Here is a 113,335-nt window from a genome sequence, read left to right on the forward strand (position 1 = left end):
AATCTGAAAAATACCAGGATTTTCTAAAATTAGACAACTGATTCCAAAGTTCCTATGAAAAAAGACTAGCCCGAAAAGCTCTGAGAAGCAGTGAGCACAGACAAGTCTTACAAAATATTAAAAATAGAAACTCCAGTAATTAAAAGTTTGGTACTGGCATATAACTAGACAGATCATTAGAATCAAATAGGTCTAAAATAGACCCAGATATGGAGAGTTAGCACAAGCTAAAGATGACATTTCAATTCAGTGAAGGAAATATGGCTTATTCATTAAAAGGTGTTAGGACACCTGGGTAGCTATTTGCAGGAAAAAATAAAAGTTGGATTCATACCTCAACCAAAATAAAATCCAGTTTTAAATGTGAAAACTGAAAAGCTTAAATACGAAGAAATCATAGGAGAATCTTAAAAGATTTTAGTGTGGTGAAGTGTTTTCTAAATTTGATGTAAAATCCAGAAGCAATAAAAATGGTATGCACTACAAATTTACAATAATGTAGTGATATATATACATATCTCACTATATAAATAAATTCTTCATCACAAAAACTACCATAAGCAAAAAGAAATTACATATTTGAAAAAATTGCAAATCATATCATGCATATTTTAATATATAAAGAATTCCTAAAATTCAGTAAGATAAAATTCATTGTCCCAAAGGAAAAAGATCCAAAACTATAAACAGAGTTTCCACAGAAAACGATACAAATGACATAGACTGAAAATAAAAGTTCAACTTCACTGTTAAGAGAAGTACAAAATAAAACTATACTGTTATACTAGTTTTTAACCTATTTGATCAAGGAGATTTTTTTTTAATTTTATAAAAACACTGTGCTACATCCTAGATATTATTCATAAGAATTGGGGAACAAGTATTTGCGCTGGTTGAGGTGTAAATTAGAACAAGCTCTAAAAATGGTGTGCTTATGTATTGTAGATTTACTCTTTCAACGACCAATTTTATTTCCTAGTCAGAAAGGTTGGGAAAAAATTAATTTCCCAGATTTTTTTTTGTGCTGCTAGTGTTCTGGAAGCTAATTAGATTTTCCCAATTATGTGTTCTCCGCATGACTTGAAAAGAGAAATGAGGTAGAGGCGATCTTTTGAAGTTCTTGCATGTTGTAAGAATATGGGAAATGTTCCCATGCAGCAGTGATCAAAGGTCTATTCTCCAACTTTCTGGATTTGGAGAAGTAGTGATGGTGGCAGGAACAACTTCTGTTCTTTTCTTTTCTTTTTTTTAAATATTTTTAACGTTTATCCATTTTTGACAGAGAGAGACAGAGAACGAGCAGGGGAGGAACAGAGAAGAACATAGAATCCGAAGCAGGCTCCAGGCTCTGAGCTGTCAGCGCAGAGCCTGATGCGGGGCTCAAACCCACAAACCGCAAAATCGTGACCTGAGCCAAAGTCAGTTGCCTAACCGACTGAGCCACCCAGGCGCCCCTTTTTTGTTTTGTTTTAAATGTTTATTTATTTTTGAGAGAGAGTGTGTGCAAGCAGGGGGAGGGGCAGAGAGAGGAGGAGACAGAGGATCCTGAACAGGCTTTGTGTTGTCAGCACAGAGCCCAACACACAGCTCGAACCCACAAATCATGAGATCATGACCTGAGCTGAAGTCAGACGTTTAATCGACTGAGCTACCCAGGTGCCCTGGTGGCAGCAGCTTCTTAAAATAACATTTTAATCCCTGGATTGTGGTATATCTTCTTTCTCCAGTTTCCCAGGAGTGAGAGCAGGTGGTGATAGCCTCTGGCTTCCAGCATGGCTCCACAATGACTCCAGAGGTAGTAGCCTCCAGTGAATCAGTTCTGTATCACAGTGGGATTCATTCTGGGAGGCTCCACTTAGATTTCTAAACCCTGATCTTTCAGCCCTCCCAATGACCTTTTAAGTACCAAGGTGCCTATAACAAGTGCCTTCATGTTTAAAATATCTAGAATGATGGGGTGCCTGAGTGGCTCAGTCAGTGAAGCATCCGACTTCAGTTCAGGTCATGATCTCACATTTCATGGGTTTGAGCCCCACTTCAGGCTCTGTGCTGACAGCTTGGAACCTGGAGCCTGCTTTGGATTCTATCTCCCTCTCTCTGTCCCTCTCCCACTCACGCTCTGTCTCTGTCTCTCAAAAATGAATAAATGTTAAAAAAAATTTTTAATTAAAATATCTAGAATGGCGTCTGTTTCCTGCACTGAAAACTGCCTGATTGATTTGGCAATGGCAATCAGAACTGACAATGTATTTCCTTTTGATCTTGCAGTTTTACTTCTAGGAATATACCTTATAGACATGCCTGTATGTGAAAGTAACGAGTTTGTAAGGGTTTTCAATGCATTTGTAAACTGAGATCAGTAGGGGAATCATAAAATCAATTACAGTGTATGTATATAATAGAATCCTAGGTAACTATAAAAAAGAATGAGCTTTGTATATTTAAAAGAAGTAATTAATAAGGCACATGAAGTAAAAAAAAAAAAAAAAAAGCCCAAATGTCCATCAACGGATGAATGGATAAAGAAGATATAATATGTGGATGGAACTGGAGGGTGTTATGCTAAGTGAAATAAGTCATACAGAGAAAGACAGATACTGTATGTTTTCACTCTTATGTGGATCCTGAGAAACTTAACACAAGACTATGGGAAAGGGGAAGGGAAAAAAAAAAGAGAGGGAGGGAGCCAAACCATAAGAGACTCTTAAAAACTGAGAATAAACTGAGGGTTGATGGGGAGTGGGAGGGAGGGGAAGGTGGCATTGAGGAGGGGCATTGAGGAGGGCACCTGTTGGGGAGAGCACTGGGTGTTGTATGGAAAACAATTTGACAATAAATTTCATATTAAAAAGAAAAAGATATGGTATGTATATACAATGGAGTATTACTTGGCAATCAAAAAGAATGTAATCTTGTCACTTGCAACTACATGGATGGAACTAGAGTATATTATGCTAAGCAAAATTAGAGAAAGACAAATATATGACTTCACTCATGACGAATTTAAGACACAAAACAGATGAATATAAGGGAAGGGAAGCAAAAATAATATAAAAACAAGGAGGGGGATGAAACATAAGAGACTCTTAAATACAGAGAACAAACTGAAGGTTGCTAGAGGGGTTGGGGGTGGGGGATGGGCTAAATGGGCAAGGAGCATTAAGGAAGACACTTGTTGGGATGAGCACTGGGTGTTATACATAGGGGATGAATCACTGGTATCCATTCCTGAAATCATTATTGCACTATATGCTAACTAACTTGGATGTAAATTTTAAAATTAATTAATTAAAAAACATTTTTTAAAGACATTAACAATTAAAAAAAAAGGCCAGGGAGCAGAACTGTGTCTACTGCTTTAAAAGAAAGTAATTAGCTTTGTTGACATAAAGTAAAGTACACATATTTAAAGTGCGCAATTTGACAAGTTTGACCCATGAAGCCATCATCACAGTCAAGATAATGAATATATCCATCACCCCCAAAAGTATCCTTTTTAAAAATGTTTATTCATTTTTGAGAGAAAGAGAGGGAGAGAGAGAGAGCACATATAAGCAGGGGAGGGGCAGAGAGAGGGAGACAGAGGATCTGAAGCAGGCTCTGAACTGTCAGCACAGAGCCCAGTGTAGGGCTCAAACTCACAAACTGCAAGATCATGAACCGAACTGAAGTCAGATGCTTAACCAACTAAGCCACCCAGGTGCCCCACCCCAAAAAGTATCTTTATACCTCTTTGTAATCCCTTGCTTTCAGTTCCTCCTCATCCTTGCCAACACTTGATACGGGAAAATTTTAAAATTATAACCATTCAAATAGATGTATATATATCATTGTGGTTTTAATTTGTATTTCCCTAATGACAAATGATGTTGAGCATTTTTTCATGTGCTTATTTGACTTCTGTATCTTCTTAGTGACATGTCTGTTCAAGTATTTTGTCCGTATTTATTGATTTTTATATTATCTAGTTTTGAGACTTCTTTATGTATTTTGCATATAGGGTCTTTATCAGATATATGATTTGGGGGCATCCAAGGGGGCTCAGTCGATTAAGCACCTAACTCTTGATTTCAGCTCAGGTAATGATCTCATGGTTCCTGAGATCAAGCCCTACATCAGGCTCTGTACTGACAGAGCAGAGCCTGCTTGGGATTCTCTCTCCCTCTCTCTCTCAAAGTAAATAAATAAACATTAAAAACAAAAAGTTATTATGACCTGGAAATACTTCCTCCTGATCTCACCTTTTCATTCTCTAATGTCTTTCCAAGAGAAGTTCTAAATATTGATGAAATCTAACCACTTTTCCTTTATGGATTGTGTTTTGGTCTTGTTTCTAAGAACTCTTTGCTTAGCTCATGATCACAAAGATTGTTTTCCTATGTATTTTTCTGAAAGCTTTTTACTCTTAGGTCCATGGCTCATTCGAGTTATGTTTTTTATATGACACAAGGTAAACATTGAACTTTTTTTTTTTTTTTTTGCTGCAGCCCATTTGTTGAAAAGACTATCCTTTCTTTATTGCTTTTGTTTGCATCTTTGTTGAAAATCATTTGTCCACAGATGAGTGGTTCTATTTCTGAACACTATTCTATTGATTTGTCTTTTTTTAAAACACATGTCTTTAATTTTTATTTATTTTTGAGAGAGAGAGTGTGTGTGCAAGCAGGAGAGGGGCAGAGAGAGAGGGAGGCACAGAATCCGGAGCAGGCTCCAGGCTCTGAGCTGTCAGCACAGAGCCGGATGCAGTGCCTGAACTCACGAATGGTGAGATCAGACTTGAGCCGAAGTCCCACGCTTAACCAACTGAGCCACCCAGGCACCCTGATTTATTTGTCTATCTTGATGCCAACAGCACACTGTACTGATTATTATAGTTTTATAGTTGGTCTTGACATCAAGTAATGCTAGTCCTTGACTTTCGTTTTTTTCCAAAATTTTTTTTGGCTACTTTAGGTTCATTTCCATATGAATTTTTGAATTAGTTTGTTAATTTCTATGAAAATAATTTTTAAAAACCCTGCCAGAATGCTAATTGGTATTGCATTGAATCTATAGATCAATTTGGGAAAAGACCTAATTATTAAATCTTTAAACCAATAAAGACAGTATAGCTCTCCATTTACTTAGGACTTCTTTATTTCTTTCAGTGATGTTTTATAGTTTTTAGTGCACAGGTCTTTCGCCAGATGATTTTCTAAGTATTTCATGTTTTTGATGTTATTGCAAATAATATTTCAAATTTTAATTTGTAAATATTTATTGCTAGCATATAGAAACAAATTCTACCACTTGATCTTGCATCCTACAACTTTGCTGAACTCATTTATCAGTTCTAATAACTTCTTTGTAGATTACATGGGATTTTTTATACATATTATATCATCAGTCAATAAAAACAAAGAGATTTCTTTCTTTCTTTCTTTAAAAAAATTTTTTTAAATGTTTCTATTTATTTCTGAGACAGAGAGAGACAGAGCATGAGTGGGGGGGGGTGGGCAGAGGGAGAGGGGGACACAGAATCCGAAGCAGGCTCCAGGCTCTGAGCTGTCAGCACAGAGCCCAACATGGGGCTCAAACTCACAAACTGTGAGATCATGACCTGAGCCGAAGTCGGTCACTTAACCGACTGAGCCACCCAGATGCCCCGAGATTTCTTTCTTTCTAATTTGGATGTGTTTTTACTTCTTTTTCTTGCCTTCTTGCAATGGCTATAACTTCCAGTACAATGTTGAATAGAAGTGATTAGAATTGACATCCTTGCCTTATTCCTGATCTTTTTCATCATTGAAAAAGAAAAAAAGGGTAACCCGTATATATATTTGACTCCAGAGACCTAGAATGTCACCAAAAAGATACATAAGAAACTGATAATATTGGTTACCTCGGAAGAGACAAATTGAGTTAGATGGCAAAAGGGGACAGAAACATTCTTCTTATTGGATATGTTTTTATTTTTATTTTTTAATAGGAGCCATGCAAATATATTGCCTATTCCAGAAAATAAATAAATAAAACTTAAGAAATAAAAATTAGGTGTATAAACAGAGCATTTGCTAAAAACAAAGCAAAACAAAAAAAAACTTAGTATTTTTGCAAAGAAATATCTTAAGAATGTGACACAAGAGATCACAAAGTTTAAAATTAACAAAGGTAGGTTTAATGATTTAAGAATACTTGAGAGTAGGTAATATTTACCATAGACTTTGAAAGCAAGACATGAATTGAGGATGAAGTGGACATTTTAAGAAGAAATTTGCAATGGCATGAAAATGGGAAGTGGCAAACTTTAGCAAGCAAATTGACTTGACTGGGGGCAGGGGGCACTGTGCCTGGTAGAAAAAATAGGAAGGAAAGGTAAGTCCTTCACAGAAGAATTGAGACTAATATAGACGGTAATTTTGTAACATTCAACCCAATACCAACCTAACCAGGCACATATCTACCTTCAATTTTCTTAACTCAGCTAACAGATATTTTTAATGATTGCCTATTATTCACCAGGTCCAGTGCTACGTGTTGCATGTGTACCTAGCGGTGAACCAAATGGATGTGATCCCTGTTCTGATAGAGCTTAGTCTAGAGGGCACCTCTGGGCCTCAACGAAGTGAGCAACCTCCATGTGCCCCTTCGTTTCAAAATTTTGGCTATGTATTCGTTCAGTCTGATACTCTCTAAATACCCCTAACCCTTTGTCCATCCTTAGATATCTCCATCTCTGTAAAAACTCAAGTCATGGGGCGCCTGGGTGGCGCAGTCGGTTAAGCGTCCGACTTCAGCCAGGTCACGATCTCGCCGTCCGTGAGTTCGAGCCCCGCGTCGGGCTCTGGGCTGATGGCTCAGAGCCTGGAGCCTGTTTCCGATTCTGTGTCTCCCTCTCTCTCTGCCCCTCCCCCGTTCATGCTCTGTCTCTCTCTGTTCCAAAAATAAATAAACGTTGAAAAAAAAAATTAAAAAAAAAAACAAAAAAAACTCAAGTCATTACTCAAACCGCGTGACCCTCCTTCCTCCTTTCCATTCACACTTATCAGTATAGGATAGGAATTGATACTGAAGACTGAAGCCAGATGCCTGGCTTTGATATTTTATGTTGTATTTCCTGGTGAGAAATGCAACTTTTTTGCCCTGCTTCTTCATTTATAAAGTAGAAATAATAATAGTATGTACTTTGTAAAGTTGCTGAAAATATTAAATGAGTTATTACATATAGAGTGCTTAGAACACGCTCAGGATGATAAATTCTTAATAAATATTAGCAGTTGTTACTATTAGCAAAAGACTTCGCCTGTATTATTTCACCCAAGGCTAACACTTCCCACCAGCTCTATCCTACCTCCTCCCACCTGGTGGTCTTTTTATAGATGATCTCATTTTTCTCACAGCATATTGAACAACATTCTCTCTACTGCCCCTTTTTCTAGAATATAAACATGATCAAAAGCCTCCCACTCAAAACAAAATCCATCCTTAATTGTGAGCATCTCTTCTTCTTTCCTGTTTTATAATGAAATTTATTGAAAATCCACACTGGAACCTCCATGTTCTCCTACTTTCCCTTCATTTCTCAAAGTACTGCAGTCTTCAACTTGACCCCATCATGTCACAAAATTGCATTTACCAAGGTTAAGCACAGCTATATTCAAGATGCCTCTCCTGTGTTTTTCCATTGTACCCCAAGACCTCCTTACTACCTTAAAATTGTAACTTTTTCAACTATCCCCTCTAACATAGTATAATTTTTGCTTGTTTATTTTGTTTATATCTGTTTTCCCTGGTTAGAATGTAAAACCAAGGAGAACAGGAATTTTGTCTCCTTTGTTTACTCCTGCATCCCCATCACCTAAAATAATGCCTAAACATTATAGGCACTCACTAAATCTGAATCAAATGAATGAACACTGAGTTGTGATTATCTATTTTTTCTGTCTTCTGTGTTAGACCAGGAGCTACTTTGAAGACTGGAACTGTTTCTCCTATCTCTTTACTAGCTCTGTTAGCTCAGAGCCTGACCCAAATGGGACTGTGAATATGATGGATTTGTGGGGAGTCACTACGTTTCCAGTATTTTTGGTAAATGCTTCTGGAGGATACTCCAAGGCCTGAGAAAGTGGTTTTTTAATTTTTTTAATGTTTAGTTATTTTTGAGTGGGGGGATGGACAGAGAGGGAGACACAGAATCTGAAGCAGGCTCCAGGCTCTGAGCTGTCAGCTCAGAGCCTGATGCGGGGTCAAACCCACAAACCATGAGATCATGACTTGAGCCAAAGTTGGATGCTTAATTGACTGAGCCACCCAGGTGCCCCCCCTCCAAAAAGTGACTTTTAATTTCTACTCGGCAATCTTAGAGCTCAATGAGCTGGTATGAGGATTTTGCAAACAATGGAGATTTAAATTGTCTAAAGAAATTGTATTAGTCAGTGGTCTCCAGAAAAAAACAGGACCGATAGGAGATTGATTACCTATCTATCTATCTATCTATCTATCTATCTATCTATCTATCTATCTTTCTGTCTAGAGATTAATTGAAGGAATTGGTTGAGAAGGCCCCCAATCTGCCATCTTCAAACTGGAAGCCCAGGAAAGCCAATGGTATAATTCTTTTTTTTTTCTTTTCTTTTTAAAGATTTTATTTTTAAGTAATCTCTCCCATGGGGCTCGAACAACTCCAAGATCAAGAGTTACATGCTGCACCAACTGAGTCAGACAGGCACACAGCCAATGTAATTCAGTCTGAATTTGAAGGCCTGAGAGCCAGGGAAGCTGAGTGTATAAATCCTAGTACCAGGGCAAAAGATGAGAAGTCACAGTTCTTGCAGAGGGACAGGAAAAATGGGATGAATTTTTCTTCCTCCACTGTTCATTCCATTCAGGCCATTAATGAATAGGATGATCCTTAAGCACACTGGGGAGGGCAATCTACTTTTCTGGGTCCATCAATTCGAATCCTAATCTCATCCAGAAACACCCCCTCAAAGATACACCCAGAAACAATTTTTTAGCTAGGCATCTTGTGGCCCACTCAAGTTGACACATACAATTAACCATCACCCTGTTTATACCTTTAATTTGTATTATTTATTAGAATTCCTTAAAAATAGTTCTGCTGCACCCCTGTATTTATTGCAGCATTATTTGCAATAGCCAAACTATGGAAGCGCCTAAGTGTCTACTGATAGATGAATGGATATAGAAGATGTTGGGGCACCTGGGTGGCTCAGTTGGTTGAGCATCTGACTCTTGGTTTTGGCTCAGGTCATGATCTCATGATTTGTGAGTTCAAGCTCCACACTGGGCTCCATGTTGATAGCACAGAGCCTGCTTGGGATTCTCTCTCTCTCCCTCTCTCTCTGCCCCTCCTCCCCTGCTCATGATCTCTCTCTTTCAAAATAAAAAAATAAACTTAAAAAAAAAAAGACATAGTGCACGCGCACACACACACACACACTGGAATATTACTTAGCTATAAAAAATAATGTAATCTTGCCATTTGCAACAACATGGATGAAGCTAGAGAATATAATGCTAAGCAAAATAGGTCAGAGAAAGACAAATACCATATGACTTCACTCATATGTAGAATTTAAGAAACAAAACAAATAAAAGGAAAAAAGAGAGAGAAAAAAAGGCAGATTCTTATCTATAGAGAACAAAAAGGTAGTTACCAGAAGGGAGGTGGGTGGGAGGAATGGGTGAAATAGGTGAAGGGGAGTAAGAGTACCCTTATTATAATGAGCAATGAGTAATATATAGAACTACTGAATCACTGTATTGTACATCTGAAACTAATATAACACTGTATGTTAACTATACTGGAATTAAAATAAAAAACTTAATAAAAATAGTTCTGCTGCTAAAGTAAGTTTGAAAATGTCAAATTTAAGCCAAAGACAAAGGAAGGAAAGCATAAAGAAAGAACATTGGACATAGTTCTCAACCCTGCGTGCACATTCAGATCACTTGGAGAATTTCCATACTGATACCTACACCCCATTCCCAAAAATCTTAGGGCTAAGGATTGAGCACAGATAGTTTTTATTTAACTTTTCTTCCCTTTATTTTATTTTAAATGTTTATTTCTTTATTTTGAGAGAAAGAGTGTATGAGTGTGAGAGTTGGAGAGGGGCAGAGAGAGAGAGAGAGAGACAGAGACAGAGACAGAGAGAGAGTGAGAGAGACAGAGAGAGAGAATTCCAAGCAGAACCCATGCTGTCAGTGCAGAGCCCGCCTGGGGGCTCAAACTCACAGACTGTGAGATCATGACCTGAGCTGAAATCAAGAGTCCGATGATCAACATACTGGGCCACCCAGGCACCCTGAGCATAGACAGTTTTTAAATTCTTCATGTGATTTTAATTAACAGCCAGGGTTGAGAACCACTGGAATAGGTAATCCTTGAGAAATGGGGCAAGGCTACAAGGGAAGTCCAAAGTTCTCGAGAGAGAGGCAAAATGTCCCCAATGGTTACTTAAGGTCCTCTTTAGTAATAATGGGCCATAGACAGACCCTGTTACTGCGTTTTTATAGGCATGACTAGTAATTGGATCCAGACACTCGAAGGGACATAAGAGCAAAACCAAGTAAGTACTTAATGGTTACTTTATGGGACACTAATAGGAACTAAAAAATAAAATAAAATAAAATAAAATAAAAAACCATTCTTCTTCCCTGAAGCTTTCTAAAAGGTTAATTATCAACCAGTTCTTTCAACTCTTAAATTACTTTCTGAGAGTGAATTAGAAAGAGGAACATGAATTCCATTAGGAGACTGTGGTACTACCACAGATTAATTCTTCTTATTAAATGATACTGTGTTGTTCATTTGTCACCACAAAGAGGCTAACTTAATCCTTGTTTTGAGCTTGTATATTGAGCAATTCTGGATAATTAATTGCATGTAGAATGATAACCTTTGTAATAGGCAGAATCCAATACAGAGAAAAATTCATTCTTGGAATGCAATTTCAAATTCATAAAGTGAAATTTAGCATCTTAGAAAGAGGGTATATGAGTTTAATAGTATAGCATCATTATTCCTAAGGGAAATTTCCAATATTCTGTGATTCAATATAGACTCAGGATAAACATATGCTACTGACACTACCCGAGACATTCTCACAACCACATTTGTTTTATTAGTAGACAAGTATGATTAATCAAAGGTTATGTAATGTTGGTCACAGGTACTTTGGTTTTTTGTTATTATTTTCTTTATGAAAATTCATTTCAATAAAAGAAGAGCTCTCCATGTAAAGAAGCACATGTTATAATCCAGTTCTTTGTCAAGAATATTTCATAAGATATATTGGACTTTTTTTCCTTTCAAATTAACAGGTTCTTGTGAGTAAATCTGATGAAATGGTTTACCATGAGAATTGCCTTTTACATTCCAAAACAAAAGCATTAAACAAAAGTTGACTTTAACAGAAATGGATATTGCATTATTTCTTCTGCGAGTGCCTGTACTTTTTATTTTGTAATGATTTGTGTTCTCTGATATGCTTTATCTCATGCTTGACTGATTACAAGTGTGAAGGGGGTTAAATGCATTCGCTATTGGCAATTTAGCATTAATTGTAATATGCTGTAATCCAAATTACAATCTGTCATTTCCAGTCAAATTGTGAAGCACTGTAATTGTATTTTAGAGTTCCACTGCTATTGATTATAGCTACCTCATTTGTGTTTTAATATACCATGACGAATTTGTGAATGGAAATACAATCTTGTAACAAGCCAGGAAACAAGTATTGTTCTTCCTATTATAACAGCTTGAAAATTATTTCTTAACAAATGAAAAGAGAAGGAGATGGTAAGACAGTAAAGACAATTCATTTAAGGATGAAAAAGACAAAAAGATTTCAATTTTCTAGCAGTGCATAAAAATAAGTGAGCCATAGATTTTTGAAAACCTTTTTAGACAAAACATTATAAAAATATTTTCAAAAATTAGTTTTGAAATCTACCGATACTAATACAAATTGCTGTAGTTTATCCCTTTGAATGGGTGTATAGTATCCCACAGCTTATATAAAATTCTTTCCTTGGTGCTCTTTCACATTGTTTTTACTATTACAAATAATGCTGCAGTGAACATTCTTATATATGACTTTTCATAACATGGGGAAGGTTCACTAAGGAATATACTTATTAGTGGGATTTCTGGGTTGCAGAGTATACCTATCCATTTCACTTAAAAAAATTCAGGTAAGAACACTTAACATGAGATTCACCCCCTTGACAAATGTCTAAGTACACATTATTGTCAACTATAAGTACAATATTGTACAGCCAGATCTCTAGAGCTCATTCATCTTGTTTGACTGTAACTTTATATATGTTGATTAGCAATGCCCCATTTACCCCTTCTCCTATTCCCTGGCAACCACTGTTTCACTCTTGGAGTCCATGAGTTTGGCTATTTTAGATACCTCATATAAGTAGAATCATGCAGTATTTGTTTATCTGTGAGTGGCTTATTTCACTTAGCTTCACTTATTTCACTGTTTTCAAGGTTTATCCATGTTGCCACATAGTTCACATTTCCATCTTTTAAAATATTTTTTTAAGTTTATTTATTTATTTTGAGAGAGAGAGAGCAGGAGAGGGGCAGAGACAGAGAGGGAGAGAGAGAATCCTAAGCAGACTCCATGCTGTCAGCACAGAGCCAGAACTTACGAACCGTGAGATCATGACCTGAGCCGAAATCACGAGTCAGACGCTTAACTGACTGAGCCACCCAGACACTCCAGATTTCCTTCTTTTTAAAGGCTAAATAGTATTCTTGTACATATACGCCACACTTTCTTTATCCATTTACCTACCAATGTACATTTAGCTTCTTCCCACAACCGGTGATGGTGAATAATGCTGCAATGAACGTAAGAGCACTAATATCTACTTAAGATTCTGATCAACGTTCTTTGGAATGACGTTCTTTGGAACTCCTAGAGAAGGATTGCTGGACCATAGGGTAGTTCTATTTTTAATTTTTTGAGAAAGCTCCTTACAGTTTCCCATGGCAGCTGCATCATTTTACATTCCCACCAACACCGTGCAAGAGTTACATTTTCTCCACATCCTCACCAACATTTCTTGTATCTTGTCTTTTTGATAATAGCCATCCTGACAGGTATGAGATGATAACTCATTGTAGCTTTGATTTGCATTTCCCTGATGATTAATAACAATGAGCATTTTTTCATAGGCGTGTTGGCCCTTTGTATGTTTTCTTTGGAGAAATGTCTATTCAAGTTCTTAGCCCATCTTTTTTTTTTTTTTTTGGCTTTTTAAGTTTTTATTTTAATTCCAATTAACTAACAGTGTTATATTAGTTTCAGGTGTACAATATAGTGATTCAACAATTGCATACATCGCCCGGGCTCATCATGACAAGTGCATTCCCTAATTCCCACCACCTATTTAACCCATCCTCCCACACCACCCCCAACCATCAGTTTGTTCTCTATAATTAAGGGTCTATTTCTTAATTTCTTTCTGTCTCTTTCTTTTCCCTCTGTTCATTTGATCTGTTTCTTAAATTCCACATATGAGTGAAATCACATCGTATTTGTCTTTATCTGACTATTTTGCTTAGCATTATACTCTCTAGCTCCATCCATGATGTTGCAAATGGCAAGATTTCATTCTTTGTTATGGCTTAATAATATTCATTTGTACGCATATAATCATTCATCTCTCTATATAGATATACAATGAATGTTATATGTATAATATTGTATCTAACGAATATTATACATCTAATGAATATTATATATCTATCTCTATCTGTATCACATCTTCTTTATCCATTCACCAATCACTGGACACTTGGACTGCTTCCATATCTTGGCTATTGTAAATAATGCTGCTATAAACATAGGAATGTGTGGATCCCTTCGAATTAGTGTTTTTGTATTCTTTGGGTAAATACCCAGTAATGTGATTGCTGGATCATAGGGTAGATCTTGGGGAACCTCCACACTTTTCCACATTGGCTGCACCAGTTTAATTTCTACCAACAGTGCAGAAGGTTCCTTTTTCTCCATATCTTCATCAACACTTGTTTCTTATGTTGTTGATTTTAGCCATTCTGACAGGTATTAGGTGATATCTCATTGTAGTTTTAATTTGCATTTCCCTGATGATAAGTGATGATGAACATCTTTTTCTGTGTCTGTTGGCCATCTGTATATCTTCCTTGGAGAAATGTCTGTTCATGTCTTCTGCCCATGTTTTAATTGTCTTCTGCCCATTTTAATTGTTTAATTGTTTTTAAAAAAAATTTTTTTTTCAACGTTTATTTATTTTTGGGACAGAGAGAGACAGAGCATGAACGGGGGAGGGGCAGAGAGAGAGGGAGACACAGAATTGGAAACAGGCTCCAGGCTCTGAGCCATCAGGCCAGAGCCTGACGCAGGGCTCGAACTCATGGATCGCGAGATCGTGACCTGGCTGAAGTCGGACGCTTAACCGACTGCGCCACCCAAGCGCCCCAATTGTTTTTTAATTGTGTGTGCGTGTGTGTGTTGAGTTGTATAAGATATATATATGTGTGTGTGTATATATATATATATATATATATATATATATATATAACCTTTATTTATTTTTGAGAGAGAAAGGGACAGAACATGAGCAGGGGAGGGGCAGAGAGAGAGGGAGACACAGAATCTGAAGTAGGCTCCAGGCTCTGAGCTGTCAGCACAGAGCCCCATGTGGGACTCGAATTCACAAAACACGAGATTACAACCTGAGCCTAAGTCACCGCTTAACTGACCTAGCCACCCAGGCACCCGGTTCTTTATATATTTTGGATGCTAACCTTTTATCAGATACTTCATTTGCAAATATAGTCTCCCATTCTGTAGGTTGCCTTTTAGTTTTGTTGATTGTTTCCTTTGTTGGGCAGAAGTTTTTTATTTTGATGTAGTCTCAATAGTTTATTTTTGCTTTTGTTTCCCTTGCCTCAAGAGACTTACCTAGAAACAAGTTGCTATGGCCATTGTCAAAGAGGTTACTGCCTGTGTCGTTTTCTAGAATTTTTATTGTTTCAGGTCTCAGTCTCACACATTCTTCAAATGAAAGAGCAGAAATATGGCAAGAAGCTTAGTCTTTGATGACCATGTTGAGGTGGTGAGTCAATCAGTCCTGAAACTGCCCTATCTCTTGAATTTTTATGTAAGACAAAACAAAATCCACTTATTTAATACAATTTTATTTGAGTGGTCAGCTATTTGCAGCCGAGGTATCCTAACTGATATGTATGTGAATATGTAACTGAATTTAAAAATACCCAATATGCAAACTTTGGAAATTTGCAAAAAAAAAAAAAAAAAAAAAAAGGTCACAGGAAATCCCATATACCTTCCACTCACTTTTCCCCAATGGTAATTTCTTATTTGACTATAGCATGATACAAAACCCCGGAAATTGTTATTGGTACAACCCACAGAATTGACTCAGATTTCACCAGTTTTATATGCACTTATTTGTAATTGTACGTGCACAGTGTGGATAGTATGCAACTTTATCACATGTGTAGATTAATGTAGTCATCACAATGATCAAGATATGAAACTATTCAGAGGCGCCTGGGTGGCTCAGTCAGTTAAGCATCCGACTTCGGCCCAGGTCACCATCTCAGAATTTGTGAATTTGAGCCCCACATCAGGCTCTGTGCTGACAGCTCAGAGCCTGGAGCCTCCTTCAGATTCTGTGTCTCCCCCCCCACCCACCTCTCTGCCCCTCCCCTGCTTGCACTTTCTCTCTCTCTCAAAAATAAATAAACATTAAAAAAATTTTTTTAAAGATATGAAACTATTTCATCACTATCAGCACCTCCATACTCACCCCTTTTTCTTTCCTCCCCAATCCCCAACTCCTGGAACCACTAATCTGTTCTCTGTATCTATAATTTTGATATATTATGAGAATGTTATGTAAATAGAATCATACAGCATAGTAATAATTCGAGATTTTTTTTTTTGCTCATCATAATTATCTTGAGATCCACTCAAGTTGTTGCATGTATCAACTTCATTACTTTTTATTGCTGTGTAGTGTTTTATGGAATAAATGGATCACAGCTTAATCATTCATCTGTTAAAGGACATTTGGGTTGTTTCCAGCCTTGGATATTATAAATAATGTTTCTATGAATGTTAACATAAAGGTTTTTGTGTGTACGTAGTTTTCATTTCCCTGAGTAAATGCCCAAGATACAGTTAGTTGCTGGGTCATATGGTGAGTATATGTTTAGTTTATATGCCCAACTGTTTCCCATAGTGGCTGTACCATTTTATATTCCAACTGGAAATGTATTTGCTTCTGTTTCTCCACATCCTTACAAGGATTTGGTGTTACCACTATTTTTTATTTTAGCCACTGTAATAAGTATGTGGTGATATCTCATTGCAGGTTTAATTTGCATTTTCCTAATGGCTAACAAAGTTGAGTATCTTTTATGTGTTTATTTTGCCAATTTTATTTTATTTTTATTTTTTTTTCAATATATGAAATTTATTGTCAAATTGGTTTCCATACAACACCCAGTGCTCATCCCAAAAGGTGCCCTCCTCAATACCCATCACCCACCCTCCCCTCCCTCCCACCCCCCATCAACCCTCAGTTTGTTCTCAGTTGTTTTTTTTTTTTTAATTTTTTTTTTCAACGTTTATTTATTTTTGGGACAGAGAGAGACAGAGCATGAACGGGGGAGGGGCAGAGAGAGAGAGAGAGAGACACAGAATCGGAAACAGCCTCCAGGCTCTGAGCCATCAGCCCAGAGCCTGACGCGGGGCTCGAACTCACGGACCGCGAGATCGTGACCTGGCTGAAGTCGGACGCTTAACCGACTGCGCCACCCAGGCGCCCCTGTTCTCAGTTTTTAACAGTCTCTTATGCTTTGGCTCTCTCCCACTCTAACCTCTTTTTTTTTTTTTTTTCCCCTTCCCCTCCCCCATGGGTTTCTGTTAAGTTTCTCAAGATCCACATAAGAGTGAAACCATATGGTATCTGTCTTTCTCTGTATGGCTTATTTCACTTAGCATCACACTCTCCAGTTCCATCCACGTTGCTGCAAAAGGCCATATTTCATTCTTTCTCATTGCCACATAGTATTCCATTGTGTATATAAACCACAATTTCTTTATCCATTCAACAGTTGATGGACATTTAGGCTCTTTCCACAATTTGGCTATTGTTGAGAGTTATTTTGCCAACTTTATATCTTCTTTAGTAAAATGTATAGGGTGCCTGGGTGGCTTGGTTGGTTAAGCATCTGACTTCAGCTCAGGTCATGATCTCGCAGTTCATGAGTTCGAGCCCCATGTCGGGCTCTGGGATGACAGCTCAGAGCCTGCAGCCTGCTTCAGATTCTGTGTCTCCCTCTCTCTCTGCCCCTTCCCCACTCATGCATGCTCTCTCTCTCTCTCAAACATTAAAAATTTTTTAATGTCTGTTTATGTCTGTGATAGGCAAAATAATGGACCATCAAAGATATCATGCCATAATCCCCAGGACCTCAGAATATTTACACAGCTAAGGCACTTTGCTGATGTGATTAAGGGTATGGAACTTGAGATGGGGAAATTCATCCAGGAATTGAGTTTCCTGGATTATCCAGGTGTGGATTATCCAGGTGGTCCCAATCTAATCCCATGAATCCTTAACTGGAGAAACTTTCAGGGAGAGCTGTGACTAAAAAATAAAGACCAGAGATGGAGAGATTGCAAAGATGGCCTATTGCTAGCTTTTTTTTAAAGTTTTATTTATTTATTTTGAGAGAGAGAGAGAGAGAGAGAGAGAGAGAGAGAGAGAGAGAATATGCACATAAGCAGGGGAAGGGCAGAGAGGGATAGAGAGAAGTCCATACAGGCCCAGAGCTGTCAGCATAGAGCCTGATGTGGGGCTTGAACTCACAAACCATGAGACCATAACCTGAGCCAGGATCAAGAGTCGGACGCTTAACTGAAAGGTAGGAATTTAAAGTGCGGGAAGACAAAAAACAAAGTGGCATAAATGGTCAGTTATTAAAATCAACCAAGACCTCTAAAACAAAGGAACCTCAGTGTGGGGAGGTAGCCTGGCTCTTCATCTAGTCCTGTGGCTAGAAATGTATTTATTTGAAATACATCATTGAAGTTGATTCCTTTGTTTTTCTTTTCAAGTTTTTGTGTAAATTCTATTTACTTAATTGTTCTGTATAGATGTTGTCTGTGTGACTTGTCATGCATTTCTGCCCAGAGCCGCACGTATACAATCATGGGGGCTTAGTTGGCTTGTACTCATTCCGTATCTGGCCTCAGGATAAGAAGTGAGCCTTCTGTTCCTGACGCCAAGAGGGCTAAATTTGCCTCACCTCCTTGAGCCAGACCAGGCTGGGCCCCTGGAATGGATCATAGAGAGAAGAGAAATATGCAGATGCCAAGGCTTCTAAGATTGTGAGATATGATAAAAGAAACAGAAAAAAACAGCTTGCCGAGGACTGCACTTAGGCAAACTTAATGACTAACCATAAATCACACAGGGGTAGTGTATATATTGCCCTGGTGAGAACACCTTCCACTTCAGGAATTGTCACCTGAAGGGAGGACATTCCACCCAGGACCCTTAACTGGGACTCCAACTGGGCTGTGGGCTGTTCACTGCAGGGCTTCCTCAGCCAGAAGGTTGAGTGTTGTGAGTACCCGATTTGATATATCAACCCTTCTTTGTTCTCTATATTTCTCTCCCTCTTTGTGTTTATTATAATTATATATTCCCTTTCCCTTATAATTAATAAAGTTTTCCTCCACGAAACAAAGTGCAGCTATCATTAATTACTATTATTCAAAACATTAACATACAGTGCAATATTGGCTTCAGGAGCAGAATTCAGTGACTCATCACTTACATACAACACCCAGTGCTCATCACAAGTGCCCTCCTTAGTACCCATCAACCATCTAGCCAACTCCCCACCCCCCTCTCTCCATCAATCCTCAGTTTGTTATCTATCTTTAAAAGTCTTTTATGGTTTGCTTCCCTCTCTTTTTCCGCCCTCCCATACGTTCAGCTATTTTGCTTCTTAAATTCCACATATGAGTGAAATCATATGGTATTTACCATTCTCTGACTTATTTCACTTAGCATCATACACTCTAGCTCCATCCACAATGTTGCAAATGACAGAGTCGATGCCTCTTTGCAGTGGATGCTTCTGCAGTCAAAGCTTAAGTCAGGCACCTGCATACAAAGAAAAAACAACCTGTCAGGGTTTATACCACAGAAATAGAATTTCCTCTAAAGCCTCTAGCCACCTTGATCTTAGGCCAGTGAGATCTGTGGTTGACATCTGATGTTTGTTTGTTTTCCAGCAATTAAGTTTGTGGTAATTTGTTACAGCAGCAATAGAAAATTAATGCAATTTCTTTTACCAATTGGATTTCTTAAAATGTTCAGTTTTGAGAGGTCTTTATAAAGTCTAGGTTTTAGTTCTTTGCTGGATTTGTGGTTTGCGAACATTTTACCCTAGTCTACAGCTTGTTTTATTTTCATCCTTTTCAGTCTTCTGCAGAGCAAAAGTTTTAATTTTGATAACGTTTTATTTATCAACTTTTCCTTTATGGATCATAATTTTGATGTCAAGTCTAAGAATTATGCTTCACCCTACATCCTGAATATTTTCCTCTATTTTTCTAATTATTTAAGAGATTGTAGTAAAATATACATACAATTTACCATTTCAGCCACTTTTTAAGTGTACAATTCAGTGGTATTTATTGTAATTAGAAAGTTTTCTTCTGTTCTCTGTGTTGTTTGTATCAAATTACTTTTTTTGTTGGTTTGTTCATTTTGGCCCCTGCCTTTCAGCCTAAGTGGGTAGTGATTTCTGTTCATATTTAAGGAACTAAAACCAAAATTTGATTGAAAGCTTTAGGTATACAGGTGGGGTTTGTTGCTATTTGGTGTTTACTGTAGGATGATGTGGTTGGTAATTTCAATGGAGATTTCTAGCCGTTGGTACCTATAGGCCTGATTTCTTCAGGTGGTCAATTTACCCAGAGAGAAGTCCTACAGTCTTTGGCTGTCAGATCTTTGGTCCTACTTCGTATAGTTAAGCACAAAAACAATGTTTTTAGTCTGACTGTTGTCAGAGTTCAGGAAAGGTGGAGGTCAGTGAGTTGTGGCAAAGTTGGTAAGTCTTAACAGATGATGTGTGACATGGGATTAGCCCTGAAAGACAAATAGGTCGGTTGGAAACTGAGGTGAGAGGGAATCAAATTGAATGGGTAATTAAATGTTGTAGTTTACAGAGGTGAGTAATCACTTTCAGCTGATAGTGTGGTACAGCTGACTAAGACATATATCAGCAATAAAGTCTCTAATTTCAGACGTTAAGCTGCTTGCCACTTTGGCAAATCATTAATCTCCTAAGAGACTCAATTTCTTCAAATGAGAACATGGGGAGACTACTGCTAAGTCTTGGCCAGGTATAAATTTGCTTTAAGATACTTCCTAAGATTCTTTTACATCTTTTTGAGTGATGACTTTTTGAGTGATAAGTTATAGTTAGGGAGTGACTACATAGTTTATGGGAGTGAATTTAGGACTATAAAATTACTCACTCCCATGAAAACAGTAATTATTTTAAGTTATAGGGAACACCATAACTTTATTTATATTAAATTTATATTCATGATTCTTTAAAAAAATGTCCATTTGTTTCATGTAAGTGTACTATGATTTTTTTCTTCTAATACAGTAAAAAACTAAAACAAGAAACAAACTATACTGAAATTCTGACCTTGTTTCTTCCCTTTGCATATATACAGAGGACATCACCGAAGAAGGAAAATGGTCTCTTTTCTCTTGAATGTAAAGCATAACTGTGCCATTTGTAAACAGAGAATTGAGTTAATTTGTTAAACAAACCCAGGGTTAGTATCTACTATGGGTCAGGCATTTGTGCCAGGTTTGGTGGTCATCGCAAAGAAAACCATAGTCCATACTTTCCATTAGTTTACAGCCTACCAGGGAAAGAAAGGCAGGTCAGTAAACCAAGTATTTTACAGTGTGATGCCATGGATCACAACAATGGATCCTCTGTAATTGATGTCTGCTTTGGCTTTTATTTTTACTGGGGCAAGGAAAGCTATCAGGAGTAGTACCCAGTATCCAGAGCTATCAGGAGTAGTACCCAATCATCTTCCGGCATTCCCCCCTGCCCCGCCCCCGCATTCTTTTACAGCACTGAAAACAGATCAACATCTTAGTATCTCAACAAATCGTCCTAACACACGTGTACTGTCCCATGAGATCCGTACAACCAATCCATGGGTAATTCTCATTTTACATCCTGAAGCTTGGATGAATTTAGAAACTTGTGTCACGTCACAGTTAAGTAAGTGTGGAGGAACTATCAGCTATGTGCTTTCGACTTTGGAGCAACGAGGGCGTGGTATTATCGCAATTCCTATCAAAATGCCTCCTCAAAAGGCCATGTGTGAGTTGCAGTGAGCAGACTCAAATTCAGAAACGTCACATACAGAAAGGGAAAGTCTCTGTATGGGGGATTCCTTTAACCCTCACCACAGTCCTACTATCCTGATTTTCAGATGAGAAACAGAAGCTGAAGGTGTGACCTACCCATGGCCACAAAGCCAGGACCACGTTTGCTGGCTCCCAATTTGTGTTCTTCCCATCAGACCAAACAGAACTGGCTTGTGAGTGGCTCAGAGTCTCGCCCCAGGCAAACCCCGATGCAAAAACACTTCAATTTAGGTTACCTCCGGGTAAAAATAAATTGGTACATGCGCGGAACGCACCAGAGGCTCCGCCCTAGCGGCCTCTGAAATCTACTCAGTACGCCTGCGTCAGGCTGTTCCTCCCACCCGCCCCTTCACTCAGCGCCGTTCCCGCTACTCCCCGCCCCTTTCCCGCCCGGATATCAGCCTAGTTTTGGCGGATGTTGTTGTGAATCCGAGAGACACGTGAGGCTCTGCTACGTCATCACAAGCACGCGAAGGAAAAATGGCGGCGGCGGGTGTTGTGAGCGGGAAGGTAAGTAACGGCCGCGGCGAACGCCCCTACTTTTCTCTGGGACAGGGGTGCTTTGTTACTTGGAGGCCGGTCGGGGAGGGACCTGAAGACCACTCTGCCTCAGGAACAGCGTGTGGCGGATGTAAGAGGAGAGGAGTTGGTCGTGTCAGCTGTTTTCTCGATATTGCCGGCTCAGTCCGGGAATTAGAGACCGGCTCCTGCTCCAAGGCCAACTAGGCCTCGGCTCTCTTCTCCCCTGCACTGCTCCGGAGCAAGGGGACATTTATTTGTATTGCCTTTTGTAAGGAACAGGTAGTTGCCTCGTTCCTTTCTTTTTTGTGGCTCACTTTTTCCTAATTCTAGTTTTTTAGATCTACTCTTCTTATTCCACTGTGGTTTTTTTTTTTGTTTTGTTTTTTGTTTTGTTTTGTTTTTTTTTTTTGTCTTTCTTTGAGGCGTTAATCTAACTTGCCCCTGGCTTTCCCTGCTTCACTCTGCTGAAGGCATCTTTGTCCCTTTCGGGAGGATCTGAAAACAGGTGCTGTGCAGCTGGGCACTTAGAAGAAAAGACTGTATTGGATTCATTTTACCAGACTGCCGAGTTGGCTGGTGGTTGTGAGCAGCAGGGCGTGTTTCCACTCAGGGAACAGGAGATTTACACCATCCTACGCTTGTCTAGGAAGGCGTTAGTTAAGGTATTTATTTCCTAGGCGTCTTTACGATATTCTTGTGGAAGTATCTGTGATGCTGTCTTAACACCTTCTAGTTAGCAACTAGGATTAGGTGCGGAGGAGATTTCGTTGTATAGTGCATATACACCTTCCGAGAGCATATTTTAATGCCTGTTATTTAGGACTGTCAGGACATGCCACAGGCATCATTTCCCACTGCGGGAGTATTTCGTAAACAGTTGGGGCTGGTGATGACTCATCGAACACTAAAGACTACATATTTACTTGTCGCCGATAGCTTCCTCTGTTCTTTGAGTTTCCGTCATTTTCTCTATGTTGCTCTCCTTATCCCATTTTGAATTATTTGGCAACGTTTGTGGTTTGGTGTATGGACTACTAGACTTGGCAGAATAACTCATTTGGTCTTGGTTTTGGTGTTACTTTGAAGTGTGACCTTGGGAAACTGAGCACGCATGATTTCTCTGTCCTTCATATTTTTTTATTTCCAGAATTATTAGTTTGTATAGGAGTTGTTTAGGATTACATGAAATAATAAAAGCATTAAGAAGGATTTCATACTTCTGCATATTGGCTATTTTAAATGATAGGTTGGTTGTAGTTTTTGGATTATTCATGCTCTTTGATTGCTGTGTTGGTTTTTAAGTCTTCACGGTGGCTTTTGATTTTCTATTTGACTCATTACATATTTGAAAGTTATCCTGCTTGATTTTCTGTCTGGACTGTTCCAGTGTAGATCTTTCCAAGAAGGGATCCTTTCCATTTGAACTACACTTCCCTTTTTCAGGTGTGGATTGATTTTGAGAGAATCTTTGAGGTGATGAAGCCCAGTTGTGAAATGTAAGACTTTTTTCAACCTTTCCTTCCAGCCACTCTCTTTCATAATATGACTTAAAGTTAGTCTTTTATTTCATAACTCTACTTCATCACCTCCTTTATTCTCATTGCAATACCATTACCATCATTCCATCTAAACCATTTTCTATGCCCAAAACTGCCCCTCTCCTAAATGATACTGTCATGACCAGCAGAACCCACTTATTCTTCCCTCAGCAGGTTCAGATCTAGTTTAATGGTATCATCATTCATGTGGTTACATGTAAAACAAACCTGGAGACATCTATTTCAATAACAACAATTAATCAAGAACTGAGTTTCCTAGTTTACCTTAAAGAGATTTCTGAAATTTCTGCATCATCTTCATTCTCCATACTTAGTTCCTTTAGTCTACCTCTAGTCTTGAGTTCTTAACAGATTTTTCTCCTTGTTTGCAGTTTCTTTGCCCACAATCCTCTCTCTACACTACCACTGGAGGTTTTCTTTTGTAATGTATACATCTGAATGTACAAAGCTGATCATCTCTAGCTGTAAAAAAACAAACTATATATATGTATATATATATATATATTTTTTTTAAGATTTATTCATTTTTTTTTTTAAATTTTTTTTTTCAACGTTTATTTATTTTTGGGACAGAGAGAGACAGAGCATGAACGGGGGAGGGGCAGAGAGAGAGGAAGACACAGAATCAGAAACAGGCTCCAGGCTCTGAGCCATCAGCCCAGAGCCTGACGCGGGGCTCGAACTCACGGACCACGAGATCGTGACCTGGCTGAAGTCGGACGCTTAACCGACTACGCCACCCAGGCGCCCCAAGATTTATTCATTTTTGAGAGACAGAGACAGCTTCAGCACAGAGCCCGACACGGGGCTCGAACCCACGAACCATAAGATCATGACCTGAGCTGAAGTCAGATGCTTAACCAACTGAGCCACCCAGGTGCCTCCCCCCCTTTTAAAAAAATTTTTATATTATTTTATTTTTAATTTTTTTAATGTTTATTTCTGACAGAGAGATAGAGAGCATGAGCGGGGGAGGGGCAGAGAGAGAGGGAGACACAAAATCCAAAGCAGGCTCCAGGCTCTGAGCTGTCAGCACAGAGCCCGACATGGGGCTCGAGCTCACAGATGGGGAGATCACGACCTGAGCTGAAGTCGGATGCTCAATTGACTGAGCCACCCAGGTGCCCCTTAAATTTTATTTTTTTTTATTTATTTTTTATTTATTTTTTTATTTTTTTCAACGTTTATTTATTTTTGGGACAGAGAGAGACAGAGCACGAACGGGGGAGGGGCAGAGAGAGAGAGGGAGACACAGAATCGAAACCGGCTCCAGGCTCTGAGCCATCAGCCCAGAGCCTGACGCGGGGCTCGAACTCACAGACCGCGAGATCGTGACCTGGCTGAAGTCGGACGCTTAACCGACTGCGCCACCCAGGCGCCCCTAAATTTTATTTTTAACAAAATCTTTGATACTGTCTCCAGTAAAATACTACTAAAGGCTGCTTAACATGGCATAAAAGGCCATGTTCCCTGGGCATGAGCAGTCAGCACAGAGCCCGGAGCCTGTTTCAGACTTTGTGTCTCCCTCTCTTTCTGCCCCTCCCCTGTTTATGCTCTCTTTCTCTCTCTCTCAAAAAAATAAATAAACATTAACAAAAAATTAAAAAAAAAAAAAAGGCCATGTTCCATTCCTGGCTTTATCTTCTGCTTCCCTACTTTCTAGTCTTGTTCCTTTGGGAAAGGGAATAGGGAAGAATATGTACACGCACACACACACACACACACACGTGTGTCTGTATATTTGAAAGAGTGAGTGTATATATGTATATGTATGTGTATTTCTTTATTCCCACACCCCTCTTTCCCCCCGCCAAAGGTTCAGCTAAGACCTGTCAAGCTTAGAAGCCTAGGGCAGTGGATATTAACCAAGGTTCACAAGAACCACATGTGGTACTTAAAAAAAAATACAGATGCTGGACCACAGCCCAGCCTTATTGAATTAGAATTTCTCATTGTTGAGATCTAGGATGTAGACTAACTTCTAACAGTTTTGTTTTGCTTGCTTTGTACTTTGAGAGTAAGAAGTGATAGAGGAAGTTAATCTTTGTCATGTAGAGAAGCGTTGTGAAGTAGCAGTTAAGAGTTTGGATTCTGGACCCAAACCAGTTTCAAAACTAACTTCATACTTACTAGTGATTTCAGTCAAATTACCTAACCTTACTGTGCTTCTGTCTTTTCATTTGTGATATGGGATGATACAGTACCTATTTTATGGGATTGTGAGGAGGATCAATAAGTAAATATATTAGATCTACCAATACATGGTAGATGTTGTGTGTTATTTGTAATCTCAGTTTCTCTGCAAGTCATTATTTAGGTTATGGCAGAATTTTAAAGATTTATAATATGATTTTTGGTATGGGTGTAAACTTCATTTTTGAAGTTGGCTCTTGTTCTAAATCTCATTGTTATTTTAGGAGTTGAAAAATACCTTGTTTTAGAAATCATGTAGTTTTGGGCACCTGGGTGGCTCAGTCGGTTAAGCGTCTGACTTCGGCTCAGGTCATGATCTTGCAGTTTGTGGGTTTGAGCCCTGTGTCAGGCTCTGTGCTGACAGCTCAGAGCCTGGAGCCTGCTTTGGATTCTCGGTCTCCTTCTCTCTCTGCCTTTCCCCAACTTGTGCTCTGTCTCTCTCTATCAAAAATAAATAAATAAATGTAAAAAAATTTAAAAAAATCATGTAGTTTTGATAAATGAAAAAATCATCACATTAGGACAGTGGTTAAGGCGATGGAGCCTGATTGGGTTCAAACCCTGGCTCCACTGCTTTATGGCTGTTTTACTTTGGGTAAATTTCTTAACTTCTCTGTGCCTGTTTTTCTCATTTGTAAATGAGGGATAATAATATTTCCATTGTGGAATGGTAAAAAGGATTAATATTTGCAAAGCATTTAGAATAGTGTCTGGTGTCAAGTAAGTACTCAAGAAATGTTAGCTGTTGTTATTACTATGTTAAAGAAAACCTTTCAGACTCCTTAAAAATTGTAAGGTTACTATTGGTTAGGATATAATTGAATGCTGATTTCTGCTGCCATTTTCCACAAAGATTTGAGCTATATAGTTATGTAAGGTAAATTAGAAAAAAGGTAAAAGGGAAATAAATAAGTATAAGAAAGGTAAATGGAACTGGAAATACTACAATTATTAAATAAACTGCTGGAGTGGGCCACAGTTTAGCTCTATGTTTTTTAGTGGCCAAAGTAAAGAGGGAACCCGATCCATTATAAGGATGATAGATCCACAGTAAAATAAAACCAAAAGCAAAACCCCCAAAAAACTAGTTTCTAAAGGGTAGAACAGAGAATAAACTCTCCTGTAAGTTCTTTTTACTGTGTAATATAATGTATGTACTTATATGGCATATTGTATCCTTCTGGTAGGAAAGAAGGACCCTGTTATACCCATAGTATGCTGATGGTTTTATGCCAGTGGGTGGTTCAGTAGTTCAGTAAATACAGGGTACCAATTTGATGTCTTCAGGTCTCTGATGATATGACTAAATTCAAGGATATATATTTGCATATATATTTTAGCTGAGCTTTTTTTTTTTTTTTTTTTTTTTTTTTTAATTTTTTTTCAACGTTTATTTATTTTTGGGACAGAGAGAGACAGAGCATGAACGGGGGAGGGGCAGAGAGAGCGGGAGACACAGAATCGGAAACAGGCTCCAGGCTCTGAGCCATCAGCCCAGAGCCCGACGCGGGGCTCGAACTCACAGACCGCGAGATCGTGACCTGGCTGAAGTGGACGCTTAACCGACTGCGCCACCCAGGCGCCCCAGCTGAGCTTTTGAAAGTGGGTTTGAGTGTGATTATAAACCCCGATTAGTTCTTGGAGTTCAATTGTTGTTGTTGTTATTATTATTATTTTTTTCTTACTATCTGTGGGTACAACAGTATGTTTTAACGTCAACCAAATAGGGAAAGTGACGTTTTCATATGAGTATTGAAGGGAGAAATAGGGACACTGCCTGTTAAGGTCATCATATGTCTTCTATAACTGGTGGACAGAATTGAATTAATGGAATGAGTTGAATTTACCTGCAGAGAAGGCAGGAGAAAGAAAATAGCCTGAAATAAGTTTTGCTTTAGATCCAGGTCCCTGATTGTTAAAGTTTACTTTCACTTATTCAGCAAATATTTATTAAGCACCTAATTTGTTTCAGGCAGTATATTAGGTATTGGAAGTATATCAGCCCCTTACCTTCTGTCTTATAGACTTCAGTTCTTTAGAAGGAAAATATTCACTAGCACCCACCCCTTTATCTTGTGTAAATAAATGCAAAATGAATTTCAGGTCCTTGAAGTAGGTGTTTTTTGTTTTTTGTTTTTTACTTGTTTTATTTTTTATTTTTTAAAATTTACATCCAAATTAGTTAGCATATAGTGCAACAATGATTTCAGGAGTGGTGCTATTTTTAGTATATGTATTCTGAAGACCAGTAAACTGACTAATCATTAGGGCAGGGCCTAAAATGTTTCACCTGCCTAGATTCTGGCACAAAGTACATATTCAGTGAGTGGGAACAAGCAAGAAGGTAAAGAAAATGATTGGGGACTAGAGTGGGAGAGATGGAATACTAAGAGTGCTCTTCTTTTGGAGTTAAAATGCCCTATTTTAGTACACTTGGTTTCACTCCTGTTTTTACTGTGATTGTTTTAGAATTTAGTTCTATTGGAAGTGGGTGCCTGGGTGGCTCAGTCGGTTGAGTGTCCTACTCTTGGTTTTGGCTCAGGTCATGATCCCAGGGGTCGAGCCCTGTATTGGGCTCTGCACTGAGCGTGGAGCCTGCTTGGGATTCTCTCTCTCCTTCTCTCTCAAATAAATAAAAGAAAAAAAAAAAGAACTTGAGACGTTTGGGAAATCAGTTTTATTTTTGTTAGTTTGTTTTGATGGCATTCTTAGTAGGAATTTATTTTGTACCTTAACTTTGGCCTCTTCTAATTCCTTTTAGATATGCTTATAGCCCTGTGAAACCTTTGTGCTTAAGAAACATCAAGAATATTCTTAGTATCTAGATATTCCTGGAGAACCTTTCTTTTCCTACACTAGATCTTATAACATGGTAATACCTTCCTGGTGTAGAATACATTATGAATACTTCTTTTTTTTCTGGCATTCTTTTTTTTTTTTTTTTTCAACGTTTATTTATTTTTGGGACAGAGAGAGACAGAGCATGAACGGGGGAGGGGCAGAGAGAGAGGGAGACACAGAATCAGAAACAGGCTCCAGGCTCTGAGCCATCAGCCCAGAGCCCGACGCGGGGCTCGAACTCCCGGACCGCGAGATCGTGACCTGGCTGAAGTCGGACGCTTAACCGATTGCGCCACCCAGGCGCCCCTTTTCTGGCATTCTTTAGCAAACATTGGAGTACCTTTTGTATACTGAGTTCTTTGGACACAGAGTGGTTAAACACAGACTTTACTTTTGACATAATACAGTAGTTAGCAAGTTTAACAAGTTATTTCAATTTATGAATTAATAAAAACATGACTTTTTTTGGTGAAAGAGTTAAACTGTTAGGTCTTTGATGTGACATAACTGCTGGGACTAAATGAGAAATTATAACCCGACTTTTTGATTTTCACTTTTGAGTGGAAGATTTGAAATCCTTATGAAATCTATTTGTCTCTTAATATGCAATACTATAATGTATATGTAGTTCTTGGTATAAGAGAAGGCATTCACTTAGTCCTCATTATACCTCCCCAGACTTAAATTATTCCTGCCTTCCTGTCTGACATTGTTTGGCATACTGTTTTTTTGTTTTTTTTTAAGAGACTTTTCTTTTTCTTTTTTCTTTTTTTTTTTTTTTTTTTTTAGTGTTTATTTGTTTTTGAGAGAGAGCGAGCATGACGGGTGAGAGGCAGAGAGAAAGGGAAACACAGAACTTGAAGCGGGTCCCAGGCTCCACACTGTCAGCACAAAGCCTGAGCGGGGCTCGAACTCACAAACTGTGAGATCATGACCTGAGCCGAAGTCAGATGCTCAACTGACTGGCGCCCCAACATATTGTTTTTAAGAAACAATAATAGTTCTGCCTGCCTATGAGAATTGTAACATCCTTAATATCTCAATATCTGTATAGCTTCACTCTCAGAATATCTGTGGTTTGTTACTCATTTTTTATATATTTTTTAATTTTTTTAAAGATTTATTATTTTCTAATTTCAATCCAAGTTAGTTAACATATAGTGGGATAATAGTTTTAGGAATAGCATTTAATGATTCATCGCTTACATATAATACGCAGTGCTCATCCCAACAAGTGTCCTCCTTAACACCCCTTGCCCCTTTAGCCCTTCCCCCCACCCGCACCCCACCAGCAACCCTCAGTTTGTACTCTGTATTTAAGAGTCAATTATGGGGGCGCCTGTGTGGCTCAGTTGGTTAAGTGTCTGACTTCAGCTCAGGTCATGATCTCACAGTTCGTGGGTTTGACCCCATGTCTGTCTGGCTCTGTGCTGACAGCTCAGAGTCTGGGGCCTGCTTCAGAGTCTGTGTCTCCTTCTCTCTTTGCCCCTCCCCCACTCATGTTTTTTCTCTCTCTATCTCAAAAATAAATAAACATGAAAAAAAATTAAAGAATCTCTTATGGTTTGTCTCCCTCTCTGGTTTTATATTATTTTTGCTTCCCTTCCCTTATGTTCATCTGTTTTGTATCTTAAATTCCACATAGGAGTGAAATCATATATTTGTCTTTCTCTGACTTATTTCGCTTAGCATATTACAGTCTAGTTCCATCCATGTTGTTGAAAATGGCAAGATTTCATTCTTTTTGATTGCTGAGTGATATTCCAGTGTGTGTGTGTGTGTGTGTGTGTGTGTGTGTGTGTGTGTGTGTGTATGTGTGTACTTTATCCATTCATCTTGTTTATCGATTCATTAGTTGATAGACATTTGGGCTCTTTCCATGCTTTGGCTGTTGTCAATAGTGCTGCTATAAATATTGGGGTGCCTGTGACCCTTCAAATCAGCACTCCTGTATCCTTTGGATAAATGCCTAGTAGTGCAATTGCTGGGTCCTAGGGTAGTTCTATTTTTAGTTTTTTGAGGAATCTCCATACTGTTCTCCAGAGTGGGTGCACCAGTTTGCATTCCCACCAACAGTGCAAAAGGGTTCCCCTTTCTCTGCATCCTCACCAACACCATTTCTTCTGTTGTTGATTTTAGCCATTCTGACAGGTGTGAGGTGGTATCTCATTTTGGTTTTGATTTGCATTTCCCTGATGATGAGTGATGTTGAGCATTTTTTCATGTGTCTGTTAGTCATCTGGATGTCTTCTTTGGAAAAGTGTCTAGTGATATCTTTTGCCCATTTCTTCACTGGATTATTTATTTTGGGGTGTTGAGTTTGATGAGTTCTTTATAGATTTTAGATACTAATCCTTTATATGATATGTCATTTGCAAAGATCTTCTCCCATTCCATTGGTTGCCTTTTAGCTTTGCTGATTGTTTCCTTACCTGTGCAGAAGCTTTTTATCTTCATTGGTCCCAATAGTTCATTTTTGCTTTTGTTTCCTTCCCTTGCCTGTGGGTGACATGTCAAGTAAGAAGTTGCTGTGGCTGAGGTCAAAGAGGTCGTTGCCTATTTTCTCCTCTAGGACTTTGATGTCTTCCTGTCTTACATTTAGGTCTTTCATCCATTTTGAGTTTACTTTTGTGTATGGTGTAAGAAAGTGGTCCAGGTTCATTCTTCTGCATGTTGCTGTCCACTTTTCCCAACACCATTTGCTGAAGAGAGTGTCTTTTTTCCACTGGATATCCTTTCCTGCTTTGTTGAAGATTAGTTGGCCATACGTTTGTGGGTCCATTTCTGGGTTCTGTATTCTGTTAGATTGATCTGTGTGTCTGTTTTTTTGCGAGTACCATACTGTTTTGATGATTACAGCTTTGTAATACAGCTTGAAGTCTGGAATTGTGATGCTTTCAGCTTTGGTTTTCTTTTTCAACATTACTTTAGCTATTCAGTGTCTTTTCTGTTTCCATACAAATTTTAGGATTTGTTCTATTTCTGTGAAGAATGTTGGTTTTATTTTGATAGGGATTGTATTGAATGTGTAGATTGCTTTGTGTAGTATTGATTGTGGTTGTTACTCTTAAAACAACTTATGTTCTACATTTCTTTAGTTCTACAGTCATTACTGATTAACTTGTCCCAAATGAAAGTCACTGTTTTTTTTTTTTTTTCCTTCTGTATTCCCTATCTCAGTGAATAACCTCATCCACTCAGTTTTGTCTTTGATTTCTCTTCTCTTCATCTTCCACATCTAATCAGTCATGAAGTTCTGTCACTTTGACCTTCTAAATATTTTTCTAAGCCATCTGCTTTTCTTCATCCCTACTGCCACAGCTGTAGTTCAAGCCACCATGAATCTCTCCCTCCCTTGGATTATTGCAGCTGTTCATTCTTGGCTCTGCAGCCAGTGTGTTGGCTCCAAGAAGGCAGGTCTGACCATGGCATTCCCCTGCTGGAACTTTTTCATGGATTTCTAGTGGCAAAGAGTTATCTTCAGGACAAATTCCAAACTCCCAAATTCTTGAGTGTGGTTTACAGAACTCTTTGTGATCTGATCTGGTCTCTACTTTTGTTACTAAACTCTTTAACCTTTACTGTCTGATCTGGGTTGTAGCCATGCACTGAACTGTTGTTCTCTGTGTAGAATGTATACTCTGCCAAGAACATAAACCTCCTGGTTAAAATTGTTTCTCCAGGGGCACCTCGGTGGTTCAGTTGATTGAGCGGCTGACTCTTGATTTCGGTTCAAGTCATTTTCCCAGGGTTGTGGGATTGAGCCCTGTGTCCTGCTCTGTGCAGAATGTGGAGCCTGCTTGGGATTCTTTTTCTCTGCCCCTCCTCTGTGTGAGCACTCTCTCTCCCTCTTCTTCCTCTCTCTCCCTCTTCTTCCTCTCTCTCCCTCTTTTTCTCTGCCCCTCCTCTGTGTGAGCACTCTCTCTCCCTCTTCTTCCTCTCTCTCCCTCTTCTTCCTCACCCTCCCTCTCCCTCCCTCTTTCTCTCTCTCTCTCAAATAAAAAAAATTAAAATTGTCATTCTCCAGGTCTCAGTTGATAGATATATCACTGTAGTTCAGTCTTTCTGATTTCTCATCCTCTTTTAGCCCTTAAGTCTAGATGAGATATCATTTATTAGGTCCTACTATGGTAGCCTATTCATACTTAAATCATACATTGTAATTATTTGTTTTATTGTCCTAATCTCTTCTTCAGTTGTAAGTGCTGTGAAGGCAGTGACTGAATCTTCTGTATTTATATCCAGAAGCTTGCTCTGTGCCTGGCACATTGTATGCATTAATTGTATATTAATTGGAGAAATAACTGAAAATGACATCTCATTCAGGAGTCTGTGCCTTCCATCACACTGTGCTATGACTATTTACTGGTTTACATGATGTTACTAGTTTCAGCAGACACTTTTTTTTTTGGTGTGTGTGTTTCTACTGACAACTTTTATTCCTCACATTTCATTGAAGCTCAGTAAATTTGTTGAGTGTATGAGTAAAAAAAATGTGCTGTTTTGAAGGATTTGGTAGAAGTTATTTGTAGAGAGAAGGTGTAATGAAGAGAGAACAGAGAACACACATAAAAAGGTACAAAGGGTTGAGGGAACAGGTGGGTTCAGAGTGACCCAAGACACGAAGTTTGCATGTATTAGGGAGTGTCAGGTGTTGATTAGCTGCAGAGGTAAAGTGTAGAGGATAGAGGGTAAAGTCAGAAGGATTTTAAGTTCAGGCATGGTGTGGTCACATGTACATTTTATAAAGATCAGTTTTGGCGGTGTTTACACACCTTACACAAATTTTTGGGAGATGACCAGATTGGGAGAAGAGAGACCAGAATGTTATTTTAGCAACCCAGGATAGCTATGATGAGGGGTCAGTGTCAGAGGTGAAGGTTTGAGGGATTTAGGAAATAGGATGGGAATGATGAAAAAGAGGATAACTGGTAGATGGGATGTCTTTGATAGAGGTGGGAATATCAGAAGAGCAGATTTGGGGTAAGACGTACTGAGTTTAAGATGCCTGTGGGTTATTGAAATGAAAATATCAAGTAGGTGCTTAGATATTTGGGTGTTGAGCACATTAGAATTTCTGGGCTCACACTGGTATTTTAACCAAAAGTTAAAAATTTTCAATATGCTTGATGTTTTAAAGAAATTGAATTTTTGTCACTTTTTTGTTAAATTTAGCTTATAAAATTCACATAGGTACTACAGTTCAAGAATGTATGTTTTGTGGGGTGCCTGGGTGGCTCAGTCAGTTAAGCATCTGACTCTTGATTTCAGCTTAGGTCATGATCTCATGGTTTGTGAGATGAACCCCTGTTGGGTTCAATGTGGAGCCTGCTTGTGATTCTCTCTCTCTCTCTTTCTCTCTCTGTCTCTCTCTGCCCCTCCCCTGCTTGCACATTTTCTGCTCTCTTTCTCTCTCTCCAAATAAACTTAAAAACAAAAAAAAAGAATGTATGCTATGTATAGTAGGTGTTGGGTTTCCATGTTTGAACAAAGATTTAGGGCAAGAATTTTATCCCTGATAGTAAATTTAAAATATTTGGGTTCAATGTTATCATTTATCTCTAGTTTTGGAAAATAAAGATTATGATATTCATAATATAAATAAAAATCCAATCCCACTTAAGTGTAGGAACAATATAGAAAATTATTTGCTGTGATATAGTGCAACTTAATCTTTTTCAGCTTTTTTTGTCAGGAAGTAGCATGGTCTTGAGTTGGATTGTCTCAAGTACATTTCTTTTTATGTAGAAACTTGAATTTCTTTGCCTGCTTCATTTTTGCCTTTTAATTCTAACTTTTGCTAAACTAGAGGTCAGCAAGTTTATTCTAAAACATTTGCTGTGGTTCCTAGAGTTCTTTTAGTAAGTTTCAATCTGGCATAGTTCCTTTGCTAAAGGAAAAAAATACTGCAGTTTATGTTGCCATCAGCAGGCCATCATCATTGGGAGTTATAGAAACATATTTACCTGGTTAGGCATCTTAGCAAATATTTAAAAATAGATAGTCTGGAGGGTATGAGGCGGTTTTATTCGAAATGGACTTTTCTCCTTTCTTTGGTACTTCAATACATTGTTCTCTCCCCCCTCCCCCACCAAGAGGGTGGGGAGCACTTAGAATATTCTAGCTTGTGTAAAGATTTTACGTTCTTTATAACACTGCTAGGTACACACAGGCAAGGAACTTTATCTTGTTTATTTTCTGTTCTTTGTAATGTCTGCACATAATAAGTGCCTAATAAAAGTTTCAATTTGAATCAACTTTATATAACTAGCTTAGTACCATGAAGTGGCAAGTCTTTGGTGATAGCGTTTGCTCCCTGTAGACACTTAATCTGCAACGAAAAACATGGTGTGATTTAAAATTTTTTTCTTGAGGCGGGATTAACCTCCCCCCCCTTTTTTAATGGAACTATCTTCTACTTTTACATGTTTACGTTTATATGGGGTTTTACGGTTTAAACAGTAAACCTTCCACGTAACTTATTTTTTTATACAGCTTTGAGGTACACTTGACAGTAAGTTGCATATAGAGTGTGTAATTTGATAGTTTATGGTGTGTGTGTGTGTGTGTGTGTGTATACACTGTGAACCATGTGTGTATATATACACTGAACCGGTCAGCACAGTAAAGATAATATTTTTACTGAAGTTTCCTCTTGACCCACAGTAATCTGTCACTACCTTTACCCTGTACACAGGCAACCATTGAGCTGCTTTTTGTCATTATAGAGTAGCTCACATTTTCTAGAATTTTATATAAATGGAGTTATATAACTGTTTTTTTTTGTATTCTGTTTTTAGTCTTCATTCAGCAAAATTATTTTGAGATTCATTAATGTTGCATTATTCATTTTTCAAAAAGTTTTACTTAAGTAATCTCTGCACCCCATGTGGGGCTCGAACTCATGACCCCAAGATCAGGAGTTGAATGCTCCTTTGAGCTAGCTAGATGCCCCAGTTTATTCATTTTTATTGCCAAATAGTATCCCACTGTATAGGCATACCAAGATTTACTCATTTATTTACCTGTTGATAGACATTTGGATTTTTTCCTACATTTGACTATTCTAAATAGAGCTGCTATGAAAATTGGTATAGTCTTGGTATGAACAGACACATTCTGTTTTCTTGGGCAAATACCAAGGAGTAGAATGGCTGGATCATAATGTTCGTTGCATGCTTAGCATTTTAAGAAAGTGCCAAGCTATTTTTCTAAGTGGATGTACCATTTTACATGCTTACTGTGATGTACAAAAGTTCCAATTGTTCCACATCTCTGTCAACATTTGGTATGTTAGCCTTTTTAATTATAGCCATTCTAATAGATTTGTAGTATCTCATTATGGTTTCAATTTGCAGTTCCCTAATGATTAAGGATGTTGAACATCTTTTCATGTGATTATATGTCATCTGTAAATCTTCTTTGGTAAAGTGTTCAAACCTTTTGTCTATTTTATTTTTGAGAGAGAGAGCGAGTGTGCATGCTTGTGCGGAGCAGAGAGAGAGGGAGAGAGAGCATCTTACGCAGGCTCTATGCCCAGCATGGAGCCTTGTTATCAATACCTGAGCGGAAATCACGAGTCAGACTCTCACTTGACTGAGCCACCCAGGTTGTCCCTTGCTCATTTTATTTTAAACTGAGCTATTCGTTTTCTTGTTAATGGGTTATGAGAGCGTTTTTTGTTTGTTTTGTTTTTGGGTTTTTGTTTTTTTTGTTTTGTTTTTTTTTTTTCAGCAGGCAAAAGTTTATTAGAGTATAAGATTAGAAAGAATAGTATGAAAGTCCTCTTTACAGAGAGGAGACATTTGAAAATGAATGACGTGTGAGACTTCTTATGTTCTGGATATAGGCCCTTTATTAGATACGTGACATGATTTGCAAATGTATTTTCCCTGCCTGAGCCTTGGCTTGTCATTTGGTTGATAGTGCCTTTTTTTTAGTTATTATTTTTTAAAAATTATTTTTTAATGTTTATTTTTAAGGGAGGGAGCGCGCAAGGGTGGGGAGGGGTAGAGAGAGAGGGAGACAGAATCCTAAGCAGGCTCCAGGCTCTGAGCTATTGGCACAGAGCCCGATGTGGGGTCGAACTCCCAAATTGTGAGATCATGACCTGAGCTGAAGTCAGACACTTAACCAACAGAGCCACCCAGCCGCTCCTTGAGTGTCTTTTAAAGCAGAAGTTTTCGGGACGCTCAGGTGGCTCCCTTGGTTAAGCGTCTGACTCTTGATTTCAGCTCAGGTCATGATCTCACGGTTCATGAGGTGGGGCTGAGGGCTCTGCACTCACAGCATTGGGCCTGCTTGGGATTCTCTCTCTCCCTCTCTCTCTCTGTCTCTCTCTCTCTCTCTCCCCCTGTCCCTCTCCCACTTGTGTGTCTGTGTGTGCATGCATGCCTGCTCTTTCTCTAAATAAATAAGTGAACACTAAAAAAAGTAGAAGTTTTCAATTTTGTTGATGTATCCATTTTTTTCTTTTATGCTTTTGGTGTCATTTCTAAAAAATTTTTGCTGAACCCAAGACCATAAGATTTTCTGTTTTCTTCCTAAATTTTGTAGTTTTAGGTTTTACATTTAAATCTGTGACCCATTTGAATTTAATTTGTATATGTTGTGTGGTGTATGGATTGAAGTTTATTTTTTTGCACACTGATTCAAGTTTTTTAATTACTGTGTGTTGAAAAGACTATTCTTTCTTTGCTGAATTGCTTTTCTACTTGTGTCAAATAAATTTACCATATATGCATTTTTATGTTGATTCCAGAATTCTTTATTCTGGACAGTCAATCTCTTTGTTTCTCTTTACATCAGTACCACATTTTCTTGATTACTGTAGATTTATACTGAGTCTTATAGCCGGGTATGTTAGTGCTCCACCCATTATTCTGTTGCAAGTCTGATTTGGTTGTTCTAGGTCATTTGAATTCCACACAAATTTTAGAATCTGCTTTTTACCTCCAGAAGAGCCTGCTGGGATTTTGATTGGCACTATAATCAATCTAGAGGTCAGTTTCGGGGAGAATGGACATCTTAACAGTATTGATTCCACTAAGCCATGAACATGGTGTATTTTGCATTTAATTAGGTCTTCTTTCATTTCTCTCAAATACTTTTATAACTTTTAGTTTAGAAGTCTTACACATTATCTGTTAGATTTATATTTGAGTATATGATATTTCTTGAAGTTACTGTAAATGCTGTATTTAAAAACCTTATTTACTGATATGCATGTATGTATGTAAATAATAGATTTTTGTATGTTGGTTTTGAGTCCTGGATCCTTGCTGGGTTTTCACTTAATTTTAGTAGGTTTTATGTAGATTCTACTAATTTTCCTACGTAGACGGTTATGTCATTTGCAAATAAGTTGTTTTACTTTTTCCTTTCCAGTCTAGATGCCTTATATTTATTTTTTATTTACTGTAATGTCTAAGACCTCAAGCATAGTGTTGAATAGAGGGATAAGATTGAAAATCTTTATCTTGATCTTAGGAGAAAGCATTCAGTCTTTAAGCATATGATATCAGGTGTAGTGTTTCATACATGCCCTTTATCAGACTGAGAAGGGTTCCTTCTATTCTTAAATTTGTTGAGAGTTTTTATCAGAAATGGGCATTGGATTTTGTTGAGTGCCTTTTCTGCACCTTGTACGATGATCATATGGTTTTTCTTTAAAAATATTTTTGCTATGGTGAGTTTACAGAGATTGATTTTTGAGTATTAAACCATGAAGTATTTTCCTTGTTTACATATTGTTGGATTCAGTTTCTTAAATCTTGTTTAAAATTTTGCATCTAAATTCATGAGATATATTGGTGTATATAGTTTTATTTTCTTAAAAAAAAATTTTTTTTAATGTTTACTTTTGTGAGAGAGACAGAGTGTGAGTGGGGGAGGGGCAGAGAGCGAGGGAGACACAGAACTTGAAGCAGGCTCCAGGCTCCAAGCTGTCAGCACAGAGCCCCACATGGAGCCCAGACTCACAAACCGTGAGATTATGACCTGAGCCGAAGTCGGATGCTTAATTGACTAAGCCACCCAGGCGCCCCTCGTTTTTTTTTTTCCTCGTAATGTTTTAGTCTCATTTCAGTGCCAGGGTAGTGCTGGCCTCATAGAATGAGTTGGGAAGTTACTCCTCATCTTCAGTTTTCTGGAAGAATTTGTGTAAGATTGGAAAAAAATAATTTTGGGTCTTTTAAAGTTTGTTAGTTGATTTTACAGCACAGTATTTAGTGTGGGACTGATTTTGCCCAACTGTTGAGGCCAGGCTGCTTTGAGTACTTTACCCAGTGCCCTGTGAATTATGAGGTTTCCCACCCTTTGGGGAACAATTCCATGTGAGCCTGCATATTGTTTCTTCTAATAATTTCATGTGACCTTTCCTCCTAGCCTTTGATAATTTATGGACACACATGCACTGACCAACACTCTGCTGACTACTCAGGGAGAGACCTCTACAGATCTCTTTTTTTTTTTTTTTTTTTTTTTTTTAATTTTTTTTTTTCAACGTTTATTTATTTTTGGGACAGAGAGAGACAGAGCATGAACGGGGGAGGGGCAGAGAGGGAGGGAGACCAGAACCGGAAACAGGCTCCAGGCTCTGAGCCATCAGCCCAGAGCCTGACGCGGGGCTCGAACTCACGGACCGCGAGATCGTGACCTGGCTGAAGTCGGACACTTAACCGACTGCGCCACCCAGGCGCCCCAGATCTCTTGAATTCTCTGTGCACTTATCTCTTCTATGGTACTCTGTCCTGTGAACTCTGACTTGGCTTCCCCCAATTCCCATCTCTGTGTCCTCAACTCCAGGAGACCACTAGGCATTGGCTGGGTTTTCTCTCACTTTGCCAGCTAGAAACTCTCTCAAGACAGTAAGCTGGGGCAGTTATATGGCCCACCTCATTTGTTTCCTTTGAATAGTCACTGTCCTTCATTACCTGATTAAACACACACACACACACACACACACACACACTGTTTCATCGATTTGGCCTGCTTACTTGCTCGCTTTCCTTCTTTTCTGTTTTTGTTTCCTGGTGGGAGGGTAAATCCAGTCTCCTGCCCTCTTGGCTGGAAGTATAAGGTATTATAGTTGTTTTTTTTTTTTTTTCTTCTCTAGTTTTGGTGGGATTAATATCTATTTCTGTTATATATCCTTTTTATTCTCAAGCTCAGGCTGGATGTTTGATTGTGTTCCAGATTTATTTCCTTGGTAGTTATGAACTCTGAGCTGGTCTTTTTCTTTCAGAGTTTTTGTAATAACCGTTTTATTCTTGTTGGTCTGTATTGGTTTTTTTCTGTCATGTGTCTTCTGAGAGGTGACATTGTCAACAAGACCTTCAAGAATTTTATCAGATGCTGATTATGTAGAGAATGCCAGTAGATATTTGGGTAGCTGAAGGTCATCATCACCTCTAGAGAGTAGGTTTATATCAGTTTGTAATTTATATTAGTGTCTTTTTACCCCATTTCATTGGTAGTCTGTGTATACTCTATAACAATAGCATTCTTTCTCTTCTTTCACTTCCTTTTATTTTGCAGGTACACTTAGTGATAGGTGGTGCTCTTCCCTCAGATCTTCTGCTTGGTGTGTCCTTCCCTTTTGTTTTCTCAGGGTAGGTCCTTTTATTGTTGAAGTCATGTCCTGGTTTCCATCTGACAATATTCCTCCACTGCCTTTGAGATTTGATTTAAATTCTTTTTAAAACTGCATATTTTGCATTTATTACCAGTAGTTTTTAGCATTTTGGTTGTAAAACAAAACATAATACAGAAAAATGACACCTTTATAACATCATAAGGGAAACACCACTTTAGTCAAGAAGTAGTAGACCTTTGCAGCCACTCCAGAAGACCTTCCATGTACCCTCTTCTCCTAAGTAACCACTGTCCTTTTTTAAAAAAATATATTAAAAAAAACTTTTTTTAGAGAGCATGCGTTCAAGCTGGGGAGAGGGGCAGAAAGGGGGAGAGAGAGAGAGAGAGAGAGGGAGGGAGGGAGGGAGGGAGGGAGAATATCCCAAGCAGGCTCCACGTTCAGCATGGAGCCTGACGTGGGCTCAGTCCCACAACCCTGGTATCATTACCTGAGCCAAAATCAAGAGTAGAATGCTCTACTGACTGAGCCACCCAGGGGCTCCTGTCCTAACTTTTCTAGTACTTACTTTCTTACATTTCTTTACTGTTGTTAGGATTTTTTTTTAAAGTTTATTTACCTTGAGAGAGACAGAGACCGTGCAGGTGGGGGATGGGCGGAGAGAAAGGGAGAGAGAGAACCCCAAGCAGGCTCCATGCTGTCAGTACAGAGCCTGATGTGGGGCTTGAACCCAAAAACTGTGAGAGCATGACCTGAGCTGAAACTAAGAGTTGGTTGCTTAACCTTAAGACTGAGCCACCTAGGCACCCCTTAAAATTGTTTTATGTTCATTTATATTTGAGAGAGAGAGAGAGAGAGAGAGAATGAGTGGGAGAGGGGCAGAGAGAGAGAGGGAGACACAGAATCTGAGGCAGGCTCCAAGCTCTGAGCTGTCAGCACAGAGCCAGACACAGAACTCAAACTCATGAACTGTGAGATCATGACCTGAGCAGAAGTTGTACGCTGAACCAACTGAGCCACTCAGGCACCCTTGTCTCAGTCTTTTTTCTTCTCCTAGCTTTCCATTTGCCAGCTTCTTGACATTAGTTTTCATTGCCCTTCACTTCAGTAGAATATAATTTTTTCTTGTTTTTCCTTCTGACATTTTTTTCCTGTTATGAACTCTTTATCTTCTCTCAAATCTTAGGTAGTAGAAAGAGAGGCATTGCTGATGCCCTTTCTTTGCTTCCTGTAGCACAGAGGACCAACTCATGTTCACAACACTGGTAATTGGTGACTACTTCGAATGGGAATATGAGCATATGGTATACTGGAATAATTTTGTTAGTGTCTGTATATACTGAGCCTTAAGTTGATTGTCGTTTTCATTGTGTACCCTTTGGACAAATAAAACTTTTCAAATCTCAACCCCAAACTAGTGGAAGAACCTCAGTCAAATCACTTAATGTCCTTGCATTTTTTTCTGTTACAAAGTAGGAATGATAACACGTATCTAATTGTGTTATGAGGATCAAATTGATAACGTAGAAATGCTGTGTAAAGTAATGCATAATAGAAATACTACATGCAGATGATAATAGCATTTTAACCTTTCTTTTTTATCTTGCATTAGAGATTATGAACAAAACCAGAGTAAAGAAATTGAAAACCTGTTTTACTAAATGTATTACCTCGGATGAAATTCCTGATATCATAATTATTCCCTGTAGCAAAATAATTTTTCATACCAAACAAGCTTAGAGATAGCTTTTCAAATACTAATTATTACCATTGACGAAGATAGGATGCAGAATATCCTATGGCAGAAAGATACTCATCAGGAATCAATTTACTTATAGGGTCTAATGAAGAAGAAATACCATTTTAACACTTTGTATAAGATCACAATTTTAATTGGACTTCTCTTTTTGTGTTTTGAGCTATTGTAGATAGTTGATACCTGTAGAGTTGTGTTTTATTAATAAGCTCATGTACCGAGAAACGAGTGATGAACAAACATATTCTGTAAATTAAAAAAAAAGTGAAATCATTCCCTCAAAAGTGGAGTGGAGGACTTTAGGAGTAAAATGTATGATTCGGGACGCCTGGGTGGCTCAGTCGGTTGAGCATCCAGCTTTGGCTTAGGTCGTGATCTCGCGGTTCACCAGTTCCAGTCCCTTGTCAGACTCTGTGCTGACAGCTCAGAGCCTGGAGCCTGCTTGGGATTCTTTGTCTCCCTCTCTCTGTATCTTCCCTGCTCACGCTTTGTCTCTGTCTCTCTCTGTCTCTCTCAAAAAATAAATGTTAAAATAAATAAAATAAATGCATGTTACAAAAGGGCCTACAAATTTCTTTTGTGTACTATTTAGTAGGAGTTCGGATGGGAGAGAAACCAAGAGTTTTTGTTAAAAGGCCCAATTGTTAGTTAACTGCTGCATTGCTTTATAAATTAAAGACATTTAAAAATTGTTTTTAGGCCTAAACAGCATTATTTTCTACATCTAAGCAATTTCAGAAACTGCTTTTCTGTAGGGAAACCATGTGGAATTTTTCTGGTAGTTTCTTGAGGCAGTAACAATTGAGATTTAATGGATGAAGATGTTAGGAAATCTGAAATCCACTCCTTCCTTTGATGTGCATGTGGTCTTGAGTAGTCACTGAATAGCTTTGTGTCTCAGTTTATTCTTCTGTAAAATGGAGATGGAAATAAGGTCTATTTCTGACACATTCAGTTTAGCTATGAGGATCAAAAGAGATCAGACTGCTTTGAAAACAAAGTCAATAGTTGGGGTTCCTGGGTGGCTCAGTCAGTTAAGTGTCCAACTTCAGCTCAGGTCCTGATCTCATGGTTTGTCATGCTGTGTACTGATAGCTCGGAGCCTGGAGCCTGCTTTGGATTCTGTTTGTGTCTCTCTCTCTGCCTCTCTCCCACTTGCGTGCTCTTTCTCTCTCTCAAAAATAAACATTGAAAAATTTTTTTTCAAAAAAAAGAAATAATTAAAACTGTCATCATTAAGGGGCACCTGGGTGGCTCAGTTGGTTAAGCGACCAACTCCAGCTCAGGTCATGATCTCCCAGTTCGTGGGTTCGAGCCCCACATCGGGCTCTGTGTGGACAGCTCAGAGCCTGGAACCTGCTTCCGATCCCATGTCTCCTGCTCTCTCTGCCCCTCCCCTGCTTGTATTCTGCCTCTCTCTCTCTCTCTCTCTCTCTCTCTCAAAAATAAACATTAAAAAAAATTTAAAACTATCATTAACTTTAATATTTGAAGTAAATTACATATTTGATGCAACTAGAACTTTTTGTTGTCCCTTTTAAGTCTTACAAGACTTAATAAAGGTTAGGAGCTCAGTAAGGTAAGTTTATTAATTTCATTCTATTTCTGGCAGAATTAGTAATTTGTATCGGTTAACATCACAGCCTTCAAATTAGCCGAATATGACTGCTTTCTAAAGACAGTACAAGTCTTGGTTTGGGATTGTGAATATTTGGACATGTAATTTGTCCCTCAAAAAGTACTAAAGAGTTAAGGAACACAGAACATGGATGAGTGCAGCTTGGACTTTTTCATAAGATACCTAGTACTATCATGCTTTTTAGGTATTTTCCCAGCTAAATTACTTAGGAAATTCAGCTTTTTCTTAAATGAAAAAGAGAACAGACACTTGGCCAACATATGTATGGGAAAGAAAGAGTTGCTTAATGTGCTTCAGTTAGGTATTTTATTTGACTCTTTAGGATTCGCTTACTTTATTAAGGTTCCAGAATGTGTTAAGTGTTAATGGTATCACAGAATCTTAGATTATGTTGTTAACGATACCAAGCTTTTCTGGGTAAATAAGTGTCACTTTTTCTACTATGAGAACTATGAAGCTCTTGATTATTCTATTAGCTGAGTCTTAGGTGAAAATATGCTAACATGTAGTTTCGGGGTATGTCTCTGATCTATTTGTCACAAAAACTTGAAATTTTAAGGGATTTTTTTTCCTCCTCTTAACCTTTTCCTACTTCCATATTGTGACCTCAGATACATTATCCAGTTTAACCTCTTGTTTTAAAAATTGATAAGCTGAAGTCTGGAAAGGTTATAGTTTATACTTCTGGAATTCCCTTTTTCCACTTTACTCGTTAAAATCATTTTTTTTATTACTGAAGCAATGTATAACTATATTTTAACTTCAAGATATTCAAGTCAGTTAGAGGCATTAACATAGACAGTTACAGTTCTCTTTCAGCCTTTCCACATCCCATTCTTTTTTCAAGTAACTTCTGTTCACAGCTTTAAGTGTGTCTTTCCAGAACTTGTTCTGCGTATTACAGAGATTTAGAGAAACTTAAAAAAAAAAAAAATGTAGATGACATATACTATATGTAATTGGCTGTTTTCTTTGTCTTTCTGTTCATTTAATGTACCATATTCTTTCTTAACTGCTAAATAGTATTCTCTGTAGAATGAATATCCCAGGATATATTTGATCATTTCCCTCTGTGGGATATTTAAATTCATAACTTCCCTTCTTTCCTCCTTCCCTCACCTCCCCTGATGGTGTAAATAATACTGTGAATAGTCTTAAACATATCTTTATGCATATGTGTGAATAAATCTGTGTACTTTGAAAGTTTTTACTTTTATACAAATAATACAGAATGTCTCCCACCATTTCCCAACTCATACTGTCCCCAGTCTTTGCCTTCTGCTTAATGCTGGTCTGGTGCTTAACAACTATTACATTGAATGCTACCTTGGGTTTTTGAGATCAGAATTTCTCTCTGATCTTGATTACTAAATTAAAAGGACTCTTTTCCTAATGTACAAATTCATATCACAAGTGACTAACAACACAGGACAGGCAGTAAAAGTAATGTCGTGCTTTATAATGTAGTGGTTAAGAGCACAGTTCTGGTGTCAGACTGCCAGGATTTTAATCTCCACACTACTCCTTAACTACCCCTTAGTATTTGTGTCATCAACCTTAGACAAGTTATTTAACCTCTCTTTCAGTTTTCTCATTAACACAAATGGGCTTCTCATTCTAATGATGTAGTAGGATACAGTTATAGAGCCCGTGGTCTAGAGTTGTAGGGATTAAGCTATGATATGCGGAGTTCCCAGTGCATAAGTGTTCCATAAATGCTAACTAAAAACAACAGAATGCATACCCATTTACATTTTTAAAAGTTTATTTTTGAGAGAGAGAGTGAGAGAGAGAGAGAGCGTGAGCACACAGGGGAGGGGCAGAGAGGGAGGGGGAATAGAGGATCCCAAGTGGGCTCTGCACTGACAGCAGCAAGCCCCATGTGGGGCTTGCACTCATTAATTGTGAGATCATGACCTGAGTAGAACTTGGATGCTCAACTGACTGAGCCACCCAGTTGCCCCATACCCATTTACATTTGTAACTAGGGTGTGATGGTGATAGGTTGTGATGGTGCTTGTCTTGCATTGTTGGTCCACATGCTATTCTGAATAGTGATGTGGTTATATTAATAAAAGTTCTACATAAATATAAAATGTCCATAGTACCCAAAGCAGTCTATAGATTTAATGTAATCCCTATCAAAATACCAACAGCATTTTTCATAGAACTAGAATAAATAATCCTAAAATTTGTATGGAACCACAAAAGATCCCGAATAGCCAAAGCATTCTTGAAAGAGAATAAAACTTAAGGTATCACAATCCCAGATATCAAGATGTACTGCAAAACTGTTGTAATCAAAACAGTATGGTACTAGCACAAAAAGAGACACACAGATCAGTGGAACAGAACAGAAAGCCTGGAAATAAATCTATGATTATATGTTCAGTTAATCTTCATCAAAGGAAGCAAAATTATGTGATGGGAAAAAGTTTATTCAACAAGTGGCACTATGAAAACTGGACAGCTACATGTAAAAGAATGAAACTGAACTACTTTCTTTTACCATGGATTAAAGGCCTAAATATGAGACCTGAAACCATAAAAACCCTAGAAGAAAGCATAGGCAGTGATTTATTTGAATTTGCACCAACATCTTTCTAGATCTGTCTTCTAAAGTAAGGGAAACAAAAGCAAAAATAAACTATTGGGATCACATCAAAATATAAAGCTTCTGCACAGCAAAAGAAACCATCAACAGAACAAGAAACCCACTGAATGGGAGAACATATTTGGAAATGATATATCTGATAAGGGGTTAGTATCCAAAATATATAAAGAATTTATGCACCCCAACACCAAAAAAAAAAAAACAAATCCAATTAAATGGGCAGAAGACATGAACAAACATTCTCTAAAGAAGACATCCAGGTGGCCAACCGACACATGAAAAGATGCTCAACATCACTTATCAGGGAAATGCAAATCAAAATAACAATGAGATACCACCTCACACACCTGTCAGAATGGCTAAACTTGAAAACACAAGAAACAAGTGTTGGCGAGGATATGGAGAAAAAGAAATCCTCATGCACTGTTGGTGGGAATGCAAACTAGTGCAGCCACTGTGGAAAACAATGTGGAATTTCCTCAAAAAATTAAAAATAGAATTACCATATGATCCAGTAATTCCACTACTGGGTATTTACCCAAAGAATATGAAAACACTAATTTGAAAAGATACATATGCACCCCTATGTTTATTGCAGCATTATTTACAATAGCCAGAATACAAAAGCAGCCCAAGTATCCATCGATAGATGAAAGAGTAAAGATGAGGTGTACACACCCCCCCCCATTCACACAGTGGAATATTACTCAGCCCTTAAAAGATGAAGTCTTGCCATTTTCAACAAGGATGGATCTAGAGAGTATAATGCTAAGTGAAATAAGTCAGAGAAAGACAAATACCATATGATTTCATTCATGGGGAATTTAAACAAACGAACAAAGAAAAAGACAAACCCAAGACTTAAATGTAGAGAACAAACTGGTGGCTATCAGAGGGCAGGTGGGTGGGGGATGGGTGAAACAGGTGAAGGAGATTGAGAGTACACTTAACCATGATGAGTACTGAGTAAAGAATTGTTGAATCACTATATTGTATGCCTGAAGCTAATATAACTGTGTTAATTGTACTGGAATTAAAGAAAATGTCTACATAAATGGAAACTGCACTTTGTTCTAAACTTATATATGTCAAAAATACTTAGGTCTAGAAGTGATTATTTTATTTCTCTTTTACTTATTTTCCTAATGAAAAAAAATTTTTAGTGGTTTAAAATGGGTCCCAGGAATGGAATCTTAGTTTATAACATTATGCTTTTAGAAAATAAGGCTTACCTTTGTATGGTTCAGTTTACTTAGGAATTAACTTAAGTCTCCCTTGTATTGCCATAGGATGTTGTTCAAGGACCATGTTTTAATCATACGTATGTAACTATAGTGTTTTACATATTCAATAAATATTTGTGTGCTTGAACTACTTTAATCATTCCTAGATGGTCCTCATCATTACTCTTTAAAATTCCCATATTATTCCCTGAATTTCTATGCCATTTTGCTATAAAAACACACTGAAATAATCTTACAGTAAAACGTGCTATTCTAGGAATAGTTAGAAAGCAGTGATTCCTTATTGCATTTCATCTGTTCTTATTCTTGAGTATTTTCAGATCCTTTTTCAGTTTGAACCCAATATCTTGCTTAATGTTTGTTAATAATATATTTTAAGTGGAATCTGCTTGAGACACATAGCATTTTTGTTTATGGAGAAGATCAAGGTTGTGATTATCACTAAATCAAACTTCCATGCATAACAAAGCAAACTTCCTTCCAGTTTGTCTTAGTTTGAAGTGCTCTTAAACTTGAGTGGTATTTTTCAAATAATACATTTATATATGAAATAATCAGAAATGTGGTTCAGGCATTATAGGAAAATATCTCACTTTTTTAAAACAAATGTTGAAACAGTACTTAATAATGTGTGGTTAATTCTTTTTTTTTTTTTTTTTTTTTTTGCTGTTCCAGATTATATATGAACAGGAAGGGGTCTATATTCACTCATCTTGTGGAAAGACCAATGACCAAGACAGCTTGATTTCAGGAATATTACGTGTGTTAGAAAAGGTGGGTTTCTAGTAAATGATTTTATTTATGATTGTTTATGGCAGTGGTTCATTGTTAGGCCATTGTTAGTTTGAATTTCATGTGTGAGGTGAAATTATGTAATTGAACAGTGGTTGTAAATTTAACATGAAAATGATGTTAGAAAAAAATACTTAATTAAAAATTTTTAAAAAAGATTTTAAGTAATCTCTACACCCAGTGTGGGGCTTAAACTCACTGCTCCAAGATCAGGAGTCGCGTGCTCCACTGACAGTCAGCCGGGCACCCCAGAAAAAAAGTAACTTTAGATAGCCAGTAAAATAGCATGGACTATTATAAAACTTATGTAAAAGTTGCAGTAATGTAAATTTTTTATAATGAATAATAATAGTTTAAAAATCTATATAACAATTATCAAATAGTTTATGATATTACATACTTAAAATGCTAATATTTAGTGGTTTAAAATTTTCATTTTGGGTTCAGGGAATTACACATAGGTGACTAAGAGTGTAAGATATTGCTGAATAGTAACCGTAGTCCATAATTTCTTTCTCTAGGATGCTGAAGTAATAGTGGACTGGAGACCATTGGATGATGCTTTAGATTCTTCTAGTATTCTCTACGCTGGAAAGGTATTTAAAAAAGAAAGGGTGTGACTAAAGGAAGGAATGCTATTAAGAATTTTTTTTTTAAAGGTTATTTATTTATTTTAGAGAGAGAGTGTGAGAGCATGAGCAGGGGAGGAGCAGAGAGAGGGAGAGAGAGAATCCCAAGCAGGCCCCACGCTGTCAGTGCAGAGCCCGGTGCAGGGCTTGAACTCACGAACTGTGAGATTGTAACCTGAGCCAAAACCAAGAGTCAGACGCTCAACTGACTGAGCCACCCAGGCACCCAAGGAATGCTATTTTTATTTTTATGTTTTTGTTTTTGCTATTTATTTATTCCAGTATAAGGAATGCCATTAAAACAATTATTTTTTAATGTTTAATTTTGAGAGAGGGGGGGAAACAGAGTGTGAGCATGGGAGGGGCAGAGAGAGAGGGAGACACAGAATCTGAAGCAGGCTCCAGGCTCTGGGCTTGAACTCAAACCATGAGATCATGACCTGAGCTGAAATTGGATGCTTAAGTCAACTAAGCTACCCAGGCACCCCAAGGAATGCCATTTTAAAATAACTTTTTTGAACTATATAATTCATATGCCATAAAATTTATTCTTTTAAAGTGTACAATTCAGTGGTGTTAATATATTTACAGAGTTGTGTAACCATCACCAATATCTAATTTTAGAACATTTTTATCACTACTAAAAAAGAAACTACCTTTTAGTAGTACACCCCTCATTCCCACTTAACTCCAGCCTCTTGCAACCACTCATCTACTTTTCATCTCTGAGAATTTGCCTGTTGTGGACATTTCATCTAAATGGAATCATACAGTATGTGGCCTTTTGTGACTTGCTTCTTTGACTTGGTATAATGTTTTTAAGGTTTATCCATGTTATAGCACTTCTCAGTCCATCCATCCTTCTTCTTTCCCTCTTTCTTGCCTGCCTTCCTGCCTTCCTTCCCTGCCTTCCTGCCTTCCTTCCCTGCCCTCCTGCCTTCCTTCCCTGCCTTCTGCTGAACAACATTGCATTTATGGATATACAGTAATCCCCCCTTACCCATGCGGGATATGTTCTAAGACCCCCAGTGGATGCCTGAATACTATCAATACAGATAGTATTGAACCCTGTACATACTGTGTTTTTCCTATACATACCTATGATAAAGTTTAATTTATAAATTAGGCACAGTAAGAGATTAACACTAATAACTAATAATAAAATATGACAATAATAACAATATATTATAATAAAAGTTATATGAATGTGGTCTTTCTCAAAATCGTGATTGTACTGTACTTACCTGTCTTGTGATAATGTGAAATGATAAAGTGCCTACGTGATGAAGTGAGGTGAATGATGTAGGCATCGTGAAGTAGTGTTAGGCTACTGTTGACCTTCTGACACTATGTCAAAAGGAGGATCATCTGCTTCTGGACCATTGTTGACTGTGTGTAACAGACTGTAGATAACAAATTGTGGAAAAAGAAAACCACAGATACGGGGCGCACTGCACCACATTTTGTTTATTCAGTAGTTGATGGATTTTTTTTTTTTCCTTTTTTAGGTTAATATAAATAATGCTCATGTGAACATTCAAAACAAAATTTCTGTATGGACATATATTTTTCTCTTAAAAACCTAGGAGTAGAGGGTCGCCTGGGTGGCTCAGTCGATTAAGCATCCGATTGTTGATTTCTGCTCAGGTCATGATCTCATGGTTGTGGGATTGAGCCCTGCATTGGGCTCTGCACTGAACGTGGAGCCTGCTTGGTATTCTCTCTTTGCCTCTCCCTCTGCCTGAAATCCACTTGCTCTGTCTCTGTCTCTCTGTCTTAAAATAAATAAATAAATAAACATAGGAGTGTAATTGTTGGGTTATATGATAACTATGCATTTACCACTTGTATCATGCATGTGTTGACTTCTCACTGTGGAAGGTAGAGATTTCTATTTTATCTATTTTATCTATACTATTTTATCTATTTCTATTTTATCTCTAATTCCCTTGAAACTCAGTCTCATTTCTCCACATTTCTTCTCAGAATATTTAAACACAGATTCAGATTTCATCTTTTAGAGACCTTTCTTCCAGAGTCGTCTTATAGGCTCATTCTGACCTGGTTGCCTTTTTGGTTGGCTGTGCAGCAGTTGTCCTGAGGGTTCTTCCCTATGTTTTTATCCCCATTTCTTATATCCTGTGCTGTCTTCTATTTTGGTTTACTCCTTTGTTTTCATGAAGCTCTAGTACTTCTGAGAAAAAGGGTGCATAAGAACAAAAACATTTATTTTTTTTTAGACTTTTCTATCTTTTTTTTTTTTTTTAATGGGTTATTTTTAAGAGAGAGAGAGCGGGAGAGAGGCAGAGAGACAGGGAGACTATCTGAAGCAGTCTTTGTGCTGACAGCAGAGAGCCTGATGCAGGGCTTGACCCCACAAACCGTGAGATCATGACCTGAGCTGAAGTCTGATGCTTAACCAACTGAGCCACCCAGGGGTCTTGCTATCCATATTCTGCCTGGCATAGAATTATAGTTTGAAAAGAAATTACCGTTTTAGGTTTTTTAAGTTTCCTTTATTGTTAAATCTAATAACATTCTAACTTCTGATCCATTGTATGTTTTTTTCATTTTAGAAGCTTTTATGATTGCCTCTTTGTTTCTAGTGTTTTAGATGTCCTCACAGTGAGCCATTGTGGTCCTTGATATCCATTGTTTTGGGCACTTGATGGGCTCTTTTAATATGGAAACTTGTGTCTTAGTTCTTAGGAAATGTTGTTGAATTATTTCAGTGAGGATTTTTTTCTTCCTCTCCATTTTCTATTTTCTTTCTTTCTGGAACTCTGTAGACCTGGACTGGTCCTCTAGTTTTCTAATCCTTTCTTTCCTATTTTTAATTTCTATTTTAATTCTTTTCCTATTTTTAATATTTTATAGGAAGTTTCTTCAGTTTTATCTTTCAGTTCTTGGCTTTCTTGCCTTTTTAATTTCTGCTTTATTTTTAATTTCTAGAGCATCTTGTTCTAAGTGCCCCTTTTCCAGTCCTTTTTAAAAATAGCATCCTGTTCTTTGTGAATATATCTTTCCTTATTCCTAAGGCATTTTGTTTTTATCTCTCTACATAATCTACTTTTAATTGACTTTTTCCCCCTTGTTTCATTGGGACCTTGTCTTTTGTGTAGACACTTGCCTTTGATGTTTGGTAATCTTTGTGGTGTGATGCTTAGATTTAACAGCAGACAAAAAAAAGTGGTTGATTATACTCTGTAGGTATAGGTAGATATAGGTAGGCTTGGTAATTCCTTGGGGAATCTCTGTTAAAGCTAGATCCTTTCTCTTGGGCTAATTAATCATTTGTCTGGAATTCCTGCAGATTCCTGCCTGGGAGGGTAAGCCTGGATTCCAGTGTTCTGAGAACTGAGTGGAGGAAGAGAGCTGGGAATCTCACCAATTCATTGTATAGATGGACTTTTAATAAATTCTCGTTTTCAGTGTGTTATCCCATTATTCAGTGTGGTTGGTTTCTCCTAATCCAGAGATAATCTGTTTTACTTTCTTTAATGAATAAACACCTCTAGCCTTCTGAACTTTTGTTAGTCCTCTTTTCAGTTTGACCTTTATCCTAATTTCCAACAGTACCTGATCTACCAGTTCCAAACCTTTGTGCTGGTGGGATTCTGTAGATGCTTCTTAACTTTCCCCATTATTCATTTCATTCATTTAGTTTTCTTTTCTTTCAGTCTGTTTCTATTTCTTAATTTTTCTTGTGCCTTTATAGTATCTTTCTTTTCTTACAAATTTTCCTTTGTCCCTTTTTAAAAAGAATTACACTAGCAATACATGAATACATTCTTGTAAAAATGTTCGAGTAATAAAAACAGACAATAGAAATTGAAGTCCTGCTTGACTAGAATCCTGTCACTCATCTGTCCCTATTTAGTGTATATCTTTCCAGACTTTTGTCTGTATACATTTCATTATCTGTCTAGTTTTCTTTCTGTTTTGCTAATTGCACATGCTGCATGTAGTTACACTGCATTGTTTTGCAACTTCTTTGTTTTATTTACTATTATTTAATAGTAAATAAATATTAACATGTTAGTTTTTTAAACTATGGCCTAGTATTTCCTTGTCTACCCCCTAGTTTGTTTATTCACTCCTTCACTTATGGATATTAGGATATTTTCAGTTTTTCATTTTTATAAACAATGCTGCAGTAAAAATGCTTGCATATGCCTCTTAGTATGCATGTGTTAGTATTTCTCTAGAGTGGAAGATGTAAAGAGAATTATTTTGGTGACACACATGCATAGTTTGAATCTTAATAAATATGACTCTATTGCCCTTTTGGAGTCAGTACTAATTAGCATGGTCATCAACAGTGTGAGGTACCATGTCTTTACACTGTCTTTCATATTTTTATTTTTTACTTGAATAGAGCAAAAAATTCAAGTTCATCTTAACTTTTCTTTGACTGTTTCTGAAGTTGGACATCTTCCTGTATGTTTGTTGCTTCATATTTCTTCTTTGACTTGCTTATTCCTACCATTTGCATGGTTTTCAGATTTGTTATGTGCCAATTTCTAAATAACTTGGTGTAGGTGTTTTTGTATTCTAGATGTTTTTCTTTGTCTGCCATATATTTTGGAAACATTTTCACCCAGGCTTGCTTATGTTTGCTATCTTTTATTGTATAGAAATTAAATTTTTTGGTTTAAATTATTAGTATTGAATTTTAGACTTTTGGTGTTATTCTCTTTTAAAATGTTAAGTTGTATAGAACCATACATGTAGATATATTATTTGTAGCTTTTAACTAATTTTTATTGAGAAATATGCAACCAATGATGGCTTAAATAAAATAGCCACCATTGGCTATTTTCCTCAAATAACTGCAAATCTAGAGGTTTGGAGTGATTCTCCTCTGTTTTCTTTTATGGTCGTAAGATGGCTGCCATTATTTGAGACATTGTGGCTGCAGTCAAAGCAGGAAAAAGGGGAAAGGGGATGAGGCTTTTATTAGGAAAGCAAAAGTATTTCCAGAGGCCCTGCAGTTGACCTCTGCCTTTATTTCATTGGCAACCCTAACTACAAGGGAGTCTGGAAAGGCTTTTCTTTTTTTTCTTGTTTTTGAGGGGGGATGGAGTGGATGGCAAGTAAAGATAAGCAAGAGAGAAACAAGGATAGGAAATAGTGGTCAGTTTTCCTACCAGTGATGTCTGCCACAACCTATAGTTTTAGTTTATGCAGAAGCTGAGAAAATAATATTAATTGAAATTAAATTCTAGTTTTAGTTCCTAAATATTTTATGTTACGTGTGTGTGTGTGTGTGTGTGTGTGTGTGTGTGTGTGTGTGTGTGTATGTATGTTTTTTTTTTTAGGATTCCAGTTCAGTTGTAGAATGGACACAGCCCCCAAAGGAAAGAGGTTATCGGGGATCGGAACATCTGAACAGTTATGAAGCAGAGTGGGACATGGTCAATACAGTTCCGTTTAAAAAGAAACCACATACCAATGGAGGTATGAATTAAATCTTTTGAAAGCTTAAACTAATTTGCTACAATATAATATAAATAAAAGTGCAAAGAAAATTCTTTAATGTTCCTCTGTCACAAGGATGATTTGGTGCTTTAATATATATAACTCTTAATATTTTAATTATATTCTGTATTCATCTCTCTTTTTGTTTTGATGGTTGTGACTTTATAAAAAAAAGGCTTTAAAAATACTTGTTCTGTTTTGTAGTTACTCATGGAAGAAAATAGAAACACTTTAAAAAATTGCTTTAGATGTCTCTCAAGCACATTTTTCTAGAATAAAAAAATTCATGTTATTTCATCCTAAAGCACCAGGGGGAGATGGAGTATACCGCTAAACTGTACTGTTCTAATTTCAGTGCTTACTGAGATCTTCACAGCTCATTATAGTCTTCTATTTATATATGTTCAGTGACTATTCTCCTTTATATATTACATGTATATATTTAAATTTATGCTGCTATGTGATGATTATCTACATGTAGATAACAAAAAAGACCCAAGCTAACAGCCTGGCAGAACACATATACTACCCCAAATAAGATTTAGGTAGCCCATCTGTGAGGTAGCCAGCCTATTTGTGATCCTTTTAAAAGTAGTAAATACATGTACAGAGTTAAAGTGGTTTTTTCATAGTGATTAGTTTGTGTTTTATAGCTTAATTTTATCTCTTAATGATTTTGGTGTGAATTTAGGATTTATCCACATTTGCCAAATTCAGAAAAGCTGGCCAAAATTGGCTGGAATACATACACTACATTTATATAGCCTTGTTATTAAGTGAAATTGATTTTCATCTGTGGCCTGGGGAATCATTCTCATACACAGTAGTTATCCTTTGTACTATATCATTTCTTAGAAACAGTGGTAATGAAGAAGTTAATAGTAATTTGTAAGCCTTTGGTAAATTATAGTCAGCTCAGTGCTGGTGTTTTGCTTTTTTTTTTTTTTTTTCTTCTTCTTTTTGGTATTCTCTTTCTACTGAAAGGGAAGATTTTTACCAGAACAATACTAAATATTAAGACCATAGGACTTTAGCGTATTTGGCATGTGAAGTGATTTTTAACTGCTTTAGATTAGGTCTTAAGAATTAATTTATGTGAATTGATCTTTTTCTGTTTGTTTTGTTGGTTGTACCTAATAGTATCTAATATTGTTGAATCTTTGAAAATGACAGGCTATGGGAATGAACAAAGGAGTGAGTTTTCATAAATGAAAGAAACATTGCATGTATGTGAAATGCTGACAATAAACATCTTTTTAGGTTAGTAGTTTTCAACTTTGGCTGCACACTGAAATCACCTAGGGAGTTTAGGCTTTTTAGAAAAATACTGATGCCTGTATTTCATCCTGCTGGACCCTAGGCATCTGTTTTTCAGATGTTGTCATGTTGATTTTAATGTGCAGAATTGAGAACCTGTGTGTAGCTATGTAGCTTAGCAAAATACTGCTCATATGGCTTGGCCATGCACTGTGACTTATAAAGTAAGGAGACTTTATTTAGCAATTATTAAAAGTTAAGGAGATATTTTCTTTTTTCCCAGTATTTGAAAACTATTACGATTGTGTATAGCAGTAAGCAATAATATTGAACCTAGTATGACGCAGTATGCATACACATGTACCTGTCTGCCAGGAGTTATGAAGTGCAGTGCATTCTGTCCCATCCCATCCCTTCCTCTTCTAGATTATTTCATCCAATTATATTTCATCAAAACTTCTTTCAAAAGGAGACATTTTCTAAGCTTGATGTTTCAAAATTCAAATTTATGCCATTATGAAACATTTTTATACTTTTGAATCATTTTTCTAGTAAAATCTTATTTTATTATAATTTTCACGTTATATTTTTTACTTCTTTGTGTGACAAGGGAATTTGGAACAAAATATTTAAACATTAAATTTTTTTTAATGTTTATTTTTGAGAGAGAGAGAGACAGAGTGTGAGCTGGGGAGGGGTAGAGAGACAGGGGGACACAGAATCCGAAGCAGGCTCCATCCAGGCTCTGAGCTGTCAGCACGGAACCCAAAGCAGGGCTCGAACTCACAAACCGTGAGATCATGACCTGCACCGAAGTCGGACACTCAACTGACTGAGCCACCCAGGTGTCCCTGGAACAAAACATTTTAAAAATTGACTGTCAGAGACTTAACTTTCTTTATAATTTTTAAGAGTTTCTATTGCTCAGTCTTTGTTTTTGTATATCAGAACAAATGTTTTGAAAATGTATCTTCCCGCAACAACAGACTGCTGTCATGTTCTGTATACCTATCCAAATAAAATGTCGTGTTCTTGGTGTTGATTCCATTCGAGACATACAGGGACTTATTTAACTGTTTTAGTTTTACTCTTCTGCTATTGTGGTCAGTTTTCCCATGTCATTGTGCTGGAGATATGTTTTATATGTATTTGGTTACATTGTTCATCAGAACTAATTAGTTTTATTTACCTTTCTTTAAGAGAAGGAAGGAAACTTTGAGTTAACTCTTGGATTTATTAGTTTTCCTTTGTAACCATTTCTATTTTTGTTTAGCTATTGGTGGTAGAGTAACTTGATGTTTCTTTTATGTTGACTTGGTACTAGGTTATTCATTTGTTCAATGCATCTTAGAGTACCTGCTATGTGCTAGTCACTCTTCTAGATATTGGGAATATAAGTGTGAATAAAATAAAGTTATTGTTCTCATGAATCTTACTATGTTCAAGTAAAATGACTTCTAGAATTGAGTTGTAATGGTTTTTTCACTGTTTATTAGAGCTTCAAGTGAGGAAATGTGTGAGGCATTTTCTATACATGAATATTTCGTATTTCATATGTGATGTATTTTTTCCATTAATGTGGGAAAATCTGTGTAAAATTTTTACTTTTGAATATGTACAAACTCCTGATAATTCATATAGCTTGCATGTATTAACATATATGATTTTCTGGCATTAATTTAGATTAATTCTTTTTGTGTAATTTAAGAATTTAATTAAAAAAAATTGTCTATCTAGTTTTTCATTGCTTTGAAAATATTTTTGGTCTTTGCAAATACCTAGTAGTATGTATCCTTTCTAGGTAGTCCAGACACATTCACATGTAAATGATTTAGGATGACATTGGAAATTAGAATTGTTCTCACTTTGATATTAGCTTGTAGTGATGTTACGAGCTCTGTGGTGTAAATTCCAGTGAAATAGGATGTACAGTAGTCAGATGGGCACATGGTACTTAATCCAGTACCAGCCTTGGATATGTGTTCACTATCTAAACTGGTATGGAACCTAGGCAGGTCACTGCATAGTTAAGTTACTCAGCCTTTCTGGACTTCCTTTCAAATGATACTTGTTTAAGTGTCCATGAAAAAGTGATGGGGCCTGTAATCCTTGTAGGTAGAGGTTCTGTGAGCGGTAGATTTCTTTGTGTCAATTTAGGAGATCTTGTTGGAGGTGATGGAGCTATGGTGTTCTGACTATATGGGAAGGTGACATATGTGCAGGTCAACACTGATCTACCCTTTGATCAAGTTCTATAAGCACATATCTTCTATGTAGTTTTATGTTTGTGCAGTTGGTAGTGTGGGATCGAGTTAATTAAGACCTTGAATAACAGGACAGTGCAGCACTTCTTAGGAAATAACATTCGAGAAATGGTTTCTTAAAATTTCAGAGACATGACATGCTTATGTTGGAGTTAAAACAGGTCAAAATGGCATTTTTGGATAAGAATTATAACTAATAGTAGGAAACATTTTACCCTTTTGTTCTTTAAATTTTTATTTAGGTATTTATTAAGCTGCTTGTTATTATACTGTTCACAAACCTAGGATTTTAAGCTTCTGTAAATAGCCCACAAACTCAGAAATGCTTTATTTTACGTTACTGTAGTTTGGGTTGAACTGAGGTCTTAATTTAGTAGATGGTTGATGTAGTAAGATGACTGAATATGTTCATTCTCTCTTTTGTAAATGTCAGATGCTTCACGAGTTTGCGTGTCACCCTTGCATAGGGGCCGTGCTAATCTCCGTGCTGTTCTAGTTTTAGTGTATGTGCTGCTGAAGCGGGCACTGTATTCATTATCTTTGAAGCACTCACAGCTTACTTATATTTTCGTCCTCAATTCTCCACTGCTCTTTGGGGTTTTGCAAATAAAATGTCTGTCTGTATATTTCTCCAATGTTATTTTTTTGTACCAGTGTACTTACCTTTACCTTCACTCAATATTGTCTAGTAAAAGTAATTGCAAAAGAAAGTGAGGAAGTAAAGATTTTTTTGTTTTGTTTTTAATGACTCCAAGAGCATCATGCCATTTGTATTTGGGGGGAGGGGGCAGTGGAAAAGATGAACATTTATTGAGTGTTTGCTATATAATTGGCACCACACTAGTTAGTCGACAAGTATTATCTCTTTTAATTCTTAGAATAACATTGGGAGGTAAGTATAATTATCTCCATTTTACAGATGAAAACTAAGGCTCAGAGAGAATCAGTTATTTGCCCCAGATCATTCAGTTAGTAAGTTGGTAAAGCTGCGGTTTGAATCCAGCCTACCTGCTTCCAAAGCCATAGTCATTTTTGGGCAAAGCTTATATTTTAAATAGGGATAACATTTTTTTCACTCTGTATGCAAGTAAGATAATTATTTAAGAAACTATTCTTTTAAGAAAATGTATGTTGCCATTTCTAATACAGGTAGAAGCCTGTAATATGAATGCTATAGTCATTCCCTAGGTTCAGCAGGTATCTGTTAGGCAGTCATGAAGAGCGCTGTCAGTACCTTTTAAAAAGGTGAACAAAAATATTTTGCCCCACTTTCTTGTTTTTAAGATGCTCCAAGTCATAGAAATGGGAAAAGCAAATGGTCATTCCTGTTCAGTTTGACAGACCTGAAATCAATCAAGCAAAACAAAGAGGGTATGGGCTGGTCGTATTTGGTATTCTGTCTAAAGGATGACGTCGTTCTCCCTGCTCTGCACTTTCATCAAGGAGATAGCAAACTACTGATTGACTCTCTTGAAAAATATGTGGTATTGTGTGAGTAAGTATCAAATTATTTTCTACTTATTGAAACTGGATTGTTATATTGGTCCCAAGGCAAACAATTTTTACTTGTCATTGGGCATCAGGGACCTGTGTGTAGATGAGGGCTCAAGCAGCTTTGTTCTTTCTGGGATATTGACTGCTTTGGATGAATGATTGAATAAAATCTTGCCATTTTAGTACTTTGGATCTGCAATGTATCACCTTATTACTGTTCTAAAGAAGAGTGGTCCAGTATTTTTTATACACATTTAAACGATGCATCAGTAATTTATGGATTACATATTTATTTAATTTATATTTTATTACATATTATCTGTTTAAGATAGAATTTTATTTGTAATGTTGCAAATTAGATCTGGCAAACCTATGGCCTTTATAAAATTATTATAAGTGTGGAAGACAGGGCTTTCTCACTTTCCAAAAATCTTTTTGTCTTCTATTTATTCACCCATGTGCAATTTGTACACACATACTCTTTCTTGCCTTCACTCCTAACAAATATATTTTGGTTATCTATTAAATTTCTGAGGGCTGTGCTAATTGCTTGATAGATAGTAGTGAACACAATAGGCTTTTCCTAGATACCTGAGAGCATATGGTCTTGTGAAGGATGCCAACCAGTAAATGGCAATACATTGCAAGAACTAAGATACAGTACAAGGTACTTTGGGGCTCCCAGGAAGGGAGGAAGGGTCCCTCATTCAGCCTAGTTGGGTAGGGGTCAGGGAAGGCTTTCTGGAGGAAGTAAGTAGTATGTGTTGAGACCTGACGAGTGAATGTTAGCAGGAAGAGGAGATAATTGGAGGAGAGAGGTTTTAGATGGAAGGAAATGTATAAAATATGATGTAAGTAGGGAACAGAGTAGTTGGTATCACAGGGCAACATAGTAGGGGAACAGAAGGTACCAAATGTAAAGATCAGGCCAGAGAGCTGAGTAAAGGCTAGAGCATGAAGGACCTACTAAAATCATTTTAGCCAGTTGTTCCAGTCATCTAGATGAGATTATAGTGGCATGAATGAGGAGAGTGACAGGAAAGATAGAAGTATTGGAGAAAAATATTTAGAGTTTGATTTTGTGATTGAGTGGGTATGTGGAGGTAAGAAGAAGGGAGAAGTTGAGCTTTTTAGTTTGGGGAACTGTAGGGATGATTGTTAACCTTGTTATAATGTTGTCACTTTATAATAGAGTAACATAATGCCTAATTTTAGATTATCTAAATCCAGGAGTGATCCAGAAGTTGGGAGATTTTGGTTGTGTTTTCTTTCTTTCTTTCTTTCTTTCTTTCTTTCTTTCTTTCTTTCTTTCTTTCTTTCTTTCTTTCTTTCTTTTTTCCTTCCTTCCTTCCTTCCTTCCTTCCTTCCTTCCTTCCTTCCTTCTTTCCTTTCTTTCCTTTCTTTCCTTTCTTTCTTATATATTGTCGAGTTGGCTCACATACAGTGTGTTCAGTGTGCTTTTGGTTTTGGGGATAGATTCCCGTGGTTCATCGCTTACATATAACACCCAGTGCTCATCCCAACAAGTGCCCTGCTCAGTGCTCTCAGTTTGTAACTATTTTTTTCCCTTCCCTTCCCCCATGGTCGTTGGTGAGGTTTGTCAAGTTCCACATGAGTGAAAACATATGATACCTGTCTTTGACTGACTTATTTCACTTGGCATAATACCCTCAGTTCCATCCACGTTGCTGCAGATGGCAGGATTTCATTCTTTCTCATTGTTTGGCTGTGTTTTGTGATACGAAATTCTTCCCCCTACCATGTTGACCCATCTCTGACTGGCACTAAGCATATTGATCAGACTAATATCCATAAGAAAGTCCAGCCTGGTTGGCAATATGTGGGTCTTAGATCTTGAAGAAAGAAGCTATGAATAGGTTACTACCCAGGGACTTATTAATAAGTAGATTTCAGGAGGGCAAAGGTTTGGCTGTTGAATAACAGGTGTTAGGGGGTTTTAGTACCATAGCAGGCTCTGTATCAATCAGTGTTGTGATGTAACTGTCAGTACGAAGTTGATTCAATCTGAGACCATTGATTAAAGCATAGTATTAGGATGAAGTGGTAGTTCCTTTCTGCTCTTTACTGGTCTTTGGAGAACTAGGATTGTTTTTAAGCATTTTATCTGTCTGTCTGTCTGTCTCTCTCTTTTTCTACTTAGAGGGTGTGTGCACATACTTGCAAATGCAGAGGAAGGGCAGTGGGAGAGAGAGAGAGAGAGAGAGAGAGAGAGAGAGAGAGAGAGAGAGAGAGAATTCCAAGTAGGCACCGTGTGTGGTGCAGAGCCTGATGAGGGGCTTGATTCCACAACCCTGGGATCATGACCTGAGTCAAAACCAAGAGTCAGATGCTTAACTGAGCCACCCAGGCACCCCTAAATATTGCATTTTAAATGTGTTAGACTATCTATACTATATGGAAAAGATGACTAATGCAATGAGAAGGATCAAAGTGGTATCGTGGAAAACATTAGAAGGATGTAGGGATTTAACTTGAACAAAAGGAGTTTGGGTGCAACATTAAATAAAATCGAACCTCTTAAAATGGTCAGTGAGATCCTGCCATGCCTTATTAACTTTATCTGTTTCTGTTTTTAAAATTTTTGATAGAATGTGTGAGCAGGAGAGAGAGAGAATCTTAGGCTTCATGCTCAGTGCACATGATCCCACAACCCTGAGATCATGACCCAAGCCGAAATCAAGAGCTGGATGCTCTATTGACTGAGCTACCCAGGCTCTGTTTACCTCTTAAGCCTCATCTTATGCCATTCTTTTTTATATTGTAACCATATGATTTTCTTTCAGTTGCTGAAATGCCCAGACTGTGGGCATACAGTGTTAGAGTCCTATATGTATATTCTCTCTTTTGCTTGAAATATTCTTCTCCCTTTCTGATCCCTAAGGTCTCAGTGTAATGTTACTTCCTCACAGCAGCTTTTCTGGATGTCTCCTCTCCCGTGTAATGTAGGTTCCCACCCCCATTCTTTTTCATTGTCTCATTCCCTTGTTTGCTTCCTTCATAGCTCTTAATTGAATAATTTTATCTGTTTACTTTTTTAAATGTTCTACTCTAGAATGTATGCCTACAAAGGCAGGGATTGCATCTGTTTTGTTTACATTTTCTCCTCTAGGTTCCTAGCCACAGTGCTGGCACATAATACTTGCACAGTAAATCTCAGTTGAATGAATAAATGACACAGTACTTACCAATTCTACAAATAATTTTGAAAGGGTTGTTATAAGAAGTATATTGTAGATTTGTTTTGTATGGGTCCAAAGAGCAATTAGAAGGTAACAGGTTGTAGCTCAGGGGTTAGACAGTTTTCTATCCTGGATAGGTTCAAAAAGAGACTGAACAATCACTTAAGTGCTTATAAGAGTATGGGTACTTGAATGTGTGTTGTACCACATTCAAGTGCTATTTTGATGAGAGTTGTAAATGAAACTTCTTTACTAATACAGAAAAGGAAACAGGAGTAAATACAGGAATCAGACATGATGGTAAAAATATCATTATTGGTGAGGCTTAGATAAGCATCATAATAATTCACAGGGGTTATTTATGTCAAGCATGCACTTTACTCTTTTCTGATCTCAGTAATCAAGTATGTCCTAGTGAAGGAGAGTTCGTTTAATAGATGTGCGTATTTCCACTTGAAAACACGAAGCCATGGGAATGGTGTTCCTCTGTGAGTGCCTGCGTGTTTGTGTGTGTGTGTGTGTGTGTGTGTGTGTGTGTGTGTGTGTTTCATTCATTGAGTTTTGAGGAGCACTTACGTCCTGGAAGTACTGTGCTAACTGCTGGAAAGAGCAGTAATCAAAAAAGATATGGCCCCTGCCTTCATGAAGTTTGTACTGTTGTGGGAAAAACAAACATTACTTATACAAATAAATGTAACATTTCAGCTATAATAAGTGCTCCAAATAAGAGATATGTAGCACTGTGAGAGCATATAATAGGATAATTTGTAAGTTTTTTGTGTGTCAGTAGTAATTGAAGCTTTGAGAGGGAATGAAATTAAGGGGAGGATAAAAGGGGATGTGATGTGAGCATCAATGATTAATTGCAACCTTTAGTGACCTGGTCAAAGAGAAAAACCTACCAGAGGAGACTGCCCTCCCTATACTTTCTCTCCCCCGCCCCCCCCCCCCCCCCTTTTGGGCTTTATTAAATTTATTGTCAACCAGGGATATGGCTGTTCTGGGGGGAAGAGATAGCTTAAAGTGAGTCTGTCAAAAACTATACCCCTAATACTAGCCACTTCTCCACTCTGTATCCTTCTGTGACACTGGGGGCTAATTTACTCTTTGGCCCCTGAATGGTCTGCAATGTGTAAGAATAGTACATCAAATATTTTATCTTCAAGGCCCCTCTATACCCTAAGTTAAAAATAAACACTTCCTATTCTCTTTCCTATCGTAAATTATACACAATTATATTGTGCCATAGAGAGTTCACCAGAGATTATATGTTGAGTCCAAGTGGTAGAATACAGATACTCCAAATAAACTGTCACTAATATTATAAAAATTCCATATTTGTATAAGTCATCTCTATTAGGTTCTTAGGGACATATTAAAGATACTGGTTCTTTATTAGTTATGATCTAAATAAGTTGAATTCTCCATTAAGTTGAACTCCAAAGAAATGAAAATTCCCAAATATTCTGAGGTTTTTACTCTACTAGATGTTGGCCATGGCAGTCTCATTTCCTGTCCCGAGAGCTGTTGTCTTAAGCAAAATAATGTTTCCAGAATCATGTTCCTGTGGTCAGAGATTGTTGTAGAGGCCAGAAGGAAGAATAGTAGTTCGCAACCTCAGTGGCATGTCAGGCAGGCTCTGCCAGGGTCACTCTTCTTGTCTTCTTCTCAATTCAAAACCAACAGAGAGAAGCAGACTATATTCTCTTTTTCTCTGTTTAACGTAAGTTGAATAATGTGGCTTGCGTTTGTGGCCATCTTATCTTCTTAATACTTCCCCCTAATGAATTAAGGGCCTTACCATACAGATGAACAGAAGTTGTGAATGCAGTGAGGATGTGCCGCCTTGTTAAGAGTGAGAACAAGGCTGGGCCAGCTATGCAGAGTCCTTCTTTCAGTCTCAGATCAGTCAGTGCAAAATAGGCCAGCTTCTTTAGACTTGTTATTTCTCAGATGGTTTTCTTATCTCTGGCGAAAAACATTCATTGCTCCATTCATTGATGTTTGTTAGTGATCTTTGATTTATTACCATTTAAAACATGATACTCAAGTAAAGAATGAATCACAAGTACATTTATGTTACCTTTCTGGAACCAAGTTGGTTGCTAGGATATGAATGAAGGTTGTAACACAGAGGTTCCAGTAAAATTAATTTGTATATTGGGACATTTTTACATTAATATATAATATCCACACAGTAAGATAATCCCTAAAAAGCCAAATTGGTTGTATCATCATATAATACCATTTATAAGATTAGGTTATAGACCTTCATTTATTCCCTTTGAGACATATGTGTAAAATAGAATATCATATATATAGTTTTGTTGTAAATATTCTGCACCTTTTTATTTTTATTAACTTTTTTAACTGATAGCCTTTGCAATGATATTTTTATTTCTTTTTTAATCTTTCCATATTGGTCCATTCTCAGTAGCAATGGAAAATAGTTACCACCACATCTCAGCACACAAAGCATTCTTCGTCTATTACCATTTCAGAATGTATTCTGAGGCCCTTGGGAGAGGCTCATTCCAAAGCCTGAAAAATACTTCTGAATTTACAGTAGATCTACTTCTATACTTGTGATATTAGACTATGGTTTTCTTTAAGCGCTTTAGTAGGCTCTAATAGAATTGCTGATGTTAACATCATTAAAAGTTTTGTCTTGCTGCTGCAGTGAGTTTGAAAGTCTTGAATAATGTCATAAGATGTCAACTTCCCAGAATCCGTTATATTTCCAGAATACATACATATAAATCCATAATATTTGATCTTTCCAAATTAAATCAGTGTGTTAACCTGGCAGGTGGAAGCATAACATTATTCTGGAATGCCAGCTCTCCTTTTGATGAGTTCTGCAATTGCCTAGCAGTATACAACTTGTCCTTTGACCAATGTACTTTTAAAAAATGTTTCTGTTGATTTCTTTAGCTAAGGGCAACCAAATCTTAAATTTTTTATGTCTTTTCTCTCAGAACTTTTCTCAGTGCTTCATCACAGAGCATTGGGCATAAAAAGTGAAATCCTTCCTTTTTAAAAGAGTGGTTGTGTATTGGTTAGGCAGTCATTTCATCTTTCCATCACTAATTTCTTGATTACAGTGTTAAATCTGGAGCAATAGTATAATTCTCTGAGGCCGGATAGGTACAGGTTACATATCTGTTTCCTTTATACATGCATAGTCATGTTTTGACTTTTGTGATAATTTTGTATTTGGATTTTAAAGAAATAATTTGACTTAATTTATCGTTAGAAAAAAATAATAACCATAGTGCTAGTTGCATTGTGCCAGGACAAAGTATATTGCTCTGTTAGTTACTTTTCTTTTTCTGGTGCTACATTTAAAAGACATAACCATTAAAAAATGCCTTGTGAGAACATATAGGTCTTCATATTAAGCATAATCCCAATAAGTGTTCAGAAACATAACACTTAATGAAAATTGAGCATTTTAAAACTTATTTTTTTTCTGCCTCAAATGACTCAACCTCAGCTCCTTAAAAAGCCAAGGAGCTTATTAAGCTACTGTTGTCTCTGAAGACAACTGTTTCTGAATGTGTAAGAATAAGATCCTGATTTGGAGTTCATATCCCCTCTAGCATTGCTGTTGCATCCTTTTATGTTAGAATTGGGAAGAGATAACTGTTATTAAAGTTCTTATCTCAAACATTTATAATAAACTAGAAGTAGATAGTAACATAACACATTTAAGTTTTATTTTAAACACAGAAAAGTTGTGGATTTATTATAGCTAACTTACTAAGGTATAAAATTTACTGAATAGAAAAAAGACTGGATAATTCATCTGATTACTTGAAATTAGATGTCTATTTGGAAAAGATTTATTCTGTAGTTATTAAGAAATGTGAAGAAAAACTTGCTTCTAGAGCTTAAGCCAGAACTAGACGTACTGTACCTGAACTGTACCTTATAACTTTGTTAATAATTTTGTATGTGTTTATAATTATGTTAGCATAGTTGATTATCTTTAACAAATAATTATTTTATCTTGTGTTTTTAAATACCTTATAATGTAGTATTACCAATCTCTGGAATGAAGTTGGAAACCCTTTCCATATAGGACATTTTCCTGTATTGTACATATTAAATATACTGATGAATCCTAAAGTGTGTTTTAACATTAAAAAAATTTTCATGATAACAAAGGCAGATATATTTGTTAGGCTTTTCTATTATAATTATAAACAAAAATTTGAGTTCATTACAACTTAGTCCTCTTGGCTTTACCTAGAATAAAAATATGCTTTAGTCCTTTTGTATTTGTTAATTTAGTATTTCCTGTTTCATGTAGTTTTGGAGCTCATTTAAGATAGTTCCTAAATAGTTGCTAATATTGTATTAATGGGAAACAGTTCTAGAAGTGGACATTTGAGTTTTGGGGTAAAAGTAACTAGGCATTAATAATTATTCAGGTAGTAATTGATCGACTGTGCTAGTGTTTTCTACAGATCCCTTCTTTTATTACAGATCTCCACAGGATAAAAGAACACTTCTTGTGAATTGTCAGAATAAGAGTCTTTCACAGTCATTTGAAAATCTTCTTGATGAACCTGCCTATGGTTTAATACAAGTATGTTTCTTAATCTATTTTGTATTAATCTATTAATCTGATTGCATTATTTTATATCCTCCCACCTCTTACTTTCTCAGAGATTATAGGGAATGGGCAAGTGCCTCTCTATGTGTAAACTTTATGAAACTATTCTTCGTAAGTTTTTAAAAAGTTTTTATTTATTTTGAGAGAGAGTGGGTAAGCACAAGTAGGGGAGGGACAGGGAGAGAGGGAGAGAGAGAGAATCTCAAGCAAGCTGTGCACTCTCCGCATAGAGCCCAGTGTGGGGCCTGATCTCACGAACCATGAGATTATAACCTGAGCTGTCATCAGGAGTCAGACACTTAACCACGTGAGCCACCCCAGTGACCCTATTCTCCATAATTTTTTAGAAATAATATGCATATTATTTTTAAGAGTCAGAAGCTTCTTTGGTTCTTAGTTACCATTAAGACAATTTTCCCCTTTGTTGTAATTCTGAAATTGGACATTAGATTTTTATTGTTATAGCTTTCACTGTTTGAATCAGGTGAAAGGTTACTGGGTAAGCCACTTTGAATTCATTAATGATAAACTTAAAAATATGGTTTGAATTTTTTTTTTCATTTATTTATTTTTATTTACTTTTGAGAGACAGAGAGAGACAGAGCATGAGCAGGGGAGGGGCAGAGAGAGAGGGAGACACAGAATCTGAAGTGGGCTCCAGGCTCTGAGCTGTCAGCGCAGGGCCCGACGCGGGGCTCAAACTCACGAGCTGTGAGATCATGACCTGAGCTGAAGTCGGCTGCTCAACCGACTGAGCCAGCCAGGCGCCCCTGAATTTTTATTTTCCATTTAAGTAGGTTCATTTAGGGTCATGATAATCTAATCCCCCTTAAAGTATTTGAGTATATTCTTACATTTGACTAAAAATAATTCACTTAGCACAGGCAGAAATAAAGTTAATTTATTTTTCACTCAGATTTTTATGTAAACTAATGAAATCGTTGTTTATTCACTTATTCAAAAAATGTTTGAGTGCTTACTGTGTCACAGTGCTTACTGTGTCTCTTCTTGGTTTTGAATGAAGATAACAAGATAAAGAGAGAACTTTTGAGGAAGGAGGACAAGACAGCTAGACACCAATTAAAGTAAAAAGTGAAAAAACAGTTTTTCTTATGTGAAAATAATCATTTAAAAGTTAGACCTTTAAAAAGTAACTAATTTTACTAAATATGAATAAGCAGGCAGTTTGGGATTTAGAAGTAATCCTAGCAATAGAAAAACCTTCAGCTGTTTTCCAGGGCAGCACTGTCCAGAACAGATTACACTCACTGGCATGATTTTATTAACCTTATACAGTAAAACCTTAGATTGCGAGTAACGTGTTCTGCAAAATGAGCAAGCGTTTTTAATAGATTTTAACTTGATAAACGAGTGATGTCTTGCAGTAGGAGTAGTACATGATGCCCAATGTCACATCACAACGGAGCCACTGGTTCTTGAAATTTGCTTTGTGATACACGAGTGCTTTGGATTACAAGCATGTTTCCAGAATGAATTATGCTCGCAAAGTAAGGTTTTACTGTAATTAGATTAAAATGTCAGTTAATATTTAAATATTATGAGCTTTGAAACTTAGCTATTCAATATTTTCTGTTAGACTAGTTTGGTTCTGCACACTTCAAGAAATATTTTTTTTTGTGAAGGCAGGACTGCTAGACAGAAGAAAGCTGTTGTGGGCCATGCATCAGTGGAAAGTAGGTGCTGCATATATTTGTGATGTATGCAGATCAAATAAGTCTGCAAATCATTTGTTTTTCTGGAATTCAATCAGTAGCATTAACTTGCTGTTTATATTTAACCAAATGAAAAATTGCCTCAGAAAATACAAATTTTTCTTTCCAGAAAAAAAAAAATTCAAGATAATCTTAGAATGCTGTTTTAGTTCTGATTCCCCCCCTTTAAAAAACATTGCCCTTTTGCCCATCAGAAGGTATTTTCATTCTCGATTTGAATTAATAATGCTAATGTTTTTCTTCTTACTACATAGAAAATTAAAAAGGACCCTTATACAGCAACTATGGTAGGATTTTCCAAAGTCACAAACTACATTTTTGATAGTTTGAGAGGCAGTGATCCCGCTACACATCAACGACCACCGTCAGAAATGGCAGATTTTCTTAGTGATGCTATTCCAGGTTTAAAGATAAATCAACAAGAAGAACCAGGATTTGAAGTCATCACAAGGGTGAGTGGAGATTTATATGAACATAGCTCTATATTCTAGCAAGAGAAATCCTTTTGAAACATGCACTGGATGTGCTAGAAATAGAAACTCAATTTTGGTTATATCTGCCTCTTTCTCATAATTCTTTCTTACAACTTTTTTGCTAACTTACATATTCTAACAACTAGTACTTGTTCTGCCACCAAATTCTTGGGTTGTTCTTCATCAGTTACTGCTTACACTTTGTTAATTAAGTTGGATCTTTCTTTTATTACTTTTTGATAATAATGAACAGGTTGTTTGTTTCATTGAGTGTGTAGCAGTGAGAGAATAGTGTGCCTTGCATATTGTTCCTAGTTCTGTTCCTAGTTTATAGGTTTTTCTCAGTAGGTGCCAGAGGCAGCTAGTCAGGACACTACTCTGAGGCTTTTATTCTCATGTCAATCTTTTCTTTTTTAAGTAAGATGGATCTTTAGCCCGGAATTATGGCAGATCTTTATAAATGCTCAACAAGACTTTTGAATTCGCTACAAGTTTAGGCTGTACATAGTTAGAATGCTATAAATATCTAAATTGTAATACTTAAAAGGCTTATCTTGCAGATGGCATTTTAAAATTACCAACATCTGTTAATTGAATAAAAAAACTGTAGAAAATACCAAGTGGAGCTAATCGATCATGAGTCACTTCTGAGAGCTACAAATTTTAGTTTGGAAGAAAAGCTAATTTTAGAATATGATTAGTGGAATAGTACTGTCTTTTTAAATAATATAGCATACCATTTCATTTGAAGGGTCTCTTAAGGAATTTACATGTTGAATGTTTTATACTTACATAATTGAAACTCAAAATTGCAAATGTACTCCTATCTCTGAATTTATAACCCTGTTATTTATATGTTTAGTGGGAAGGAAAATGTATGGAATGCTGTTACAGTTCATAAGTTGAACATTGGAAAATAAAGGAAGATATTAGAAATGTTAGAAATCATGTCAGTAATAAATGGTATTTATTTTAATTTTTATATACCTTTGTTTCACTTCACTGGTTAAAAAAGTGTACTCCTCATTCCTTATTTTCTTAATTTAGATTGATTTGGGAGAACGACCTGTTGTTCAAAGGAGAGAGCCAGTATCCCTGGAAGAGTGGACTAAGAACATTGATTCCGAAGGAAGAATTTTAAATGTCGATAATATGAAGCAGATGATATTTAGAGGGGTAAATACCTTAATAGGGATGATATTTGAAACTGCTGATATTTAAGTTTTCTTTCTTTATGGGAGGTGTTTGGGGAGTCAGGGAATGAATTCCTTTTTGATAAATGATGTCTTATAATCCCTGTAGGACAGAGTGAGGTCCCTTTGATGTCCCTGAGGGTTGAGTGGGGGAAAATACCATTAAGTCTAGGGAAAGATAGTCTTCTTTACTTGAAGTTCTGTGGGTTATGTGAAGGAGGCATATATGTACCCCAGTGGTAGTTTCCTTATCTAGTAAGATTGGGCTTAGAAAGACTAATCAGTCCCTCTGACTTCTATATAATCTACTGTATACTCTGCATTGTTGAAGCTTTCTGGCAGCTACTTAACATCGTCTGAATCTGGAGGTCAGGAACAAGGTGTAGTATTCATTGAATTGAGCTATTTTTATATATAAAACTATCTTTTAAATATTAGGCTTACTGTATATTTATATGCAAGTTTTGTGAACTTAAAAGTATTGCATACTTTTTACAAATGCGTTTAATATGCATGTTTTCTTTAGGGACTTAGTCATGCGTTGAGAAAGCAGGCATGGAAATTTCTTCTGGGCTATTTTCCTTGGGACAGTACCAAGGAGGAAAGAACTCAATTACAAAAACAAAAAACGTAAGTAAGGTCTTTTGTCATCAAAGAAATTAAAATAATTCACTCGTACAAATTCGTATAGTGCTTCTAGATGACTGTTTGAAATAGATGAAGGTATGGGAAAATAATTTTATTTTCATCTTTTTAATTGAAAAATTATAAGCCCTGTAGTTATTTCAAACTAGTCATTTCAAACATTGCAGTTGTGTTGGTGAATATGTAGAAAGATGGCAAAAAAAAATATTCCACTGGGGCGCCTGGGTGGCGCAGTCGGTTAAGTGTCCGACTTCAGCCAGGTCACGATCTCGCGGTCCGTGAGTTCGAGCCCTGCGTCAGGCTCTGGGCTGATGGCTCAGAGCCTGGAACCTGTTTCCGATTCTGTGTCTCCCTCTCTATCTGCCCCTCCCCCATTCATGCTCTGTCTCTCTCTGTCCCAAAAATAAATAAACGTTGAAAAAAAAAAAATTAAAAAAAAAAAAATTCCACTTCCCTTATAAAAGCATTTTGCATAAATGAAAAATAAGATAAGGATCTTTAAATACATCATTCATCTTGATTAATTTTTACAATTTATTATGAAATTATAAAAATGGCCCATAAGAAGTGTATTTACCATTTAGGTTAATTACCTTTATTTCCCTCGTGCTCTTGTAACATAAACTAATCTTTCATTTTTTTGGAAGAGTGTTTCTCTAAGTAATTTCTCAGTCTTGAAAAGAAACAGAGGTGAACTTTCCAGGTACCCTTCATATTCCCAGTTCATCAGTTTAGCCTTTGATTTAAAGCTCACTCTGAATCTTTATGTGCGTATTTAAATTTTCAGACCATCCTTTCTCTTTCAACACCTTTGCAGTCCTCCTAAGATATTTCACATTAACAAGTTTGTGCAAAAACTGATTGAAAAATGGAACTCTTAGGTCAGATTAAAAAAATAATTTATAGATTTGTATTTGTAATTATTCAGAAACTTTAGTGGTTAAAATATTTAATACCTAGAATAATTTTAGGTATCATATTAAGGATTAAGGTAAATGCTTTCTTAAAATCATACGTAAATATTCTAGTAGTTTAAGTAAAGTTTATGGTAAATATAAGGTTATTTTTCCTTTGTTTTCACTCATGTATCATAACTTTAAACATTTTACTATCATTTATAACCTCACATCTGACTAGCATCATAAATGCTTTGATATATTGTTTATATAAAAACCCAATTAGAATTTTTAAAAATATAGTATTCTAATAGCTTTTTTTGGTATAAATTGTCTTCTGTAGTGATGAATACTTCAGGATGAAACTACAGTGGAAATCTGTCAGTGAGGAACAAGAGAAGAGAAATTCGAGGTTAAGAGATTATAGAAGTCTTATTGGTAATTTTTTCCTAATTTTAAAAATGCATGAGAGCGGTTTACATTGAAGTCTTGATAGGATTTAAGAAGTGAAATATATGCTACAGAGTAGGGCTCAAAAGAGATACCAGAATTGGAGAGTACATTAGAATATTTATTTGATGTTCTTGGTTGTTCCTTTTCTAATAGGATATGAATTCAGTCAGTATAAGTACTGATATATTTCATTTTCAGTTCTAAAATGTGAATTTTAAAAAGTGTTTAACTTTATTTGCTTATTGAATTAATTTTATTAAATTGTCTCCCTTATTACAAAAAACAGTTGTGTCTATTATAGAAGAATTAGGAACTACAGATAAGCAAAAAGAAGAAAATAAAGATTGGTTTTGTTTCTGTCATGCAGAGATAACTATAGTTGGTAGACATTGGTTTGTGTCCCTCCAGACCATCTCTAAATATGCATATAATTCATTTTTTTAATACATGACTTCAGATAGTAAATGTTTGTTAATGTTTGAGAATTGAATAAGAATTCATCTAGGAATAACTATTTCATAAAAAAGAGATGCTTGACAGAATTTTACATCAAAGGAATTAGACTTATTTCCAGAGAGTAAGTACTGGGTCATCTAGCTCTTATGATAAAGTCCAGGTTGGTGTAAGTTATTGAAAGAATATATAGTTACTTCTGTACATGTCTTAAAGTTTTAAGTTGATAATCTCCATTTTACAGAAAACTGAACCATTGAAAGTATAATTGACTTGTCCAAGATCACATGATTTAATAAGAGCAGAACCCAGTTTCAATGCTCTTAACTATCTTGTTAGCTAGCCTCTACATAATTTTAGGATAGCTTTGGATAGTAGTGGAATTTACTTTTTAAATTCTTATATTGCTTTTGGATTTATTTATAGCTTCATAAATAAAGATGGGGAATGTTTTTACCACCATGTTCAACATCACCTTCCCATGGAAGAAGGAAATCTCTACAAATTATAGTTAGAAAGCCCAACATAAACAATTTGGTAGCTTTTGTAAAGACATAAAGACAAATGATGAGATCTTTTTGGTAATAGTACTTTGGATTATAAGGTTTTCATTTGTTCATGTAAGTCATCTCTACCCAACATGGGGATTGAACTCACAACCCTGAGGTCAAGAGTTGCATGCTCCTCTGACTAAGCCAGCTGGGTACCCCAGTACTTTTGGCTGTAAAAGAATTTATTTTTCCAAAAAATAAATTATACTGGAATAAACTGTGTCCTTCCTCCAGTTAACTCAGAAGGTTGGGGATCTTGAGGCATGGAATTATCTGAAGTTTCCAACTGAAGTCCCTGCTGTTTTCACATTCAGTAGGAAAAAATGGTAATGGACTGTTTTTTTCCTGCTTGAACATAAAATATTTGAACTGGAAGGGATCTTACAGATTAAGTAACTTTCTTTTCTTTCTTTTCTTTTTTTTTTTTTTTTTAAGTGTGTGTGTGTGTGTGTGTGTGTGCATGTCTTTATTAATATAAATAAGTAAGTAATCTCTTTACCCAGCGTGGGTTTCAAACTCACAACCTTGAGATTGAGAGTTGTGTGCTACCCCCAACTGAGCCAGCCAGGCACCCCTTAATTAAGCCTTTTCTTTCCATATGCTATGTCATCTTCCTTTTTTTTTTTTTTTTAATTTTTTTTTATTTTTTTAGTCAGGGAGCAGTGATAATGGCTCTGATAATTCTCAATCTTTCTTGTGTCTTATTCTCACTTCAAGGAGTTTGGAGGAAAAATGTAAACATTTCAAATCAAAAGAATTGAGCCATACTTTCATCCAGTTTGTTCATTTTTAGTTTAGCAGATAACAGAATTGAAGCCCAGAAAATGTTAGTAAATTGTCTTTAGTCATCTGTCTAGTTAGTTCCATAGCCCAGACTCATTCATACTCAGATCTGATTCTTAATTCAGTTACTTTTCAACTGTACCATACTTTCTACCAGTAGAAGTATATATAATAAGTTGGTTTTAAAGGATTCTTTTTCCATAGTACTTTTTCTCAAAAGTATTTTTTGGGGAAAGGTTGCCAAAAGCATTTTTGTTGTTGTTGTTGTTTTCTTTGGTATAAATTAATTTTATTAAAAAATACACAGGTAAGCTGTAGATCTTGTGGTTAGTGCCAACGTGTTGGATTTTAAGTATGAAAAGAAACTATTGGAGCATTTTGAATAAGACCATTTTATTTGTATTTTAAAATCAGTATTTCTGCTGTATGGAAAAATGGATTGAATCAAGGTACAGGTAGGAACAGGGAGACCAACTAGTAGAGAACTCTAAGAGATGGTAGTAGTGGAAATGTAGATAAATAAGTGGATTCAACTTATATTTTGGTGATGCAATCGATAAGACTTTCTGATGTATTAAATGTGGGGTATGAAGAAGAGGAGAATTTAGGATGGAACTACATTTCTTGACTAAAGAAATTGGCCAGTTGGTGGTGCTACTTATGGTGATGAAGAGAATGGGGGATGGTGAAATGGAATTAGATATTACTTATATACCTTATAGTGAGATATACAAATGGAATGTCAAGGGGCTAGTTGAGTAATCTGCAACAGTCTGGGTAGGAGATACAAATTTGGGTATTATCAGTATAAACATCCCTGGGAATGGATGATATCATTTGGGGGGGGGGGGCGGAGGCAGATAAGAAGGCCCAGGAATCCTGGTCTTTACAGCACTGGTTTCTAACTTTGGCTGCATGTTAGAATCACTAGGGATCTTTTTTAAAATCACATTTTATTGGGGCGCCTGGGTGGTGCAGTCGGTTAAGCGTCCGACTTCAGCCAGGTCACGATCTCGCGGTCCGGGAGTTCGAGCCCCGCGTCGGGCTCTGGGCTGATGGCTCAGAGCCTGGAGCCTGTTTCTGATTCTGTGTCTCCCTCTCTCTCTGCCCCTCCCCCGTTCATGCTCTGTCTCTCTCTGTCCCAAAAATAAATAAACGTTGAAAAAAAAATCACATTTTATTTTAAACATTCATACATTCATTCATTCAATAAATATTTACTTAGTGCCTTTATGTACTAGGCCCTCCCCTAGGCATTGGGTATTCATGAGTGAACAAAACAGACAAAAAACTTACCCTCAAGGAGCTGTTATCCTTGTGGGGAAGAACAGATAGTAAACAAGATAAGTAACATGTGGTATGTTAGTGATAAGTGCTAAGTAGAAAAATCAGACAGGCAAGATGTTAGGAAGTTTATCAGTCATGTTGCAGTTTTAACGTGGGTGACCTGACAAGGCTTTTATTGAAAAAGTGGTATTTGAGTAGAAACTTGAAAAAGGGGAATAGTGAGCTATGCTGATATCTAGGTGAAGGGCAGTCCAAGTAGAAAGGAACAACGTACATTAAGACTAGTTTTCACCCCAGGTTCTCTGCATGTTTGAAGTATAGCAGGGAGGTAAGTGTGGTTAGAATGAGCTGGGGTAGAGTATAGAAAGTAGGAAGTTCAGAGAGGAAACAATGAAGGAATAGGTACAGATCACGTAGAGCCTTGTAGTTCTTCGTAAAGACATAAGCTTTTCCTCTGAGTGTGATGGGAAGCACTGGAGGATATTTAGCAGGAGTGATACGACCTTTAAACAAATCACTTTGGCTACTGTTTGGAGAATAGCTGTAGGGGGGCAGGGGTGGAAATAGATCATGTGAGGCTATTGCTATAATTTAGGCAAGACATGATGGTTGATACAGAGCACTAGCAGTTGAGTGAGATTTGAATAGAGACTTGAAGAAGCAGAGAGTGCATGCCATGCAGCCATCTGGATGAAGGGCATCTGGGCAGAGGGGAACAGCATGGTCTAGACTTGTTTGTCCTTCAGGACCTCCACATGTTTGAAGAAGAGCAAAGAGGAGACCCATGTAGCTCTCTAGAGTGAAGTGAATGGGAGGGGTGGCATGGAATGAATGGATGGGAGATCTCAGCGTTGGTTTTTATATGTATTTTGAAAGTTTGACACACAGACATGCACACACACACACACACACACGTATGTATCTGTGTCAGACAAGGGGAGCAAAGACTCAAGAATGACTCCAAAGTTTTAAAGTGAGTAACCAGAGGAATGGAATTGTAGGTTTTTAATTAAGACACGGAAAACTGTGAGAGAAGCAAGTTTGAAAGGAAATATTTGGAACTTATTGGACATGTTAAGTGTGAAACTGCTTATTGGATGTTGATATATTAATATATAGAGTTGGAAGTATATGTAAAGGGCGAGAATTCAGGGGAGAGAAGGGGGCTGGAGATAAAAATGTAGAGGTCATCAGCATATAGATGGTGGAGGACTAGATGACATTGCCAAAGGAGTGGTGTATTTAGAAAAGGAGGGATCCAAGAACTGAGCTCTGAGGTAGTATGTTATTTTTTTTTTTAATTAAAAAATTTTTTTAATTTACTTTTGAGATAGAGCACGAGCTGGAAGGGGAAGGGAGACAGAATCCAAAGCAGGCTCCAGGCTCTGAGCTGTCAGCACAGAGCCTGACTCAGGGCTCGAACTCAAGAGCTGTGAGATCATGACCTGAGCCAAAGTCAGATGCTTAAGAGACTGAGCCACCCTGGCGCCCTTCTGAGGTAGTACTTTAACTTATAAACAGGAACAATTAGGAGAAATCAGCAAAATAGACAGAAAAGAGCCAGAGAAAAAAGAGGGAAAACCTGAGAGTTTTGACCAGAAGTCAAGTGAAAAAAGTATTTCAACAAGGAGTAACTAACTAGGATGTCAAGTGAGATGAAGACTTGGGTTGACCATTGCACAAGGTATTGAGATCACTGGAGATTTTGATTAGAGAGGTTTTGGTGAAGTGACAACCTGATTGGAGTGAGTTCAGGAGGAAACGGGAGGAGTGGATTTGGAGACAATATATACAGCTCTTTCAAGAAGTTTTGCTCTAAACGGAGACAGAATGGGATGCCATTTGAGGGAAAAGTGTGGTTAAGTAAGGTTTTTATGAAGAGAGAAACAATAGTATGGTTGAAAACTATGTAAGAAAAACTCATGAAACTGGAGAGGGAGACAAGAATTACTAGAGCAGCGTCCTTGGGTAGCCAGTAGAGTATGGATTGCACGCACAAGAGGAGGGGTTGGACTTAGCCACCATCTTGGAAGGTCATTTAGAGTGAGTGATAGGAGAGAAGGGGACTGTGTGAATACAAATGCAGTTAATGTGGTTAAAATAGTAGAATCCTATGGAAGTTCTCCTTGGATAACTTCTGTTTTCTCAGAAATAAGAAGCAAGGTGTTCGTCTAAGAGCTAGAGTTCGGAGAATATACCATGTTGGAAGCTTAAAGATAGAGAAGATGTAAAGTAGTTCTATGAATGGGGACAGGGAATGGATGAAGGAAATAGAGCATGAGTGCCAGGCAGAATTAGGGGCCCACATGAGGTTACTGATGGCAAATGTAAAGCGGGATTTGTTGGGGTGGTTGTGTTTTGCTTCAGTCTTTTTTAGCCATAATAAGTTAAATGGAGAGTTGGTTTTAACGAGGGTTTTTTTTTTTTTTTAACTTACTAATTTTCTTTCTAGAAAATTAGTTTCTAGAAGTACTTCCCTTATAAAATACTTTTATATATCACTTTTGATCCCTTTTTGTTTTCTGCCTGTTTGTCACTTGTAAATATACAAGAGGAAAGAAATACACTTCATGAGGGTATAAATAATTTTTTACCACATTTAAAACCCCTATTAAGGCAGATATATTCTATATTATTGTTATGACTGTATAAATTGTGCTTGAGTTAATAAAAAAATAAACTTATGTACCTGTTTGAGACTGAACCATTTTGATGTTTTTAAATGAAATTTTACATTTATTATGCTTTCTTTGGTATTGCTTTTCCTTATTTGTTTGATAAACGGTTCCACAATTCTATAGATATATACTTGGTTTTATTAAATCTAATGTAGTATATTTTAATAGAAAGCTATAATATTCTAATATTTTTTAAAAATGCCCTTACAGAATATAAACTCATGTCATCTTCTATTTGTTAGATTCTACTTGGTTGTAAAATACCTCCCCATCTCTTCACAAGTACAGGTTTACCCAGCTATCTGAAAGTAGAGCGTTCCTATGAGACCTTTCATAAGCCTAAATGGCGTAAAGCAAAGAAACAATTACTATTAGCTTATATGAAAGATTTCTTAAGGATTCCCACACCCCAAAAATAACCTCTCTTAGACTTTTTTGATACCTTAGGACACATCTTGCTAATAGATACACAAAATAAATTACGATAAAGCACAGATGCTCGCAGACACAGTTCAAAGCTATGGATGGTTGAGGGTAAGTCCCGGGAAAAGAGCTTGGCGGGACCCATCTGGCTGCCCAGGGTGCATGCTGCCTCTAGCAGCTTGCTGAATGTTATTTTTGCTTCTGGACGTTTTTTGGAAAAGTGAAAATCCTCTTTGGATTTCTTTTGGTTAGTGAAAACAGGTACAAACGTAGGTCTTTTGTAAAAGTGAAGTGGTGTAATGCAAACTTCTGAAAAGCGGGAGTATCTGTATGGACAGTTTTTTCAATTTATTCAGTTTAAAGGGGTGGAATGCAGTGGGGAGAGGTCAGTTATAAGTTTTAAACAGAATTGGTTATAGAATAAATTAACCATTTTGAATTTCTGTAAATTATTTTTTAATTTACTGAGGGATTCGTTTGGGGAAGACCATTAGTAAAGCCTTTCACAATTAGCTGCATTTGCTAGTATCAGTGTTTGGGAATTAAATTGTCAGTACAATTTGGGGTATGCTCATGGTAAAGCTTCCAAATCTGTTTTCAGTGTCATGAAATCATTTCCAGCAAAATGTGGGTTTTCATTTTTTCAAAATTAATACATATTGTTTATACTAATATATAAATTGAATAATGTATATATGAGAATAAGGAAGTCATTCGTCCTGAAGATGATTATGGAGCATGACAAAGAAGTTGATAATGAATGAAGCAGATAATGAATGAAACAAATCTCTTTGATTACACTTGATTGCCTAAGAGCTTTTTTTATTACCATTTTCAGATAATATGGCCTATCACATGCATTCATGACTGGCAGTTTTATTGCTAACTAATGTGAATTATTACTTGGTATTGCTTTTAATTAATTAAAAGTGTTTTCTATTAAAAAATTTCTATGTTTAGATAAGAATTGAGAAATATTTGAAAGTATACCCATGAGGAAGTGGACTGATTTTTGAAAAAGTATTCCAAAATGTTACTTTATTGCATATCTGAAATAGAATTTGATGATTTTTTTTCATTAAGTGAAAGATTGGCAAGAGAGTGAAATTAGTGCCAAGAAGAATTTTGTTCTTGTAAGAGGTAAGCTTTATAAGAATCTGTTTTTTGAAAGGTTTTCAAATATGTGATGATTTTCCTCCTCAGAAAAAGATGTTAACAGAACAGATCGAACAAACAAGTTTTATGAAGGCCAAGATAATCCAGGGTTGATTTTGCTTCATGACATTTTGATGACCTACTGTATGTATGATTTTGATTTAGGTAAGTTCTCCTCTGACATCCTAATTTAGAAAGGTTTATGTATATTTATTTTAGAATTTAAATTTATGAACCTATTAGATGTATGTAACAGCTCTGTGGGCTAGTTTCTGTAGGGATTGTTCTACTGGACTGGAAACTTAGAAGGCTGTGATTCCCAAATTGTGCACTGAAGAGCACGGGGTTGTCACAGCATATTCGTGGGACAATGTGGGATATTTTAAATTTTTGAGAGAGATCGTGAACTCTGTAGGGTACTACTGTAAGTCCTAGCTAAAGTAGTTCAGAGTTTCAACATTAGATGGTCACATTCCTCCTGATGAAGTTAGTTTTGCAAAGCAGGGCTTCAGGCCTTGCTGTGTGATTCACCAAGTACTGTGTGAAAATAGATGAGGGACAGGAAATGGGAATGGTGGTTTCCAATTGGATTCCAAGGTTTGAGAAATAGTGTAGTGCCCAACAGGTGCTGAGTTCTTAGGACATAAATAGATATTAAGTTGTTTGGATCTAACTACTTAATAAATGGAAGTGTTAGTTATTTTCTTGAGCTGAGGGGTGCTTTGGAAAAAAATTACTAAGATGTTAAGAAGTCTGTGAACTGAGAAAGTTTGGGAACTTTTATTTGGAAAACTTTTCTACTTTGTGAAGGAAAATACTGATGTGATGTCTTGGGTAAGCCATGCAGATAATTATCTAGGCCATGTAGAACTTCACTCTCTTTTCTTGATAACTGTGTTTCCTACCAAGAATGGGTTAGAAAGACAGGCTGAGAGGGGCAGTAGCAGCTTGCATGGGGAAGGGATGATAAGAGTAGAAAATATAAGGAATCAATATTTTAAGGGATAAGAGAACTTGAGTTGTTTCTTTAAAGGACGAACAGATTCTCTAAGCAAGTAAGTAAGTATAAGTAATGGATAAGTTTCTGAGTTATCTACCATGTGAGTAACTTCCAAGTAGAGAATGGTGGAAATAGATGGTTTCCAGATTATTTTAGTAGAGCTTGAAAAGGTTTTGGAAAATGTAATTAGATATTATAGTGTATTAAACCCAAGTGAGCCTTGAATTGTGGTACATTTTCTTCACTGTTTGTGTCTATGTAAATTCTTTACTCTTGGCTTCTTTTATATGTTAGGGGAAGATGTAAACTCTGTGGATCTTGAGGCATCAGCCTCTTTGGTGAAAGTAAATGGAAAAACACAGATTTATCTTTAAAATGTAAAATTTAGTCCTATCTATCACCTCAAATAATGAGCCTCAAATTGGATCATTGAAAACCTATTGGTAGAGTAGTGCTTTTCAGGTTAGAGAATGCTGTCATACTTGATTTTGACTCTCATAGCAGCCTTTCAAAGAAGTGGGGAAATCATTCCGATTTTATAAGGTTATATTGATTCAGAGAGTGACTCAAGGTTGTACAAGTAGTAAATATTGGACTGGAGTAGAGACCCAGGTCTTTATGGAGTAGAGACCCAGGCTGGCATTTTCACCTCTGTACATCCACCGCACTGACCCATTGCCATTTTACTGTAGGGAATAGGACCATTGTCTTAGGGAATGGAGGCATTGCCCTCTACTGTCAGATGATAATTTTGAGATAGGAATTCATGCATATTCGTAGGAGTTCCTGAATGCTCAGTTTTTTCAGGGCGTAGTCCAGCTAACTATATAAATTACTATCTTCATTTGTCTCTATTAATCCCTCGTTCTTTCTGGGCAAGTACCTAAGTTATCTGAGACATAGTCAAGGTTCCTGTTAAGAACTCTGGCCTTGTGAGAAGTCAGTGTAATTTTCATAAAGCAGTGGACCAAATTGCTTGCCTTTTACTCATGGCAAAGTAACCTGGGCTGTTGTAAATTTACTCTTGCAAGTAATTCTGTCATATTGAGTTGTTTGGCTTCATAGGCCATATAGATGAGGTATAGGTATATTTACATTGAATACAATGTCATGAATAGTGAGGAAGGAGACAAAAATTACCAAAAGCAGACAGAAGAACTCAAGGAAGAATAATTTTTCGTTAGTGCAAAGACACTACACTTAGGATGTTTCTTGGGAGATATCTTTTTTAATGGTGTATGTACATGATGATGATCCTAAATAACCAATAAAACATTAAATTATATTTGAAATACCGTATGTAAGAAGGCAGAGAGTGTCTAATTAAAAAAATGATTTCCACCTCCTCTAATATTTTTTATTTGATACCCTAAGGGCTGAGGTTCAGTTAACCTGGAAATTGACCTATATGTAGGTGATTTTTTTTCTTTGCAGTGTAAGAAAGTGTGTGCTAGGATAAGGAGTTCATTTCTCATGCCCACCCCCCTCTGAAAGAAATTTGCTGTGGAGATAATTTTAGAGAACTACTTGCGAAATTGTAGTAGTGCTGATTAAGATGTGCATCAGTCAGCACTACTGCAGGATCTTAGTGTCACTGAATGCTAATTTAAACAGCTTTAATCTTTCTTTAATTAAAAGGAATTTGTACATTAATTCCACCCCCGCAACTCATGACATACCCCAAAGAACATCATGTATAAAATAAAATAGATTAAAAGCAAAAGTATGAAGATTAATTTGACTACTTGCTTCAGCTAAGACTTGTATAAGAAATATGGTAGTGATCTCATGTGAAAGCTGAAGACTTAAATGATTAAATAAACTTCTTAGAAATTGTCATTCATTATAACTTTATAATACGCTTTTTTTTTCTAGACGAGAGGTACTTGGTAAATCTTTTGAATAGCACACTTTGAAATATTTTTATTATAGACTGTATACAGTCAGACCCAGTGAAGTACTCTTTTGCACTTTGCTGAATTCAGATCAAATTTCTTTCATACTCTAATTGGTTTAGCATTAAAAAAAATTTTTTTTTTAATGTTTATTTACTTTTGAGAGAGAGAGAGCGCTAGTTGGGGAGGGGCAGAGAGAGAGGGAGACAAAGAATCAGAAGCAGGCTCCAGGCTCTGAGCGGTCAGCACAGAGCCTGACATGGGGCTCGAACCCACAGACCGTGAGATCACGACCTGAGCCGAAATCAGAGGCTTAACCAACTGAGCCATCCGGGCACCCCTGGTTTAGCCTTTATGTTGGTCATTGCTTTCACTGTGTCAGTGCCATCTAGAGAAGTTCTGATGATAACAATTTAGTCTTCCTTCTAACCCACTTACTCTTTTTTAAAAGTGTTTTTATTAGGGTTCTGCAGGGAAACAGAACCATTAAGATTCTGTATGTTTATGTATTTTTTGTTTATATATATATTCTTGTATATTTTAACATATATATCCAGAGAGAGAAAGAGGGAGAGAAAGAAAAGAAAAAGATTTCTTCTGAGGTGATTTCTTCTGAGGTGTAGGCTCACACGATTCTGGAGACTGAGAAATCCCACAGTCTGCTGTCTGCAAGCTGGAGACCCAGGAAAGCCTGAGAGCAGGAGAGCCAGTGGTGCAGATGCCAGTTCAGATCTGCAGGCATGAGAACCAGGAGCTGTAAAAGGCAGGAGAAGATCACTGTCCCAATTCAAATAGCTACTGCGAGAGCACATTCCACCTTCCTCCATCTTTTTGTTCTGCTCAGGCTCTCCATGGACTGAATGGTGTCCGCCCACAGTGGGGGGCAGGGCGGGGGCGGGCATCTGTTTTCATCAGTTCACCAATTCAGATGCTAATCTTTTCTGGAAACACTTTTCAGGACGTTCACAGAAATAATGTTTAACCAGGCATCTGAGTGTCCTGAGACCCACCCAAGTTGAGAGATAAAGCTAATCATCACAAGGGTGCAGGATTTTTAAAAAGCCTGTGATAAACTTGTAGAAATACTTACATTTAGATATCATACCATATGCCAATTTTCCCTGGCACTTTTCTCCAAATATTTTGGTAACTTTGTTGTCTGGTAGTGTAATCGGATGCCCACCATGGCAACCCAAGTGTTCTTTCGTGCTAATGCGAGTAGAGCCATACTTTTCCACAGGGTATCATGTAGACCTAAGTTGATAGGAACATAGGAGTAGATGATAGGGCAAGGCTCAGAGCAGATAGAGATAGTAAGGTGATCCCGAAGTGATCTGAGTTGTCTCTCTGTTATATCTCTGATCAGAAGTTTTCTCAAGAGACTCTGGCCTATATGCTTCCTGAAGTCCTTTGTTAAAGTTTTATTCCAAAATAAGGAAGAGAGGTGTAGAATTGTATATCATTTCTAGCAGAAATACCCTCTTCCCTTTTAAAATATACACTTTTAATGGCTTCAGTGCACATAGATTTTTGTGAATGGTAAGAATGTAAGCTTTGGACTTGCACATGAAAGACTATATTTTCCATGACTTCAAGCTACTATTAGAAAAAAATCTCTAACTTTAACAGATGTACCGAAGTTACCAAAGTTGAATGATAATCTGTATGTAAAAAGGTTTCATATGAACTTTTGTCCCTTTGTTGGTTCAAGAATGTGTCTTAAATCTGAAATCAATTGTAAAACACTTAAGAAAATGGAGAGTTTTATATGGTGGAACTAAAAAGTAAGCTTGACACGTTGAGGTGAGAAGCAAAACCAAGACTTTTAAAGTGAGGGGCCTGATTGTTTAACTTTACAGTTTTTCTTTTTAATCAAGGGCTGTAATTGTCATGACTGAGAATTATAACAACATCCAGAGAAAGGTAGTCAGAGTGGTAGTTTCAGGTACAAAGTATTGATTGGATTACACCCAGTTGCTAGCATTGGTTGTGCATAGAATAACAAGAAGAGAAAGGCAAGAAGAACATAGATAGGGCTATTTAAAAGAAATACATAATTCTGTACTTCTTTTGGTTTAGATTACCAGTGATCTGGTGGCTAAAGCAGTTGGGCCCTTTTTAAAAGTTCTTATTTTATTTGGCTTGTTCATGGCCATTAGGGGCTGTTGACTCTTGGGCCCTGAAATGTTTCCCCCCCTTGACTTTTACAACACCTTTTTCATTTGTTTTTTTTCCCCCTTACTTCTGACTGGTCCTTCTCAAATGTCCTTTGAATATATATACTTATATTTGATGTTCCTGTCGGTTTTTTCTCACCTTTCCTGTTTTATCGTAGTAATTTTGCACATTAATTTTTAATGTTTGTTTATTTTTGAGAGAGAGAGAGAGAGAGCGAGTCAGAGTGTGAGCGGCAGAGGGGCAGAGAGAGAGGGAGACACAGAATCTGAAGCAGGTTCCGGGCTCCAGGCCATCAGCACAGAGCCCGATGCAGGGCTCGAACTAACGAACCGTGAGATCATAACCTGAGCCAGAGTCAGATGCACAACCGACTGAGTCACCCAGGCGCCCCCCTTAATTTTTAATAATATTACCCTCTCTTGATAGTGATGACCACACTGAAGACATAAAATAGCAGCTATATATCTGCTTGGCATCTCAGTCTATGACAACTCATCTTTCTTACCTGATTGCTAGACTTCCTCCTTGTTTGTTTTCTTTTCTCGGTAGACGTCAATATCTACCAGTTTCTGAAACCAAAGAAAAGATGAAATTTTAGATGAAATTGTAATGATATGCACAGAAGAATTACATAAAGCTTAGGTTTTCAGAGACATGATTGTTTTTTGTTTGTTTTTTCTATTCTTAGGGTATGTTCAGGGAATGAGTGACTTACTTTCCCCTCTTTTATATGTGATGGAAAATGAAGTGGATGCCTTTTGGTGCTTTGCTTCTTATATGGATCAAATGGTAAGAACAGGGGCTCCTTCCTTTAATCAAACTAATTTTGAAAAATTTAGTTATATAATCTTACATAAGATTGATGTTTATATTTTAGCCAGTTATGGTGGAACTTAAAAATTGGTCTATGTTGTTTGTTTCTTTTTTCTTGTTTTAAAATGTTTATTTATTTTTGAGAGACTGAGGGAGAGTGGGGGAGGGGCAGAGAGAGGGAGACAAGAGACAGAGAATCCCAAGCAGGCTCTGCACTGTCAGTGCACGAAAGAAAAATCCACAAACAGTGAGATCATGACCTGAGCCAAAATCAGGAGTCAGACGCTTAACCAACTGACTGAACCACCCAGGCACCCCTGTTTGTTTCTTTGTTAAATAGCCTTTTCAAGGGGCTTGAAAATACTGACATTGTTTTTAATACAAGAAGTAGATAGTAAGTGCCTGTAGCACAAGAGTAATCAGGATTTAATATCAGTAAATGCTTGTGTTCTGCAGAAGAGCTATGAGTCATTATAGAATATTGATGAAGTAGATGAATTCAGTTCTTGTGAAGTAGTTGAACTTTCATATCATCTGTTTCAGAGATAAAGCTTAGTCATGCCAAGTAATATCCTTACTTTTTGTGAACATTTTTGGATTTTGTCATTATAGTAACTGATTTTTCTTCTAGATCTCTGTTTGAACTATTTGTAATGGTGACACTTTCTTAGTAATTCATTGTTATTTTCTCAGAAGCATGTGATTATTAGAGTTGAACTATGTTTATATATACATATTATTACAAAGAACATTTTATCTATTGTCACTGATATATCTTGGAGACAGAATTCTGGGACAATAGCACAGAGTATTAACAGGGAAATAAAATAGAACAGTCTTCTCAAGTAATCTATTAGAAAGAAAAAAAAAATAGAAGAGGGCTAAGAGGAGATAAAGGCATATGAAATCCAAAGACCTGACTACATAAGTCACTGTACTGTTTCAGAGTAAAACTAATATACTTGCCGCTGGACCTTGAGGTTGGGTATTCAAATGGCTTGCTAGCAAGGGGATAAAGATATTGAATATATAATCATATAAAATGTTTCCTTGTAACATAGGGTTTAACTCAGTTTCTAGGATACGAATGTGGGATTTAGAAATAGTACCCTTCTCTTTTTTCCTTAGTCTATTCTTCCTCTCTTGGGAATTAGCTTGCCAATTTTTCTTTGCCCTTCCAGTTTTTCCCACTTTTCCCTGTTTCTTTAAGTCTCTTATCCATGGTTCCAACTCATCCTCACTTCTTCTACTTTTCCAAACACATATTTGGTAAGATTTGATACTTAAAAATATCTTTTACTATTAAGTTAATAAGTATTTCGAACTGCATAGTCATGACCATGAATTAATGTTTTGGATTATTTGGAACGATTATTAATTGCAGTAATCTGCTAATATCATAGTTTGTCTTCCTTACCTTTTTGATTGATTTGATTTTACCTGCCTTCTTAGTTCCAATTACTCCCAAGTGCTCTAGAAACCTGAGGCATTTGTTATAAAGGTCTGTACAACTGATACTAATTGTATAAAAACTGTTGTCTGCCTTTCTTGTGTTTTTGTTGTTTATCCTCTTTTCACTAGAGCTAGTATGTTCCTTGATAAAAGGCTCATGTCTTTGTTTAACTAGTTCTCTGGTATGCTTCCAGAATTTTCCTAATGCCAACATGAGGTTTTTGTGCAACAGATTTTTGTAGAATAAACACATGAAGATTTCCCCAGTGCTTAGTTTAGACACTTTAGAATTAACACGAACATACTGACTGCATTTTGATTTTTACAGTAATAGTTTCCATAAAATTGAACCAATATTGACATGTGCAAAAAATGGACTTATGATGCCATATATATACATACATGCATGCATACATACATACTTGTGCATGTATTTAGGTCTCAAATGTAAATGAACATCTGTAATATACACTTTACGGTCTGTCATTTTTGTGTATGAAGGTTCAAATTCTTCTTTTTCATAGTAAATGTTTCTGTGTTTGCCTTTTCCATTGAGAATGGTCTGGGGATTTTTCTAGTCTTTATTCTAAAAAAAATCTCTTGAATATATTGTCTACTAACATTTTTTTCATATTTGAATAAAAGGGTAACATGTTGCAATCAAAATAATCTGCATGATTATTTTTTACTGCATTGCTGTTGGTTTGGTGTCCTTAAACCCATACTGTTATTTGACTCCTTCTTTTTGTTTTACAGCTTTATTTCATGTAAGTTTTTATTTCTTTTGTGATGACTGAACCTGGTGTCCATAGATTTACTCTTGTTATATTTACTCACATCTAATGTAGGGATAGTCATAGACTGTATTTATTATAGAAATATTATAGAAAGATTAGCAAAATGATCTAATGAACTTTCTTATACCCACCCATTCATTTTGCTGTATAATTTAGTTCCTCCCTTCCTTCTCCTCACCTCCCTCCTCATATATATACACACATGTGTATATATACATATACACGAATATATATGAGCATGTATATATATATGAATATACATGTGTATGTATATATGCACGCATATTTATTTACAGATGCAATTGAAGCCATTTGTATATCCATTGTTGATCTAATTTTCCCTTCTCCAGGAGTAGCTACTTTTCCAAAGTTGTCTTCTGTCATTTTGGGAGCACTTCTTTTTATAGCAGAGTATGCCATGTTGGTACTCCCAAAACAACTCTAGCCTTTGGCTGTCATAATAAAAAATGATGCTGTTATTCAGAGAGTTAATTTTGCCTTTTGCTTACAGCTCTCTGTGGTAAATGTCAAGGAATGATATCCCAAAGGCTTGTGTCAATCTAGTAAACTAGTTCCTTAAGGCATAAAAGAAAAATCAGTTTTTTGAGAATGAGTAGCCTTAATTTTTTTTTTTTTTTTTTTAAGCTAAGAGTGATGCTGTGTCTCCAAAACTAAAAAAGAAGTGTGAGGGAAGAGATGTTGTCCTTAGGGTTTTTATAAGCATTAGGACAGTAGGTTACCGTAGAGGAGTTGGCGGCACATGGATAAAAGGGATCAGAATGATCTAAGGAACCTTCCTGTTATTTTGGTCTCATTATCCACCTCCCAACACTTGGGTAAAGTTTTGGTAGGGAGTTTACTCAACTTTGCAGATTATTTAAAGTATGTAAAGTAAACCATAACTGTTCTTAAACTTTGTGATTTCAGGACCCCTTCGCACTCTTAAATATTATTGAGGACTCTGAACATTTCTTTATGTAGGTTATATCTCTTGATGTTTATCATATGAAAAATTAATATTGAGAAATATATAAATATTTATTAATTATTTAAAAATAATAAACCTTTATACCATAACACCTATAACCTTTTTTTAATGAAAAGCAACTTTTCCAAACGGAAACAATTTACTGAGAAGAGGGATTGTTTTCCATTTTCCATTTTCTTCAGTGTCTATTTTAATGGAAGACAGCTGGATTTTCTTACCTGCTCCTGTATTCATTCTATTGCAGTGTCACTCCTCATATAGCCCTTCATACTTGGGGGAGAATTTAAAGTGCAAAATGCATATAATATTTTGGAATTGTCATGCAAATGATTTTGACTTCACAGATTCCCTAGTGTCATCAAATTTAAGAAATAATTCTTTAAAATGAAGTATATGTTAAAGCTAAAATTAATTTTATTTTATATGACAATTTGAAGAAATATTTACCAGTGGAAGTGATTTGATAAAAGTTTATTTCGCAAGTGTGTATTTCTTTCACCAAGTTTCTTATTTGATGTAAGAAATAAGTGTATCCATCTGTAGCTCTGTATTCTTCTTTAAGTCAAGTGAATAGAGGAAAACAAGTAATCCTTAGTTTGATTCCAAGGATTTTCTTCCCTCCTTTTTAATGTTGCTTTAGCTTTTTAATTTGTTGTGATTTTTTTTTTAATATAACCAGTGTGGTATAAATCCAGCATTTGTCCTTAGACTCTTGCTTTATCTATCAGTGATTTTGTACTATAAAATATGTATTCAGTATTACTTATGTGGTAACATTTATTTCCCTTTAAAGCATCAAAATTTTGAAGAACAAATGCAAGGCATGAAGACCCAACTAATTCAACTCAGTACCTTACTTCGATTGTTGGATAGTGGATTTTGCAGTTACTTAGGTAAGTTTGGTTAATCAAATTATACACCCAGCAAGTTGTAGGGTAATATACAGAGAGAAAAAGTGTAAAGAACTGTCTGAAAGCCCCATATACTCTGTCATTGTTGCCTGAGTTCCTCTGAGAAATCAAAGTGTGTACCAAACTATCTTTCTATAATTATGCCTTAAAACAGTTTATTCATAAAATGAATTATTACTATTTTATGGTTTTCTTTTAAACAAATTTGAATAATCATTTCTTTGAATTAGTAAAGGCAGTTAAATTTATAGGACTTCTAATAGCTTAAGCTGTGTAGAAATATTTGAGTTTGAAATAGGTCACTGTATTCTGAGATAATTAACATAAGAGTAAGCCATATATATGTTTTTTTTCTTCTGTATAGAATCTCAGGACTCTGGATACCTTTATTTTTGCTTCAGATGGCTTTTAATCAGATTTAAAAGGGAATTTAGTTTTCTAGATATTCTTCGATTATGGGAGGTAAGTTCTTAAATTATTTTACAAATGTAATATTTATTATGGAAAATACTTTATTGTTCTATAGAGTATAAATGAATTATAATAGTCTAACTGAAATTTCTAAAGCAAGTATGTAATAAGTATAGTATAAATATGGTTTTTGTGGTCTCTCCTTAAAATTTTATGATCTTAAATTGAATATCTGGTCTTTGGAGCATTTTTCTATAAATCACAATCCTCATGAAGTTTCTGGGCCACTAGGTTTCCCAGAACAAGTTCTCTAGACCATTTATATTTGTGTTCTTTCCTTGGGAGGCTTGACTTTATGTGAGACTCTGATGCATTCTGGTATAGGTTTGTATAGAGTTCAAGGAAGTTTTGACAGGCCAGTCTGTTGAGATAGCACTTTGTAGTGTGAAGTATTGGGAGGGAGCTGACTTGTGTTTGGCTTTTTAAAAGAATTTAAGTTAGAGAAAAATATTAATAATGTAATAAACATCTCATGAATCTATGACCATTTAATTTCTTTATTTCATTTATTTGAAATTGTTTTTTTTTTTTATTATGAAATTTATTGTCAAATTGGTTTCCATACAACACCCAGTGCTCATCCCAACAGGTGCCCTCAATACCCATCACCCACCCACCTGTCCCTCCCACCCCCCATAAATCCTCAGTTTGTTCTTAGTTTTTAGGAGTCTCTTATGTTTTGGCTCCCTCCCTCTCTAACCAGTTTTTTTTCTTCCCCTCCCCCATGGTCTTGTGTTAAGTTTCTCAGGATCCACATAGGAGTGAAAACATATGGAATCTGTCCTTCTCTGTATGACTTATTTCACTTAGCATAACACTCTCCAGTTCCATCCATGTTGCTACAAAAGGCCATATTTCATTCTTTCTCATTGCTCAACGTCGCTCCTCATCAGGAAAATGCAAATCAAAACCACACTCAGATAATCACCTCACACCAGTCAGAGTGGCTAAAATGAACAAAACAGGAGACTATAGATGCTGGAGAGGATGTGGAGAAACCGGAACCCTCTTGCACTGTTGGTGGGAATGCAAACTGTTGCAGCCGCTCTGGAAAACAGTGTGGAGGTTCCTCAAAAAATTAAAAATAGACCTACCCTATGACCCAGCAGTAGCACTGTTAGGAATTTACCCAAGGGATACAGGAGTACTGATGCATAGGGGCACTTGTACCCCAATGTTTATAGCAGCACTCTCAACAATAGCTAAATTATGGAAAGAGCCTAAACATCCATCAACTGATGAATGGTTAACGACCATTTAATTTCTACCTGATAGATATTTTGCTTGTTTGTGCAACAGCGTTGTGATGACATCATATTTAACACTAAGGCAAGTATCTTAATATTCAAATTTTCGTGGATACCTCTGAATATGTCCTTAGAATAAATTTCAAGACACCTCTGAATCAAAGAGTAGTCAGTTTTTAAGGCTGTTGATAGATTTTGCCAACTTGCCCTCAAGAAGAGGTGAGAGGTCTTTATTTTTTAGAATGTGCACAGCAAAGATAGGAAAGAAAGGTCACATTTAATCACTGACAGTCAGTGTTAATGGACTGACTGTTAATGGATCAGTGTTAATGGATCAGTGTGCTTTTAAAATAGAATATTGGTGTAATGACTAATTGCTACCTTATCTTCATAAAGATTAGGGATTACAGAAACTCTCCTAAGGAAGGAATGGGGGAAATAATTCATTTGGATAATAAATAGACTTCTATATAGTGGAACTCCTGTGCCCTCTGAGGTTTTTACAGCTGGAGACTGGTTCCTGTACTGTCAGCTACCATTAGAGAAGGGGATGTGCTGACAAAGGATCATTGCTTTGTGTAGGATAACTTCCTTTGTTTGAAATTAGAAGTAAAACTCACCTGTTCTTTACCTGGAATCATACTTAATTTAATGAAAATTTATTTTTTGAGGGTTGTCATGAAATTTAATCTTAATGGTTTGATAGTTAAGCAAAAAAACCCAATAATCATCACATCCTAATTTTCCAGTAAATATATTGTACTTTTCAAAAATGTATTTATTGTTTATTTCTTGGTTTTTTGGTTTATTTTGGGGGGGGTTTATGTTACTTTTACATTTTATTTGAGGGGCGCCTGGGTGGCTCATTTGGTTAAGCGTCTGACTTCGGCTCAGGTCATGATCTTGTGGTTTGTGTGTTTGAGCCCGTGTTGGGTTCTGTGCTGACAGCTTGCTCAGAGCCTGGAGCCTGTTCCAGATTTTGTCTCCCTTTCTCTCTGCTCCTCCCCTGCTCACACTCTGTCTCTGTCTTTCTCAAAAATAATATTAAAACATTTTTTTTTTAATTTTATTTGGGAAGTTGTGTGCGAGCAGGGGAGAGGGACAGATGGGGAGACCGAGAGAGAATCTCAAGCAGGCTCCACACTCAGCCTGGAGCCCAGTGTGGGGCTTGATCCCACAACCCTGGGATCATGACCTGAGCCAAAATCAAGAGTTAGACACTCAACCGACTGAGCCACCCAGGCACCCCTCTTTATTTTTAAATTGGAGTATAGTTGACATAAAGTATTATATTAGTTTAGTGTACAACATAGCGATTCAGCATTTACATACATCACAAAATGCTCTCCATGATAAATACAGTTACCATCTGTCACCATACAAATTTATGACAGTACTATTGAATATATATATATGTGCATATATATATATATACACACACATATATGCACATATATATATGTATATATACACATATATATACACATATATACATATATATATATATATATATATATATATATATATATATATATACACACACACACACACACACACCCTATTGTTGTACCGGAATTTTGTACCTCTTAATCCCCTTCCCCTGTTTTGCCCATCCACCCATCCCCTTTCTCCCTTTGACAACCACCAGTTTGTTTTCTGTATGGAATCATATTTTAAAGTTTATTGATTTGATTAAATAAATGTCTCAACTTCTTTTTTAAAAGATGAATTGAGAATATTATTACTATATAGCTAGAATAATCCTCAATCTGTTTACCAAATAAATTGAACTTTTAATGAAAACTTTGAGGTTAATTGCACTGTAATTAAACTTCCAAAATTGGATTCACTCTGAAAATTATTCACCTTGGAAAGAAGTAAAACATTTCAGGTATTCTTTATGTGTGTCTTTTAATTTTTCCAGGTAAGATATTATTATGTAGGTTAACAGGAGGAAATTAAGGCCTTAAATTTGAGGTCATTATCTCTGTTTAGTACATGCAGCTATTGACCAAATGTTTTATACATTTGGGCATAAATTTTGGGTAGTTGATTCAGTTTTTGTCACAGTCATGGATATTCGGTGTTATGTAATATAATGTACAGCTGTCTCTGGGTGGTTTTGATTCCATGCACTATTTAGCTGAATTTTACCATCTAGGATATAGCTCCCCCCTCCCTTTGAGACAGAAGATGATTTAAAAGTGAGAAACTGAAGGCACAGAGAAATACTGAAAATGCCTCTAACCCTTATACCTTACTTATGATACAACTTCTTAATTAATAACATTTATCATTTAGGTCAGGCTCGGTGATTTGCTAATTGTAGTTACTTAAAGTGCCACCATTTGGAATTCATCATATTCACGTAGTGTTGAACTTGATGTTAGTTATTATGTAGGTAAAGCTAAAATTTCACTTCCCTACTCCTCACTTCCTAACTAGAAAAACAGTGGCCTACCCCATCTAGGCACCTTCTGCTTTGCATAGAAGTCATTTAGAGTTCAATGTTGTTTCTGGGAGGAAAATATCTTAGAATTAAAATAGTTTACTAAATAGTTCTATTTTTTATAGGTAATGTGGACCGAACTGCCATGTAAAAATTTCCATCTTCTTCTCTGTTGTGCTATTCTGGAATCAGAAAAGCAGCAAATAATGGAAAAGCATTATGGCTTTAATGAAATACTTAAGGTAGTTATTCCTTTAATTTAGATTTTAATATTTTGGCTCTTTCTTCTGTTTGGTGGTACTGATACACAGAACATTTCCTTGGAGCTTTATTGAATCCCTTGAGTTAAAACTTAAATTATATCAGTGACACTTAGTACTAGGACTGACTCTCTGAGAATGACAGTTTGTTGAATATTGGGCAGTTATTTTTACCTGGGGCTAATTTGGAAGAAAAATAAATTTAACAAATGCTTTTTTATGTAGTTTAGTTTTCTAAAAAAATAATTGTCTTTTGCTTAGAACTTTGAGATGGTAGACTTGGGACAACTGTTGGATTTAATGTTCCATAAGCTTATTAGCTATTCTTTAACTTTAAAACTGAAAGATCTATTGAATCTCTTGGATATTTGTAGTATGTGGATATTTTTATTTTATAGATTTTATCTGTAGTGAAATATAACTGGTAATAAATTGTTTATATAGTAGAATATAATTGTGCTTTTAGTTTCAATTGTTTTATTTTATGGATTCATTTTAGCATATCAATGAATTGTCCATGAAAATTGATGTGGAAGATGTACTATGCAAGGCAGAAGCAATTTCTCTACAGATGGTAAAATGCAAGGTATACAGTGTTTTAAGGGGCGCCTGGGTGGCGCAGTCGGTTAAGTGTCCGACTTCAGCCAGGTCACGATCTCACGGTCCGTGAGTTCGAGCCCCGCGTCAGGCTCTGGGCTGATGGCTCAGAGCCTGGAGCCTGTTTCCGATTCTGTGTCTCCCTCTCTCTCTGCCCCTCCCCCATTCATGCTCTGTCTCTCTCTGTCCCAAAAATAAATAAACGTTGAAAAAAAAATAATAATAAAATAAAATACAGTGTTTTAAATAATTGTAAGATTTTTTTGTTTGTATGTTTTTGGTGGTCAAGAACAAATTTTTCTTTATAGATGTAAGATAAAGGCAGTTTTAGCAGGTTGAAGGCAGACACCAAGCATTGGCTAGCATTTTGTTTACCATTATGGAGTTACAGCACTTAATTGAAAACAGTTGATTAATTACGCTAGATAAGAAACATCGTACAGCAAAATGGCAAAAATAATGAAAACATTTCTGCAACAACTAAAGGGGGCTGTAGAATTGAAGTATTGATGTGTTTTCCAGTAGAATTAGTGAATACAGACTACGACCTCATATTAAATGTGGTATCCCCAAATAAAGACAGATGCTAATCAGAAATAATTAAATGGGTGGTATTTAGTCTATATCCTTACATTTGTATCAGTGAAGCTCTCAGATATTTCTAAAAACAAGGCAAATTTGATATGATCTGACTTTGAACTAAATCATTCTATTCTGATGTGTTTTGGCTTTCGTATTTTTATGAGAGTTCCTGTTTGGTCTTTGTGTCATTTGTTCACGGTTCCAAATACTTATGGTTCACTTCTACCAGCATTTATTTGATAGCTGTTCTGTTCAAAATATGTGAGTGAGACACTTCTTTCTTTAAGGAACCTTGGGTATTAAGAGAGAAAGATAGTGTAAATAAGATTTCAGTTGATATCTAAGATACTATAGTAACAAGGAGAATGAAATAAATTCAAAATATTAGAAAACATTTGTGTTTTGTGGGAGTGGTAGGATGGGGTGGAGAGTGACTAATTCAGAATAGAACATCAGGGAACCACTTAAGAAAAAACTGGTTAGAATTTCATCTGAAGAAGGAAGCTGTGAGAAGATACGTAACAATTACACTGTTAGAATAATTATTCAGGTTCTGGAATCAGTGTAGTCTTAAGTCCAAATGTTATTTTGTGATTACTTTTCCTCTACAGTGAATGATGGTTTTGTGTTTGATTTTGCACATTCAGGAATTGCCACAAGCAGTTTGTGAGATCTTGGGGCTTCAGGACAGTGAAGTTGCAACACCAGATTCAGACACCGGTGAAGATGAGAGCGTTGCCATGACTAGTTGTCCTGCGTCTACATTTCAGAGTGATGCCTTGCCCGTACTTGCTACCAGTGGAGCCAGAGATGACAACACAACACAGATATCAGTGTCCCCAAATGTTAGCAGATTAACACCTGCATGATCATTCTTCTTGCTTAATTTTTGAAGAGACACTTGGTTGCGACCTTTTTCAAGTACTTGAAAGGAGGAAATTTAAAATCTTGGTGTTGATCATGCTTTAAGGTTTATGGAAAGAAAGTGTACTGATGTTCTTGCATTAAAGCTTTACAAAGATTTAAACTAATTATTTTTGTAGTTACTTCTACCAAATAGCCTTTCCTTTTCAATAACATTCCTTAGTATTTTTATAGCCAAGTACATTTTATTTTCTTGCTGATGAACTGGAATTGGATAAATATTACAAGTGGATGAGTTGGAAATTATGCACTTTGAAAAACATTCACTTTGTTTACTCTAAGTTTAGTGGGTTTTGGAATTGATTAAATTAAATCTTAGGCTTCTCTATAGCATTCTAAGCTGAGAAGTAGATTGTGTTATGCAAGTGATGAAATAAAAGAATTTGTTTTTCTCTATTGTTTACAACAGTACTCAGCTTAAATATTTATGCTGGTTGAATGTGATTTAAATTGGATATTTTCATCAATGCAATTTAATGTGTAGATAAAAAGCTATTTCAACCATAATAAGTGGATTGGCAGTATATTTTTTACATTGAACTTTTCTTCACTTGTATATAAAGACTATATAATAAGTACTTATTTATGAGTATAAGAAAGGATAGGCATATTTTCTTTAACTGAATAAACTTGACTATTGATTTATATAACCTGGTTTGACAAAAGTAATACATAGCTTCAGTATGATAACTTTTTCAGAACTATTTTCTTAACCAAACATTTATTTCATGAGACTACATTCAACCCTGTACCTTGTGTAATTTTAAAATTAATTGCTTGTAACCTCACTTTACTAATGTGTTTATTATCTTTCCTAATAATGCATTAACTGATTAATCAGGTCTCTAAATTTTTATAAAATGCTCTTTGCAGAAAGCTTATGTCAAAAATTTCAATATACTATCACGAGTCTCTAAAAATACTTTTTTGTATATGAACGAAGCTGTTGTTTTTACCATGCAGTGTTGCATGATTTTAAGTTATGTGGAATTAACATAACTGATTCCGTTTTAATTGTAATTTGTTAACTCCTGTACATATCATTAAATAAATTTGAAGTTGAAGTAGTGTTTTCAGTTAAATTACACTTAGAAGCAGTCTGCTAGTTCTTCACTGGAAGAATAAAAAAATCCAAGCTGGTCCCCAGGACATTTCCTATTTTTATGTGATTGAAACAATCTTTGGAATAAGTTATGGACATGAGAAAGAAACATGACCCCTTTTATAACTGAAAATGAATTTTCATCAGCATGGACTTGGGCATAGTGCTGTCTTGGAGGATATAGTTGTCTGATTTGGGAAAGCCACTTCCTGCAATTGATGTTAATAATGTAAAATAAAAGTTATGCAGTTCTGAAATGGTCCAGTAGATAGATTTCCACACCCCCCCCCCCCCCCCAAAAAAAACCTAGGGAACCAAATGAACTTTTTTCCTACTTGAGTATTAACTGACAATCATGACAGGAGAATCATTAGATTTTAGTTTTTAATATCATATGTGTGTTATCTTTCATCAGTTAATAATGAGTAAGTCTATTTAGACAAAAAAAAAAAAAAAGTAAACTGATTAGAAACTCGGCCTCTTCAGCCTTTCATTTCCTGCTGTTCAGGAAATTGCTTAGAACATCTTGATGTCCTTCTTGTTCTTCCTGGATAGGGGTTTTGAGAGGTTTTTCCCCCACTATGTAATGCAATATTTACTTCGGAGTTAAAAAAAAAAATCTTAGCACATTTAATAAGTTGAACTTCTGTCAAGTTTTATTATAAAACTACTTGTTAAAACATTTTTACTAAACAGTCTGAATTTCTGTATAGCTCATTTTTAAATAATAATACAGCATAGTGTTAGATAAAGTCTTAATGAGAGCCATAAAACCCACTTAGGAAATGCTATATAAACTTGAGCTATTGAGATTGTTAAAATAGTTCAGGTAAATTGGTTAGATTGACTTCTTAAAGATTTATTTCAGTTTTCATAAGATGTTCCTTTTGTACCCTGATAATATGTAAAATATTAATACATATTATCTGGTATTTAAAGTTGTTAAAATTTAAGTAATTTCTGATTTAACTATAAAAAGTATTTTCAGTTCTGATATGAGAGTCTGTGGGAGGCCTTTTTGAATTTAAGAACATCCCTATTTTGATTTTCTCATGTGTCTAGGATTCTTCATCTCTTCCTATGCTAGGAACTTTAGTCTTGGTGTTGACTAAAAAGCTTAGATAAGGAAAAGCTGAACCTGACATTTCCAAGGGTTTTTATGGATGCCAATGAATTCTTATGGGAAATTCATATATGTCCATTATTAAAGATAATTTGTATAAAGTAACCGAGAATGTTTATTGAAGAACCTAGAACTTTACCTGACTTTTGTGTTACTGTAACCAGGCAACATCCTTCTAGCTTGGATTTCTTTACTTGGGGCTTTCAGATGTATGAATCTTTTACTGTATTTGAAGTCTTGTGTGCATATTTTTGGGGACAAGTCACATAGTTTTGCAAAGTGTCTCTCATTTTCTCCAGGCATCCAGGTGGTTCCTGAGCCTCCCTGAAGTTAGAGAACTGCCATTATATATTTCATAGGTTAAAATTTTGACTTACGGTCTAGTAGACAACTCTGTGAGTTTTAAAATAGTTTCTTGATGATAAGGTGGATTTGCCCTAGTTTGGGCCACCATTTTTAGTAAAAAGTGTGACAGTCATCATGGCCTATTCTATGTAGTTTTCCCCCTCCGTTTTACATTTTGAAGATAAATTTCCAGTGTAACTTTTAAAAACATTTTTTTTTTAACCTGTTTTGAGAGAGAGTGAGAAGTGGAGGGGCAGAGAGAAAGGGAGACAGAATCCCAAGCAGGCTCCATGCTCTCAGCACACAGCCCGATGTGGGCTTGAACTCAGAAACCGTGAGATCATGACTTGAGCTGAAATCAAGAGTTAGATGCTTAACCAACCAAGCCACCCAGGCACTCCCAGTGTTACTTTATTTCTAAACATGAAACAGGATTAAATTTGAAGTGAATATGAGAGGTTTCCATCAGTATCTAGTGTCATTACCTGATCCTAAACATCTGTACTTTTAATGTGAATACACTGTCATTTGAATGTTGCAATGTATGTGGCCTGCTCTCCTCTTGGGTTCTTATATGAGGATTTTAAGTTGTAGATTTTTGAGTATTGTTCTGATTACAAATCTTTTTCTCACTGTTTTGTAAATAGATTCCTATTTTTTAGGTTATCCATCTTGACATGGGGAAAAACATTGTGTTGCCCTTTGATGCAAAGGTGGGGTGGGGTGGGGTAAGGCAATTTGGACTGGACATACTTCTGTAACTCTTTTTAGATATCCAAAGCACTTTTATTTTAGCCTGTGGGAAATTATACTGTTTACAAATTCACTGTAAAGAAAAGCTGATGATAACCAGAGTCTCTTTTTCTAATAACTGTCAGGAATCAGAAATACCATATTTGCCTAAAGTTATAATTGGAATGTTAGAATAACAGGGAGTCAGCTCTTTAATATGCTTCTCCTCAAATATCTATATGGTATATTGCTTCTCATATATCTATGTGCAAAAGAAGATAGAGTGAAAAGAACATTCCAATAGGCTTAGCTGTGATCAATGAGCAGTCCCATTTCTGATTCAGCTTTTTTAATTAAGAAGACTTATTAGCCTCAGAGATGGGCTTTTGCTGGGACTGTCCATAAATAGATGTTTCCAACACCACACTAGTCTGGGGGCACCAAACCCAATGGGTTAGCAGACTGCTTTAAAAACAAATAGGGCTGTTTCTAGATTGGTTTAGATACTGTATGGCCTGGTTGTACGAGGGACTAGAATCTCTTCATGGGTGTCACAGGCTCACTTTGTAAACCAAATTGCTCTCCAGTGGAGAAGCATCAAGGTACTTCTGAGTGCTCAGCAATTACACTGCATGCTGCTGTCACTGTTGGGCACAACTATGCAGGATACACCCAAAGGAAGTTCAGGGCACTTGTTTTTTGTTAGCTGAGTCAAGTGTTAAGTGAGCCAAATGGAGTATTTGCTGACTAGGAAGTCATTAGCAGTTAACAGCATCTAACCCAAATAGGCAATGTGAAGACCAAATTGTTAAGTTTTCTGAGTGAAATTGTTTAAGTACTTTTACTTTTTGTACTCTTAATAGACATGCTATTATAAACACATAGGTGTTCCTAACTCCTCTTCCTCCCCAAAAGACAAAATTCAAGATACATTCCTTTGCACATATTAGGTTGTAAAGAAGTTAAGTCTAAAAACTGAATCTTGTTAAATTGCCCAATTTAAATTAAACTTCTGAGTAACTTTGGGACAAATACTTTGTTTTGGTTTACAGAGCTTTTAAGGAGTCTAGAAAAGGCTAATGGACTTCCCAAAGAAGGGGAAGCCCAGTCTTAACGGTTCTCACTAGCTTCTTTCACATCCTGTTACTTGGTTTTCCAAATTAGCCTTTATGCTTTCTGTTTAGTATGTATGACTCATGCCAAAGTTTTACTGATTGGTGAGGATAGAGGGGAACAGAATCTCTTTCCTTGACATTTCATACCTAAGAAGGGTGACAAGCCCTAGTTTCATAAACTGAAACTTACAGAATGGGTGGGTTAGCCTTGGCCTAGGCACATCTTTTCTTAATTATGAGCTGATGGCCAGCAGATTGAATTCGGGTGACAGGGTCTTGGGGCCATTACAGCCTCAACAGGATCCTTTTCCTAATCTATTCCCTTGGTCCTAACTTACAGTGGACTCATTCCTTCTCCTCCTCCTCCTTTCTTCTTCTTCTTCTTCTTCTTCTTCTTCTTCTTCTTCTTCTTCTTCTTCTTCTTCTTCTTCTTCTTCGAGAGAGAGAGAGAGAGAGAGAGAGAGCATGAGCAGGGGAGGGGCAGAGAGAGAGGGAGAGAGAATTCCAAGCAGGACACATGCTGTCAGCATAAAGCCTGATGCAGGGTTTGAACCCATGTGTGTGTACACACACACACACACATTACATTTTCTTTACCCATATACATATATACACACCACATCTTTACCCATTCATCAGTGGATGGACACTTGGGCTGCTTCCATAGCTTGGCTATTGTAAATAATGGTGCAATAAATGTAGGGGTGCATGTGTCCCTTCGAATTAGTGTTTTGTATTTTTGGGGTAAATACCAAGTAATACGATTACCATATTGTAGGGGGAAAAGGAGATTCGTTGCCACAGAAATTACTGCTTCTTTTGGCCACTGTCTAAATTTGATTTTGCAATGCTTTTCACATAACCAGGTTGCTGACATTTCCATATCCCTTTTCAATTCTGTATTTCAGAAATAGACATAAAAAGGTAAGTTTAGAAGAGTGGGAGTTTATTCTATGAAGACTCAATAATTGTAAGCATTTCTTTTTTATTTTTGAGAGACAGAGCGTGAGTGGGGAGGGTCAGAGAGATTGGAGACAGGATCCCATGCAGGCTCTGTGCCATAAGCACAGAGCCCTATGCGGGGCTGGAACTCATGAACTGTGAGATCATGACCTGAGCCGAAACCAACAGTTGGATGCTTAACTGGCTGAACACCCAGGTGCCCCAATTGTAAGCATTTCTTAACCATTTTGAGTTGGTTTTTGTGTATTGTGTAAGATCATGGTCCAGTTTCATTCTTTTGCATGTGGCTGAGCATATCATGGGATAGTTTCACAGTAGAGTGAATCCATGAAAGGCATGGCCTTGGTCTAGGGGGATCCCTCTTATTTTAATCTCTTTTCTAAGATTCCCAAGATTGTCTGAAGGGCTCTCACCTTGTCTGACAGCATCACTATGGATTTTAAATATATTACATGCTATTCTTTGTTAAACTTTGTCTTTAAAAAATTTTTTAAGTGTTTTATTTATTTTTGAGAGAGAGAGGGCAAACAGGAAAGGAACAGAGAGAAAGACACAGAATCCAAAGGAGGCTCCAGGCTCTTGAGCTGTCATCACAGAGGCTGATGAGGAGCTCAAAGTCACGAACTGTGAGATCATGACCTGAGCCAAAGTCGGACGCTTAACTGACTGAGCCACCCAGGCACCCCTAAACTTGCTTTTAAAATCCTTAGGGAGCGTTGCATACCTTATTTTTCTTGTTATTTATCACTGATTTCAAAGTGTCTTGGTCATAGAGTTACATACCCATGTAAACACAAAGAATATGAATTAATGGGGTACTTCTGGACAAATAGTGCAACTTGCTTGAGGCATTTGTTTCCTCAAGTAGTTCAAGGTGGCTTGGGGTAGGATGTGGATGCTTTCATCATCTTAAGCTTTATAAGGTTCATGATGTGGACATAGGGTTTATCCCATAAGTTCTGGGAGTCAGATGTCAGGGGAAAAATTCAGTCAAACTGATGGAATTGTTCATAGTAGAAAATGTCCACTGAACTTAAGAATATGGAACAGAAAAAAACTGGAGCCAGACAGTCATGGATTTGAGATCTGGTTCAGTTGCCTTGTTTTGTGACCATAACTGTTCTCTCTGAGCCTTCTGTTTCTCATCTGGAGGTGAAAAATAATACCCCAGTTGTGAGGAGTAAATGGAAAACATACAAAACGTTTAATGTGGTGCCTGGCATGATTAAGCATTGATAAATGCTATCATTGTTATCTGATGGCAACCAAATATCACACAGGCCATCTTTTTTTTATCTTAAAGCTCTGTGGTTTGTTTTTTTTTTCCCCCTCAAAACATAGTATCCTACAGGAACAGCCTTGGGACACCATATGGTTTGTTTCCTGTTGACTGAGGTCATGTTGAGTTTAAGTCTTGAACCATGTATTCTGGTTTCATCTGAAACACTGACTACTGACTCCAAAGTAAAGCACTATCTCCCTTGTGCTTCAGTTTTATCCTCTTCAAATTTTGCTTAAATGTGCTGGTCTTTTATCAGTCTCCTTTTATGAAAGTTGTTATAGGGGCGCCTGGGTGACGCAGTCGGTTAAGCGTCCGACTTCAGCCAGGTCACGATCTCGCCGTCCGTGAGTTCGAGCCCCGCGTCGGGCTCTGGGCTGATGGCTCAGAGCCTGGAGCCTGTTTCCGATTCTGTGTCTCCCTCTCTCTCTGCCCCTCCCCCGTTCACGCTCTCTCTCTCTCTGTCCCAAAAATAAATAAACGTTGAAAAAAAATTAAAAAAAAAAAAAGTTGTTATAAAAAGATGATAGGGAACATCAGCGTATTTCTCATATTTTGCTTATTAATGAGGTCTGATCATTCTCAAGCCAACCCCTCTTGGTCAATATAGCAACTACAGTAATCATAAAAATTAAAAACAATCATAAGACCTATCTATCTGCAGTAAGCCTTTTTAGTAGTATGGGAAATTATGGTGTTTATTTGACAGTGAACATTTTATCAGGGAACAAATACATGCCTAAGGTGGTGGGTTGCTGTTTTAGGTTATTTTTCAACCATAGGTAGGTTCAGTCAGACAGCAAATCGTCCTTTGTGATTTAATTTTAGATTATGTTGTTTAGATATCTGGTCGGTTGAGACAAACTTCTTGCAGAGTTTAGAGCTTTATCTTTGTTTATATTTCCCCCCCTCAAAATAATATTTTCTGTAGTATTTAGGGGTAACTGAAAGGAATAAATACGTGTCCATTGTGTTATAAATACCTTCACCTGTTCTAATATGGGTTGAGGCGGTGGAGGCCACTTGTGTGGTATTGTGTGGAAATGTGAGCATAGTCATATTGACTATCATGATTAAAATCAATTTTGATGAAGACTCAAAAGTTAAACTGACATTTTTCTAAGGTTTTAGTTGAACCTATGACTTTTTTTTCATACCGCTGCCTTATTTGTTTGGATCCTTTTGTAGATATTTAAAGTACCAGATAAACAGCTACTTCATTAACTATGTACATGATGTTGGTTTGTGAATACCTTGAAAATGGTGTTATGGAGGGGCCTGCTTGAGCTTCCCAAAACGTAGTCATGGCAGGCTATTTCATTTCCTTTTATTGATAAATTACTACTGCAACAAGGAAATACTTCATACATGGTATACATTTATTTTGGCATGGTATTCATATGGTGAAGTTGGAGGAACTAGGAGTGGGGTCGTGATGGTGAACAATTCCTGCCATGGAGCCTGAAGTTCACCCTGTAAGATGTAGGAGTCAGATGTCAATAGGAAGAAAAGCCAAGCAAACTAATTTGGTTGGTTTTGTGTTATCAAGTTCAGCCTTTTCTTTTGCTTCATTCAACATGAGTTTAAGCACAGAAGGCATGTATCAAATTTGCTTGTGACGTAAACTTGAATGGCTGAAATAGTGGCTTAAAACCCGAACAATAAATTATTTAAGGATAAGATCAGACTTTTGTTGATTCCCAATTTCAAAATAATCATTATTGATTCTCTTTAAATTATTTCCATACTCTCACATTTCATATCTATTCTTTAATAACTTCATACCTGCTTTCTCCATTTGCCTTGGGAGTAGCCAGAAGAATTCTTTCTTACTTTTAGTTTATTTCTTTTTATCATTTCCCCCAACACATATCTCTGCATCTCTGAAGCTTAGCTTTCTCTTGATGTCAAGAGTGATTGGACTGAGTGGTAAGGGAAAAATAGGAAGTCCTCAGGGTCTCTCATCTTTTGCCTATAAAATGGAAGTATGTGTGTGTGGTGGGGAAAGTTGATAGAGTGGGAAGATTGGTCTGTTCCAATTGTGAACCATGTATATTCCTTGGTTTCCTTAGTCTCTTTATATCACCTTTTTCTGTATCTTGTTCCTGATTGTCAAAAGCCTCCCAGGCTGGAGGTCCTTCCATTTTCCAGCTGATTAAAGGATGGCCTATATTATCTTTCTTGTTTTCACAAATGCCTCAATAGGTATCACAAATACCTTTGTTCAGGACTCACTGATGTCCTTAAAATAAAACTTCCCTAATTTTGTAGACCCTGTCTTATTTCTTAACTTTTTACTCACATGGCCATTAATGATTACATGGCCCTCTTTATTTGTAATATTTTGTATTTGGACGTCTTCTCCAAAGATTATAAACCAGTGCCAAATTTCTATCACTCTGGTTTCAGAATCAATGAGGGATAGGGATATATCTAACACTTTGAGCATCTAATATCTATCAGTCACTGTGATAAGCACTATAAACACATCCCATTTAATTAACATAACAGCTCTATAAAATGTAGGTATTAATCACCCTATATGACAGAAATGGAGGCTGAGAAACATGAAGTAACAGGTCCTCAAATATGTCTAGGTAAGTGGCCCAGCAAAGATTTAAACAGGGTTATCCAAAACTAGTGTTGTATTTTTTTCTAATTTTATTTTTTATTTTTTAAAATTTACATCCAAATTAGTTAGCATCGTATTTTAATGCAGTATAATTTATTTCTAAAATTTTTAATTTTTGTAATTAATGTCACATATGCACATGGTTTCCATACGTTTTGCTGTTATGAGAAACTATCTTTTTCCTTCTCCTCACTCTCTAATTTCTCTTTCCTGTTGGCAAGATTTTCAGCTTTCAGCTAATTCTTTTGGAATTTACTTCCATATCTCTTGATGCTATAATATGCTTGTGTTGCTACTACTTTAATTTTCAGTTTTAGGCATTGTCCACTGACTCCCCATCTTGGAAGATGTGGATTTACCCCTCCTTCCCCTCCCCTCAGTCCTCCCTATGCATATGCAAAATTCTGTATCTTTCCACCTGCCAATATAGTTGATACCGCAATATGGATTAGATCAAAGCAATTAGCTGAGGCAATTTAGCCCAAACATTCATTTTCCTTTGAGAGCTAATTCCTTAAAAAAAAAAAAAAAAAAAAAAAAAGATTAATTCTAGTATAGTTAACATACAGTGAGGAGCTAATTCTTATCGAGGCTTTTCACCTACTGATCTTGTACATAATTCTCACTAATCCAACCCCACACTCTCTACCAAATATTTAAATTGGGGCTTGTCAACTGTGGGCTTCACTGTAGGGTGATCTGACTGCTCCATTTTGTTCAGATGCTCTAGGCTTTGCCTAGCTGGAGGATAAATGCCTGGCTGTCAGCCTTCTGAGGTTTGTGAGTCTCAGTATCCAGTTCATTTAATCACTCTCCTTTCAGGATGATACCCCTATTCTCAACTTTGGTGCCTGTCAGTCCAGAGGCCCTCTATTTTACCCTCTCCAGAGAATAAGCTCCATTCATCTACTGGGGGCAAGAAGGGAGGTGTCTTGGCTATGTAGAATAGGGGCAGAAAATATAGGTCTTTATAGTGTCTTTAAAATAAATTTAAAAAAATAGAGTGTCTTTAAGAAAAGATTTAAAATTAAAATAGAATTCTTATGCTGTAAAACTCACTCTCTAAAAACACTTCAGTGTTTTATATTCACAAAGTTTTGCAACTATCACCCATATCTAATTTTAGAATATTTTATTATCCTGAAGAGAAACGCTCCACCTGTTAGTAGTGATTCCTACCTACCCCACCCCTCTTTCCAGTCCTTAGCAACCACTAATCTACTTCCTGTGTCTCTCCTTTTCCTCTCTTTTGCCCTCTTCTAGACATTTCGTGTAGATGGAATCATAAAATATGTGGTCTTTTGCGACTGGCTTTTTTCACTGAGCATGTTTTCAAAGTTTATTCATGCCATAACACATATCAGTACTTCATTCCTTTACATTGCCATTTATGTATATACCATGTTTTGTCTTTTCATCAGTTGATACTTGAGTTGTTCCCACTTTTGGCTATTTGGGGTAATGTTGCTGTGAACATCCATGTACAGGTTTTTGTGGGGACATATGTTTTCATTTCTCTTAGAGGTGTACCTAAGAGTGGGATTGCTGAGTCATAGGGTAACTTTAGATTTAACTTTTGGAGGAAGTTATACATTTATCAAACATTTTTCTGAAGCGACTACACTACTGACATATACCTAGAAGTAAAATCTCTGGGTCATATGATAGCTCTATGTTTAACATTTTGAGAAACTACCAAACTTTTCCAAAGTGGCTGTACCATATTTCCATCCCACCAACAATATATGAGGACTTCAAGTTTCCCACTTCCTTCCAACACTTATGTGACTTTTTAATTTCAACCATACTAGTGGTTTGCGAAATTGTGTCTAATTGTGTTTTTTGATTTGCATTTCTCTAATGACTAATGATGTTGGACATTTTTTTCATGTGCTTATTGGCCATATACTCTTCGGGGAAATGTCTATTCAAATCCTTTGCCCATTTAAAAACTGCTTTATTTGTCTTTTCACTGTTGAGTTGTAAGAGTTTCTTATATATTTGGGATACTGTCTCCTATGAGATACTTGATTTACAAATATTTTCTCCTAAACTGTGGGTTATGTTTTAATTTTTTCTTTTATTTTTCTGGATTGTGTTCTTTGAAGAACAAAAGTTTTTCATTTTGACGAAATCTTATTTATCTATTTTTCCTCTGAGTATGTTTTTGGCATCATATCTGAGAAACAATCACCTAACCCAAGGTTATGAAGATATAGTTTTTTAACATTTGTTAAAAAGATTATTCTTTCCCCATTGAATTGTCTTGGCACTTTGGTTGAAAATCAATTGACCATGAATGTAAAGGGTTTATTTCTGGACTCTAAACTCATTTCCATTTATCTGTAAATCTATCCTTTTGCAGTACCACACTGATTTTGTTGCCCCGGCGCCAGATTCTTGAGTCTCAATGTCACAGAAATGAACACTGAACTTGAGAGAAAGAAAGCAGGCAGAGTTTATTAGAGATAGCTTGTACATGAGGGAGCCTACAAAAAAAAGGAATATCACTCCCCGAAGGGGTAGCATGTAAGGCTTAAAAGGCACTTTTCCAAAGGGTGAAAGGCTGGGAGTGGGGAAGGGTCCTTCAGTCCCATGGTCATTATCTTGTGGTCATTACTGTTTAGTAGACACAAGACAATCACAGGATACCTTTCCTCGTGGTCAACATTCTTTAGGGCTCCTGGAAAATAGAAATACTTGTGCAAGCAGGCTTTAAATTGTTACTTCTAATTTTGCTCCGACAACCATTACTCCCATTAATGGCTGTTATCTCTCATTTGTTCTCTCTCCCAGAAAGAGGTATTTGTTTCTAAGCGCATGGAAACTTAACTTTTACCTCAGACCAGTGGCTTTAAGGGAGTTAAGTCCCTCTTGCTTTCCCTATACTGTCTCAATTCGATTATTGTAACTTTGTTAAATTTTGAAATTAAACAGAATTTGGACCACTCTTTTCCAGTCTCCTCCATTTGCTTCCTCTTCTAGAGGTGTTTGAGCCTTTACGGGAACCTACAATATAAATTGAGTTGCTTCTCAGTCTTTGATAGCTTAAAGTTTAGCTTTCTCGGGTCTGCAAAATCTTCGATCACTCATCTCCTTTCAGCTTCTCATTTTCTGTTGCTGTTGTTTCTTGAATTTATGCTATTCTTTTGTGCCTTAAAAAGGAATGGAAATCTTATACTATTGTTTTAGCTGGATTCCTGGAAGGAGCAGAAGTAGTTAAATCTATGTCCTTAATTAGTAAGTGTCTTTTGATATCTTATATAGATGATCTAGACCTGTGGCCTGCACTTCAGCACCCACACTCCTTTTAACTCCCGTAAACTGGTTTTGTGTTCTCTCTTTTGCTAAAACTGCACTCTTTAAAGTCACCAACAACAGTTTCATAGCCAAATCTAGTGGTCTCCCTCTGGTCCTCATTTCCTTCCTCTTCTCTTTAGTATTTACGAATTTATTTATTTTTTTAAGTTTATTTATTTATTGAGAGAAAGAGAAAGCACAAGATGGGGGAGGGTCAGAGAGAGAAGGAGAGAGACAATCCCAAGCAGGATTCACACTGTCAGTGCAGAGCCTGACGCGGGGCTTGAACCCACAAACCATGAGATCATGACCTGAGCCGAAGTCGGATGCTTAACCAACTGAGCCATCCAGGCACCCCTTTTCCTTAGTATTTAAAACTATTGACCACAAGTCTTCCTTATCTCTTTCCTAAGCTTTCACGTTTCACCTTGTTAATCATTTTCTTACCTGATGGCTTCCCTTTCTCACTCTACCTTTAATTGTGAGCATCTTCCATGGTTTAGTTCCTGGGTTCTCTTGGGTTTTATTTAGTTATTATGAAAACATTTTTAAAAATTGTAAAACACAGGGGTTCCTGGGTGGCTCAGTTGGTTGAATGTCTGACTCTTGATTTCAGCTCATGTCATGATCCCAGGGTCACGGGATGGAGCCCTGCCTGCATCAGGCTCAGTGCTGAATGTGGAGCCTGCTTGGGATTCTCTCTTCTTTGGCATCTTTCCCCCACTCTTGCTCTCTCTCTCTCTCTCTTAAAAATTTTTTTTCTCTTAAATTGCTATTATTTATGTGTGGTCTAGATTAATGTATGCCACTGTCATTAACCCAGTCCCTCAAGTCAGAAACTTAGAAGTTATTCTGGCACCTTTTTTCCCTGCTCTCACATCCAAGTACAGATGTTCGATGGATTTTATCCCTTAACATCTCTGGTTTTGCCATTGCATCCTTAATGCTATTGCCTTAATCCAGGTCATCATCTACTGGTTAGACTATTTCAAACCCTAAGTGGTGTGGGGTGGATGCCTTCAGTCTCGAAGTCTCCTCCAAGTTGCTTCTTGTCTAAGATACCAGTGTGGTTATGCTATTAACTTGCATAACGCCCTTCTAATTGTTCTCTTTCACCTGCAGCAAAAGGTGATGATAAAGCATAAAGCCCACTGAATGCCATTCAAGTTTTAGCAGAATTTGACCCTGCTTTCCTCCGTAGCCTTCTCTCTCCCAGGGCACCCTTGCCTCAAATCCATACTCCAGCATTGTTGAACAACAACAATTCTCTGTATATTTTCTTAAATTCTTTCTACCTAGAATAACCTGCTTTCTTTTTTAAATTTTTTTTTATTTCAATCCAAGCTAGTTAACATATAGTGTAGTAATGGGTGCAGGAGTAGAATTTAGTGATTCATCACTTACATATAATGCCCAGTGCTCGTCCCAGCAAGTGCCTCTGTCATGCCCATCATCCGTTTAGCCCTTCCCCCCACCCAACACCCCTCCAGCAACTCTCAGTCTGTTCTCTGTATTTAAGAGTCTCTTATAGTTTGCCTCCCTCTCTGTTTTTTATCTTATTTTTCCTTCCTTTCCCCTATGTTCATCTGTTGTGTTTCTTAAATTCCACATGAGTGAAATCATATGATATTTATCTTTCTCTGGCTGACTTATTTCGTTTAGTGTAATACACTCTAGTTCCATCCACATTATTGCAAATGGCAAGGTTTCATTCTTTTTGATCACCAAGTAATATTCCATTGTATATACATACCACATTTTCTTTATCCATTCATCAGCAGGTGGACATTTGGTCTCTTTCCATAATTTGGCCATTGTCAATAGTGCTGCTATAAATATTGGGGTGCATGTGCCCCTTCAAATCAGCATTTTTGTATCTTTTGAGTAAACACCTAGTGGTGCAATTCCTGGGCCATAGAGTAGTTCTATTTTTAATTTTTTGAGGAACCTCCCTACTGTTTTCCAGAGCGGTTGCACCAGTTTGCATTCCCACCAGCAGTGCAAAAGAGATCCTCTTTCTCTGCACCCTCACCAACATCTGTTGTTGGTTTAGCCATTCTGAATGGTGTCAGGTGGTATCTCATTGTGAATAGCTTGCTTTCTATCTCCTATTCCATTCTGATTAACAAACACAAACACTTTTTTTGAAGCTTTTAAAATTTTATTTTTAAATTAGCGTATAGTAAAATCAACTTGTGCAGTTTGAATTTTGACATGGAGAGATTAGTGTAGCCAACACCATAATGAGGATATGAAATATTCCCCTCAAACTCCCTCTTGCTATCCCTTTGGAGTCACACCCTCCCCCACCCATAAACTCTGGCAACCACTGATCAGTTCTCCCCCACTACAGTTTTATCTTTTTATGAATGTCATATAAATATACACGGTCTTTCAAGCCTGACTTCTTCCACTCGGCATAATGCCTTTCAGATTCATTCAGTTTGTGTATATTAATAGTTACGTTCCTTTTTTATTGCTAACAAGTATTCCATTTTATGAATGTCCCACAGTTTATGTATCCATTCACCCACCAAAGGACATTTGGGCTGTTTTCAGAACCTCTGTAAAGGTTTTTGTTTTGAATACAAGCTTTAATTTCTCTAGCGTAGACACCCAGAACAAACTCACTTTTAAATATTCAGCCCAACTTGTACCCCAATGTTTACAGCAGCACTCTCAACAATAGCCAAATTGTGGAAAAAGCCTAAATGTCCATCAGCTGATGAATGGATAAAGAAATTGTGGTTTATATACACAATGGAGTACTACGTGGCAATGAGAAAGAATGAAATACGGCCCTTTGTAGCAACATGGATGGAACTGGAGAGTGTGATGCTAAGTGAAATAAGCCATACAGAGAAAGACAGATACCATATGTTTTCACTCTTATGTGGATCCTGAGAAACTTAACAGAAACCCATGGGGGAGGGGAAGGAAAAAGAAAAAAAAAGAGGTTAGAGTGGGAGAGAGCCAAAGCATAAGAGACTCTTAAAAACTGAGAACAAACTGAGGGTTGATGGGGGGTGGGAGGGAGGGGAGGGTAGGTGATGGGCATTGAAGAGGGCATCTTTTGGGTGTTGTATGGAAACCAATTTGACAATAAATTTCATATATTAAAAATAAATAAATAAATAAATACATAAATAAATAAATAAATAAATATTCAGCCCAGGCAATGCCTCTTGGCGCCTCTCCCGACTCTCCTAAGGTAGCATTGAGCACCCTGTCTCTTGTGCTCCTAATGTCTTCTGTTCATAAGTCAATATATTTGTTTCACTTATTTATTTTCATGTGTGCTTCTTGCAGCTCATGTGTGATTTGCTTCAGGGTAGGCACTGTATCTCATTCATCTTTGCATCGCCAGAACTCAGTTTCAATGCCTAACAGAAAGTGTCTGCGTAACGAAGTTTTGTTGAATTACACATCATCCCAAACCCTGTTCTAGCTGAAATTATGTATGTGTGGTCTCTTGAGCCTACTTAGGTTTCCTCGTGTGGAATACCTAAGAGTCTGTATAATGTAATAGTTGAGAGCATGGATTTTGGAGGCAGACTGCCTGAATTTAAATCCTGCCTCAGCCATTCTTTAATTGTATGAACATTTTGGCAAGTTACCTAAATTCTCTGTGCCTCAGTTTCTGCCTATATAAAATGGAAATAATAGTTACTGCCTTGCTAGTGTTGTTGTGATGATCAAACATGTTTTTACCTAAAAAAATTCTTGGAATAGAAATTGGAAAATGCTAAGCACTCACTAATATTAGCTACTGTTATTATCATTACTTCAATCAATGTATTTTATATTTTTAATAGTAAGAAGTAGCATGATTTTACTGAAATGTTTTAGGACAGTGTCGGAAAATCTTAAAATCCTATATTCTAAACCTCAATGAATGTATTTAAACTTCATCTTACTGGGGCTGCCTGGTTGGTTCAGTCCATAGAGCATATGACTCTTGCTCTCAGAGTTGTAAGTACATGTTGAGTGTAGAGATTATTCAAAAATAAAATCTTAAAAAAATACACTTCATCTTCCTATCAGTTTATGAGAGCTGATTTTTGGAGGAAACACATGCCAAATAATATTTCCAAAATTAGGTCAAATAATAATTATGTTCCCTGAAGATTCCAGAAACAATCAATATCCAGTTAATACTAGTTCATCCATTTCTGTTTTGAAAATTTTTCATCTTGTTTTCTGTACAGAGAAGCAGCACCAGCCCCAGGT

The 113,335-nt window shown here is 36.7% G+C and overlaps 1 protein-coding gene and 1 non-coding gene across 5 annotated transcripts; one reads left to right on the top strand and one right to left on the bottom strand.

Moving 5' to 3' along the window:
- The first annotated feature begins 21,921 nt into the window (after positions 1-21,921).
- Positions 21,922-97,578, top strand: TBC1D15 (TBC1 domain family member 15). 4 transcript variants are annotated; one of them, XM_045467141.1, is made up of 18 exons: positions 21,922-22,038; positions 48,165-48,263; positions 48,803-48,877; positions 54,232-54,370; positions 59,197-59,407; positions 67,098-67,200; positions 68,871-68,921; positions 69,215-69,412; positions 70,481-70,609; positions 71,153-71,256; positions 72,511-72,605; positions 79,999-80,115; positions 85,712-85,812; positions 89,867-89,966; positions 90,349-90,446; positions 94,277-94,393; positions 94,911-94,997; positions 96,238-97,578. In XM_045467141.1, exons 1-18 carry the CDS (start codon positions 22,009-22,011, stop codon positions 96,457-96,459), a joined length of 2,076 nt encoding a protein of 691 aa, XP_045323097.1. In that variant the 5' UTR covers positions 21,922-22,008; the 3' UTR covers positions 96,460-97,578. The 4 variants fall into 4 exon arrangements, with proteins under 4 accessions (XP_045323097.1, XP_045323098.1, XP_045323099.1 ...); XM_045467143.1 differs by lacking the exon at positions 21,922-22,038 and adding an exon at positions 22,561-22,712; XM_045467144.1 differs by lacking the exon at positions 21,922-22,038 and adding an exon at positions 40,232-40,255.
- LOC123592306 lies at positions 58,335-58,438 on the bottom strand. The gene has a single exon (XR_006709698.1). It is a non-coding gene; the product is annotated as a U6 spliceosomal RNA (small nuclear RNA).
- Positions 97,579-113,335: the final 15,757 nt, after the last annotated feature.

This window comes from Leopardus geoffroyi, chromosome B4, assembly GCF_018350155.1.
Source record: "Leopardus geoffroyi isolate Oge1 chromosome B4, O.geoffroyi_Oge1_pat1.0, whole genome shotgun sequence".
Taxonomy (NCBI): Eukaryota; Metazoa; Chordata; class Mammalia; order Carnivora; family Felidae; genus Leopardus; species Leopardus geoffroyi.

Coding starts and splice junctions, on each gene's coding strand:
- TBC1D15 (XM_045467141.1), top strand. CDS start 22,009: ATGGCGGCGGCGGGTGTTGTGAGCGGGAAG. Junction 68,922..69,214: donor GGGCCATGCATCAGTGGAAA/GTAGGTGCTGCA, acceptor CTTACTACATAG/AAAATTAAAAAGGACCCTTA. Junction 80,116..85,711: donor TATGTATGATTTTGATTTAG/GTAAGTTCTCCT, acceptor TTCTATTCTTAG/GGTATGTTCAGGGAATGAGT.